This window comes from Emydura macquarii, unplaced genomic scaffold (assembly GCF_026122565.2).
Source record: "Emydura macquarii macquarii isolate MOO-44397 ecotype Brisbane River unplaced genomic scaffold, CSIRO-AGI_Emac_v2 contig_2365, whole genome shotgun sequence".
NCBI classification, from domain to species: domain Eukaryota; kingdom Metazoa; phylum Chordata; order Testudines; family Chelidae; genus Emydura; species Emydura macquarii.
Window position 1 is genome coordinate 2,628,780 of NW_027132502.1, and position 137,782 is coordinate 2,766,561.

Genomic DNA, 137,782 nt, shown 5'->3' on the forward strand with positions numbered 1-137,782 from the left:
TGAGTGTGTCTTAAAAGCTCAAAAAACAGCAGGATGATAATAATAATAATACCTAACTCCAATACACTACTTTTCACTAGTAGATCTCATAGACTCTAAGGTCAGAAGGGAGCAATATGTTCATCTAGTCTGACCTTCTGGACAATGCAGGCCACAGAACCTCACCCACCCATTCCTATAATAAACCTCTAACCTATGACTGAGTTATTAAAGTTCTCAGATCATGGTTTAAAGACTATAAGATACAGAGAATCCACCACCAAGTGAGCCGTGCCCCATGCTACAGAGGAAGGCGAAAACCCCCCAGAACCTTTGCCAATTTGCCCTGGGGGGAGATTCCTTCCCAACCCCAAATATGGCAATCAATTAAACCCTGAGCATGTGGGCAAGACTCACTAGCCAGAATTCTCTGAAATAATTCAGAATCCAACCCATCAAATGTCCCATCACAGGCAATTGGCATATCTATCACCAGCAGTCAAAGATCAGTCAATTGCTAAACTAGGTTGTCCCATCATACCATCCCCTCCATAAATTTATCAAGCTCAGTTTTGAAGCCAGCTAGGTTTTTTGCCCCCACTGCTCCCCTTGGAAGGCTGTTCACTCCTCTGATGGTTAGAAACTTGCATCTAATTTCAAGTCTAAACTTCCTGATGGCCAGTTCATATCCATTTGTTCTTGTGTCCACATTGGTGCTGAACTTAAATAATTCCTCTCCCTCCCTGGTATTTATCCCTTTGATGTATTTATAGAGAGCAATCATATCTCCCCTCAGCCTTCTTTTGGTTAGGCTAAACAAGCCAAGCTCTTTGAGTCTCCTCTCATAAGGCAGGTTTTCCATTCCTCGGATCATCCTAGTAGCCCTTCTCTGCACCTGTTCCGGTCTGAATTAATCTTTCTTAAATAATGGGGGACCAGAACTGCACACAGTATTCCAGGTGAGGTCTCACCAGCGCCTTGTATAACGGTACTAACACCTCCCTATCTCTGCTGGAAAGCAAACTGAAACGGAAGCCTAATTTCTTTTTTTAATCTCATGATTTTAAAGCAAATCATGTGATTGGGGGAGGGGCTGGCATAGGATTGGAGTATGTTGGTACTGGCAATGCAGGATTTCATATAGGTTGGGTCCGGCATTCATGGAGGAGTCAGCGCATCAGGGGGTTGGCACAGGTGTGTGGAGGCGTTTGGTATCGCTGGGCAGTGATGCCGGCACAGACATGTCGGGAGATTCGGTTCATCGGGCATGATGTTGGCACAGGCATGTCGAGGGAATTCAATGCATTATGTTGGTATTGGCACAGGCAAGCGTGAACAGGGTTGCCACGAAGCTGGTTATTAAATGGCCCAGCCAGTCTATGTGCTGCCTTGTTGGTTTAAAGGTTTAATGTGCATTTAGTTTTGTTTTTCGCTTGAGACACGTTAGGCCACTCTGCAATTCACACCCCTGTGGGCTGGGTATGGAAAAAAAATGATAAAATAATATAAAAATCCAGATGGAGGACAGGGGTCAAGAGTGTAAAACGGCTCTGTAAAATACTTGTGATAACTAGCTCCAGTTGGCACAAGGCCCCATTTACTGGTGGGGAGGGGAGATGGCCAGTGGCGGGTTTTTGGTGTCTTGGAGGTGACAGCCGTAGTGGGAAGGGAGATTCAGTGCACTGGGTGCTGATGCTGGGACACATGCATGAACAGGGCTGCAGCGCATTGCAGCAGAACCAGTGCATGGGGGAGACCAGTGAGCTGAGGTGACATTGGCATGGGCACACACGCAGTGACACACTGGGCCAGGGTTCTGGCGCACAGGAGGCAAGGCACTGGGCCATGGTGCTGGTACATGCAAGGTGCTGGACCACGGCATTGGCACACCCAGTAAGGTGCAGAGCCGTGACATTGTGTTACCAGATTTGCCCATTACCTTGGGGTGCACTCATTTATTAGGATTACTTTCCTGGTGGGTGGTTTTAATTCTATCAATGTACTGCTTGTGTCGCTCATGTTTTTCTATGGAGCTTTACTTCTCCCTTCTGCAAGTCCCCTCCCAATGGAGCAACCCTGCAGGACCTAAGTTTCCCAGGACTGGGTTCCTTCAGCCCCAGACCCAGATAAACACCCACATATACACACATTAACAGAATGCGTCTGAGCGGACCGGGTCAATCAGCACTCTCAAGCTGACTCCTTATGTCCCTGGACACAGCAGGCTGGGTCGAACAGCACTTTCAAGCTGCCACCCTTATATGCCATTGGCATCATACCAGAATAGAGTATGTCTGAGCCAGCTGGGTCAAACAGCACTTCCAAGCTGCCACCCGCATGTGCCACAGGTTCAGCACGTCCCTATCCCCACCTTCACATTACAATTGTTCTGGCAGTAACCCCCTGGATGAGCAAACCCCACAGGATTGTGGGGTGCTACAGGGATCTTTAGCTTAGGTAAGAGGAGTGTTGCTGCAGAGCAAAATAGGAAAGCCAAGAACACGCAAGAGTAAAGGAAGTTTGGAGAGAGTCTGGCAACCAGCTTGATTACAAAAGTCAGATTTAGAAAGTTATACCTGGAGTAAGAGAGACAGAGAGAGAGAGAGATCAAATTAGGTCTGAGGGGGAAAAAGTGGACTTGAGAGAGAGTTGGGGGTCCAACCACTCCGTGAAGCTTAAACCGGTCGAGGTTCCCAGGTGGTGGCTGTAGCTGAGGGTCCGGAGTGCAGGAAACAGGCAGGGCCCCCAACACGATCAGTCAGGAAAAGGTGAAGTCCCCATGGAACTGATGCAGAACAGAGTTTTGAACTTGGGTAGGGTTTTGTAGGGAAGAAACAATGGTCCAAGGGAGGACAGGAGGTTTGTTAATGGGTAAACGATGACTCAAGGGAGTGAACCAGAGTCCTTTTGTTTGGGCTGGACAATAGGAACTGATCATTCCTGGCGATGGGCGGGAGCTCACAATGCAAGCAGGCCCATGCAGTATTTCGGGTACCAACAGAGGATCTATGACTAGGATTGGTCTGAGAGCTGCTGCGCTGGGCGTGTGCCGCGTGGAGCAGAGATCCCCCATCAGGCGATGCTCCCGTTTCTCCGGTCCCGGAGCGCAGCATGGGGCGGGCCCAGATGCAGGGAGACGTGGGGCTACGGCCTCGGCCCATGGAAGGTGCCAGGCTGTGGTGAAGGCGCCTGAGGCGAGCGGCCAGGCCGTGGTATTGACACACACGTGGTGAAGCGTGGCGCCATGGCACTGGCACACGGGGGACGAGGCGCCGGGCCGTGGCGATGGCACGGGGGATGCGCCGGACCGTGGGTGGCACGGGGGAGGCCGGGCCGTGACACACTCAGCCGCACTAAGGCGGGGAGTCTCACACCCCGCCGCCCCCTGCCCGCAGCGCCCCAGGCGGCCCCGCACCCGAGAGCGCCGGATCCCTGCCCGCCTCAGGTGAGACGTGGGGGGAGGGGCCGGGCGGGCTGCAGGTGTGTGTGGGTGCGCTGAGGGGGAGGGGAAAGGGGCGTGTCCACGTCCCGCACGCGGCTGATTGGCCGGCAGCCGGTTAAAACGCGGCGCGGCGGGGGCCAGAGTGCGGTTGGAGACAGCGGCTCCCTGAACGGGTAAGTGGCCGGGCTCGCGCTGAGGGAAGGTGCGCGCGCGGTCAACGGCAGGGCGGGAAAGGGCGGGGAGGAGCCCCGCTTCGCCCCGCCCCCCCGGCGTACTTAGTGCCTACGTGCGGCGCGAGCCCCCTGTGTGCCGCTGAGCTGCCTGCAGCGCCGCTGTGGAGGGTGAGCCGAGCGGGGCCGCCGGGGCGCGTGGCCCGGCGGGGGGGGCTCTGCAGTGAGCGCGCGCGTGTGAGGTGGGGGTCGCTGCTGGCGCGGGGGGGCTCGGGCTGAGGGGGGAGCTGCTGGCGCGTGGCGGTTGGTGGGGGGGAGGGTCTCGGCCCGGAGCGGGCCTCCGCTGGCCGCGGCCAGGCTGGTGGCGCTCTGCCCGCGTGTGAGGGGGCCGGGCCGGGTGTGTCCGTCCGTCCTGTGCGTCCCGCCGCGCACGTGGCGCCGCCATGGCCGCGGGTCACCTTGAGCGCCCCGCGGGGGCGGGCTGGAGCCGGGCCCCTGGAGCGCTCCTGGCCGGGCGGCTCGGCCCGGGCCTACCCACCGGCTCGCTGCGGGGCCCGTCAGCGGGGTGCCCGGCTTGCGGTCGCAGCCTCCCGGCGGGCCGGGCTCGGGCGGCCTCGTGAAATGGCTCCGCTCAGAGCCGGGGCTTTGTCTGGCCTCGGGCGGTTCCCCAGCTCGGATGGCCCGTGGCGAAGGGGCTGGGCCGGTGGGCAGCAATCCTTAGCCTGCAGCGGCCCGGCTGGGGGCGGGGGGTCCCTATATTGCAGTAAGGACCGGGCAGGGCCGGGTAACCTGGCGGCTCCACGCCCGCTCTGGCTGAGGGACGCGCTCCGCTGTGACGGGGTGTTCCTGGCTCCCAGCGCAGACCCCAGGGGAAAGCCCAGGCCTACGCCTGCTGAGCTGTCTCCTAGAGCAGCCTTTCTCAGCCTCTTCAGTAGCCAATACCCCCAGCCTCTGGCAGTTTGTCAGTCGCCACCACTCGCTTGTCCACGCTGAGCAATAGTCTTCCCCCTTCACTGCTGGACGCTGGATTTCAGCAGTTGAGTTCTGAGTTCTGCAGCGCCATGTGGCAGTGGCAGATAACAAAACCCCCTGATGTTTCTTCCGCCTTCCTCTGCCTCCATATGGGAGCCAGGTTAACACCAGCCAGTCACTATGGCCTGATGGCGGGGTCATGTGTTGTCCTCACACAGGCAGGAACTTGTGAGGTCTGAGCCAGCGCTAGCAGCCCACCAGAGTGGATAGCAGTGCTCCCCATGGCTGTCCCTAGGGGGGTGTGGGCCTGGGGCAAATCACACTGTGGGGCCCTCAGGATTTTTATACTAGTAACATCTGGGGCTCTCATAGTTGTCAACTTCACTGCTCAGCTAGAGCAGTGACATTGACAAGTAAACCTGTGGGTAGAACCCGGCTTCAGGTCTAGGCAAGCCGCTGGGCTTGCTGCTTGTTTTTCTGGGCAGTGGGCTGTGAGCTGCCAGCTGGGCAAGTTGCAGGCAGTGGCTGCCAGCTGGGATCTGGTGGGATGCAGGTGGCTGCTGCCCTATGTCCCAAGAAGCCAGCGGCTGCCATCTACCTCCCAGCTAGGAGGTGGGACTGGGCGGAAAGCTGGCAGCTGCTACCTGTCTCCCCCAGAAAATGGCAGCTGCTGTCTGCCTCCCAGGTGGGACCAGGCAGCTGATGCCCAGCTTCCCCAGAAATTGGTGGCTGCTGCCCACCTCCCTTAACTGGGTTTTTTGCTGTGTACTCCCCTGCCTGTGTCTCGTGTACCACAGGTTGAGAAACTGTCCTAGAAAGCATGGAGTCATTCATTGGAAAGGCGGGGTACTTTCCGCTATGCTTATCTGGGCTGTAGCAGCAGAGCTCTGCCCTCAGGGTGGGATCCATGTTTCTGGGAAAAACTTCACTACTGATTTGGCTCAGTCATCTTACCTTATAGGCCAGTACTTGTGGCAAATGTAGGTCCCTGGGTTTTTAATTTGAAGGAGGGAGGTGGTTAAGGGTAACCAAATTCTGGACTTCTGGCCAATTGTGGTTTCTTAAGTGTCTAGCCAAAATCTGGATCTGCACCCCCTAGATTATCTGGTTATATTTCAGTAGTTTTTAAGAGCTCTGTTTGTAGACCAGAGCCAATTGTACTAAACTGGGAAATGCAACAAAAAGATGGTCCCTGTACACTCTTGGGGCAATCAGAATAAAGCATTAGTCAGCAGGTAGACAAAGACTGAAAGGCTATGAATGAGAGGTGGTTGTCTCAGTAGCCCAGCTGCCTAACCATGGTCAAACTTTTGTCGCATCATAGCTAAGGAGGAATTTGAAAGAGGGCAGTGAGGTAGCTTTAAAGATGTTTATGGGGGTCTTCTCCCAAAAGTGGGAGGCAGCAGCATGGGAGAAAAGGAAGGAGTTCAAAAATAACAAGCAAATGAAGGCTGGCATCACTCACCAAGCAGAAGCAGGAATGAACAACTTGGTGAATGAGACTGAGTACAGTAGGAATGGTGTGTGAAGGCCTCTTCTGTGAAAATAGAGCTTGGTTGATCCCCTGGAGAAAGGGGAGCCTAATAGAAGATTGTAAATATAGATGCTGGAACTAGAGGTGCAGGCTTGAAGTAGCTTCCATTACTGTATATAGTGTGGTTCAGTGGCTCTCAGTTCCTGATTATAATTCCCTGGCTGCGAAGTAGGGTGACGTGAAGTGATGAGCTAGGAAATCTTGCAGCAGTGTTTTCAATGGACATGAGTGGGCCAGGACTGCAGGTCTCAAAGCCAGAGAAGTGACTGTTGTAGTAATTGAGATGTGGTATAATGAAAGTCGGGACAAGAGATCTAGCTGTGAATGAAAAGGAAACCTGTGCAGAAAGAAATGCCCAGATTTAGAAATTCTGGGTGTGGGATATCCCAAGTTAATTTAGATTTTGGCCAGTGTGCCTCAAGTCTCTAAATGCATTGTCATCCAGGGAAAATGGCATTAAGATGCTTCACTAATGCACTTCTGAGGTACACTCAAGCTGCAGTTGGTGCCTTAATGCACAGCTCTAGTTATGCTGGTGCACAGTCTACATTAATTTGTCCCATTGTGGACTGACTGCCAAGGGTGTGGGTTGGTGCAGAACGTCTTATGCCTTGAAACATAAATCAATAGCATTCAAACAGGCTGCTCCCAATGTCAACTCTTAACTTCTTCATGAGCGTCGTGATATCTATATAAATCCCAGTTGCTGGAATTAAGACTGGAAAATATCAACCCATTTTAAAATGAAACTGTTTCTAGTCCTTCAGGTTGCAGAAAGCCTGAAAATGTGCACCAAGTGCAACCTAAAGGCTCAGAAGGCAAAATTCACTTATGATTTTCTAAATCTCATAACTTAAGGGTATTTGAGTCATGATTTGTGAATGGCGGTACTGCTACTATAACTGCATAGTCTGGATGCAGTATTCCTCAGCTTTAATATGAGAGCCACATTTTCTCAGTCAGAAGAATCATTCTGATTTGTGTACTAGAGCAGTATGCTATTTCTATTCATCAGTTTGTTACAATCAGGACACCTGAAACTGACCTTTTATTCAGTAAATAGTCATTAATGATTTTGTTTGCTTAAATCTAAACTTTGGATGCAATCTTACATACTGAAGTAATTACACTTGCAATTTTAACACCATGGGGCTCTGGGCTGTGGGTGCTGTATAGACATGTACAGTCTTAGATGAGTCACTGAAAGCCTAACAGTGACATGAAGGTAGAGGAGAGGTACTTGACCAAATACAATTGTCTGCTAATGCCTTTAGATTTCAAATCTTTAAATATTGCTGATGCTAAAGATTTGCAAGTTAATAGAAGCACTATTTTTGTGGTGCCTTGCTCTCACCTCAGTTTAGGTATTCAGCATTTTAAGTGTAGACCTGCCCATAATATTCATTAACTGCTGAAGTGCACTTCCATGGGAGGTGGTAGCTATGTAGGTGGGAGAAGCTCTCCTACTGACACAGTGCTTCCCACACCAAGGTTAGGTGGGTACAATTACATTGTTCAAGGGTGTAGAGATTTCACACCCTGGAGCAACATAGTTACAGCAATACAAGTCTGCAGTGTAGATTTGGCCTGAGAAGCATGAACATTCTTTTGGGGATTATTGCTGTGCCCTGGTGCTGCTGGAGTTATATTTGCATCCTGTTCAAGAATCTCAAGTTATCGAAAGGAGACAAGTTCTATAGACCACCACATGGTGGCTTATTGAGAGTTGTCACTTATGCACCTCAGGGTCCTTGAAGTTCCAAGCTGACACATTTGAGGTTTCTTCCCCAGATAATACTTCCAGTTTGATCTACCCATAACTATTCCAACTCACTCTATTTTTAGAGTAGGTGAACTTAGACTAACATATCAAGTAAAACTGTCAGCTTGGAAAGGCAGTATAAGTATATTTTATCTATTGGGCCCCCAAATAATGGGTTAAGAGTCATACCAAATGATGACCAAACTATTATAAGAACAGTGTGGCTTCCCCCGTCAAGCACTCCGAAGTTAGGAAATACCAGAATTTGCTCAGGCAGCCTTAATTTGACTCCTTTTGTACATGCATAATTAATTATAGCATCCTATTGTTTTTACAGCACCCCTGCTGAACTTGTGAATGAGTAGTTCAGTAGTGTTCTTTCAATTTGTGGCCCAAGGTGACATTTAAACCATGCCATCTAAAGCTTGGAGCAGATACTAGACTTACCATCTCATGGGTATAGATATAGTGCTCTCGGTGTAGTATCTGAGTGATTCATAAATTCTTTCAAAACCCCCTTTGCGTTTAGGTGCTGGTATCCCCCTGTGGAGCTGAGGTGCAGATTTTATGGCCCGGTTGTCAGGTTGACTGACTGAGTGCAAAATTTGAGACACCCAAGTCCTAATTTAAGAGTACTTGCTGTCTTTTATATAGCACTTCATTTAGTGTATGGGACTTCATCTGCAAGTGCACCTGTGCTGTGCACTCACATCTGACCTGAGGCAGCATACTGGGCACCTAGAAAACAAGGGGTGCAATTAGTGGCCACCTGTAAAGTCTGGTTTTAAATGTAATGCTAGGCAATTCATAGGAACACTGGCATAGGCAGAGAAATGCCATCCTGGAGAACTGGATTCTGACTGGCTTTACTAATACCATTCTTCTGCCATCCTCCGCTTCATTCAATGCATACCTTCCCCTGCTGCCTCAATAAATGGTAGGGTCCTAGAGACAACAGCCTCATTCACTACATCAGTGTTGCTCAACCTTTTAAGTAGCAAGTACCCCCTAACTTCTGAAAATTTTACTAAGTACCCCAATGCTTAATTTTCCATGGGATTTTGTATTTGCAGACTAATGGGAGCCGTATGTTGGAAGAAGGGCTGAGTATACAAGGCCATGATATGATGTCAGATCTAGTGTGGGTAGTGTTACTACTTTTATACCAGGGGTGCACAACTCAAATATGTACCTGGGCTGGAGGTGATGCTGCTCAAAGCCTCCTAGCTTTGGCCAACATGCCAGTGCTGGGGAATATAAAGCACCATGCCAAATTTTATGTCCTAGATTTGAGAGGAGGAAGGGGTCAGACAGGAAAGGAGGGTGAGACAGGAAGAGGGTAACTGGTGAAATCTGGGACTGTCAAAGTTGTCAATTTCACTGCTGTCACTGAGCAGTGAAGTTGACAAGTTTTCTGGGCACTGGGCTTTGAGCCAGGGAGGGGGGCTGCCATCTAAGCAAGTTGCAGATGGCTGCTGCCTGGCTGGCAGCCCGGGAGGTGGGTGACTGCCACCCATTCCAAGCTGGGGCAGAGGAGGCTTCTGTGCTGGCTGGGACTCAGGTATGTGGGCAGATGGCAGCTGCCTGTCTTCAAGCCAGGGTGCTGGAGGCTGTCATTTGACTTGGAGCTGAGGCACAGGTGGCTGCCACCAGCTGCAAGGCCAGCTCATGAGACCTGGGAGCTGTGACTGGGTGGGAAGCAGGGGCTGTGACCTGGCTTCAGAAGTTGGCAGCTGCTGCCTGCCTCCCTTTCACTCTTTTTCCCCAAGTACATGGGGTATGTGTCCCACAGGTTGAGAAACTATGCACTACATAACCTTGATTCCCAGGACACCATTTATCCTAGACACTAAGTGATGCAGGGGTCATGTAGAAAATTAGAATATGATCATGCAATTCAAGATTGTACTGTGGACACAAGGCTACTGAGGCAACCTTAATTCTAGCACTTTCTAGCCCAATTGCTGAACTCCTCAAGCATTAATTAAATGCTATACTGAAAGAACAGTAACTCATAATCTCTCAAAATAAAAACCAACCTAGAGGTCAGTGGTTCTACATGATGCAATTTCTGGAACATCAACAGGGTTTGTAAATCCACATTCACAGCACAGACCTCTTGTGCTAGCTGAGTGACTGCTAGCAGTGGTAGGCTGTTATCCTTCTAGTGACTTGTTATCCATATAGAAGATAACTATGAAGCACACTGGCCGTGTCATCTTCTGACAGCAGAAGAATATTGACTCGTGACTCTTGGATTTAATTTCAGTTTTGTGTGGAGAGGTTATAATGGTGATAGGGTACAGACCCACTTGCTTTCCTCTTCCCCTGCACTGCCAAAACAAAACCTGTGCCTGAGGCAGATGTCTGGCATGAAGAACTTTAGCCCAAATGTTTAGTATGGTGAAGTTGCAAGCAACTGAAAACAAGATCATATAAAATGCTAGCAAGGTCTGTAGGTAAGGTAGCCAACCAGCTCCACCTACATTTCCTGGTGAGAGGCTGATGGAGGAAGTCAAATATTTCCTATGTTGAAATTTAGTTAGGCTACGGATCTACTGGGTAAGTGATAAGTAAGGATAAGATTTCACAGGTTCATGACTTCCAGAGACCTCCATGATATTTTCTGCTTGAGCAGTCATCCCAATGCCCTAGGGAGGCAAGGGCCCCTGAGCTGTCAGCTCTCAGGTAGCAGGGGCCTCCTTATTTTTAGTAAAGTCCACAGACTGGTCATGAGCATCTGTATATCTTTATTGCCTGTGACCTGAATGTGGACTTCACTAAAATAACCATGACGCAATCTTAACTTTAGTGACAAGTCTTTCAATGCTCTCTGGGATGGAAAGCAAAGGGATGTTCCAACACAGTGCAGGACAAAGCATCTTGCTTATTACGAAGATTGTTCAACACTTCCAGCCCATCCAATATGTGCATGTGTGATCTTTGAAACACATTAGCTTGCCCTAAGGCTGTTCTAGGTGTTGGAGAAACTATTTGATGCCGTTGTGTGTGGCAGCTGTCAGCATGCATGCTCACTGCCAGTCACTGAACTTCAAAACAAGGATAGGGATGCCTCCTAGCATGCTTCCACTAGATATCTAGGAAAGATGATGGCTGACTACTGTGGTTTCATTAATCACTAAGAGTCTGAGATGAAATCCTTGATCTGTCCTCTGCCATGGGCCTAACTTCACCAAAGTATCTAAATATTAAATTTGCTTTTCTAACTGCTCCAAAACAGGAGATTTAAGACTCAAACCATTTTTTCCTGACCTTGGCTCTAACGATTACTTGTTGGATTGAGCTTGATTGTATTGTACTTCTAGCTTATTTAGAAATTACAAATACTATATTTAAAACACATTGGTTCTTAGCAATAAAGGTTAGCTAAAAACTTTAGCTTGTTGGTGTTACTAGAACTAGATTTCTAGAGACTCTAATGGACAACTTTGGGGTGTCCCATTAGGGAGCTAACTGACTTAATCACTTCTGTCCCTTCCCCACCCAACCTTCAAATGGGGAGGGGTGCAGATGTTTGGGACAGCTGCATCTGTGTTAATACCAATCTTAACAGCCCTCCAGCACACAAACCAGAATGAACATTATGTATACATTTATCCAGGTGAAGCTAATCCTGCAGCTCATATTAGAAAAAAGTCAACCTCAAATTGGCAAAACTGAATAACTACACAGGTGGTAAAAACAGCCCAGAAATACTTCTAGAGAAGCAACTTCTGCCACTTCAAAGCTATGGCAGAAAATGTATAGGTGTTTATGCAGAACAGTGATTAAATCTGACAGATGCAATACTAATGTAATGCTAGTGAGGGTGGGTCACAAGAATTCCAATTTTAATGTGTACACTTTTTAAATTCTAGGTTTCAATCAAGTAGTTGGAAGGAGCTCATCCAAAAAACTATGGATCAGGCTCGATCGGCAATCTCTAACTTGGTAAGACTCCTGGTGCAGAAGCAAATGCAGCCTCTTTCTAGTAGTAATGTTGCTATAGTCTGAACACTTGCTCCTAGCTTAGCGTTTATTCCTACTAGTGTTCACCACTTCTGGTGAACATTAACACAGACTGACATGTAATAAAAGATGTTGAGTTTGTGCCACTCCATAGTCTCTTCCTATCTTAGCTGATCCTAGGCCATGATTTTTTAAAGAGTGAAGTATCAGGCTGAGCGCACAAAAGCCTGTAGTCAAAGGCACCCAAATCCTGACCTCAGACAGTCATCTTCCTCCCTCCAAGTGTCAAGTTGGGCATATGAAGTCACTGGCCAGTCTGACTGTAATATATTGGTAGTGATGGTGGTTCCTCAGCTCCCAGCTAGAAGCAGGCACCTGTAAAAAATTTTGCCAAAAATTTTTTCTGGTTTCACTAGGGAGGCTGAAAATGGGCAAGATGGGGGAACTGACTTTTCTGTAGAATTCATAGACTGTTTCTTTGCCTAAGAGTGAAGTGTATTTAAGGAAGTTAATTAGTTATCTGTTTAGATCAGGTGAAGCTTATTGACCTCCACTAAATGTTTTTTGGGACATAGACAAATGCTCTCCCCAGAGCATTGTACCCAGACAACCTGTATTCCTGGAACTAGCAGAACCTGAGCTCTGCTGACTTTGATGCATGTGACTTTCAGTGAGACTGCAAACCTCACTGGGCTATCAGAATAGCTCCTATCTTGAGATACCAAGAAAAGAGGCCATTGGGTGCTAAAAGCTGCTAATAGAGATGAGAGTGCTGAGCAAACACCTGCATGGGAAGACAGAGCTGGAAGACTGGTCCTTGACAAGTGGCATCATAGACAACCAACTCATGACCTTGCTGGAGGTCTTGGTAATACAGCTGACCTGAGAAACCTTTGAGAAGCTTCTCTACTTCAGTACCAACTTTTCAAAGGCTGAGTTTGCAGACAACTGTCTTAGAGGGAAAGGATTGAGTATTGGTGCACAGGTGGTAGTGATATGGTTGACCAAGTGAAGGTATGAGATTACTGAAGTAAGTTCCAGGAAGCTAGTGACACTTAAATTAAAACTAAATAACACATGGCCACTTTGACAAGTTACTGGAGTTCATCAGGGTTTGTTTTGAGGTCCATTTTAATCTGACTTGTAAACTGCCCTGTCCTTTAAAGTCACAGCATTCTCACCCCTTCGAGAGCTGTTTGTTAGCAGTTAAATCTTATAAATTGGGAAAACATCTCTAGTCTAAACATCATTTTTAAGCAAAGACTCCAAAGTAAGAGTGCAAGGCAATTCTCTGGCCCTAAGGACCAGAGTAAGTTGACTTTTTTTGTGGTTATTGTAGTGTTTTTTTTCCTTGTTCTGTTTGTAGAGGCTGGTAGGGGGCAGTAGGCTGAGAAAAGCAGAGCCCTGATAAGGGGTGCGGGGCTGCTCTGGTGCTTAACTTTAAGTCTCTTCCCTCAATGTGGACACAAGAACAAATTGTAATTTCAAGCCTCTGTTTATATCTTAGAGGTTTCTAACCATCATAGGAGTGAAATTCTGAAACTCCCTTCCAAGTGGAGCAGTGGGTGCAAAAGACCTAACTGGTTTCAAGCTGAGCTTGATAAATTTATGGCTGGGATGAGATGAGACTGATTAGTGTCTGCCCCTAGCAAAAATCCCCAACAGCTGGCAACAGGACACTAGATGGGGAGGGCTCTGAGTTACTGGGGAAAGTCTTCCCCAGGTGTCTGACTGGTGTGTCTTGCCCTCATGTTCAGGGTCAACTGGGGAATGTGTTTTCCATGGGTCAGATTGGCAGAGACTCTAGGGTGTTTTGCCTTCCTCTGTTGCATGGGCACAAGTCACTTGCAGGTTTAAAGTAGTGTGACTGGTGGATTCTGTAACTCGGAGTCTTTAAACCCTGATTTGAGGACTTCAGCAACTTAGCCAGAGGTTAGGGCTCTATTACAGGGATGGGTAACATTCTGTGAACTGCAGTGTGCAGGAAGTCAGACTAGATCAGTGATCCCTGAGTCAATACATGAGTTTATGGTCCTCTGTGCTTTTCTCTGGAACAGGTGAGGGCATCCAACACCTAGAGCAGTGTTACTTGTCAGCATTTTATCAAAACCAAAGTCCTGAACTCACTTCTGTGTGGAGCTGGAAAAATCAACTTTAAAAGAGCTTGAAGTTCTTGTGAACAACCAAAACATACTAGTTAGAAGTAAACTGCAGAGTTAAATGTGGGTTTACAGCAGACATCTGATCCTGTGACTCTAGACACCACTGTCAGTGGTTAAAACTGGATTTGAGCAGGTCCTGCCTAAATAAGACCCCTATATTTGTTTGGGAATGAACACAGCTCCCAGGTTGTAACAAGCAATGTAGTGGGCTTTGTGCAGTATGGACTCCTGGCGATTCTCACTCATCTGACTACTTTCCCATTTAGTTTGGAAGTGTGCCGCTGTCATACACCCGTTTCAGTCTGGCTCGGCAAATGGATGGAGACAGTCATGTGGAAATGAAACTGTCTGAAGAGGAGGAAGCTGGAGAAAATGGAATGACTGACCATGTTCATACTCGTGTAGTAAAACCAAGGAACAGTGGCAGAAATCTCTGGTGCAAAGTTGCTGCAGCAGGGCTCCTTTTCTTAATTGGTAAGATAAAAGGGCAAAAGATGGTGGGAAAGGAATTGTACCAAGTGTTCAGTCTTGATCCCTCTGTGCTTAGTGACTCTTCAGTGTTGATCTTACAATAGATCAGTGGTTCTCAGCCTTTCCAGACTACTGGACCCCTTTCAGGAGTCCCTTGGGTACCTCAAGTTTCACCCCTCTCTCAAACTGCTTGCTTACAAAATCAGACAAGACACATCTCAGCACATAATGAGAGAGCAAGCAATTTTTCAGTAATCTACATGAAATTTTAGTTTGTATTGACTTGGCTAGGGCTTTATGTAGCCTGTAGTAAAACTATGCAAATACCTAGATTTAATGTACCCACTGGAAGCCCTCTGCATATCCCCAGTGGTACACATACCTCTGGTTGAACTACTGGCAATAGACCATCTAGAGTATCTCATTCCTGGGACTGAAAGGGTGAATACCAGCTAATGTTTAAACTCTTCATATTTGCAGTCTCAAACACTCTGTACTGTGAATTCTATGTAAGACATGGAGCCCCAGTGGCTCATTAAAGCACTCTGTTCCATTACTATATAAAATTAGATGACCTAAAACAATGCCTATCAAGGCAAAGAAGGGAAAATGGCACTATGAGGGAACTAGTAAAAACCTGTCAGCTTAATAGAAGAACCAAAGCTGCAGCAGATCAACTCCATCTTCAGGATGATGGAGACTTGGTGCTTTAATACTAGGTGGCTCTAGTTTTGTTACTGATGTAAATTCAAAGCAAATGCAGCTAAACTAATCTGAATGGCATTGAAGACACTGATAGTCATTCAGATAAAGCTGGTACAGGATGTTCCATCTACATATGACCTGAATAGAATCAGTGACACTCTGGCTATTAGCTTTCTTAAACTATACCAGCTTTCCCAAGTTTGCATGGGAACAGGCTGTTCTCCAGTAACTCCAACTACTTGGAATACATAGTCAAGGGGCTTGAGTTAATACTGGGTTGGCTCAGTTTTTTTTATGGCTCTTTATAACATACACCTGATCTTTTTCCCCTAGGATTTTTGATTGGCTACTTGAGTTACCATGGTCGAATGCAGGCAACCAGCAATTGTTTAGATGGAAGTCATGCCTGTGGAAATGCTGCCATTACACCTTTCCTAGGAGGAGATGAGAACATGGAAGAGCCTGAAACTGAACCTGTTCTTTACTGGAGTGATCTCAAAACAATGCTGTTGAACAAGTTGAAAGAAGTAAACTTCCTGGAAAACACCAGGTAACATCCTTCACTGAGTCCTAGTCAAAGCTATTGAGCAAAATACTCCTGCATCTGAGGCATAATCTCTCTCCTCTTCCCTGTTCCTATAGAACAAAGGTATTAAATGGCTGAAGATTATTGCAGTCATGACTGCAATGGAAGTGGCACTCTAGGCTAAACATGGTTGTGGCTTGTTCATAACCTGGCATTGTACTAGGTAGCTGGCTTTTAAACCTGTGTGCCTTTACATTTTCTTCCATTCCAGGAACCTGCCATCTTATTCCTCCCATGAAGCTGGCTCTCAAGAGGATGAAAGTTTTGCTAACTATATTCATAGTCAGTTAACTGACTTCAAACTGGATAAAGTTTGGAATGATGAGCACTACGTTAGATTGCAGGTCCAAGGCAGGTAGGTTAATATACCAAAGCATGGTAAGCCACTTTTATTCTTTCAGGCATGGATCTCTTTCAAAAATAACCTTCAGCTAGAATAAATGTTTGCAGTCTAACTCAAGTTTGCAACTTTGTTTGAGGGGGGGAGATCAAAGCAGAGCTGCAAGGAACTGTGTGGCCAGGCTTCACTTCTGCTTTTAACAGCTGCTACGGAGTTGTGTTGAGATGTGTATCCTGTAGCTAGACTGCACCTTGACCTAAACAAGCTATAGATAGATCTGCTTCTAGCACTGTTTTGCCTACCAGCTCAAATCTGTTATGGGAAGGTATACTTGGAAAAGAGTATTGGGAAAGCAGTATTCCCTCACTTCTACAGTACTTCAGTATGGGAGTACTAATTGCCTAAATTCACACTGGCATCCTAATTCCTTCTCCACTCCAAGGCTTGCATACCTGAGCCTGTCACTCAGTTTTGGGAGGGTTAATGACTCCAAATGCCACATAGCAGTAGCTCATTACTATTAATCTAGAGGTAGACCTTCTGCATCTGGCATACATGCATGTACACAAACTAGCTTTATGGACTGTGTGCGCACACAACTATGCTTATTGCATATGGTGGGTAAGTAGCCTTGGAGAAGCTGGATAACTGTGTGAGCTATCTGACTGAAGGTCTAACCATGTAAACATAAAGATTGTCAGGCTTGTACTTCTAGATCTTATTTCTAATTCACTTTTAAATTGAATAATCAAATAGCTAGTACTAACAGGTTGCAAACCTTCCATTTTAGAACTGCTATTTTAGATAGCTTTGTTTCTTGCATCTTAGTGTCCTAAATACAGTGACTATTGAGCCTTCAGCTGGAGCTGCAGAAACCTTGGAGACTGCTAATGGATATGTGGCTTACAGTGCAGATGCAATAGTAACAGTAAGTTATTTACTTAATAAAGTGCAAACTGAATTTAAAGCAAATCTGTACTTGCTGAGAGGATGGTTAACAAGACAGTTACTGACCTTGCAGATAAATCACTGACAGTCTGAGACTTGAACTACCGTTGGCTTCTTAATCCCTTTCATTCTTAATTATTCTAAAATGTCCAAATTCCACCCTTGCAGCACAGGACTACTGCCACGCTTTCAGCCAAGAAGAGCTGGATATGATATAGAGTAAAGCCACACATCATTCATTCTACAGAGTTTTGCCTAGAGGCATTCACTCCTGAGGTTGTCCATTGAGGACATGGTTCAGTATTTCCATGCTCCAGCCCACAAAGCAAGAGTGCTCCAAGTCAGAATTCAAACTTTTCCCATCAGACCCACTCCTGGTAAAGCAAACACCAGTCCCAATTTCACATGTGAGCTAGTAAGTTGTATTCTAGTTGTGTACCTTGTCACTTCAGTAATGGAAGCATGTCTGGCTAAACTCTTGCAGGTCCCACTCAGTGAGGTGGGACAAAAGCATTGTGGGAGCAGATGGATCTCCATTTCCATCACCAAGGCCTGAAATAGTTGATAGCTGCTTCCCCCCCTTAGGTTCCTGGCTAGGGCCTGTCCAGGAGCCCATCAAGAACAGAAGCATAGAATCATAATGTGTAGGACTAGAAGGGACCATGGAAGTCATTGGGTCAGGTCTCCTGTGCTGGGGCAGGACAAATATACCTAGACCACCCCTAACAGGTGTTGGTCCACCCCATTCTTAGACTCCCAGTGATGGGATGGCTTTCGAGGGTGGGGGGCTATTCCAGAGTTAACTACCTGTATAGTTCAAATTTTTCCTAATTTCCAACTTAAATCTCTTGCTGCATATTAAGCCCATTAGTTTGTCCTTCAGTGAAGATGGAGAACATTTGATCACCCTCTATAACGGGAAACCTTTGCATAGAAGGTTGGCTCTACCTCCACTGGGAGGAGTTGCTATGGTCTGAACCCATAGCATTCCTTGCTGAAGGCATGAGACTGGTTGGAGCTAGGACATGGAAGTTGCTGTGGGAATTTAGATTTCTCATGCATTTCCTGGAAATAAGACCAGTGGTCCAGGCCCCACAGCCTTATGTACATATGAGTTATCCATAACTACTACAGCTACAACCATTTTGTTCCAGGGTAAACCAGTCTATGCTAACTATGGCCAGAAAGAGGACTTCCAGAAACTAAAGGAAATGAATATCCCCATAAATGGATCTGTGGTTCTCATCAGAGCTGGGAAAATTACTTTTGCTGAGAAGGTAAGTGACATGGTTCTTGGCTCCTATTGAGTAGTGAGAGATCACACAACTGATCATGGCTTTGCATTTAATGTCCTGAAATATTAGCTATTTAGAATTTCCCCTCCAGGTTAGAAGTCAGATCAGCCTTTAGCTTTATTCCAAACATATTTATGGGTGCTAGGGCAGGAAGTGGAGAGGAGTACCTCTTTGCATTTTAATGGGCCTGGCAAAAGTTCATGTTTACACAACCCCTTCTAGTCCCCAGTTGAGGGAAGCAGTTGCACTGTAACTGAGAATTGAAACAGGCAAGAGAATCCGATAAGAACTAATGTCTCTTTACATGCACACCCCTCCCCTGCATGCAAACTTCAGCATCTGCCCAGTGACTAAACACTATACAGGCAATGCTACCAGCCCCACCTAGAACTCTAAAGACTTCCTTTAAAAAAAAAAAACAAAAAAAAACCTTACTAGATTAGATCAATGGTCCATCTCTCCCCATATCCTGGCTTCTGACAGCAACCAATGCTAGATGCTTCAGAGGGAATGAACAAAACTGGGCAATTATCAAATGATCCAACCCCTGTTGAGTCCTGGCATCACAAGACCCTGGACATCCTCTTCCCATTGAGACCCTGTTTTTAGTGGCTTACAACTTAGCCCAAAAAGCTGACGTTTCACAGCCTTTACACACCTTGTGTCAAGACTTTTTTTTTAAAAACTTCAGCCACTTGTGAGAATGAGGCAGAGGAAATACTTTTTCTGTAGGAAAGAAACTGACCTTTCTTTGAGAAGCTCTAGTGTCTCCATGTTTGGGAGCAGAAACTTAAAATTTACAGGGTGGTGGCTTTTGGTCAACATGCCTTTTGCCATCCCTGTGAAAGTTGACCAAACTTGGCCAATTAACCCTTTGAAAAACTCTTGCATGTGCTCTATAGACTTGCTAGACCTTCATAGCTAAAGTGGCCCAAGATTGTCCCCATTGTGCAGTCTCTGCTCTTGGGTTGAGCAGGACTTGCTGAAGTTGTAGATCTGAGCTGCTCCAGATACCAGAACTGAGTGGAGGAGCCTCTTCAGGGCTCCTACCACATTCACTACACACTGACTGCAGGCAGCATAGAGGAGGAAATTGCTGACAAAGAGGGGAAAGCACTGGCATGGGTTGAGCTGGGTGGTCAGAGAAGGAGCCTGTGACTGAGTGGACACTTGCACTGGCTTGCGAAGGGATGGAGAAGGAAGTAATGGGATCAGAAGCCAGAGATGGGGAAGAGGGTGAGGATGTGGGGAGGGCCTTGGGTTACGGGAGAAATGTACAGTCTGCCCCCTAAAGCAGACCAAGGTGACCCCTGCAAAGTTACGGCTTCCCCTTCTAAAACATGATTAGACTACCAAATAATGAGCCTATGCTATTTTTCCATAGGACACTGCCCCATTGAGTGCACAGGGTGGATAACTGCTCATTAACTGAGTGCTATTTACTATTTTGTTACTCAATACCTTATTTACCATATACTCTTCAAACTCTGCTCTGAAGATCAATTATTTCAGCATGGGCTTTTCTGTGGCATGCCTCTATTGTACTTGGAAATTCAACACCAAGGTCTCAAGGTGGGCACTCAGAAAATGAGGAACTGACAATGACCACTCATGAAAAGGCTGGGTTAAGTGATGTGCCCAAGCCACTTAACTGCCTTAACCATGGGAACTTCCTGTGATCCCCCTACACACCTTCCAATTTCTACAACAATTGAAGCAGGAGTCCTATTTAAGTCTCCTCTGGAAATTAAACCAGGTTATGTATTCAAGGAGGTCTGTGCTATACACTCAGGGAGAATCTTGTGGGGAATAAATAAGTATGATTCAGGATAACCTATGCACAAGGGGGTTAAATTAAGGTTGAACAAGCCAACTTGATTCAACCCTTAATTTGAGTCCTTTATGTAACATTAACATTGCTGTGTATAAGTGAGACTCTTTGATCCTGCCTTTCCTCCAGGTTGCCAATGCCGAAGGCTTGAATGCAGTAGGTGTCTTGATATACCCTGACCCTGCTGATTACAAACATCCTGCTAATGAGGGTCTCTTTGGACATGTAAGTGCTCCTGACCAACTACTGGTGAACGTTGGTTGGCTTCATTCAAAGATTCAGAAGGAGACTGCATAGCACCCTCTCCTAGAGAACACAAACATGCTGTCTCTTGCATAATGCCTCTAGAAATGGTTCTCCACTTGTGTAAACCTGACCATAATGGACCTTTGATACAGGGCTATAGTGACTAACAAAGCCCAGCTGTAGCCTTGCAAATACAAAAATATCTGGTCCATACAGCCCCATAGACCTCTAGCACCTCACTCTTAAACAGTGTTTAAGGTCTGTATCTTGCATGTAACAACAAATCCTTCACCGACAGGCTCATTTAGGAACAGGTGACCCGTTCACCCCTGGCTTCCCTTCATTCAACCACACTCAGTTCCCACCAGCTAAGTCTTCTGGACTGCCACGCATTCCTGTCCAAACGATCTCGAGCACTGCAGCAGCAAACTTGTTCAGGTAATACTGTCTCCAGAGGCTTACCAACTGTTAAATGGGACTAGTGATTACTCAAAGGGATCTGTGAAATTGCATCACTCCTTGTAGGCAAAGCTCTCCTCCTGTCCTCAAATAGTGTGTGTATTGAGGTACAGGTTGTGAAGCTAGCTGCAGGTTCATCAATATAGGACTGCCCAAACTCTTGACTGCTTCAGCAAATAGTCCTGTATCCAACAGTTACTCCTAATTTAATGTAAATGTTGGTCTCTAGCATGTATTTATCTGCTTCAACAGCAATCTGAGACTTGGAATTCCTCCGCATGACATCAATGCAGTGCACTCTTCTGTGCAGTGTGGCACTGCCAGAATAAACTAGTCTTGTCAAAGTCCTCAAACTTCCACCCAGTGGAAAGGGGTTGGTCAAGAGATTTGCCTTCTAACTAACTTGTAGCAAGGCTCTGAATGAGATGCCTGAAAGTGAAAATGAAATGAAAGTTCATGATATTTGAATACTACTCTTTCAGCAAAATGAATGGAGAAGACTCCCCTGTGGAGTGGCGAGGTAAGCTCTCCACTTACAAAATGAGGTATCAGAACTCCGATGGAACTAAAGTGAAACTCGAAGTGAACAACGAAATAGTGGAGAGAAAAATTCACAACATCTTTGGCGTTATCCAGGGTTTGGATGAACCAGGTAAAAAAACTCTTAACAAGCTGGCCATGCTTAGAAGCTTGTGTAGCCTGTGACTCCCATAACTTGCATGGGAGAGTGGGACCAGGAGGAAGTCCTGGACTAAACTTCTTTAGCTTAGTCCCACATAAGTAACCAAGTTCCATAAAACAAGTCCTCATTACATGGAAGTCTTTAAGCAAATAGCTACTTGCTCTTGCTAGGCCACTGGATAACAGCTGAAACTAAAATCTTTCCCCATAATACAGTAGCACTGAAGATGAAAGGGTAAATGTGGGAGACTATTCATTGTACACAATTATGGAGTAAGCAGCCTGCTTACTGAGTTGGACTACCTCTTAAAATTTGGGACAGACTGGCCATTCTCTGGCCAAGTGTCTTGTGCCTAGTAATCAAGAATAAATGGTTAGACTTGTGTGGTTGGACTTGAACCAATCCAGCTAAAAGGATTTTGAACCAATTTAGGTAGATGGTGCATGTCCTTGTTGCTATTATGATTTAGGCTTTGTTTCCCAACTCTGCAGGTCCTGTAGATTTGTTTGTAGTGACTAGAGGACCCTCTCCTCCATCAGGAGCTGAGCCTCCCTTTAAGTGATGTACATACACATGAGACAATAAGAATGTAGTGAGAGCTGGTGTGTGTGTGTGTGTGTGTGTGTGTGTGTGTGTGTGTGTGTACATAACAGAACCAGTTTAGCTGACTTAAATCCTCCAACCAGGAACCTACAACTGTCTTTCTCTATTTGTTCACTCAGCACTGAGTTGCGTTTCAGACTTGGACTGTCTCAAGAATGGCCCTAGTGAAGAGCCTTTTGAAAATTCTTTTTTTCCCCTAAAAGTTGCATGCAGCTTTCCTGCTGGTGTGATAATCCAATGTTTGCTCTTCCATGTAACATGCCAGCTGCATTAAGCATTCTGACATAGTAAGGCTGCATCTCACTACTCTCTTGCCCTCTTCTTTGCAGATCAGTACATTGTGATTGGAGCCCAGCGAGACTCCTGGGGTCCTGGAGCTGCGAAGGCCGGTGTGGGGACAGCCATACTGCTGGAGCTTGCCCGTGCAATTTCATCTATGGTGAAAACAGGTAAATAACAAAACCCTTAGTCAAGCCTCTGTGCTTGCTGCTGTAGAAGAAACACATGCAAGCCTGTCAGGCCTACTCAGCTGACCACAAAGCATGCGTCCGAACTGTCCGGTTTAACAATGCTCAGTAGGAAGCAAAATGCCAGAGTCTCAACCTCTATTTCAGCATCTAAGTTGTCTCCTTTGGGCTGTGCCCCAACTTCATCCGAGTGGCACTTGGATAAGTCAGAATTGGAGTTGCCAGTTCAACTGGCAACTCCAGGCTTATCTACCAAACAACTTGAGTCTACCAAGGTTTTCTGTGGTGCTTTCAGTCAGTTTAGATTCTTCCAAAGGCAAGAACTCCTCTTATCAGCAATGGCAGTTTTATTTTGTCTCCATAGCAAAGCATGCCTTTCCTCCTGGAAGTGCTAACTACTTATATTCTCATAATGCCTAGGTGCCCTAGTCATGGACCAGGCCCTTGTCTTGAGTGCAATGAACAAAAGAGTGCAAATCTCTTGTTCTTTGTACAGCACCTAGCACAACTGATCAGGGAGTACTAGAAAACAATGACTGTTAATCAACATAATAGCATATGGTCTCATCATGACAGCAGCCAAAGTGGTTTTAGCTGTCACAGCAAAAGAGCTATACCCTAACTTGTAGGATTACTCAGTGAATCAAACCACTTTAATCATCACTGTTTAAATTTTAAACACTTCGGTGGAAGACTTCAAATGGTCATGTAGCCATAGCATTTATTAGTCACTTTCAGCTATTTGATTGTATATATACATGGTAGCACTTATGGAGATGGAAATAAAGCATAATCTCTGGCAATGAGAGGTAATCACCATGACTGTTGCTAAATCGTTCCAATGGTGGAGTCTCATTCCTTTTAAATCAAGAAGTTCTAGTTCCTTTAAAAATTCTTGAATTACCTTGGGAGAAATTCTTTGGCCTGTTAGACAGGATGTCAGACTAGATCAGCAGTTCTCAACCTTCTCCCCTCCCTTCCCCCTCATGTCAGGTCAAGAACCACTGACCTGAGTACCACTCGGGGGAGGGGGGAGAACTTGCGGTGACAGGTTACATGGGGGGAACAATGCCCTCTGCCAAAACCCTTCTGCTGTTTGCCCCTTTTCAGTGGCAGGCTTTCCTGAGGGTGGGCACTTTTGGCGGCATGGTACAGCTTGCATACCACCCAGCCTTCTGTGAAGTACCACCGGTGGTACGCATACCACCGGTTGAGAACTGCTGGACTAGATCACATTGGTCCCATCAGGCCTTGGAATCTGATGCCAAACATTCCTAGATTAAGGAACAACCTTTGCTCCTATGCACTGATAGAGTGGGCCCTGGGAAAAACATAACTATACTTTGCTCACCCATTCTCACCACCTACTCAATGGTCATTAGGTCTTAAGCACCAGACTCCACCTCCCCTGTTGCTCTCAATGCACCTGGATATCTATAAGATGCCTGTTACCTATTTTCTGTATTACTGCATCAAGAAGAGAGCTGAAGTCTCTCAAACTTGTCTGCAAATATTACATTTGTTAGTCTTTAAAGTGCCACAGAACTCATTGTTTTTTGCTATAGTCAGTGCTGAATGTATTCTGCAGAGATTCCCAAAGTGACTGAGATTCTCTGAATGGTTAAGGTGGCTTTAACACATGTAACACTGATGGCTATTAGTTGTCAATTTTGGATAAAGACCTTTATATGCTTAAGGGACAAGAAAAAATCAAGACCATTTAATTCCTTCCACTGTCTTATGTACCCCTTCCAGATACTGTCTTATTTCAAATGTAGAATCATACCAGGTGGCCATATAATTCAGAAGCATGCAGTCCTGTTCACTAGTACCTAGGGAACTTTATAATTACAAGTACATAGCAAACAACTGTTCTGTTATGGTAATGGGGCACAGATCTCAACTCTTCTTCTTACTTAAAGGTGGCTATAAACCAAGAAGAAGCATTGTCTTTGCCAGCTGGAGTGCTGGGGATTTTGGAGCTGTTGGTGCCACTGAGTGGTTGGAGGTAACTCATCTGTTTGATCACTGATGTCTCTTACCTAATCAGTGTACACATCTTCTGTCTTGGAACTGTAGTAAAAGCAGTGTTGCTGCTCATTGTAACAGGCATTGTTTCTCTTCCCTTTTAGGGTTATTCTGCCACACTGCACACCAAAGCCTTTGCATACATTAACCTGGATGCTGCAGTTCTAGGTAAGTGTTGCTCTCCTAGTGTATTTGGCAAACCTACAAAACTCCCTAAAATTAGAACTGGTCAAAAACAGGCAGATTTAGCAAGCTCTCTCTTCCAATGTGAAGCTCTAAAACTGACATGGCTAAAACTTTCAAAGCAGTTACTAAAGCCCAGTAACTCAAATAGCAGATACACTGACCTCTTTAGGTTAATGGTGCCTGTGTACTTAAAGTCCTTACTGCTGCTAAACAACTGAAAACAGAAATGGCATTAAAACTAATTCAACTTTATTCCTAGAATTCTCAGTACTTGTATTGGTTAACATGGTCCAAATCTCTAATCTTCACAGGTTCAGAAAACTTCAAGATTTCTGCCAGCCCAATGCTGTACAAAGTAGTGGAGCAAGCAATGAGGGGGGTGAGTCCTAGTCAATCTCTGAGCTAGTCTGAACCATGATCTTAGACTATAGCGAAATATTTGGACTAACTTTATTCACCTTTTTGCAGGTGAAGCATCCAGTGGACACTGGGAGAAGTCTGTATGACAGTGTTGGTTCTGACTGGGCAAAAAAAGTGTAAGGCTCCTATTCCATCTTTAGTGTGGCTGATGGCCGGCTTCCCTCAGTGGGTCTCGCACCTTCCTGCTTGTAGTGGGCCAGGAAGTTGCCTGTCACCCCATCTTCCCTGGGGGAGAGGGGTAGGGACCTGGGCCCACCCGCTCCTCCGGGTCCCAGCTCAGGGGCCCTATGAACCACAGTGGTATACTGCTGGCTCTGTATTGTTTGAGCTGCAGCCTCTTCCCTGGGCTACTTTTCCCGCTCAGTCTTTCTGGCCTCTCCGGCCCTATGTCCTTGCCGCCCCTTCCTGGGCTCAGTACCTCCTTTGGGGTTCTTCTGCTCTCCCCCACTTCGCTTCTCCAATCTGCTGCTACTTCACTCCACTCCACCCAGCACAACACCTCTGCTTCCTCCAACTTGTGCCCTGTGTGTTTGGGGCGGAGCCCTTTTATGGAGCACCTGGCTGATCCTTAATCCGCCTCAGCTGCTCCTAATTGCCCCCAGGGCTCTGAGTTAGTCAGCAGGGAACAAAGCCCGGAGCATTCCGGGGCTCACATCTCCCATCCAGCAGTCTTCTATTGCCTTCTGCCTTCACCATATCACAATAGTAACTTTTTTGTAAAACACTCAACTGGAGCAACAAAACTAATCTTGAATTCAGACAGGTTAGGAATCTCCTCCTAAATCTGCATTGGCAGTCACTCTAGCTTTAGCTCTAAACTTGTTGCTACTCCATTCAAGTCCTTGAACCACAGCATTCACAATGAGAACCTGCTACCACTATGACTTAATCCCGTGTCAATGGTGCAACAGTTTATTGCACGACTTGGTTTGGAACACTGATGAAATGAGGTCACCTAAAATCCAATCTAGCTTTCCAGCTGTTCAGAGAACCACCTTGTAGGAGATGGTGGTGGTATACATGGGACCACAAACTGGCTTGCTTGTGCTCCACTGCCTTAGCAGGACTCCCCTGTGCCACCTGGCCAGGCTTGCCCCCTCTGTCTTAGCACAACTCTTCAGTTAGTGCAAACCTTGGAATGGGTAGCTCATCATTTTGAGTAACAATGGCAATATTTCTCATTGCAGTGTTCCCTTTCGTATGGATGATGCAGCCTTCCCTTTTCTAGCATATGCAGGAATCCCAGCCGTTTCATTCAGCTTCTTTGACGTAAGTCCTCTTGTACTTCTCTTCTAAACTGAGGAAACTTTCACAAATGAAGTGGAATGTAAATAATACAGTAAGCTTCCTTGCTAACAGTAAACTTGTGATGCATTTTGCCCCCACAAACTTACCTAGATCTGACTCCTGGTGTAGCTGGTGGGAGGAACTAAAGCTGCTTTATGGACGAGATGAAACCAAATGGAGTGTATGCTAATGACTTCCAGCTAATGCATGTATTGTAACTCTCCTCAGTGGATTGGAATCTGCCAAAGAGCACAAGGAGCTAATGTTGGCAGATTCCACTGGGGCTGCAGGCCTCTTTCCACCCCCTGGAGTGGAGTCTGAACTCAGTAGTGTTGGGCCTACTTTAACTTCAGGGGAGCACAACTGTAGGGTTCTGCTAACTGTATTTCAGTACTGACTTTCTCCAGCCAGCAAATGCATCTCTTGTATGAGCAACTTCCTAGTTCCTCCTTAATGAAAGGCAAGATCAGACTGTTAAGTACATAGGTGGCCTGGAGGTTGATACTTCTAGATTAACTAACTGCTCTAACCTGTGGCTCTCATCCAAATACTTGCTCAATTACTCAAGACTTAAATTCTTACTCTTCCTTCAGCAGTTGCTTCAGACTGTAAGACTAAATCAAATATGATGAGCTGTTCAGTTCTACACCGCTTCCCTATTTCAGCCTGCTTTTATCCACTTTCCTGAATGTAGATGAGGCCTATGTATTAGTGATGTGAGCTTCTAAACAAGCCTACACTAAAACCTCTTGACAGGAGCTAAAATTCCTGTCTACCCAATGTCCCAGGTTTCACTTGATCTGTAGAACAAATAGCCCTGTAATGCAATAACTAGTTGCCTGTTCTGCATGCTGTAGGAATGAATCCTAAAGTTTAGCAGAACAATTCAAATCTGGCCTCGATAACAGTAAGCTCTGCAGGGTTAAACTTCCCCCAATGTTTGGCACCTGGATTAACGTTTCTGCAAGTATTTGTTCATGCAGTTTGCTGGAACTCATGACCTTGAGTCAATACTTGAACAAGAAGTTTCAGCAGATATCTGGATGTACAAATTGCTTTCGGCAACTATTCTTGCCAGTAGAACTCATGTATTCAGACCTTTGCAGGATAGCATTCTGCAGTGTGAGGACTGACCTCTGAGTCCGTTAAAGCTGCACTGCAGTGCTGTGGTGCAGTAGTTGCTCACCAGTAGACTGGGAAACATTGGAAAAGCAGCTTGCTGCCCGCTTCTACCCAAAGTGGTGGTGGCCTGCATACAGGTAACACATTCCCACCCCTCAGCTCTACCTTCTGTCAGGCAGACTGAGTGATTGTAGAGCTGCCAAATCCAGTTCAGCATGGGAGGGAAGAGAACTGACTGCAGACAGCAGGTCAGTACAGTACTGCCAGCAGCACAGCCGAGGCACATACTCAACCCAGGTCTGGGCAAGATCTCTGCCAAGTGCACATGCGTTCTGTCTTGCAGGATGAGGCAGGGTATCCTTACTTGGGCACCAGTCTGGACAACTGGGAGAAGCTTGGCTCATCGGTCACTGAGCTGGAACAGGTGCTTCGGACAGCTACAGAAGTGGCTGGCCAGATAGCTATTAAGATGACATATGGTCACGAACTTTACCTGGACTATGAGCAATACAACCAGGAATTGCTCAACTTCATAATGAAGATTAGCCGCTACCAACGAGATATAAAAGTAAGTTCTTTACTTATCACTAATCCTAGGCACTGAAGTCTGCCAGTGCCTAATCCTGGCCCCTCTGTGGGGATGAGGGTAGCAGCTGCCAGTCAATCCCTGCCAGCAAGAGACTGCCAGCCAACAAGAGCCCCATCATGGTAACTGACTGAGCAAGTCAATCGTCAGATGCTGGCTGACTGTGCTATTGGTGAAGAGTGAAGATCTGGCACCTGTATTCCACTCCTAAATCACCCTTTCCATCTTGGATACCAAGATGGAAAGGAAGTAAAACAGCCAGCTGGAGAGATAATAGCCCCCTACTGAATAGCATTAGCAGTGGTGCATGTCCATATGCCAAAACTAAACGTCTCATCTGGATAGGCTCTTCTAAAAGGCCCTTGGAAGGGTCTAGCTACTGGAAGTTGAAAACACCTTTAGCAATGTTCAGCCCAAGAGCTGCTGCTAGTCACTCCCTGTCTTAGTGTAAGACTTCACCAACTCCAGTTCCCAGCCCTGCCTCATGTAAATCCGGAGTACAGGTGGTGCTCTGTTACTAACATAACTATTCTCTCCCCACCAGGAAATGGGTCTGACCCTTCAGTGGCTGTATTCTGCCCGTGGAGACTTCAGTCGTGCTACAGCTGCACTGACCAGAGACTCCAGAAATACTGACCTTAGCAACAAGTTCCTTTGCCGAGTGATGAATGACCGGATCATGAAAGTGAGTTTTGTGCAATAGACTCCTGTAACACCTTAAACCTCAAAGGAGTCCAAATATTAAACGGAACAAGCCTTTCATGAAGGGGTCAACTATATATTGGCCTCAATCAACGTCGGAGGGTATAAATCCAGTGGGCTGTGGTGGTCTAGCTCTTGTAGCTGCAGGTATTGGAGTAGGCCTCCTTAAGAGGCAGAGCTGCATTCTGGATCAGGGCTTGCACATCTATGAAATGATGACCATCTTGTGCCTTACTATAGCTGTTGGGTTAGGGAATGTCAATCTGCCCCACATGACTGCCCTCCTAAGGCCCCCTGTCTGCCTAGACACTTGCTACATCCTTAATTCACACCCCAGGAATGAGTCTATTTTGATGGCTAACCCTGGCAGAACAGTCACAGGAGTAACAAACACTAAAGAAGCCTTTACGCTATACTAAACTCTTACTTTACATTAGAGGCTACTGAAACCACTTCTGAATTTCCCAGCTCCTAGATCATCCCCTGGCTTTTGGCCTCTTCTTTACTTGTCTCTTCTTGGCTGTAAGGCTAAATTCCTGCAGATTTCTCCACACTTCTAAATATTACCTGTCGTCTCCCCTTCAGGTGGAATACCACTTCCTTTCTCCATACGTCTCTCCGAAGGATACTCCTCTTCGTCACATCTTCTTTGGCTCTGGTTCCCACACTCTGTCAGCTCTGCTGGATCACCTGAGCCTCCGGAGGACCAACCCAAGTGCCTTTAACGAAGACCTCCTCAAGAACCAACTGGCTCTGGCAACCTGGACTGTTCAGGGTGCTGCTAATGCCATATCTGGTGATATTTGGGACATAGACAATGAGTTTTAAATGCATAATGTGTCAGATTTAATGCTGAGGTATAGAAACCCACTCTCCCTACAATGACACTGAACATTTACACTAAATCTATTGACAGGGTATTTGGAAACATACGCTTTGATGAATAAGTAAAACTTGATTTTGATAGCAGAACTTGACAAGAAGCAGCACCTTACACAGGTACTTCAGTCTATACCCATTGAACCTGCTATCGCCCTCAGAACAAGAAAAGGTTCCCCTCATTACAGTAGTCTCACTACACGCAACTGCTTGTGGTGCTGCCTCTGTTGTACTTGAACAAAGGGGTCAGACAGACTAAAGCTAAGCCATAGTCTAATCAAACATAAACTGATCTAAAACACAATTGATACCTTTTAAGTGGGGAGGTACCTTTTGTCTACCTGAGGGTTTTAAATGTTGGCTTCCCTTGAGTTCCACTCCTAAATTTAATGAAGGCAGAAAATTGCCTTTGACTGTTCATAGGGGAATCCCAAAGTGCTTCCAGCTTCCTTCATGGGGCAGTGAAGACACCTTGAGCTGAAGTACAAAAAGCAAAGTTTCATACAGTAGTAGCCCTTAGCTGCTGAAATAGTCAGCAAGTTCTGAAGTGTCTAGCCACCTTAATGCAGAATTACTGTGAGAATGAACCTCTTGGCTCCCCAGCAAGAGGTGACTTGAAGACTGACTAACTTCCCCTTAAACCGTGCATCACAAAGGGGAGGTGCAATCCAAAGACCAATTGATGCCCACTTGAGTGGCTTGGCTCAGTCTTTCAGGTAAAATGGCTCACATGGTAACCATAGCTCTGGCTGGCGACAGCTGACACTTCAGACCCTGTTGCTGTGAGGCCTTTCATGAAATCAAGTCTCTTGCTGGCCATGTTTGTTTGGCTAAGCATGTTGGAAAATCCAGGGGAAGGCTCTCATGTGGCACTGAGATATTTATTTGTTTATTTATTTATCAGTGACAGAGTTCACTATAAATGGTATGGTTTTTTTTATAGAAGATAATTATCGGAAGCAGTGCCTTCCATAATTATGACAGTTATACTGTCGTTTTTGAATAAAAGCAGCATCTGCTATTACAATTGAACATGATACTGGAATTTTGCATTCAAATTCTAAAAACAAAGCAATGGTCCCTAAAACTTACAAATCGATGAGAAAATTAATTGCCGATTCAGCTTTGTATGGTGTTCAGACATGAGAACACATGGAGCAGATCTTGAATAAGTGTTTAATCTGGTACTAAAAGCACTGATGCAGTGTTTCTACAGTAACTCCTGAAACCCCTAAATTGAGATGCAAACGTTTTATTAAAAATACATGACATTAAGGGTCCCTTGGACTTACTGCCTAGCCCTGAGGTCAGGCTTCTATCCTCCCTGCTTCAGTTGACGACATCTGTAGTTGCACAGTGAGTGCATGCAGCTCCCTAGCTGGCTTAAGGCCTTGATGTTGCAAGAAGAGCACCTCTGAGCTTGGCAGATAAGACCTTTCAGTTAACATTTAAGGATGCATTAATTGGGTTTAACCATAGCCCTGGCTCCACCCGTGGTAAGCCTGGGGTGTTGTACACAAATGCAGACTTGTATCTCTAAAGATCAGGCAACGATTTAATCACATGGCAGCTTTGCTGCAAAATTTCCAGTACCTTATGTATCATGAAAACCTAATTCACATTATCGGGGGCAGTGTCTTCCATAATGTATAAAGAACAAGGTAGTTTTTGCCTACCAAGGTGTTATATCGGAGGCAGTGATCTCCATATGTTGCACTAAGGGTGTACGTAATTATCGGGGACAGTGTTTCCCATAACTTTCTTATGCTTATCATGCAATGACAACCTCTACAGAGCTTGATGGTTAGTATCTAACGTGTATCCTCATTCCTAAGTCCGATCTCCACTTTCCTGGGTTACGTTGCAGATAAAAATCAACCCCCCTCAGTAGGTGAACCTACTATTTCAAGTTGCTGTGCTGTATTGATGTAATCTCCAGTTGTGACTGCTGGGGTCTGGCTGGTTAGAATAGTAAAACTAGACTAGTAAGGCTGATGAGTTTGGCTTGGTGAAGGGAGCTCTCTATGAAGGCTTGAGCAATTGATAGTGACCATGTAGCACTGAATTTGGACAAGGCCCCTGCTCAGTGAGCTTCCTCGTCTCCTGTTACAGTATTTATAAAGCCAGTGCGAGAGGGAATGTTTTGGTACTTAAGGACTCAGGTTAATCTCAAGCTATTGCTTTTGTGAAAAGACTAAACTAGCATCACTGGAGCTTATTCAAATCAACCACCCAGAAAAATCAGCCAGGCTCTAGGTGTCCCTTATATGCTCCCTAATCTGAACCAGAGTAAATGTCCTTCCTTCCAGCATGTTAATACAGCTTGGTAGGGCCCTCAAGCCTGTTTCAGGTTCTGCTAAATGCTGCTGCTGAGGCTGGCTGCAGCCAGAAAGCACACCCTACCAAAGTTTACCCTGCCCCATTACACCAGGGTGTTGGGCTGAGCCCCCAGAGTGGCCCACTTAAATACAAATGGGTTTAGACTGCTGGTGTCTGCTGGAGCTGAACTGGTCTGAGGTCTGCAGGACCTGTCTAGTGACAGCTCCCCAGCCAGGAATGGGGGAGACTAGCTATTTCACTTTGAGGCTGAAGCACTCCAGACTCCATCAATGAGCAGTGCAGTAGATTGGCCTTCAGTGCAGCATTTTCTATAAGTGCATACACTTCATCTCTTGCTGTCATGGCATCAGCAGCAACCCTAATACATCTCCTTGTAGGAAGTGACTCAACCTAGTGATGCTACCACCAGTCCAAAGGCTTTCACTAGTGAAACAAATGTGGTAGCTGGAAGCTTTTGCAATAGCACTTGCATGCGTCTCAAACTCTTACGTGTCTGTAAAAGTATTCATATGCTTAGTAGCCAGTGACAATGACACCTGGCCTGCCACTAGAGAAGCGATAACTGATTGATTGCGCCAGGATGTCGACGGTCGTGCTCTTGTACTGAGATTTGACTGGGGATAGTAATGACTTGGTCTGTTCCTATGTTACCTGCTGTCTGCTTAAATAAACTTAACGTGAAAGCTTCCCTACTGCATGTCTGAGTCTTACTGTCAGATCACAATGTTGAGTACCTGCCTGGTAATCCACCTAAAGTGCTGTGCTATTTATAGCAGCTGCTGTCCTTTGCTTAGCGGAATGATGGCCTATAACCAAAGCATCATCTACTGCCAGCAAGGCTCCAAACTGCCCAGCTACTGCCATTCAATACCTGCCCTCACCATCCAAACACCTATGGCTCTTGGATGACCTCATTTCCACCCTCTTCTCAGCCCAGCTGCTGCAACACTAGGCCTGTCTGCCAAGAACCTCCCTCCTCACTACCCCCGGCTGCTCCACAGCTGGTTCTTGGCACCCTGGGGGGCTGACTCCATGGAAGAGTGAAGGCAATGTGCACTGTACCTGCAGAACCAGCAGAGGGGAGGAGGGGTGTGGGAAGCTGCAGGATAGTGATAGACCCTGACTGCAGCAAAATAGCAAACTCCAGAGGAAGGAGAGTGTAGCAACTTGGAACAGGGGAAGATAAACCGAACTCCACAGCTGTGGCTCTGGGTCCTGAGCGTGACCTTCCCCATTCACCTCCCTTCAGCCCTATTGCTTCTGCAGATTGAAGCAGAGGTCACTGCATGAGTTACTCCAGTTTGAGATGACTAAAGAAGTCTCTCAATGCTATATGCTCAGGAAGCAGCCTGCCTCCCCGTGGATGGTAAGGGGCTGAAACAAATGCTCCAGGAGCAGCCTTGGACTCTGCCAGTCACTGCCTTTTTGTTCTGGGCATGAGGAAATCCGGCACATCAATGAACTGGACCCCAGGCTGCTGATCCACCAGAAAACTAGCAGGTGCAGGGTGCTCTGCCCAGCATCAGAGAATTGGAAGGCAGCCCTGTGCTTACCTGCCCTCACATCCTCTAGGCCAGTGAGCCTTCAGCTGAGGGGTAGTTGCAACCCCAGCACAGGATGTGAAAACACTAATTCAATAATTAACCCTGCTGGATGCTTTTACTAGGTTATTAACCAGCTGTAGTTGATAAAATCATTACGATAACCCTGAGTATGAAAACCTAGTACATGAAACAGAATTCACCCTACAGGGGCTCCTGGGGGAAATGTTGGTTGCCAGTTTGGTTCCTGAATCCCTGAGGTCTCAGTAGTGCTGATCTAGGCCCTACTGGTGGGACAATAGGTGGCTGTTTCCCTCCCCTGCGTGCACCCCCCCCCCCCCACACACACAGGAGCATGGTGTGTGCAGTCATGTTTCCTGAATATAACCTCTTGATGTATGCGGCTGAGCAACTGTTGCCAAACTCCCCTGCTTTCAGTCCTGCTTGCAAAATCCCCTACAAGACCGTTGATATCCCTCTATTGATGCAAATAGCAGAATCAGTTGCTGGGTGTGGAGCATTTGGATGCTCCAGGGAGTGCCTGAGATCTGGCAAACAGCCCCTTGGCAGGCAGGAGCAAATCCTGCTACCTGTCCTGGAGAGTTCAACCCACTAAGTGAAACCAGCTGGAGAGAGCAGGGGGCCCTGGCTTGGGGCTGTAGGCCTATGGGAAGGGCCATGCTCCGGAGGAAGTGACACGTGTGGCTGGTAGCTTCTCTCAGACTCACCCTGGCCAAGAGACATGGCAAGTTTGATGTGTCTGAAATCCATCACGGTCATCTCCTCCCGAGAGAGAATCAGGCAGGCTCCTGCTTGTCCTAAGGGTGGGGGAAGCAGTGCCCCTGCAAAGGAAGTATTGTGGGGGCTGAGCCATGTTTCTGCCCTTGCACATCATTCCCTGGACGCTGCATGCATGTGTCACGTGGCTGGCTGTCCGTTGCAGGGATGATGGGTACCTCCCTGCCATGGCAGCCAGGCGTGGCCCCACGGCACAACGAAGGGAGGGTCCCGGCCTTCCCTGGGCCACAAACACCCTCTCCGGTGCAAGGGGAAGTCCTGATGGTGTCTCTCATAGGGCTGGTCCTTGGAGCTGTCAGCAACCAGCCTGGACTCTGCAGTGGCATCTCCTCCGGGGTCGCAGCTGTGACGACTTGTCCCGCCGGGCAACGCTCCCTCACTGGCCGGCTCTGCAGCGAAAGCTGTTGTGCCAGACACGAGAGCAACGACCTGCAGCTCAGCGAGTGCCTCCGCCCGCACCCCGAAGCCCTGGCTCGTCCTGAGTTTGGCCAGGGGAGCCTGCCTGCAGCAAGGTTACTGGGTTGCCCCATTCTCTCCTCGCCCCCATCGACGATCAGGCTGTCGCGTCATTCCAAGGTACCGAGCTGCTGTGCTGATGGGTAGAAGAGCTGCTGAAAAGGGAGTCGGTACCAGAACTGCCGCAGCCATCCACGCAGCTGCTGAAGTGTGAGTCCCTGACCTCTGGGAAGATGCGATCTCAGCTAGGGCTGTTGTTGATGCTGCATGAGAAAGAAAGCGAACGTTTTGGGATCGGCTGTCATTCTACAGCAGCTGCTCCTCACCCACCCACCCGTTCCAGCCGCACGGCACCTGTGAAAGGGCCACGGAGGCAACTTGGAAGCCAGGAAGACAGAACGTTTCAAGCGACCTGTGACAGTTACTACCCATGGTTGAGCTTGTGTCTCCAACAGATTGGGGCGGCCTGCTTCCAGTAACAGAGCTGAGTCTGCTAACGCTGCGTGAGAAAGCTGAAGGTGCTTTCACCACGGAGGGTTAATTGGGGGAAAGTGATAGGAAAGGTCAGAGAATGTGACAAAAGTGAAAAAGAAGGAAAACCAGTTAAAGCATTTGAAGGATTCAGCCAGAGCCAGTAGAGATGGCGATGTCATCTGGCTTCCTCTCTCTGGCCCACTCCAGTCAGGTCATCTCTCGGGATCGGAATAATGAAGGTCTGGGGTCCCAGAAGATGATGGAGATGGCAGCCATGATGGCAAAGCTTGGTCCAGTAGCCAATTTTTCTGCCTAGAGTCTCTTTTTGTAAAGACCCCCAAAGGGACGGGTGGGCAGAATAGTCTATTCACCCTCTGCTTTGTCCACCAGTTAGGCCTCATTTCTGTCACACCGATTTTGATTCACTGATCTTCAATCTCACACTGTCCTGGGTTACCAAACATGATCTTAACACAGTCTTTGAGTTATATTAGAAGGCCTTTGGGGGCTAATTCAGTCGGTCTCCCTGTCATACTGCTCCCCATCAACATTTGTTGCTATAGGTTACTGTGACATTTTGTGATCTTTCACACACTTTTTACAGTTGAACTCACAATTAGGGGAAAAGTGTAGGCCAAATTATCACAAGCAAGTGCATGACTGCGTGCACATCCTATGCTGGCGCATCCATAGGGACAAAACATCTCAAAGAACTCAAGTCACTGGAAGGTACGTAACTTCTCCTCCTCACTCGTTTACAAAACCACCCGAGGACTGTACCAGATTTGATTTGTGCAGCCAATCAGTATGTTCTGACACTAAACATGACTAACGTCACCACGCTGGGCACTTTGAGGTGGTCAACGCTCTCCTGCCTTCTGACATTTTGGTCTCCAAAGTTCACTGCCTTTTGCGATTGTTCCTCGCCTTACCAGCATTGACCATCGGCGCTGGCTGCGCACAGCTTCTCGGCACTGCGAAAACTGAAAACATCTCTCGGAATGGCCACGTCCCACAAACAGTGCAGTGCTTTCGTACGTGCGTGAACCAACTGTGGAGGAACTGAAGATGTCAAATTGCAAAGGCGTTCTTCTCAGCTAATGACAGGCGCAGCCACTTTTTTTAGAACAGTTTAAGACAAGGCTTCTTTTCGTGTGTGACTGGTCTCGCTCACCAGCGGAATTTGGTCTAATAAAAGATATTACCTCGCCCACCTTGTCTCTCTGCTTTCTCCATTGTTGTTCTATGTCGCCGAGCGTTACCTTAATTTGAGTTAAAACGCCCTACAGTACACGCAGCCTGGAAGTTGGAGTGGTTTTGTGGGCGCCAGTTTGAGGAGTGCACAGGTGGGTGAGGGAAGTCGTATATAGAAAGAAATGGGTCTTGAGGGGTGTACGGGCTCTGTATCTTAGTACAGTTAGGTGTCAAGGGGTCCCTTCCGAGCCAGCTTCCCCTAGAGGGGCCTGCCACGGTACAAGCATTGAGGAACCTTGGCACCGACTCTGGTTTTGGTTGAAAAGGGCAGGTGGAGGGAGAAGAACTGATGGCAGGCACTTCTCCCAGCCTTGCCTACAAGGTTTTACCAGTGTCATTAGACCAGGACGCTATACCTGCAACGCCTAGTGTGAACAGTGACATCAATACACAAAGGCTTGTACTGGTATAGTTTATGCCAGTACATCTCTGTCTACCCTGGGGCTTTTATCAGCAGAACTCTTTTGGTAGAAAATCACAAGCCTAGCCACCATAGCTGTGTTGGTAAAATGGAGCAGGCCAGAGGGGTAAGCCAGCGACCTGCTGAAATGGGGGTGGAGGTGACCTCAGTCCTGTGGGAAGCCGATGTGTTGCACTAGTACATCGGTTCCCCAGGCATGCGCTGACTACCGATAGCTGGCAGGAATTCCTCTCAGGCCACACCTGTTTCTGGTCTCGGTACAACATCTGCCTGCTAGGTACCAATTTCATGTGCTACAAGGCCCACTGTCTACCTGGGTTTAATCAGTGGCCAGCAGCTGATCTGTGACTGTATTAACGCTAGCTCAACCTCAGCTGTCTAACCATCTCGAGCAGAAGTTCCTGGGGTGGTCCATGCTCCGCTGATGGTCTATGAAGCTCCTCATGTGATGGCAGCTATTCTCTTCAGCGGCTAGGTTGCAAAACACTTCCCTAATCAGCCTTCTGTCTAAGCGGTTGTGTAGCGGCCATGGGGATATTGTGTGGGAATGGAAGGGGACGGGCTCACGTGCCAGTCTCATGTGGTCCCCACTAGGAAAGTTAGAGAGCTGCTGGTTCTGGCACAGGCTGTCCCTGGACGCTGCAGCTTTTTGGTAAGAGCTCTCTTAAGCCAGAGGGACAGTCTTATTCTCTCAGCCTTAGTCAAAGCAGCGGCAGCTCTTCGAAGGTGCTGCGCCATCAAGCTCCCGGCTCCACTTCACTGCGCGAGGCGAGATGCTGTTCCCACCTGCTCTGTTTGCCGTGGAGCAAGCGAGGGCGGTGGCGAACCTGGTTGCAATGTCTGGGTGGTCGCTTAAAACCGCCCAGACCACAAGGTAAGTTGGGGTTTTCTGCAAGTTGATTACTTACGTTTCCTTCTGCACTGTGAGCATGTGAAGTGTGCTTCTTAGCTGAACGTTTTAAGGCCTCAGGCAGGTGGAGAGAGTCTAGAGCAGATGATATAATCTAAGACATTTGGGGGGTTCCTGATGAATGGAAGTCTGGCTGCCTGCTCCCTGTTTGCTTCATTGAAGGCCGCCAACACACCCAGTTTGTGTTCAAAAAGAAAACAGAGGCAAACGCCAAGCGTAGGAGAGCAGGCCCTGCAGGCTTTGCTGCGAAGCAATCTACACCCATTTTCAACCGCCTTTCATTTTTGTGCAGTCTTCTAAAAGAATTGTTTTCCGTCAGAGGCTCCCTTTGCCGGGGGCAGCGTGACTAACTCGCATTCTGTTTAAGCAGCGTCTTGCTGGAGCGATTGCCTGTCACGTACACAGCTGAAATGCCTCCCCGGGGGAAAGGTTGGAACGTGCTCAGAGCATGTCTGCAGAAGCTGTTGTCTCACCTCGGCGAAAGATGGCAGCCAAAGGCGGAAGAGTAGGTGCGGTAGCCATGTTACACAGCTGGGGCAATGAGGGACTAAGCGGCTGGTCTGAGATGAAACCCAGGCCTCTGGCGTCCCGGCCCCTGGGCCACAAGATCATCCTTCCTTTTCTGAAGCGGGCGAGCATAGATCTGTCTATGCCCAGAGCGGCCTCTCCCTGTGCTTCTCTACCAGCCGGGCAGCCCCTGCGCTGTATAACTAGAGCAGACCAGGCCTGAGACAAGTCCTGCCCGAAGTAACAGGTAACCCTGGGAGCGGTTCTGTCCCGTCGACCAGCTCGTTTCTGGCAGGGCTCCCTTCTGAGCCATTGGCAACGTGCAGGCGCTGCCCGCCCCACGCACCCATCTCCCCGGGGAGCGCCCCACCTCCCAGCTTGCTTAGAAACGGGGCCTCTCTCGTTTCTCCCATCATCCCTCTGCCAGTGAGCAGCTTGCACTCCCTCTGCGAGGCAAGACGCAGCAGAACTGGGGGGGGGTCCTGGCAGTAGTGGCCCCGTTCTCTGAGGGGGGAAGCAGGGTCTGAGGCCTCCCCTGCTGAGCCGTGGGGGCAGGAGCCCCTCTGCCAGGAGGGGGAAGAAGGGGCAGCCGGCACGGCACAGCTTTGAGCTGGCAGTCGCCGGGATGCTACCAGCTCGCCCAGGTGCCTGCAGCTCCCGTGACAGGGCCGTGGCCGTGGCCTGAGGGGGCCGGGTTGGCAGCACCTGGGCCTTGCACGTGGCAGAGGCTTGGATGGCTTTCCACCGGCGCTTGGTTAAACCAGCTGGTGGGGGCCTGAACTGTGAGGCTCCACACCAGGGCGTTTCTCTGCCATCCGTCCGTCCATCCATCCCCCACCCCTCCCCCATCCATCCGTCCCTCCTCACAACCCCTCCCCCGTCCATCGTCTCAACATCCCCCTCCATCCATCCCCCACCCTTCCCCCATCCATCCCCATTCCCCCCACACCCTCACCCCCATCCATCGCCTTGACATCCCCCTCCATCCATCCCTCCTCACACCCCCTCCCCCATCCCTCCCCCCCCCCCCCTCCATCCATCCCCCACCCCTCCCCCCTCCATCCATCCCCCACCCCTCCCCCATCTATCCCCATTCCCCCTCACACCCCCTCCCCCATCCATCGCCTTGACATCCCCCTCCATCCATCCCTCCTCACACCCCCTCCCCCATCTATCCATCCCCCACCCCTCCCCCCTCCATCCATCCCTCCTCACACCCCACACCTCCCCCATCCCTCTCTCCACACACACCCCCCCTTCACGCCCCTCCCCCCAACACTCCCCCATCCATCCACATCCCCCCCGCTCCCCACCTTAGCCCCGCGGCGTTGCCCCTTTAAGAGCGGGCCCGTGGAGGGGGAGGGCGGGGGCTGGGCACGCGCAGGCCGGGCCAGGGGGCGGATCCCGAGCCGGCTGCGAGCGGCAGGCGGCGGCGGCGGCCGAGCGCTGCGGGTGCGGAGCCGGAGCCGGAGCCGGTGCCGGCGGGGCCGCGCCAGCAGGGGGCGCGGGCGGGGGGCCGCGGCGCGCACAACAGCCGCATCATCCGGCGGGCGGGGGCGCAGCGGCACGGCCAGGAGCGGGGGCGGGGCGGGGGCGTGCAGGAGTGCGGGGGGCTGAGCCCGGCCGTGCAGGAGTGCGGGGGGCTGAGCCCGGCCGTGCAGGAGTGCGGGGGGCTGAGCCCGGGCCGGTCCCAGCTGGGCGGAGAGGCCAGGCCGGCGGTGAGGGAGAGGCCGGGGGTGCGGGAGCAGCGGGTGCGGGAGAGGCCGGGGGTGCGGGAGCAGCGGGTGGGGGAAAGAGAGAGGCCGGGGGTGTGGGAGCAGTGGGTGGGGGTGGGAGAGAGAGAGAGGCCGGGGGTGCGGGAGCAGCGGGTGCGGGAAAGAGAGAGGCCGGGGGTGCGGGATAAGTGGGTGGGGGAGAGGCCAGGGGTGCGGGAGCAGCGGCCGGGGGTGCGGGAGCAGTGGGTGCGGGAAAGAGAGAGGCCGGGGGTGCGGGAAAGAGAGCGGCCAGGGGTGCGGGAGCAGTGGGTGCGGGAAAGAGAGAGGCCGGGGGTGCGGGAAAGAGAGCGGCCAGGGGTGCGGGAGCAGGGGGTGCGGGAAAGAGAGAGGCCGGGGGTGCGGGAAAGAGAGCGGCCAGGGGTGCGGGAGCAGGGGGTGCGGGAAAGAGAGAGGCCGGGGGTGCGGGAGCAGTGGGTGCGGGAAAGAGAGAGGCCGGGGGTGCGGGAAAGAGAGCGGCCAGGGGTGCGGGAGCAGTGGGTGCGGGAAAGAGAGAGGCCGGGGGTGCGGGAAAGAGAGCGGCCAGGGGTGCGGGAGCAGGGGGTGCGGGAAAGAGAGAGGCCGGGGGTGCGGGAGCAGTGGGTGCGGGAAAGAGAGCGGCCAGGGGTGCGGGAGCAGTGGGTGCGGGAAAGAGAGAGGCCGGGGGTGCGGGAAAGAGAGAGGCCGGGGGTGCGGGAGCAGTGGGTGCGGGAAAGAGAGAGGCCGGGGGTGCGGGAGCAGTGGGTGCGGGAAAGAGAGCGGCCGGGGGTGCGGGAAAGAGAGCGGCCAGGGGTGCGGGAGCAGTGGGTGCGGGAAAGAGAGAGGCCGGGGGTGCGGGAAAGAGAGCGGCCAGGGGTGCGGGAGCAGGGGGTGCGGGAAAGAGAGAGGCCGGGGGTGCGGGAGCTGTGGGTGCGGGAAAGAGAGCGGCCGGGGGGGCGGGAGCAGTGGGTGCGGGAGCGAGAGTGGCCGGGGGTGCGGGAGCGAGAGCGGCCGGGGGTGCGGGATAAGTGGGTGGGGGTGCGGGAGAGAGAGAGGCTGGGGGTGCGGGAGAGGCCGAGGCTGCGGGTACGGGTGCCAGGAGGGGTGAGGGTGGGGGTACAGGAGGGGCATCGGATAGAAGTGGGGAGCCCGGGGGCAAAGCAGCGACTTCCGGCGGAGGTGTCCGTGAGCTCAGGTGTGCAGGAGCAAGGGCTGGGCCTGGGAGCCTGCCAGGAGCGAGGGCTGAGCCTGGGGGCCCCCCAGGAGTGGGGAGTGGGCCCGAGGGTGCAGCACCAGCCGGAAGGGGAGGAGGAGGAGGAGGAGGAGGCGGCGAGTCCGGCAGCGTGGGAGGCCCAGCTGGGAGCGCAGCCCCAGCAGGAGAAAGGAGGGCTGGTGGGCAGCGTGCAGGAGGAAGGGGACCTGAGGCCGGGGGTGCAGGAGGAGGCTCTGGGCCCCGGCGTGCAAGAGCGCCTGAGCCCAGGTGTGCAGGAAACGGGGGGCACGCTGGGTGTGCAGCAGCCGCAGCGCAGGGAGGGGAGGCGGCGAGCAGCACAGGTGTAGGGCGCGAGAAGCGCGAGCCCAGGAGCGTATCGCCGTCTGCAGCCCAGCCCCTTCGTGGCGCACCAGAGCCCGCTGGCCAAGCCAGGAGGGTGGCCTCGTCGCTGGCAGGGCCCTCGTCCTGTGAGCCTGGCAGCGCTGCGGGAGAAGCTGGGGGCGAGTGAGACCGCAGCCGTAGCGCCCCTGCCGGTCTGGGTGGCCGGACGTACACCAGCAACACTGCCTTCCTCTCGCCCTGAGCCTGGGCGCTGATCAGCCTCGCCGGCCCATCGCCATGCGGTGAGCCTGGCACTGGAAAGCTGCCTGCAATGAGCCTGGCCAGGTACGCCAGCAACAGCCGTCGCATGCAGTGACTCTGACCACAGGCAGCAGCAGCATTGCACCAGCTTGGTGCAGAGCAGAAGCGGCACGTGAGCCTGGCGGAGGCAGCCCGGCAGCATCTCTACCAGCGTGGCCTGGGTGGAGTAGGACAGCAGACACGCCGTTCCCAGGCTGCGAGCCTGGCCCTTTATACCCTCTCCGGCCTGGCAGCTTGTGAGTGCCGCAGCGGAGGGAAGAGGCAATCCCGTGGTGGCCGCATCGTCACCGACCTGGGAGTACGGCGGCGGCAAGAGAGGATGGGGAGCATGGAGGACAGGAACTGACAGGTAAGGGGGATGCGGAGGATCAGTGTCCCTACGAATCCACGCTGCGTTCTTGGCACAGCTCACGTGGGCCGGGCTGTGCTCGTAGGAAGTGTCTGCGCGTTAGCTGTGAGCTTAGGCAAATAACCGAGCGAGGAATGCCTAGCGTGTTTGTGTGCAATGCGGCCCTGTGCTGGAGGGGATCAGGACAGCTCATCTGTGTGTCATAGGCCCCATGCTACTGAATTCTCCTTTAGCTCAGGCAGCAGTGAACAGTTCAAGTTCTCTGGACTGCTCTGGAGTGCTGAGGGGCTGTGGCGTGCAGCGCGGGGAGCCCTGGAGTCTGTTGCCGTAGGAGAGCCGTCCGTGAGCTGCAGACTAGGTTTCCTGTAGGTTCCCCCGCAGTTTGTTTCTTTTGTCTGAGGGAATTGGGCAGAACTCGATTTTTCTCCCAGTTGTGATGAGCTGAAACTGGGGGCGTGCAAACGGGAGCTGCCGACCTAGGAAGGCTCAACGAGAAGGAGGCCCGGGGCTGTCGTGGGCTGGACACTGAATGATGCCCATGTTCATGGGCCGGCAGAATAATCCAAGTGTCTCGGGACGCGCCGATGCCTGTCGTAGGCTGGGCCCCTGGCTAGAACAAATACTGTGCGATTGTGATCCGCTGCGTCTGTGCTGTGTCCGTGCAGGAAACCTGCCGCCAGCGTCCTTTGTCCAGCCTGCCGCCCAGTCCGAAGCATGGAACGGTTCCCAGGCGCCCCGCTTGCTGATGTGAAATGTGGTGGGGCCACCGCCCAGGCCCCATTGGGGTGCCCAGTACCCCTCCCCCTCCTGTGCTCCTTCCTCCAGGCAGGAGAGGCTGCGGAGATTCCTGCCAGGGGCTGATCCTGGATCCTGCTTGAGGGCTCCCCCTTTCCTGGCAGCCCCTGGCTAGTGGCTGTTTGACAAACCTGAAACCTTCCCTGCCCCACGGTGGCAGCTGGAAGGGGGAGGAGAGTCCCCTCAATCCCACCCCAGGCTGCTCTGCCCCTGAAGCCCTCCTGCCCCTGGCTGACAGTAACTCCAGTGCCTGCGTCTGCCGCTGGGTGCAGGCTGCTCACCAGCAGCCTGAATGGGAAGGGGTTTGTGCAATTCCGGGGCTGCCTGGCCAGCCGGTGCCAGCCTGACTGGAGTCGGGTGAATTGCAGGCTGCACCGGAGGCACTGGAGCTGTCTGACTGCAGCCTCAGGCCTGGACCTGGGCCGTGCTGGGAGCGGAGGCTTTCTCCGCCAGACGGGCTAGAGACCCTTTCAAAAATCAAAACTTCGCTTCTGCTGAAACTGGTCGCTGGGCCTTCCCCAGGCCACGCTGCCGGCTCCCTGCTGCTGAGAGGGCAGGGGGGGTTGCTGGGGGAGAGGATGTTGCGTAGGAAGCTGCTCCAGGGCGCTCGTCTACACTGCAGCCTCAGGGAAAAGGTTAACCCCATCCCAGACTGAATCGCCTTTGGTACCGGCGTGTGACTCCCTCGCCTTCTCAGGTACTTGGGGCCATATTAAGATTCTGCCCTGGGCTACTGCAGACACCTGTGCTTACCCTTCCCGCCTGCGCCTGCCGTCTAGCTGTGCTCTGCCCAGTTCCCCTTGGGGCTGTTGGGTGACACCCTTTCCCTGCAGTAGGGAGAGGCCCTGCTGCTTTTCCAGGGCACTGCTTTATGGGAAGGGCCAGGTGGGGCATGCCTCCCCTTCTCGCTAGCTATAGGACTTCCGGCTTTCTCCCCACAGCGCCCCCAGAGGACTCTCAAATTAGCCTGTCCCAAATTTCCCCAGGGCTGAAATAACAGCCGGAGCCAGCCCTTGTCCCCTGCTGGACTGCCCTGGCCTGCTCCTACCAGAGTCGTTGTGCGGAAGTGGCTGGTTTTGTTCAACATCTTCATTAATGATCTGGAGGATGGGGTAGATTGCACCCTCAGCAAGTCTGCAGATGACGCTAAGCTGGGAGGAGTGGTAGATACCCTGGAGGGTAGGGATAGGATACAGAGTGACCTAGACAAATTGGAGATTGGGCCAAAAGAAATCTGATGAGGTTCAACAAGGACAAGTGCAGAGTCCTGCACTTAGGATGGAAGAATCCCATACACTGCTACAGACTGGGGGGACCTAGGCAGCTGTTCTGCAGAAAAGGACCTGGGGGTAACAGTGGATAAGAAGCTGGATATGAGTCAGCAGTGTGCCCTGGTTGCCAAGAAGGCTAATAGCATATTGGGCTGCATTAGTAGGAGCACTGCCAGCAGATCGAGGGAAGTGATTATTCCCCTCTATTCGGCATTGGTGAGGCTGCATTTGGAGTATTGTGTCCAGTTTTGGGCCCCCCACTACAGAAAGGATGTGGACAAGTTGGAGAGAGTCCAGCGGAGGGCAACAAAAATGATGAGGGGGCTGGAGCGCAAGACTTCTGAGGAGAGGCTGAGGGAACTAGGCATGTTTAGTCTGCAGAAGAGAAGAGTGAGGGGGCATTTGATAGCAGCCTTCAACTACCTGAAAGGGGGTTCCAGGGAGGATGGAGCTAGGCTGTTCTCAGTGGTGGCAGATGACAGAACTAGGAGCAATGGTCTCAAGTTGCAGTGCAGGAGGTCTAGGTTGGATATTAGGAAAAAGTTTTTCCCTAGGAGGGTGGTGGTGAAGCCCTGGAATGGGTTACCTGGGGAGGTGGTGAATCTCCATCCTTAGAGGTTTTTAAGCTGCGGCTTGATGAAGCCCTGGCTGGGATGATTTAGTTGGGGTTGGTCCTGCTTTGAGCAGGGGGTTGGACTAGATACCTCCGGAGGTCCCTTCCAACCCTAATAATCTATGATTCTCTTCTTTTTGCACGAGCTGGGGTGGGCGCAGGATCTGGCCCATCTTTCTCCGTGGGCCCCACGGGGCGGCAGACCTGCCGGGCACGAGCCATGCACCGGGGCTTGGCTGAGTGCCATGAGCACCGGCCTGGCATCCAGAAGCCCTGGAGTGCCAGTCTTGGCTCTGCCACCAGCTCCCTCGGTCAGGTGGTCGCCTGCTCGTGACTCAGTTTACCCATCTGTACTTGGGTGGTCCCGAGGCTGTTTCCTCAAGGGGTGTTCATCAGTGCCTGTGCCGCACTGAGGGGCCTGATCCTGCTCCCACTGAAGTCGGTTCTTGTCCTGGGATCGGGCCCTGAAATAGCAGCCAGCCCCGAGCCGGCCCAGTCTCTGCTGCTCTTCCACACTCAGGGTTCCTTTGCTGCCGATGCCGGAGTCTCCCCAGCTATTGGGGGCCATGAATGCTGGCGCAGAGAGCTCAGACACGCCCTCCATTCCTCTCCTGCGCAGGGAGATCCGGGTTTGGGGTCAGATTCGGGGAGATGAAGGAGCCTGTGTTTGGCCCTTGGGCTGAGCCACTCGCCCTGGGTAGCTCCTTGGTGCCTCTTGGGATGCGGGGGGCAGAGTCCCCCTGACAGTCCAGGCTCGTGGCCGCTGATCCGGCGGTGCTGAGCTGAGTTCTGTGCAGCCTGGTGCCGTGGGCCGCGCATGAAGGTTTATTATTGTAGGGTCTCTCATCAGCGCCTGCTGGGCTCTCTCTGCTTGTTCACATTGCTCCCAAGGCAGCTCCATGCCCGGAGGGTCACTGGGGGGCTGCCCGCCGGCGCTGCGTCTTCCCTGGGGAGTTTCTGGGGGGCCGGGGCAGGTCCAGCCTCATTTGTTTGGTGAGTTAGCTCCAGAAAGACTTGGTGTGTGCACACTGCTGGTGCAAGGGGGAGGGGTGTGTATGTGTGCGTGTGCGCACACGTGTGCCGCTGACACACCCCCCCCCGCTGCTCACATTCAAGGTTCTAGCAAGGTTATTTTCAAAAGCCGTTTCCTGTTGTGATTGCACCATTGAAAATCGTTCACCAGCCAATCAGGGCGTTAAAGGGAAACAGCCTCTGTGGTTTTGCTTGGCAAGGGTTTGTTTTTCCTGGAGGGTCACAGGCTTTGTCGCTTTTGTGGTACACAGGAGGGGCTCCTTGCATCCTTTCCCACCCCCTCTATTTCAAGGACTCCCTTCAGGCCCCCCCCCTTCTTTCACACCAGGGGCTGTGCACCCCCTATTCTCCCCTCCCCATACCAGGATCCCCTGCTCTGCCCCCGTGTCACGGCTCTGTGTTGCCTGCATTCCCTCCTCTGTGACTTGTCAGGGGCTCTGTCCCCCACAGCATCGGCATTTCGTTGCTTTCTTTCAGGAGGTTAAATCAGGCAGGATGTCAACACCTTAAACGCCGCCCTTGGGAAGATCAGCAGAGCTGAGCTTGGGGCCGGAGGTGTTAATGGCAGCCATCCGCTAACTGGTGCTTTGATCTGTAGACCATGACAGAGGGCAAGATGGCAAGCGAACCCAGCAGGGCTCCATGTGTCCCCACTTCCAGCTTTCTGATTTCCCCTGTTCCCTGCAGATCGGTGGGGTTCTGCCCCTGGATACCTGGGGAATCTGTTGGTTGCCCTGTTCCGAAGTCAGAGAAATGCCCTCGAGTGCAGGATCTCCCTTCGCTTGGCCCGAACACCTGGGCGTGAATTGAAACGTTTTCCCTGACGCTTAGAAAGGGAGAGGCCCTGTCCGGATGTTTCGTCTCAAGAGACTGGGAGACTGGAACCCACCAGCTCCCTGCATGAGAGCCTGCAAGTGAAACTGACCAGATAGTGAAACTGACTAGTCTGGTCCCAGTGAAACTGCATCTCTGGGAAGGCTGGGGAGATGCAGGGGTGGCCAGGTCAGTGCTTTCTGCAAGATCTGCTGGAGCCCAGCCACAGCCCAGCCCACTGCGCTGAGTGCAGGAGTGGCTGGGGTCGCGAGCAGCGACTGTAAAGGTCCCCTCTGGCCTGACCCATTATTTAAAGGAATGATTGAAGTGGCTGTCCTGGGATTTAGCTTGTTTCCCTGGAGTCTTGTAGCGATTACAATGGGAAGCAACAAAGCAGCAGGATTTGGGCATCATTCCCTGCCGAGGGCAGGGTGAGATTTCATAGGGATCTGAGAGGCAAGGGGCAGGTGGATCTGTGGGGCGCAGCCGGTCGGTGGGGTTCAGGGCCACAGGAGGGCAGTTGGCACCTGCAGCTGGATGATGGTCCCTATCGTAGTTCTGCAAGCGAAGGTGTGGGTCATCAAACCCCATGCTTCAGGCCAATGGCTGCAGGGGTCAGGAATCCTGTCGCCTTGTGCAGCCTGGCACAATTGCCCTGCCTCACCATCGGTCTGTTTTCCCCCTCTGGAGCACGTGTTGCTGGCAGCAGGTCAGGTGATCCAGTGCCCTGACCGGTCTGGCAAACCCTGCGTGTCTGTGCCGGAGGAGGGATGTGCTTGTCATGCAGCCGACCCCACGGCTGTCTTCTCTCCCTCCGCCACTTCCATCCGCTCCTTGCCTCCTCTTCCTAGAGGTGATCCCCAGAGTGACCCTGATTCGCGGTGCGCTGGCAGGTGCTGAGCGCCCTGCTCCCCTAGGAAGCCACCCAGCACTTTGCAGGATCATGGGACTGAGAATGGCCGGGCTGGATCAGAGCAACCGGCCCGTCTAGTCTGGTGTCCTGTCAGTGCCAGAGTCTTCAGAGGGGATGAGCAGAACAGGGCAACGATCGAGATACCCATCTCCGGTCGTCCACTCCCCGCTTCTAGCAGTCAGAGGCGAAGGGGCACGGGGCTGCGTCCCTGTCCATCGTGGCTAATAGCTATTGCTGGACCTGTCCTCCATCCACGTCTCTGGTTCTTTTTTGAATGCCGTTACAGTCTGACCTTTGCAGCCTCCCCTGGCAGAGAGTTCCACAGGCCAGTCGTGCGTCGTGGGAGGAAATACTGCCTTAGCTTTGTTCTAAGCCTGCTGCCCGTTCATTTCATTGGGTGACCCCTGGTTCTTGTGCTATGGGAAGGGGTAAATGTCACTTCCCTCCTCGCTTTCTCCGCACCAGTCGTCATTTTATAGTCCTAGCCTATCCCCCCCGGGTCGCCTGTTCTGAGATGAACCGTCTCAGCCATTTTAATCTCCTCACACGGAAGCTGTTCCATTCCCCTGATCCGTTTTGTTGCCCTTCTCTGTACTGTTTCCAATACTAATATATCTTCTGTGAGGTGGTGTGACCAGAGCTGCAGGCCGTATGGCAGGGGTGGGCGTGGCCTGCATTTACACAGTGGCGGTATCCTATTCTCTGTCCTGTTAGATCTCCCTTTCCTAACGGTTCCTAGTATTGTTAGCTCTTTCAACTGGCACTGCACATTGGGCCAGTCATCTGCTTGTGCTGTGTGTGCGCGTGTTTGTGAGTAAGAGAGACAGACAGACACACACACACACACACACACACACACACACTTAGGGCTGTCTGACAGACCAGCTGTGACTGGCTGGCGGCTGCCTGGGTATCTGGGATAATCCTCTTGGCTGGGGTTTTCAGTCAGGGCCCTTCTGTTCCTCTGGATCCTGCACTGCCTGGCACATGGGAAGCCACGGTGCTGCACGGGTGGGGTAGGTAACCCCCTCACCCCCCCACACTCACCCTAGTGCTCGACAGGATTCTCTTCCCTGGCTTAACTTCCCTCTCACTCCCCCCACTCCCCGACTGTTGTTCCCATTCAGGCTCCATGGTGCTGGGTGCTAGGTGCTGTACGCAGGCCCTCCCCAAAGAGCTGACAGACCAAAGGCGGGAGGGGAAGCGAATGCTCGGGAAGGCAACGTGTGGAGTCCCACTCCTGTCTCCCCGTCCACCAGCTGCTCGCGAAGCCCCAGTGCCTCTCCACAGCAGCAGCTGAGATGTGCCCGGGGGAGCTGGCTTTTTGTCTCCCCCGCCTGCCCGGGGATTCCTGGCACCCTCAGCCATGCGTGGAGCTGCCCCCTGCGCCCACGTGCTAAGCTCTCTCTGGCCATCCCGCCGCTGCGCTGCTTGCCCATCCCTTCTCTAGCTTCTCTCTGTTCCCACATGTAGCTGCTCGCACTGAGCAGCGACTTCTCTGACACAGAGGCCGGGGCCCCTGTGGGCGTAGTGACCACTCGCTGCTTCTCCGGCACCTCCAGCTGAGGAGCTCCTGGCCCATTAGCAAGGTGGGCAACTCTCATCCCTTCTCACAGGAGGGGAAACTGAGGCACGTGGCGGGGAAGTGGCTGGCCAGAGGTCACCCAGCCAGTCGCAGGTGGAGCTGGGGGATCTTGGCTCCTGGCTCCCAGTGGCTCAGTCCCCAGAGAGAGAAAATCCCAATCCCTGTTCCTCCTGGATGGCTGAAGCAGGTATCTGGGCTGGCCGTGTGTTATTGCCGTGTGCAGCCGTAGGGCTGTGAAGGGCCGGCCGTGTGGGTTACTCTCCTGATGCAAACCGGGTGGGTTTCGTAGCCCCCTGTGGGCTGTGGCTTTGTCTCTCCTTCGTGGCCTTTTGTGCCGCTGCCCTTCACAGGCGATCTCTGCAGAAAGGTCCCTTTGTGGCTCTGTCTCCTGGGGCTGGAGCCTGGAGACAAAGGGGCTTTTCTCCCCCCGGCAGCGAGTGGGAAGCGAAGTGGGCACGGTTCGGCCCCTGCTTCCCTGGAACAGCTCAGGCGGGGGGGTGGAGATTGTGGTGAAAAGGAGGCTGGTGACGCGGGTGGCATTCCAGCTGTGGCTGGGGGTGTTCCAGATGTTGGCATTCGAGGCTGGGTCCTCACGGGCTCCATTGGCCGTGCCTGCTCCCAGGAGCAGCGTTCCCGGCGTGTCGCTTCCGGCCCAGCGCCCTCCCCTGTGCTCCCTGTATTCCCTGGCCTTCCCGTATCTTGGCTCCCGCTTCCCGGGGAACCTGCCCAGGCGCCAGCCCTGCCACAGTGTCCTCCGCCCCCTAGCGCTGCTGCCGCCAGCCGCCCGCCTCTGCTCCCCCAGGTTCCCCTTCCGGGGGCTGGAGGAGGAAGCGTTTCCCACCTGCACCCCTCTGGATCTAGCTAGCGGAGCCCCCGCCCGGCTTGGCAGGGTGCTAGGCGTGGGTCCGGCCCACGGCTGGGCGCTCCCCACGGGCAGCTGGGAGCCAATGGTGGGTGCCAACGTGCCGGGGGTGCTAGCTTCCTGCCGGCTGGGCTCAGACCCACCAACCATCTTCCATGCCAGCTTTGGAACATGCCTTGCCCAGGCTGGATTTGAACCGGCAGCTGCAGGGTGAGGGGACCATCCCCAACTTGTGCCAGGCAAGCCGTGGGCAGGGGAGTGGGCTGGGGGCTCTGGCTGGGCCCACTAGCCTGGCGGGGGGGGGTCTCGTCTCCTAGGGGCACGGCTGCTGGGGTGGGGGGGGGGGAAGGCCAGAGCTGGGATCTGTGGGACTCTGGGCAGGGAGGGGGGGGCTGACGCTCGCCTGCCCCTCTGCGGTGGAGTGGCTGATGTGCTCAGCGCGTGGGCGGCAGGCGCTGTGGGGCAGGCTGGGACGCTGCCCCTCAGGGCCTGATCCTGGCAGCCGTGCCCAGCCCTAGGCGGTGGGAGCAGTGGGGGGGCTCGGGCAGTGCCGTGGGGCAGGGGGATGCACTAGTCGGCCCAGCGGGGTTTTTCCCCTCTCCAGCTCATCCGGGGATGGTGCGAGAGCTGCCTGGGGCTGGGATCATCCCCTTGCAGCCCCCCCAATTTGCTCCCCCATTTCCGTGCACGGCACATCCCTGCCCCCCCCGACCGCCACGTGCCTCATCCGTCAGGCCTCATCTGTCAAATCTCTGCTGCCCCCCAACCAGGCCCAGGGCTTAATGCCCACAGCGCCTGGCAGTGCCCTGCCCCACGTGCCTCCTGGCCCCTGCCAAGGCCCTGCCTGCACCCCGCCTGGGACCCCCCCACTGGGCGTCGCACACCGGGGCGGGTTCCTGGCTGGCTGGCTGGGGGAGCTCTGTCCCTTTAAGAGCCCCAGCTGCTGAGCAGATGTGCCCTGAGCCGGTGCCTTTCATCTCTGCCCTCTGTGGCTTCCCCCCGCTTCACCCCCTGCCTGCCTGCCCCCCCAGCAGAGCTTCTGGGGGATGGGCGAAGAGTGGGGGCTGCTCCTTCCTCCCCGGGCCTGAAACTGCCTAAATGGAGCAGGAGGGATTTGGTACCAGGCAGAGACCTTGGGCTGACCCTGCCCAGGAGGGGGGGAAAGGAGGCCTGGGGGGGTAGTGGGTGGGGTGTCCCCTGGCCTAGACTGAGCCCCTCCATTCTCAGGCATGGCAGCCCCAGGTGTCAGGCGCTGTACGTTGTGCTCCCTGCCCCACAGAGCTGACATCTGCCCTGTGCCTCGGCTCCTGCCCAGTGAAAGGGGGACACGAAGTCCCCGCCTCCTGGGGGCGCTGCAGGGCCGGGCCCGTATCCGTGCTCCGCTCAGAGCTACGGGGGTGCTGGGCCGAGAGGGGCTCCGGGTGTGAGATGCTCTTGATGCAGATGCTTGAAATTCCCCATGGAGGGGGGGTCTGCTCCTGCCTGGATGGGGGTCCCACCCGGCCCTGGGCAGGTCTCCCTGTCCCTTTGCCCTGCTGGGGGTGCCGGGGACTGCCGGGCAATCCCAGCTGGGCAAGGGGCTGAGCTGCCGGATTCTCACCTCGGCTGGACGCGGTTCAAAGGAACCAGCAGCGGGGGAGGAAATGGGCCTATTTATTAGCAGCTGCGGTAATTGGCGCAGTCACATTAGAGCTGGGGCGATGGGGCCCGGCTGGGTCTGCCTGGGACGCCGCAGCTAATGGAGGCGTCTGGTTTATCCTCCAGGCTGCAGCGGGGCCTGTCTGGGGCTGGGACAGAAGGGTCTGGGCAGAGCTGGGGGGACCCAGGGCTGGGCGGGCAGGGGGCTGCAGGTCAGGAGTGAGGGGCACTGGCAGGGCTGGCCGGGGTCCCTGAGCGCTGGCTTGGGGTGGGGGCGGCTGAGGGGCTGCCCTGGTGCTGAGTCGGCCGGGCCCTGAGCCAGAGGGGGCCGTGTGAGAGCCCCCGGGCCCAGCCCCCCCAGTCCCCTTGGACAATGAGCTCATTGACTCCCTGGCCCTGGGCGTGTGGGGCTGCCCCTCCTCCAGACAGCTCCGTGCCCTGACGCTGGCCTCTCTTTGCTCTCTGCCAGGCTGAGCCCATGGACTGGAGGAGCCGGGCCCCTGCCCTCCACGGACGCGCCGGCCTCAGGCACCGGGTCGTGCTGGGACCCCGCCGGGATCTCACGCTCTGGAAGCCGATGGGCCGGGATTAGCGGTGCTTTAGGACTCGACGCTCCCCCTTGCTTCCCCACAAGACACCTCAAAAGACTCTGGGGGAGGCTGAAAACAAACTCCCCTCCCCCCCCGAAAACCCCCTGACGCTGCTGGAGCCCCCCCTTCTCTGACGAGCTCCCCGGGGCAGGAACGCGAGCGCCAGCCGGAGCGACGCCCCAGCCTCAGGTAGGGCCCTGCCCTGCGCCCCGGGGGCCCGTCCCACCCACAGGGCTGACCGCGCCGGCCGCGGGGCTCCAGTGCCGGCTGAGAGATCTCGCCAGGCGCAGGCCTCCCGCTGCGGATCTGTAGGGGCTCAATGTACCTGAGACCAGGCTCCGGCCTGGGGTCCCGCTTCTCTGCTCCCCCTTTCTGCCCAGGGGAATCTCGAGGCCCTTCCCCCAGCTCCGGTTTAGGGCCTGGCTGGTGGATTGGGACAGGCCAGCTGCTCCTCTGGCCGGGTGATCTGATCCTCCCCTACCTCTGCCACGGCCCCCTGGCCCCTGCCCACACCCGCCCTCTGAGGGCTGGCAGGGCCGGGTGCCCAGGGCGATGTCACAGTCTGTGCCCCGCGTGGCCAGTCAGGAAGGTGCCCGGCTGAAGCCAGCTCCGTGTGCAGTGGGGCGCCCGCGCCGGGATGGTGCCATACGCGGCTCTGGCTCCAGACTGGTGGGAGTCGCCCGTTCGCAGGCTCTGGGCCAGCTCCCAGCAGCTCCCGCCGGGGCTCTCCTCCACAGCCGCCACCGTCACGCCGGCCTTGGCGTGGCCAGCAACTCTCGCCTCGTCTCTGCCCGCCAGTCGGCTGGGCCTGCTCCAGCCATAGCGCTGGGGGCAGGGCTGGGCTCGGGCCTGGCCCGTGTTTGCGCACTGGGGACACTCCTACGGGGCCGATCTTCGTGGGATGCTGGGGCGTGGGGGGCTCAGTAGGGGACGCTCTCAGGCAGGGCCGACCCTCCCAGGGGGCTGAGGGGCTGTGCTGTTGGAGGGCCCGTGCTGGCCGTAACCGAGCGGGGCTAAAGCGGCTGCTTTTCGCGAGGGCGTGTGTTAGCCCGACGTTACCTTCTGCCTGTGCAACTTCCTGGGCGGCTGCAGGGTCCCAGCGGATGGCTGCCATGTCGCGCTGCCTGCCACTGGGTGGAATGAGAACGGCAGTGCAGTGGTTCAGAGCCCCCATACTGCTTACGGTTCAGGGAGATCCTCTTTAGGCCTGGGGTTTTGGAGCAGGAAGGTCTGAGCTGTGCCCCGTTGCTGCCATGCTGGGTGGCACGGGGCCGGCACTGGAGTCCTAGACTGCTGCTGATTCGCGATTTCTGTCCTGTCCTGTCCTGTCCTGTGCGCGGGCTCTGCAGCTGGCCGACAGCTGCCCTGTTTCAGCAGGAGAACGACCCCTGTACGTGCGCCGGACAAAGGGATCTACGTGCCCCGCTTGCGTCCCTCTCCTCCCTTTGCCACCCGTCCGCCTCTCAGCCTGAGCCGCTTCCTGGCTTCGGGAGCCGCTCCTGGTCGGGGCGTTCGGGGCGGGGGGCACAGCTGGGCTCTTCCTTTCTTAAAACAGCGAATCCTCCTAGGAACCCCCAGGGCTCTGGTTCCAGGGAGCCAGGCATGAGCTTGAACTAACTACGGGGGATTAGGAAGGGGGCGGGGTGGAGTTTCCTGGAACAATTGATTTAAACCCGCCCCTCCTTTGAGCCCATTGACACACGTTTGCCACAGGAGCCGTTGCCCCTCAGGATGTTTCCTAGCCAGTGAAGCCCAAGTGCTGGGCCAGATCCTGTCACGGATGCAGAGGGGCCGCAGCTGGGCGGGTTGCTACAGCCCATCGTCCAGCCAGCGTCCGCCTGGGAGCCAGGGGCTGGTTCAGAGGAGAATCGCCACTAGCAGTACGGGGCCTGTGACACATGGTTGAGCAGTATTGGTTCCATCCAGTAGAGGGCAGTGTCGTGCATGCTTGGCCTCTGACAGCTGCGTGAGCTGGACATTCCCACCCCACCCCGGCATGGGGCGATGGCTCCATGCTGCCAGCTGAAGCCACCCAGGACCCCCTGGCTCCACTGGGGCTCAGCGGCAGTGGGTGGGGTGTCAGATGTGTTGTGGGCAGTGGGGCCGGTGCCATCTCGCCGCCCCTGAGGGACCTGGGGAGGGGTCAGGGGAGCAGGACAGATCCCAGGGACACCCCGGTGGCAGGTTTGGGGGGGCTGGTGCCCATTTTCCTGCCAGGGTGCTGCCATAGCCAGAGCAGAGCAGTGCTGCGCCGCCTGGCCCCGCTATGTCATGGGGGCAGGTCAGCAGCGCCCTCCGGGGCCGGCACGGCTCCTGTGGGATGTCCTGTGGGATGGGTGCTGGGACCGTTCCAGCGGGCGTGGGATCAGTGCGGATGAGCGGGTTTCGTTACCCAGCTGGTGGCGCGTTCTCGCCCCGGGGGCCGGGCTGCAGACAGCTGGTGGCGTCGCCTCGGGCCGGCCTCCCTCCAACTCCCGCCGGTGTCGCTTGCTGGAGAAGTGACCCAACCCGCGTGGCGCGTGGCAGAGCAGCTCCCCGCTCCCGGGGAGTGTCCCTGAAACTCTGACGCTGGCCCAGCCTCTGGGCTCAGGGCCATGTGACCAGCCACCCCGAGAGTGGCAGAGTGTAAACAGACGCCTGGTGCCAGCAGCCAGCCCAGCCCTGGGACTCCAGCCCAGCGGGCAGGATGCAGGAGGTGAGTGAGATGCTCCCAGGAGCCGGCTACACGGCGGGGGGGGGGGGTCAGTTCTCGCAGGTCCTGGGAAGTTGCTGTGGATTTTAAATGCCCGCCCTCCCCCCCCCCCCCCCTGTGCTGGGAGATGGGACCAAAGACTGAAACAGACTAGAGGCAGAATGTGAAACGGACCAGTCTGGGCCACTGGCATTGCCCGCATGCAGGGGGAGCCGGACCCTCCCTCCCACCGGGTGGGGTTTGCAGGAACCAGGCAGGAGTGTGACCGAGACTGAGCTTGTCTCGCTTCCCCCACCCCCGGTGGCTGTGTGGGAGCAGCGGGGTTTGAAGCGGAGCGTGGGGGGCAGCGTGGGGAGTGGCCTGGCAGGCGTGTGGTTCCAGGCAGGAGGAGCTGGCCCCCCGCCAATGCTCTCCCGGATTTGCCGCGGGGGTACGACCCAGCCGGGCGAGGGAAGATCGGGGATCCACATCGCAAGGACCCCCCGGGCAGCGCCCGCGAGGGGCTCAGCTGAAAGGTCCCAGGAGCCGAGCTGCCCTCTGCCCCAAGGGTGGCGCTGGGCTGGGGGGGCGCTGCACGCTTGCTCTGCCAGGCTGGGGCACGTTCACTTGGCATCTGATTGCCGCCGGGCCAGGGGGAGAGGCGTGTCCTGTACCCGTGCGCTGCCCGTCGGGTCAGAGCCAGCATCGTACGCCCGGACGTCACGGCTGCCTGGCATGCCAGTGCGGTGACACACGTGTGCGGGCAGGATGTGTCTCGCCAGCCTGGGGCCCGCCGGCTCCTTCCCGGCTGGGAGGCTGAGCTCGGCCCTGGGCTATGAGAGGAGCGGAGGAGTCCCGGGAGCTGCTGGCCGAGCGGCTCCTGTGTCCCACGCTGGGGCCGGCTGCCAGCCCCCGGGGTGCTCTCCGTGCCGCCCGCCTGCGCTGCCCTGAAGCCTGGAGGTGGATCCCCAGTGGTGTCACTGCAGGGTCCTGTTAAAGCTCCCCTTGCTCGGCCAAGCTGCCCCCACCCCCATTTCCTGCCCTGGGGTGCTTGCCGGCCTGACTCATCTTCCGGTGGAGGAGGGTGGTTTGGCCGTGCTGCTCCCGGCTCGGCCAGAGATTGCATTGCCCCCGCCGGACACCTGGGCCAGGGGGCTGGGCACCCCACAGCGTGGGAGGCGGCGGGGGCAGTGATGAGGTGTTTGCCCCACCCCGGGGGACCCACCTCATGATCACACCCCTCCGCCGCAAACTCCGTGTAGGAGACCGACTCCGCATTGGACAAAAGACAGAGCTTGGGGGGGGGACGCTCCAAAGCATCCCCACGCTCGCCTTGGTGCCTTCATATGCCAACAGCCCCACCAGGGCGCTTCTCCCCAGGGGGGCATTCGGAGGGGACCTGCCCGGCCCCACGGAGCTGGGGATTCGTTCCAGCAGGACAGATCCCGGGGCCCCAGAGCCCAGCCAAGGAGGGGCTCCAGCAAGACAGCAGGGGGCCCGCGGTGGTACGGACCCCTCTGGAGGCAGCGCCGGGGCCGGCAGGGATGGAGGTGGGTAGGCAGGAGAAGGCTCATCGCCAGGGCACGGACTATTATGCACGTCCCCCACGGGCGACCACGGCCCAGGGATGTGCCCTCCCCGGTGGGACCACGCTGCACGGGTCACCCCACAGGCTCTGGTCGCTGGGGGTAGCTGGACTGGGAGCTGCCTGCCCGTTGCAGTCGGACACCTCCCAGGGCAAAGTCCCCCCCATCCCTCCAGGCTGAAAGTAGCTCGCAGGGTCTTTGACATGTCCCCCAAGGTGTGGGGTGGACACCATGGCTCCCCCAGGGCTCAGCCCCCGCTGCCCCAGGCAGGGTGCATGGAGGGATTGGACTGGCCGGGAGGTGGGAGCCGAGGCACTGATTTCCCGTCCCCAGCAGTGCAGGGCATTGATCGGGCCGGGGTGGCAGGGAGCGCCTTGGGGCGCCTCGTGCTGGGCTTTGGACACAGCGTCCCCCCAGACCCCCATGCCAGAGCAGGGGAAGATGCTGTGGTTGGGTGGATGCAGTGGGCCCCCTCCCCCAGGCCAGGCCAGGCCACCCTCCTCCCAGCGGAGAGGAGCAGGGGGCTGGGCACGGGGACGGGGCGGAAGAGCAGACACTGGTGGGCGATGTGGGAGCCCAGGGAGCAGGTGTGGGTGTATCTGTACCCATAGAGCCCAGCCCCCCATGATCCCAGGGCCATGGCCTCAGCACTGGTCCCGAGTGAGCCCTGGAGACCCCCCACCCCACGCCTGGGTGGTGACCGTCCGGTCTCTGCAGTGGTGGCCGTGCCACACCTGGTGCACAAGGGGTTAACCCCCCACCCCCAGAGCTGGGATCCGGGCGGGGTCACGAAGGGGGGGCACCTTGCCCTGCTGCCTGATTGATCGTCCCTCCAGGAGAGCAGGCAAGACTGAAATGCAGGTCCGGAGTGAGGGGCACTGGCAGAGCTGGGGGTGGCATGGGGGGCAGAGCGCAGGGCTGGGCTAGCAGGGGGCTGTGGGTCAGGAGTGAGGGGCACTGGTCGGGGTAGAGGGACACCGGCAGAGCTAGGGGCTGTGCGTTGGGGTTCCTCTGTGGGGCCAGGTCACACGCCGGAACCTGCCTGGACTGTACCCACCCGGGCAAGCTGAGGTGCTGCGCGCCGGGCCGGGGGATGCTCCGGGCCAGGCCGGACCCACTTGGCGCAGTCGCAGCCTGGGCCATGCGGGGGGCACCCGGCTACCAGCGGCTGAACGCGGCGCCCTGCCCAGCCTGGGACAGAGCGACCTCAGGGCCTGGCTAGCCCGGGCCTAGCGCTGTGCCGCGTCCGGGACAGGGAGCAGATCTGTGGCCTCGGCTGGCCTGGTCCAGGCGGGGCGTGGGGAGAGCGGGCAGCGTGGCAGGGGTTCACACCGGCTGCTGGGCCCCCAAGGGGGAGAGTGGGGGACGGAGCCGGCCAGCCGTGGCCAATCTCCGCCCGGAGTGAGCTCGTTGCTGGGCCTGACCCCCCAAGGGCAGGGCCAGGCTCCGCCGTGCGGCCCAGGGAGGTTGGGGGTGGGGGCTGCCCAGTGTGGCAGGGAACCCGGCCTGGGCGTGAAGCACGCTCCTGGGAATGCGAGCAGGAGGTCAGTGCTGGGAGATGCAGCCTCCCCTGAGGGCGGGTGCGCGGAGCTGGGGCCTGCTCAGAGCCATGGGGAAGGGGGTGCCAGCTGCAGCCACAAAGCCCCTGGCCCGTCCTGGGGGGGGACGCAGCCCCGCGAACTTGGATCAAACCCAGCCTCTGGCTGTCCCCTGGGCCGTTCCCGGGCAGGGCTGGTGCCCGTACGCCATGCCAGCGAGCTCAGCGGGGCGCGATGGGAGGAGGCGTGCGGGTGTGTTTCCCCTGCCCCTCGCCGGTCGGCACCGTGTCAGGCTGGGACGGAGGAAGCGCTGCGGTCGCCCTGAGGTCCCAGCCTCGGCCCCGCAGCATTGGCGGGCTCCCAGCTGCCCCCGCAGGTGCCGTTGGATCCGCTGCAGCCATGTGCTGGGAGGAGTGTGGGTAGGTGCCGGCCCTGGGCCATCGACCGGGCGGGGCGAGGCTTCCAATGCCACCCGCCTACCCCCTTCCCTCCCCACGCCCTCTCCGTGCTCGTCTTCGCTTCACGCTGGCGGGAACTTGCTCGCTCGGGTCTGTTGCAAAGCGACGGGCCCTGGTTGCCCGGGGCGGGAGTTTTGCCTAGTGGTTGGAGGAGGGGGGCTGGGGCTCAGGCCGAGTGACTCCCCCAAGGTCAAAGAGCGAGTTCAGGCATCCTGAGTGGCGTGTCCTCCCCCAGCTCAGCGGAGCACGGGCCAGACGTGGGCCGAGGCCCCCGGGGTGCGCACGGATGCTCGGCTCACGCTTCGGAGGTGCCCGTCACCCCCCGTCCTGCGCTGGGTGTGGGGGAGCTGCCCTGAGACGGTCGGCCCCTGGGAAAGCCCGTGGGTGCAAACCAGCTGGGAGCCAGGGGGCGTGTGGAGCTGGGGGCTCTCGGGCGGCACGCTCACATAGGGCCGGGGGTGCTGTGCTGTGGGGAGCAGGGCGGGGGGCCCATGGGGTGCGGCCCCCCAGTCCATGCTGACCCCATGCCCCAGTGTGCTGGCAGGGGACGTGGGCCGAGGGGTCTGCAGTCTGCCAGGTGTTTGATGTGGAGCCGTGTGGACTGCGTGCATGCTGGCCCGGGGCCCCTGCCGAGGGGGGCTGTGGGGCGAGGAGGGCAGGGCAGGGCAGGCCGGGGGGCTGGACGTGTCACGGGCTCTTCTGTCTCCCGGCACCAGCGAGCTCCCCGGTCCAGCTGTTCTCCTGCGCGAGCAGCTGGGCCCTCGGGCCAGACAAGGACGCAGTGTTAGGGGCCGGGCCAGCCCTGCTTCCCCGGCTTGGCCGGGCCAGTCACAGGCCGTGCCTGGGAGACGGGGACGTGCACGCCCCAGCCCCGTGCCCAGCCGTCTGGCCGGTGCGCTGGGGGAGCGCAGGAAACGCTCTGCTGCGGCCCAGCACGCGGCCGAGGGCTGGGGCCAGGGCGACGTTCCTGGGGGTGGCCCGGCTATGCTCCCGGGGGGGACCCAAGGCAGAGCCTGCGAGATCCCCATTGCTGCCTGCTGCTGGGTGCCCGCAGCTGGGCCTGGCTGGCTGGTGGCTGCGGGAGCCCGCCATGGGGCAGGGTGCTGGGGGAGGTGCGGGCCCAGGGGTGGCAGGGCTGGCTTGTGCCCCATTCTCTGCAGCTGTCCCAGGTGCAATCCTGCCCTGGGTGTAGGGGGCTCTGGGCCCTTCTTGTTCCCCCCCCCCCCTTGGTGCTGTTTGACCTCCTCCCACCAGCTCTGCTTTCCCAGGGCAGCCACAGGCCTGGGGCCCAGCTCTGGGGGCCGCAGCAGAGTCTCTGTCCCGCCCCACAGGGGCCAGCCTCCTGCCCTAGGTGGGGTGCCGAGGTCCCAGCTGGGCGTCCCTGGGCTGCCGAAGGAGGAGACGGTCCCTGGAGGCGGCGTGAGGTGGGTGGCGCTTGGGGTGAAGGCACACGTGGGCCTTGCTGAGGGAGGGGATTCCTGTGAATGAACCGCCCGCAGGCACCTCCTGAAAGCAGCTGCTTGCCCGGCTGGGCCCTCCCGGTCAGTCCAGCGGCTGGGGGAGGCTGGCGCGTGGGTCCCGTCTCCACAGATGCACGGCTCAGCCTGTGTGTGGGGCGGCTGCACTGTACGGCAGAGCCCTGTCTGCGGGCAGACACCGGGGGGCACTGCCAGTGCGGGCAGAGGCGGGCTGTGGATGCCCAGGGGCTCCCAGAGACCTCGTCGGGCTGGTGCGTGAGGCTGCAATGGGCAGATATCCAGTGCCGGCGGTGGGGGAACTCCCCAGCTGCTAATAGTGCTTCACCTGTGCCGGACACCAGGGAATCTGGGCCCACGGACGCTTGTCCTTGGCGGGTCGACGTGCTTTAGGCACACGACTATTGTGGCCTGCGAGGGGGGTTAATAGCTCTCTCCTGGTGGGGAAACTGAGGCACGCAGCTTTTTCTGAGGACAAGAATTAGGAATAAAACCCAGGCGTCCGGGCTCCCCGTCATCTTGGCTAGCCGGGATCCCGGGGCGTGGAGAGTGGCCGAGCTGCGGTACAGAGCGTGGCCGCCGCGAACGAAGATAAACCCTGCGGGGAACGCGAATGCTGCGGCTCGGATATCCAGGTCGCGGCGAGCAGACCAAGGTTTTCTCTGCCCTGGCGCAGCCAGCGGCTGGGCGATCTGGGGGCGCTGCGCGGCGGAGGGACGAAGACGGGGCGGTGCAGGAGGGCCGGCCGAGAGCGCAGGAGGCTGGAGCTGTGCGAAATCCTGAGCGAGAGGCCCACCGGAAACCGCCTCTCAGCCCGCAGTTAAATCTGACCTCTTGGCTGCCGATCAAGAAGTGTCCCTGCGAATCCCATCGAGTCTCTGTTCCAGCCAAGCTGGCGGCCGGGGAGAAGGGGGGTGGGCGAAAGACAAACACACACAGACAAGCGCTGCAGTGTCCGGCCTGCGACACCAGGAAGAACTGCTCCGCCGCGGGCCGGCTGCAGGGAGCGTCGCCCGGGAGGGTTTGGTTTTTCTGGACAGAGAAGCCTTTAAAGCGCGGATCAAAGGCCTGGCGGTGGGGGGGGGGGGGAGGGAGATTATGGCTCGCGCCCCCACAGCACAGATGTCAGACTCGGCCTTGGCGCGACGCTGCGCTCCAGCCGGCGGCCCTGGCTCCCCCCGGTTACTGATCCACTGGTGGGGTTTGATGGCGGATCTGAGCATGCGTGCCCGCAGGGCAGTGGCAGGCTGCCCCCCCCCCCCTGGCCTGGGGAGAGCCACGGAGAGCCCCTGAGGGGCTGACTGGGATGATCCCACACGGGGTCCTCTGAGATTCTCCTCTGGCCGGGCAGGAGCCTGTTATTCTGGCTAGAGACCAGGGACTGCAGCCCGGAACTCCAGCGCATAATGCCCGTGGGCTCGGCTCTCCTCTGAGCGGGTGCCCCTTTCGCCAGCGCCTGGGGCATAGAGAACAGGGGTGCCCGGCGTGGCGGAGCCGAGATGCGTCGCTTCGAGGTGCTGCGCCGCTCCTTCCCGTTCCTGGCCCGCTTCCGGCTCTATCGCGTAAGTCGATTTCGGCTCGGTGCCCGCGGGCGAGTCCCCCCCCCCCGACACGGCGGATCCGGATCCGGCCCCTTCTGGCAGCTCCCGGCCGTCGCGGGGCTGCTCCGTCCCGGCCGCCACAGAGAGCGAGCCGAGCCCGGCGGGCGGCATGGCAGGCTTGGGGGCTGGGAGGGGTGTTGGGCTGGGATGGCACACAGCACTGCCTGCCCACCAGCTCTGACGCTGCCCAGAGCCTAGACCCTCCCCCTCGCAGGAGAAGAGCTCGGGCACCCCCCCCTTCCCCCCTAGCTCTTCCATAGCCCCGCTGGCCGCAGGGAGCCCTGCACCGGCCTTGGCGCTCCGCGGCTCCTTGCCTCTCAGCACGCGTGTTGGGCCGCATCCCGGCTTGGCAATGGGGTGACTGCCCCCCTCCCCCCACGGGAGCTGGGCCACCCAGCTCCCGCCTGGCCTGGCCCGTGCCCCGCCGGCTGCCAGCCGCGCCCACCCTCCGTATTTTTAGAGCAGACTATGCTGCGGGGAATTTTAATTGTCGGCCGTAACCCAAGCGCTCTGGAGACGGAGCCCCCGGGCTGGCCTGGGGCGGGGGCTGCGGTAGGGGCTTGGACTGGCAGTGCTGCAAACAGAGTGGGGGGGGTCCCAGGGCGGGGGGGCTGGCCCCCACGGGAGGGGTCAACCGTGGGGCAGTGGGCTCCCTGTCTCTGCGTGTCGGTCGCTGTATGGCCATGTGGCCCAGCCCCCATGGCGCCAGGCGCTGTGCAGACCCCCCGGGGCCCTGCCCAAAGACCTTGCGGTGGGAGGCCATGGTTATGCGGCGCTGCCTGCACCCCCAGGAGGGGCTCTCCCGGCGGCAGGGGTTACCCCGAGAGGTGGCAGTGAGGTCGGTGGAGGAGCCGGAGGCAGGGGGGGGGGTCACGCTCTGGAAGCTCCCAGCCAGGGGAGCCAGGACACGCGGCCAGGCCGAGCCGCACCCAGCTGGGTGGGGGCGTCTCCGTGGAGCCGCGTGGCTGGGGCTGGGGGGTGGCGCGAAGGGCAGCGTGGGCGGCGGCACGTCTGGAAATGGAACGGGGGCGATAGACCCTGGACGGGGCAGATCCGCAGGAGGCACCCGACTCCCATGGGTTGCCATGGGAAGTGTCTAGCCCCCCCCTCGGTACGGCTGCCGGGTGGGCCAAGGGAGTGGCAGGTGAGAAGGGGGGGCCGCGCCGAGGCGTCAGTCGGCGAAGGGCTCTGCCCAGCACACTGGCCGCAGGGCAGCCGAGCTCCGGGACTGGCGGGCGGCCTGGTGGGGGTGGGGTCTCGGTGCCCGGTGTGGATCCGCACAGCCGGGCTGCCGGAGCGCTTGGTGCGTCCCCATAGGGCGGGGAAGGGACACCCAACTGGGTGCTGCCCTAGCCCTGGGTTGTGACGGCCGGGGGGGGCGCCGGGGGCACCTTGGCCCATTCCATAAAGATGAAGAGGCAGCACCGCCCGGGAGCCACGGCCCCACACAGCCTCGTGGGCCGCAACAGGGTGGGTCCTGCCATGTGGAGACGCAGCCAGGTGGGGGACGGGGCTGGAGCCAGTTCCGGACAGACAGGCCTGTCTGCGGAGCAGGGCACGAGGGACGTGTCTGTGCCCACACCCGTGCCCAGGCCTCGTGGGATGGGGGGCACATGCTCCGTTTTATGACCCAGACCTGCCGGTTTCAGTTTTCCCATGGTGTGAACGTGGCCATGGGTACGTGGATCTGCCCGCATCTGGCTGGGGTGCGGCGTGTTGGCGGTGCCTGGCACCCTGCCGCTTTTGTCTCTCTCTCTGTGCTGTGGATAACCAGGGCTTTGCTTGTGGGGCAGGGGCTGTGGGAGGTGCGTGCAAGGTGGAGGCTCTGGGCCCCTGCCCCGCTGCTCTGCCCTCTGGCACCCTGCAGCCGGGGGGGGGGGGCAGGAGCCGTTTCCAGTCTCTGAAACGCTCCCTGCTGCGTGGTCCCCACTCTCTCCCCCTCCCGGCCTGCCTGAGACAGCTCTGAGCGCTGCGGGGCACGGGCTGGCGCTGCAGCTGTGACAGTGGCTGGCCTGGACGAGCTCCATGCTCCTGTGCCATCCCAGGGCATTGGGGGGGTTACTGGGGAGGTCTGCAGCAGCTCCCAGCATGCAACAGGCTTGGGTGTGAGCACATGGCTGGGGGGGCATGGCTGCTGCATTACATTAGAGGGTGGGGCGCAGGGGGTGCAGTGCCCGGCTGGTGCCTGGCTGATCCCTGGGGCTCTGTGTGGTGGGGGGTCCTGGCTGTGCCCGGTAGGTGGGCAGCTCTCATTACTCTAGCGCCGGGTCTCCCAGCTGCCCAAGTTGGCACCTGCCTGGGAAGGAGGCAGCAGCATCTGGCACCAGGTGGATGGCGCCCGTCGGGCCAGGGCACGGGCTTTTGTGCTGGGCACTGCCGGGCCGTGGACCCAGACGGGGCCGCTGACCCCAACAGCTGGGCCACATCTGGGAGGTGCAAAGGCCCTGGGCAGTCGTGCGCCGTGGGGTTTGGTTCTGTGAAATCTTGTTACACTTGGAAAAGGAAAGAGAAGCAGGGACTTACTGAGGGGGAGCAGGCAACGCACCGCGTTTATTGGGAATGTCAGAATAGCAAAAAGCCGTCTCTCTCTCATACACACACACACACACACACACACTCTGCCCATCCTGGGTGGGGCCCGGCACGTGGCACGGCCCAGTCCAGCTAGACCATCCCCGGCTGCCCAGCGACATGGCCACTGCCGCCGTGATCAGCTCGGGGCCGCTGCTTCTTGCCATCGGCACTAGCGGAGACTCTCCAGTCGCTGTGAGCCGTACGGGGGCTATGACGCCTCTGAGCTAGCAATACACTAGCGACGCCTCCATCTGGCGGGCGGGAAGGGGAGGGTTGGGGGGCGGCCGTCGCCCTAACCCTGCCGTGGCTGGTCTGTGCAGACGCTGAGCTGTGGCATGCAGTCGGACGAGGGCACAGACTGGCTCCTGGAGCTGCTGGCCGAGGTCCAGCTGCAGCAGTACTTCCTGCGCATCCGCGACGACCTCAACGTCACCCGCCTCTCGCACTTCGACTACGTCAAAAATGAGGACCTGGAGAAGATCGGCCTGGGCCGGCCCGGTGCGTCTGAGTTCTGCCCTCCCTGCCCGCCCCCCGCCGGCGCCCCTGCCGGTCCCTGCCCGCCCCCCGTCACTGGGCTTTGCCGTTGGGAGCGCGCGGCAGGGCTCCCGGCTGGTTATTGTCGGGTTGACTTCTCCCCAGTAGGGCGGTGGGGGGGCCCCTGGTGGGGTGGGGTGGGGGCCTCACACCCCCCGGAGCTGGCGGGCGAGCGCCTTGACCGTCCGTTTGCCTCTGCAGGCCAGCGGCGGCTGTGGGAAGCCGTGAAGCGCAGGAAAGCCACGTGCAAGCGGAAGTCGTGGATGACCAAGGTAATGGCGGGGGCGGGGCACCCCCCGGGGGGGGGCCAGAGCGAGCGGGACCCGGAGCAGGCACCGCTGAGCACCCAGCCCAGCGCCACGGGCGTTGCCTAGCGCCCCGGCACCTGCGGCTCCGTTTCCCGAATGGGGACCCAGGCTTGGAGCAGCCCCTGACTGCAGAGGGACGAGCGGGAGATCCTGCCCCCTGCTCAGCCATGCCGCCTGCTCCTGTCGTCACAGCTGTGTGCCCCACGCGGGGCAGGGGGGGCAGCCCCAAGCATGTGGCAGGAGGAATGTAGGTCAGCGCTGGCCGGCCAGGGGATACTGCCACCCCATTGTCCCAGGGAGTTGCGACTGACCCACGTACGAGACCCCCGTGCCCCACACGCACCGGCGCCACCCTGTCGGGCAGGGCAGATATTTGGCCCCACAGCTTTAGTTCCCAGCACCATCTGCTGCCTCCCACGCAGGGTTTCCTCGGCCCTCGCCGTTGCCCGTGTCCCAGCCTGGGCCGGGGGCTGCGGGAAACCGACGGCGACGTCACGGTGCATCGCTCCCGGGGGTCGCGGGTTGACAGGATCGGGCGGCGATCGCTTTGGTTTGCAGAGTCAGTTCAGGGGCTGGCTGGGGCCGGCTCTCCCCAGCCATGGCGCGGCTGCTTCCCGGGAAGCTAGGGAGTGCGCCGCCCTCTGCCCACGGGCAGGCAGGAAATGCCTTCCCTGATGATTTGTCTGTTTCCCAGGAAGCCAATGAAGTGTTAATCAGCTGAACATGCATCACTGCCTGGCACGCTGCAGATGGAGAGTCTGGCGGCTCCCCGGGGGCGTCTCGGCCAGCGCTGTGCCTAGACACCGCTCACGCTGCCCTCGGCCGCACGTCCCTAGTACCGGCTGGCGCGGCCCCGGGCTGTGCCTGACGCCCAGCGAGGCGCAGTCCCTGCCACGGTGGGATCAGGGCATGCGCCAGGGCCTGGACACCAGCGAGCACCACCTCCCTGCCAGCCGGGCATCGAATGATGCCGGCAAGCGGTGGCGGGAGCTGTAAAAATCAGAATGGGCGCCAGGCCCTGGGCACCCCCCTTTGCCCCAGCCGCCCTTTACAAAGGCAGGGCCCGTGCCACCGTTACAGGTGGGGAAACTGAGGCCCGGAGCAGGGGGGAGAGTCAGAGCCCCCGTGACCCACGCCGGCCGCCTGTCCGTCCTCGCAGGTGTTCAGCGGGAAGCGCCCCGAGGCAGAGTTCCAGCCCCAGCCCCAGAGCACCTTCCGCAAGCCGGCCACCCCGCCGCCCGCCGAGGAGGGGCAGCAGGCCCTGACCTGCCTGGTCAGCGAGCAGGACCTGACGCTCTTCGAGAAGCTGGGCGACGGCTCCTTCGGTGTGGTGCGGCGCGGCGAGTGGGAGGCGCCCACTGGCAAGACGGTAAGGGGCCAGCGGGAGACGGGAATCGCGCAGGACGGCCCGGCTGGGGCTGCGTTCGCCCTTTGCTGGGGCGTAGCCGGGGGACGTTTGGCAGCCTCCCTCGGAGCCCCACGGCCTGGCCCCCTCCCTGGGGCTGGGGGCTGGCACAGCTGACCCCCTCCCACACCCCGCGTGCCAGCCGCTGCGCCCCCCCCGAGGCGGGACCTTACGTGCCTGTCCCCGCCCCAGCTCAGCGTGGCCGTGAAGTGTCTCAAGACGGACGTGCTGAGCCAGCCGGAGGCGCTGGACGATTTCATCCGCGAGGTGAACGCCATGCACTCGCTGGACCACCCCAACCTGATCCGGCTCTACGGCGTGGTGCTCACCCCCCCCATGAAGATGGTGAGTGCGGGGCCTGGGGGTTTCAGCCCGGTGCGGCCCAGCCCCGAGGGGATGGCCGGCTGGGGGCAGGCAGAGATTTGAGGAGGGCGCCGGGGCTGAGAACTGGCTCCTCCAGGGCGCGTGGGCGCAGAGCCCCATGGCACCGCAGGGCAGGCTCCCTGTGAGCTGTCTGAGGACCGGAGCCCAGCCCCACGGATCGCCCCACGCCGCTCTCCATGGTTGGGGCCAGACTCTCCTCCCCTGTGCCCAGGTGACGGAGCTGGCCCCGCTGGGCTCGCTGCTGGACCGTCTGCGGAAGAACCAGGGCCATTTCCTCATCTCCACGCTGTGCCAGTACGCCATCCAGATCGCCCAGGGCATGGCCTACCTGGAGTCCAAGCGCTTCATCCACCGCGACCTGGCCGCCCGCAACATCCTGCTGGCCTCCAGCGACCTGGTGAAGATCGGCGACTTCGGCCTGATGCGGGCCCTGCCCAGCAACGCCGAGCACTACGTCATGCAGGAGCACCGCAAGGTGCCCTTCGCCTGGTGAGCGGGGCCGGGCGCTCCAGCCGGACGCGGGGAAGGCCGAGAAGCCGAGGCGCTGGCCCTCGTGGTGCCCGGCCAGTGAGTCTCTGCCCCCAGGCGGCAGGGAAGGGGCAGCGAGAGCGGCTGTCTCTGGGGTGGAGACTTCCTGGGGCGGCCCTGTCCTTCCCGGCCCTTCCTAGGAGGGAGGGAGAAGGAAGTGGCCTCCTGGCTGCAGCTGGCGGGGGCCCCGGGCCCTGGGTGTGGGGCTGGGCGTGGGGCTGGGTGGGGGGCTGGCGGGCATCAGTAACCCCACAAGCCCGTCTCTCGGCCAGGTGTGCCCCGGAGAGCCTGAAGACGCGGACCTTCTCGCACGCTAGCGACACCTGGATGTTCGGGGTGACGCTGTGGGAGACGTTCACCTGCGGGCAGGAGCCGTGGGTCGGCCTCAGCGGCAGCCAGGTGCCCGCGGGGCCCGGGGGGGAAGGGGGAGCGGGGCTGGGAGCCAGGACTCTTGGGTTCCGTGCCCAGCTGCGCTCCCCTGGCCGGGCCCTCGGGGGAAGGCGACTTGCGGGGCCGGCCCCGGGCAGAGCCGGAGGAAGTGGCGGGGGCAGAGCAGGGGAGGGGGATGCGTCAGGGTCTGGGGGTCCCAGGGAGTTTTTCAGGGGACCCCTCTCCCCTGGCGGCGCACGCAGCACCCCGAGGGAGCCCGCCGGGAAACGGCCTGCAAGTGCCAACGCCCAGCTCCACCGGTGCCCCTCACTCCCGACCCGCAGCCCCCGGCTCCCCCTCGGCTCCGCCGGTGCCCCTCACTCCCGACCCCTGACCCTCTCCTCTCCCAGCCCTGGTGCAGAAGCCCCCCAGATGGGAATGGGCCGGGACCCACCAGGTGGGTTTTCGCCCGTGAGCTAGATCAGGGGTTGAACCCGGGTCTCCTGGGCCGGGCCGTGAGCGCAATGGGGAGGCTGGCCCTTGTGCAATGAACCCCCCTGCCTGGCCCCCGCCCAGCCGCACCCATCTGACCCCCTCCAGCCCGGGTGCCTTCCTGCCCCGGCTCCTGCCCCCTGCCCGGCCCCCTCCGTGCTGGCACCTCCCCCCTGCCAGGCCTGGCCCCTCCCCGCCGGGAGCCTGACCGCGGCGTCTGCCGTCCGTCCGTGCCCGCAGATCCTGCACAAGATCGACAAGGAGAACGAGCGGCTGGCGCGGCCCGAGGACTGCCCCCAGGACATCTACAACGTCATGCTGCAGTGCTGGGCCCGTAAGCCCGAGGACCGGCCCACCTTCGTGGCCCTGCGCGACTTCCTGCTGGAGGTGGGTGGGGAGGGGGCGCCGGCCGGCCCTGCTGAGCGTGGGGCGATGCCCCCACCGGTGCCATGCGGCCCAGCCTGCGCCAGACACCGAGCCCCTGCAAATCCCATCTCTGCCGGGGTTCCACGCTGCTGCCTGTTGGTTTCCAGGGGTGTCCGGGTGCAGTGGGGGGCCCGTGGGCCGCCCGGGAGCTCTGCGGAGCTGGGGAGATGCGACTGGCGCCGGGGGAGGCCGGGGGAGGCCTGGGGAGCGTTGCACGCTGGGACCCGGCATTGCCCAGCTGCGGCTGGGCTGTGTTGCCCACCTGGCCTTCGCCACCCGGCGCCCTGGTGGGGCAGGGACTGGACTTGGGCGTGAGCTCTGTGGCCCCCCCCCCCTCCCCGGGGGCCACCTCGGCTCTCCCGTGCGCCCGGCCCTGTGGCGGGGCCTGGGCTGTGCCCGGCTCATGGGCACCGGGAGACGCTCCCCCTTCTGCTCAGTGCGGTGCTGAGATCCGGCTCTGGCCAGGCAGCGCTGCCTGGTGGTGAGAGCAGGGCGCTTGCTCACCATTGGGGCCTCATCTGCCCCCCTGGGGGGGCTCTGGCCGTGGGAGAGGCCTGAGAGTCAGCGGGCGGCTGGGCCCCGTGCAGATGGCAGCGGGGGGCGGGAGGCGGTTGTGCCACGTGGCTCCGGGCTGCCGGGGGCAGTTTGCTCCATTGCTGCGAGTCCGCTGCAGCTGGCATGTTCCTGGCAAGTTACCAGCCTGGCCACGGGGCCAACGGCTGAGTCCGGCCCACGGGCCGGGCCCAGGGATCCACCTTGGCTGCCTTCGGACCCGTCTGGGCAGAGGCTCCCGCTGTCAGCTCCGACTCGGGGCAGTGGTTCAGGCCCAGCTGTCAGGCGGGGGCCTGGCTCGGCTCTGGGGGGTCCCTGGTGCCACCAGCCCTCACTCTCCCCCGCTCTCTCTGCCCCCCAGGCCCAGCCCACGGACATGAGGGCCCTGCAGGACGTGGACGAGCCGGACAAGCTGCACATCCAGATGAACGACGTCATCACAGTCATCGAGGGCAGGTATCGTCCAGAGAGTCCTGGTTCGGGCACCCCGCCCCACTGCCCCTCCGCCCCCCCTGCCCTGCCCGGCGCCCTGGCCTGGCCGGTCACTGGCCACCCTCGGCATCTGACCCTTGCAGGAAACATGGGCCCAGCCCTAGTCCCCGACTGTGTGTATCCCTGGGGCCACGACGGGCCATGTGGGCTAAGGGCTGGAATGGCAGGCGGGCTGCGGGTCGGGGCTGAGGGGCGTCGGCGGAGCTGTGTGTGGGGAGAGAGCCCAGGGGGCTGCGGGTCGGGGCTGAGAGGCAGTGGCCCAGCTCTGCATGGAGGCGGTTCTGTGTTGTTCGGCATCGGCCGGTGTCTGGTCCTGAGCCAGCCAGGTTGCTGTGTGTGCCGGGGGAAGGGGAGAAATAGCCCCCTCCACACTCCAGGGGCAATTATCAGCCCAGCCGCCCTTCCCTCAAGGCAGAGGGAACATGCACCAGCTGCTGTAACAGCCGCTTGTCTAAACACTTGGCTCTGGGACACGCAGCTTGGGATAAAACATTGGACAAGTTTATTAACTACGGGAAAAGCAGCTTTTCAGTGATCACAAGGGGAAGTGGAGGGAGATTAGAAGTAGTTACCAAATGAAATAAACATGAGATCGCAGGCGAAGTTCCATACACTGACAAGCTCTTGAATTAGCAGCGTCTCAACCTTGTTAGATGGTACAAGCAGTTTCTTAAACGCTGGCTGGGCAGCCTTCCCTCCCGCCTTGCAAAGTCTGTTCGTCTCCCAGTTGCCCCTTCAGGCGCTGAGTTGGGGGGAGAGAAGCCAAGCAATGGCGTCTCGCTCCCCCTTTTACAGTCCAGCGAGCTGGAACCATGGGGCTTGTGTCCTGTCGGGCCGGCCGCATTGCTCCGTCCAGCCCCATCGCGAACGTGCTTCCAACAGCGAAGCCTCTGCCGCAAACAGTCCCCAGTGGCAGAATCTGTTTCTGAAGGGGTGAGCGATAGCGAGTCGTAATGCCGGCCCGCCAGCGCTGTGGGAGTTTCCCGCCTTGCACCACGTTCTGGCAGCGTTTGCCACAACGTTTATGTCGGTAGCACATACAGTCCTGCGGGATATTCATGTTCGGCAGATCAAGACTTTTAAAATGACGCCCCACGAGGCCTAGTTTGTACCAAACAGACTCTAATGACATGACGGGTGAATATGGGGTTTTGGGGGGGTTGTTTTCAGACACAGGGTGTCACATCTCCCTGCTTGGTCACTGGCTAGGGCGACGGCCGGGTGCCTTCTCTGGGTTGCTGGAAAGCATTTCTAGTGTGTGGGTGTCTTGGCATTTAGCCAGTGGGGCTATCAGGTGGTGTGCCTCGGTTTCCCCTTCCACACAGCAGACCGGGTTCGATATGGTTTCTCTGCTGTGACGAGCTTCGTGCCTGTTTACAGGTCTCGGCTGAGAAGCAGTCCTGCCAGAGGGCCTCTTAACACAGGCTGTGTTCTCAGTTACCCCTCTCAGCATGTGCAAAAGCTTTCCCCAGACGCACGTTACACCTTTATGTGGGATTCCCCGTCAGGGCCAACTCCTGTCCCCCGAGGTTTCCCACCAGCGTCGCTGAGAGACGTAACAGCAGTAGCCCAGCTTCTATCCCGGGGCAGCGTTTCCAAGTCTCTCCCTGACCCCAGGCTCGCCTTCCGCTTAGTGCCCTGGTGCGGCTCCCCAGCCTGGGGTCAGCGACTGGCATCCCCCATCCACCGGCCTCGGCGGGGTCCTGCTGAGGCGGGGACGTAAAGGGATCCTGCATGTCACCCACCCCCTGTGTAGTTGGTCCCCAACCCCTGGGCCGTGTCCGTGCGAAAAATCCATCCCCCCTCTCGAAGTTACTGTGAGATCCCGACCCAGGGCACTGGGATCTGCCTCCCCTTTGCCTGGCGGGATGACGAGATCTCTGGGCTCCAGGGGTCCGAGCAGCACCCTCCCTAAAGAGACAGAGCTCATCCCGCAGCCAGGTGGGTTCCGTGGCGTCTTGGAAACCTGGCACCTGGATTGGGGGCCCCCTGTCACCCACAGGGTGTCACACCCAGTCCTGCCTCCAGCGTTCAGGCTGGGGGACCCCAGGACGCCCGCCTGGCTCTTGGCCGTGTCTGGATGGCTGGCACCATGCGACCGGCCCCATTGCCCGGAGGGAGTGTGACCAACGGGCAGGGAAACGGCCCAGCGCCCTCCTCTGGTAGCCCAGGAGGCTGCCTGGGCTGGGCAGGACCGAAGCTGCGGGGAGCGTTTGACGAGGGCAGGGATAATTGGCTGGAGCCATTTGCCTCTGGTGTTGTGGTGCCCGCTCGGTGCCAGGGCTCAGCATCGGGCCTCGCCGTGCCGGGTCTGTACAGACCCCAGGGCTGCCCGTTCCCCAGCCTGGCCGGTTGGCTTCCTGGTCCCTGGGGAGAGGCTGCTCTGGGGGCTGCTGGGCCCGGTCCCCTGGGGCGCACGGCGAGGGGCATCTGTCTCCTGGCTGCTTAGCGCGGGATCCTGGCGTCTGCCGTCGAACAAGCCCAGGGGGGGAGCTGCCCGGTGCCCGGATCCTCCCTTGGCTACAGATGGGGAAACTGAGGCCCAGGGCCTCAGACCCCGCAGTCGCCCAGTGAGTCAGTGGCGGAGCTGGGGCGAGAACCCAGGAGTCCTGACTCCCAGCGCCCCTGCTCCGACTGCTCGCCCCCCTCCCTGCACGCCTGAGAACCCAACCCGCGCCCGCGTTGCCCGTCTGGCAGACTGTCCCACGGGCACTCGCCACGGCGCCGAGGGACGGGCGCGGCGCGGGACCCTGGGTGCCCAGGTGCCGTTCCCGCCCGTTAACTCGCACGAGCGGCGGCCCCGCCTCCCTCCCTGCCCCGCAGCCTGCGATGAGTCACTTCCCTGGTGCTGCCGGGTTTGGGAGTTTGCCCTCCCGCCCCCGCGGCCGCTCCCGGCCCACGGTTATCTGAGCCGCCCGGAGCGGGAAGCCACGCCAGGGCTAATCTGGGACGGCTTCCCAGAACTGAGCAGTGGGGCCGGGGCGGGGGAGAATCCCGAGAATAGCTGCTCCTTCCTCAGCCCCCCTCCTCCCCCCCGTGCTGGGTCAGTGGTTTATGGGTGGGTAAACTGAGGCACATAGTCATGCTAGTGACTGGAATAGATCTGGGATCTCCTGAGCCCCAGGAGTCCTGTGCCCCTCTGCTTTGCTGCCCCCCTGCGTCCATAGTGGGGTAGAGACACACGCGTTGCGTGCTGGGGTCTGAGGCTGGGCTGGGGGAGCTGCTGCCGCAGCCCGGCTCGGTTCCCACGAGGCCTGCGGCTGAGGCCTGCAGAGAGGATGGGGCGCGTGAGGAGGGCTTGATCTGTGGGGAGGGAGCGAGGGGTCGGGGGCTGGCTGGGGCGTTGGGGAAGGCGGCTGGTTGAGGGGCCGAGAGGTTTGCAACGTTACAAACAGAACCAGGGGCGGAGGGGCTCAGCATGGGGGGGTCCGGACGGGAGCAGAGGGTCCTTTCCCTTCGCTGAAGGGAGGGGGGATTGGCTAGATAGTGGGGGGCCCCTGCGGTGACGGGCAGCAAGGGCCAGGGGTAATTGCAGAACCCTGCACCCCCTCGCTCCAGGCCTGCCGCCCCCGGCCCAGCCCCGCTCCTCGCTCAGCCCAGTCCCGAGCGCCCGAATCCCCTCGGCGCCGGAGCCCTGGCGGGGGCCGGGCCGCTCACCCCCAGGCAGGCCGTGCTGCGGGCGGGGGCCGGGCGGCTCGGCAGGGCAGAGGCGGTGAATCAGGCCGGCGGGCGGGCGTGCTTTCAGGGCCCGGCGATGACTCGTGCGAGGGAGGGTGCAGTTGCTGTCGAGCCAGTGCGTGCACGTCGCCTGATTGCATCACGGGCCGGGGCCGGAGCTGCGGGACTGAGGCACTTCCAGCCAGACGCTCTCCAGGGAGCACGCTGGGAGCACGCCGGCCCCCGGCTCTGCTCAGCCCGCCCGCAGCCAGGGTGGCGTGAGGAGCCAGTGCCCCGGGAGACCCGACGGACCCCTCCGAGGTGAAACATGGGCTCTGCGGGGCCTCCGGTTGGGGCCGGGGGGCTCTGCTCCGCTCCCGCGGGGCCGCTGGGGGGAGCTAAGGCGGGGGGCCGGGCGTAGAGACGCCAAGTCCTGGCTGACCTTAGAAAGGGGCAGCGTGGCTGGGGGTCAGACCCCCTGGAGCAGCAAGCAGGGGGAAGGCATGCTGCTCGCCCCGCCTGTGCCTCAGTTTCCCCTGTGACAGGGGGAAGGGTGGATTAGTTACAAGGGGGAGGAACGCGGCTTTGCAATGCCAGGCGCCGTTGGCATGAGTGGCTCGGGGCAGAGCCACGCGGGGGATCGAGGCGCTGGGTGGCAGCGGATTGGCCCCGGCCCGTTCCCAAACCGCCCGCCGCAATGGGCTGAGTGCGCCCGGGGCCTAGCTTGTCTGCGTTAGGGGGTCGCTGGGCACCGTACACTGTGGGCAGCTGGCCGGGGCGGGCCGCGGCCGGAGGGGACCGAGAAATGGCACTTGGGGAGGCCGGGAGAGGGGGCTGCCCGGGGAGGGGGTTAGCTGGGGGCTGGCGGGGTTGTGCTGCGAGAGCCTTGAAACCAGCCGCTGCCGGGAGGCGTCTCGCAAGCGGCTGGGGCAGCGGAAATCCCCGTGGCCGTGCGCATGGGGACAGGCTTTGCGGCCAAGAGCTGCAGGGGTCTCGGGGGCAGCGCACAGGCCTGGGAGCCAGGAGGCCAGGGTTCTAGTCCTGCCTCTGCCGCTGGTTTGTTGAGTGACTGCGGACAAGCCACTTACTTGCCTGCCTGGTGCCTCAGTTTCCCTGTCTGTGACATGGGGATAACTCACCCCCACCCGCTTGCCTCCCCTTGGGGACTCTCTGCCGGATGAAAATCAGAAGCTCCCAGCTTCCAAGGCGAAGGGGAGCCCCCAGGAGAGAACGGCAGGCCAGCTGTGACACGAATTGTGTCCATTCTCAGACCTGCTCCCTCCCTCAAGGAGACGGTTCCCACAGGCCCTGGAACGCTGTATGTACAGTGGGACCTACCTGAAGCCCATTTGCTCTGGGGCAGAGCCCCCTGCGGGTACTAATTAGAACTGGGGGAGGGGGTTGGGAAATAGGGCCCCCGTTATCTCCCTCTGTAAATATAGCAGGACCTACCTTTAAGCCCGTCAGGTTCTCTCCTTTGCTTGAGTGAGTGTGAACACCTCCCTGCCCCCCCATTAAGCCCTGTGTTAAACACGAAGGGCTGCGAACGCCCGGGTGCCCCTCGGGGCTGGGCCCAGCATCCTGCACCCCGGGACATGCTCCACCGTCGGCTCCCACGCCCGTTCCTGGGAAGCAGGGTGGGGCCGCAGCTGCCGTCCGGCGGGCAGGCGCCAGAGCGGAGGTGTCCATGCCACAGGCTGGCGCTCGCCCCTCGGGGAGCGGGGCAGGCCGGGGCGAGGGAGTTCCCGGGGGGGGCCAGGCAGAGGGCTGCCCTGCCAGGGAGCCAGCCCTGGTGCTGAGTAATATCCTGGGCCGTGGAGTGGAGCCGTGCCCGGCGTCAGAGGTAAACAGGAAAACGGCTGAGCTGGTGCCTGCGTGAGTCACAGGTGGTTCCAGGAAACCGAGGCTGCCCCCCCCCCCCCAGCAGCCGGGGGAGGAACATGGGCATCTGCAGGGTGGGGGGGGTGTGTGCTTCAATTCCTGCCATTTGTAATAGCCCCCCCACCCCCCGAAAAGCTGCACCAGGGGCGTCTGGGTCCTGCCCCCCTGACTCTCCCTCCGGGGGCGCAGGCGGTTGAGGGGCTGGGGCGATGTGGGGGGGCCCAGGAGGGGGGAGGCTCTGCCCTTGTCAGGGCTGAGCCCGGGGCCCCACCTGGCCCTGGGGGGCGCTGACCCCCTGTGCCCCGGTGCTGCCACCCGTGGGGCTCCAATGGGGGTGCCCTGCCCTGAAGGCAGCACTCGGGGGGCTGGGTGGGGGGTCAGTGGGGTACTGGGTGGGTTCCATGCCCCGGGGAGTGTGGGGTCAGCGGGGGGCACTGCACAGCAGGGGAGCATTGGGGGGCACTGTGGGGAGTGGTGAGAAACCAGTGGGGGGCGCCGCGCTGTGGAGAGGGGGAATGTGGGGGGGGGCGTGAGGAATGGGGGGCTGTGGGGAGTGCTGGGGGGCAGCAGGGGGCGTCAGCCCATGTCCTGGCCAAACCCTCCCTCCCCCCAGACGTTTGCTCCCCGAAATCACCCTGCAGTCGCAGTGTTGCTGTGCCGTGCTAAGCAGCTGCCACCTTCCACCCCAGAGGTGGCTGCATTTCACTAATGGGCGAAGTGATTCCTCTCTGTAGCGTGTACAAAGCACGTCGGGCTCTCCCGCTGGCACTGCGGGTCTGCCTGGCACCCTGACCCAGCCTCCGCCACGCTGGGGGGCCGGTTGATGAATAGCCTCATTGTTTTCATCTTTCAGTCCGTGATGGGATTATAACTCCCTTGCAAAGTGCGAAAGCCGCCCTGTGTTTCCTTCCCTCCCCTCTGTCCAGCGGCGCGCGCACTGCTCTGTTTATTGTAGGGTCGCCCCCGAGGGCTGCTTTGTGACTGTGGTGTTGAGTTTAAAAAGACGTGGGTAACAGGGCGCCCAGCCTCCGGAGCGGCTCCCGAGGGTCCCAGGGATTGTAGGCGGGTAAAGCCAGGAATTTCGGGGCCCGACACAGGGCTGTGCATGTGAGGTTCTAGCTTTCAGCCTCTAGGTACTGTGTTGTGGCTTTCAGGCTCTAGGAGTGGCTCGGGTTCTAGGTACCTTGGGTGCCAGCAAACCTTGGGAACTCCTTGCTGCAGGATTGCACACTGACTCCGTCTCGGGGCTATCTCCAGCGCCGGGTCATTGCCGTGCCGATGAGGACGTTGACCCGTGGCCGTGCGGCAACAGGGGCCGTTCAATCTCCTGCGCCAGGGCGGAGAGTGTGGGGACTTTGTCCTGGAGACGGCGTGTTACAGTCGACTGGGCAGGGCTCCCCTGACTCGTCCGGGATTGTCCCTGCCGAAGGGAGAGCGCCGTGATGGGAGCCGGGCAGCAGCTGTCTCTGCCCCCTCGCCTGGCCTGGCACCGCAGCGGCTGCTAAAGGGACACAGCGGAAGGGGGCGAGTCCAGAGGGGAGCGCGGCTCTGATTCCCTCCAGCAGGGACGGACGGACGGACGGACACGCCCACGGAGCAGGAGGCAGCAGGGACGTGTCACCGCCCAGGAAGACGCTGGCCTGGCATTGGTGTCCCCGCTGCCCCTTGCCCGCTGGGCAGAGGGAGGCCGCGTGGGGGCGCGAGTGGCTGGAGCAGGCCCTCGCCGCGCCCCAGGGCTGGGACCAGGGCAGAACCTGCCCGTCAGCATCACACCCCCCGCCCTGGGCTCCCCCGGCTGGCCCGGGCACCGCTCTCTGCCCCCTCCAGGTCCTTGTGATCCCGGGGTGGGACTGGGCGCGGGTCCCAGGGCCAGGGACGGCGCGTGGGGCGACGGTCGGCCCAGGGGCCGGGCGCCAGGACTCCTGGGTTCTGCTCCTGGCTCTCGGCGGGGAGCAGGGCGTCTTGTCCGAGCTGGGGCCGTGTGAGCTGGCAGGTCACTGAGCCCGTGTGTCCCGGGCGGGGCCGGGACTGAGCCTGTGGTCGGCCGGCGCTGGGAAGGCTGCGGGGCCATTCTGGCGCCTGGAGTCGCGCTGGCCGCAGGTCGCTGCTGTCTCGTGTCAGTAACGAGGCCTTTCTGTTCTCTAGGGCCGAGAATTACTGGTGGCGGGGTCAGAATAAGAGGACCCTGAAAGTGGGGCAGTTCCCCCGAAACACGGTGACCTCCGTGGCCGGGCTGTCGGCCCAGGACATCAGCCAGCCGCTTAAACACAGCTTCATCCACACTGGCCATGGGGACAGCGACCCCCACCACTGCTGGGGCTTCCCCGATAGGATTGACGAGTAAGAACCGTTTCCATCCGCTCTGCTTTCCCCTGCCTCCACGCCAGCCCCGCAGCCCGGAACGGGGGGGGCCGTGGGTCGCCTGCCCTCTGTGGGCCTGGACCTGGGAGTGGGGGGGTCCACGTGGCTATTTGCTTTGCTCTGGCTTCAGGCTCGTCCTCCCCACCCCCGGGAGAGGCAGCAGCCGCTGGGGAAGCCGCGGGGAGTGCGGGCGCCCGGGGAGATGCCGGGAATCGTGCCGCGTGGGGACCGCGTGGCTTGTGGAGTCTAACGTCCTCCCTGCTCTCTTCGTACTAACAGGTGCGCGTGTGCATGGCTGGTATTTTTGGGAGCGGGCTCTGTCTGTCTGGCAGGCCAGCCCCCTGTGGGAAACGGCGCTGGCGATTCAGTGGGAGGCGCCGATCCATTGTCCTCCACTGGGTGCTGTCATCCCTGCAGGCGTTGGGCCCGAGTCCAGACCTCTCCTGGCTCCCTGGGGCCCTGCCTGGGAGTTTGGGGTCACGGCATCGGGGTAGCACTGGGGGCCTCTCCACATTCCACAGTGAGGAATGATACTTTGCCAGCCTAAAGGGAACCCCTTTCCCTTTTAATGGGGTGGCCCTAAACCACCATGTGTTGCTGTGAGCTGTTAAACAGCTGCCTCACTCCACCCCAGAGGTGGCTGCATTTGAAAGAGGCAGGACATTCCCGGGTTTATTGTGCAAGTTTATAACGTACATTTTAGTTCCAGCTTCCACTGAAACCTCCCTTTCGTGGTTGCTCACAGACTTCCAGACAAATCCATGACCTTTTCCACACTTGCGCTCCGCTCCTGGGAGAGATTCGCTCAGATTTGGTTCAGTCTTTTTTGAATTCTGTGTCCCCTTAAAAAACACCCTACATCTCCGTGTGCGACCAAGAGAAACAAATGCAACGGTGACTCAGAAACGACGGACCCCGGGAGGGGTCAAACTGGGCTTGTTTTGTAGATCCCATTGAGATCTGAGAAATAAGTTCACTTTGGGGAATCTGGTCAGTGGTTTAGGCTCACGTGGTTTTTTCCTGCCATGCTTTTCCAGCTCTCTAGGTATCTGAGACGTGTCCGGGGTCCTGCCAGGAGAGTTTTAGCCTCCTGGCTCCTTTGCCACCAATGCATGAAGTTGTCAAACACCAAAAACGTCAGTGGGACGGGGCGGTGTGGAAATTGACGCAAGGGCACAGACCCCGCCCCAAGCTGGTGTGATATAATGACCAGGCCTTGTATGCGTTGCTCGAGCCAGCCTAGTGACTGGCTGGGCTGGGCCCGAGGAGGGAGCCAGGCCTCTGTCACACGCGAATCCGATGCTCCAAGGTGACAAGTGCAGAACGAGACCCAGAGTGCCCATGTTTTTACCCAGCTGTGACACTCGCTGGCTGTCGTTTCAGTGTCTGGGCCAGCTGTGCCCTGCTGCCTCGGGTTCAGTGTAGCTGTTAATCAGCAGCTCGTTGCCAGCCCGACTCTTCTCTGCTTTCTGGGCTTTGCTTGTTCCCAGGGTGGATCCTTCTGTGCTGCGGGGTCGTTCATTTGCAGGTTAGGGTCGTTGATATTCTTCTGCCGGCAGGGTCAGGATGGGGCAGTCGGTGTCTGTATCCCTGGTCTGGTGTCAGAGCAGTTTGTGTTTTTCTACGCCCTGCACACACATCCCTCACTCACACACAGAATTGATCAGGGTGTTTTTAGGTTCAGTGGTACAAGTTTCAGGACAGAGCTCACTGCAAGACAGCTCCACTTATCCCCACTAACAGCACTGCGCCATTGTCAGCCGTGAAGGGAAAATCTCCGTCCCACGTACACAACAGAACAAGGAGCCTACCTCGGATTCGTCTGCACAGCTCCTGGGGACGGACGGCTCACACCCTCACTCCGACCCGCAGCCCCTGCTAGCCCAGCCCTGCCCCCACACCCAGCTCTGCTGGTGCCCCTCACTCCGACCCACAGCCCCCACTAGCCCAGCCCTGGGTTCCCTGGACTCCCCCCTCCCAGCTCTGCCGGTGCCCTGTACCCAGCCCCTGCTGCGCACAGGCTCTGAGCTCTCTGGCTTCCCTTTATCCCCCCTCTGCAGGTGCCCCAAGCCTTTCCCACGACCTTCCCGGCAGGAGTCCCTGCGCTGCATGGTGCGGCGCTGCCAGGGTGTGGAGCCCGGCTCTGTGCCGCCCAGGCCGGCATGTACCAGGGAGAGGGAACCTACACCCAGGCCTCCGGATCCCTCCCTCTACTCACCTCTCGCTTTCCCACCACGCCCTGCTTGGCAGGACTCACCCGGTGCAGCGCCGTACCACTCTGCCATCCGTGGGCACGAGCCACGGCCCAGCTGTGCCCAGCATCCCTGCCCTGGGCTGTCCCTGGGGGACCGGGCCCAGCCAGCATGCGGGGACAGAGCTGGGGCAGGGGGCTTTGGGGAGAGTTAACCCCTCCCCCCCCGGCTCTGTGCCCCTCAGCTCGTCCCAGTGGCCTGTGGGAGCCAGCCGGTGGCTGAGTGTACAGACTCCCGGGCACACGCGTACTGGGGCCAGGGGGCCCTGGCACGAGGCTGGGACTCAGTAGACCCCCTGTCAATCCTCTGCTCTGCCACCGATGCCCTGTGTGACCTTGGCCACATCCCTTTGCTTCTCTGTGCCTCCGCCCCCACGGGTGGGGCTGCCAGCCACTTGGGATCCACCACGCTGGGGGCCGGGCGAGGGGAGCTGCTGGGAACGGCCAGGCTGGCACAGCGGGAGCTCCCCAGCAGGAAGGAGCTAGCAGGCTGGGCTGGTCTCTGGGGCCGGCCGTGGGGAGACCCCAGCAGAGGTCTCCTGGCCTGTCGCTTTTCTAAACAGCCCCCAGCCCTGCCACACGGCTCTCCTGCCCTGTGGGGCTTTTTGGGCACTGTGTCCTGTGCCGAAGGGACGGGTCTGGGCCCTGCCCGGGAAGGGTAGCGCCATGTGGCCGGTGCCAGGAGTTCCCGAGGGCCGGGCTCCCCACAGCGCGAACTGAGCAAGTCCCTGGCGTGGGGCCCGCCGCTGACCGCCCGGCGCCTTCTCTCCCCGCAGGCTCTACCTGGGAAACCCCATGGACCCTCCTGACGTGCTAGGCGTGGACCTGAACGCAGCCAGACCCACCCGGCTCCCAGGGAGGGCGAAAAGTAAGCGATGCTGCCTGCGTGTGGGGGGCGCTGCCCGGGCCAGGCTGGTGCGCCGGGCGGAGGAAACATATGCCCCTGGGCTGCCCACGCAGCATGCCCTGCAACAGCCCCGGGCGTCTCCACAGGCGGCTCGTTCCTCTTCGTGGAGGGCAGCTGCCAGCAGATGCCCCGCAGCCCCCGTGATGCCAGAGCCGGAGCAGTGCGTGGGCCCAGGGAGGAGCATGTCCACCGCAGCAAAGCCTTCGGCCCTTTCTCGGCCCGGGGAGCGTTTCCCTGGTACTCGGCCATCTCCACCTTTCCACTGCGGCCGCTTGGCAGAGCAGGGCGCGTGCCAGCCCCCGGGGCCCGGCCGGCAGCAGAGCTGCTCCCTCCGCGCTGCCAGCCCGGGTCCCCCTGCCCTTCCAGCGGGACCCGGGCCTCTGCTTCCTGTCCTAAACTGTCGGGCAGCTTTCCTGAGCCCAGCTTTCAGCTGTCACTGCAGCCCAGAGCTTTCTTCCCGGTGGCGCTGCGGCCCGGGCAGATCCGAGCGGGAGGCGCTGGACACGGACCCGCCACGCCGGGCTGGTTCTGTCACAGGCTTCGAACGCTTAGGTCCAAATTTCCCAGGGCGCCTGAGTTTTGGGTGCCAAGCTGGGGCCGCCTTGGCCCTGACTCAGGGCCCAGCTGGCTCCCGTGGGGCGTCCGGACCCCAGGCCCCATCGGAGAGACCCGGCACGAGCCGGTAAAGCCGGGTCCCCCCAGCCCTTGGCAATTCAGGGGGTGGAGTCGGTCGCCCCGGCCGTGCAGCTGCTTCCCTGCTAACTGCACGAAGCCATCGCTCAGCCCGCCGCCTCCCAGCTTCCGCTGCTTCGCCCGCTAACGCCGCCTGTCCTCTCGCGGGGCTTCTCTCTTCTCCTGCAGGGGAGCCGCCGCCTCGCCCGCCGCAGCCGGCGCTTCTCCTCACGAGTAAGTCGGTTCTCGGCGCCTCCGCCTGTCCGCTCTCTTCCCCCCGCTGCTCTGCCACGCGCTTCCCCGCCCTGCCGGCACCGATGGCCGGTGCCAAGGGGCTGCCAACCGGTAGGGGCAGCCGGGGCACAAGGAGGGGACAGACAGACAGACCTACGCCACAGACAGACCTGCGCACGCCCTGTGTGAGACTCAGCCATGGCGCTTGCAGAGCAGGGGAGGGCTCTCACGGGCAACAAGGGCTGGGCTGGGCTGGGGCCGGGGGCAGGCAGGGGGGGGTGCGGCGAGCGCTGGCCCCAGGCCCCGACGGCAAAACTCGGGGATAACGGGCCCAGGCAAAGATTAAACCGAGGGGGCTGGGGGAGGCAAAGTGGGGGGCGAAGACAGGCCGGTCCTGGGTTCAAATCCTGCCCGCGTCAGGCGTGAATGCTGCTTTTTTGGTGGCCTCCTTTCCTCCGCCCCCAGTGTCGGTTTCACCTGCCCATCGCCTGGAGAGGCTGCGGTGGCCCCGGCTGGGCTAGCGGGGGCTGCGGGTCGGGAGTGAGGGGCACCAGCACTGCCCTGCATTTGCCCCGAAAGCCCCACCATTCCCCCCTCCGTGTGTGTTGCAGAGCCCTCGTACGACCCCGTCAGCGAGGACGACTCCCCCGTCTCCACGGGACACCCGCGGCTCTGCCTGAGGAAGCCGGGCCCCCCGAAGGGACTGAAGTCAGCCAAGCCGTTGGCCTGGGCGTCCGGCCTCAAGCCTCCGGGCCGGGCCAAGGGCGGGACCCTGCCCTGCGGCGAGGTGCCGCTGATAGACTTCGGGGACGAGCCGGCGCCCGCCAGCCCCTCGCCGGGCGCCGAGCTGGGCGCCCCCTCCCTCGCCAGGCTGGCCATGGAGGCCTTTTCCCTGCTGGACAAGACGCCCCCCCAGAGCCCCACGGGGGCGCTGCCCCGGCCCCTCCATCCCACCCCGGTGGTGGACTGGGACGCGCGGCCCCTGCCCCCGCCTCCGGCTTACGACGACGTGGCCCAGGACGAGGCCGACCTGGAGGTCTGCGGCCTGACCAGCGCGGAGGTGCCCGGGGGCGAGGAGGAGGCGGGCTCGCGGCTGGAGGACGACCTCTTCCCGCCGCCCCGCGGGGCCGGCCCCCCCAGCCTGGCGCAGACCACCGAGATCTTCGCCGAGCTGCAGCAGGAGTGCATGAAGCGGCTCCACGCCCGCCGGAGCCTCACGCCCAGCCCCGGCGCCCCCCGCCCGCCCGGCGAGGACAAGCCGCAGGTGCCGCCCCGCGTGCCCATCCCGCCCCGGCCCGTGCGGCGCAACGAGCCCGGGCGCCGGTCGGGGGAGCTGTCCCCGGCCTCGGGGGGCGAAGACAGGCCGCCCCAGATCCCGCCCCGCGACCCCTTCTCCCAGCCCTCCTCCCGCACGCCCAGCCCCCTGGCGCTGCCGGTGGGCTCCCCGCAGCAGCGGGCCGGCCTCTGCTCCCCCGTGGCCCTGGGTGCCTACCTCTGCGCCCCCGCCGGCAAGGCTATGCCCAGCACGCAGAGCTTCGCCCCCGACCCCAAGTACGCCACGCCCAAGGTGGTCCTGGCCCCGGAGAAGGACAGCGCCAAGGGCCCCTGCATCCTGCCCATCGTCAAGGACGGGCGGAAAGTCAGCAGCACCCACTATTACCTGCTGCCCGAGCGCCCGGCCTACCTGGACAAGTACGAGAAGTTCTTCAAGGAGGCCGGGGCGGCCGAGGGGGCAGCCCCCCGCGTGGTCAGCACCGCCACCGTGCGGCCCATGCCGCAGCAGCCTGACGGCCGAGCCAACTGCTCCGCCAACAACAGCAACCCCGGCCCCCGCGGCGCCGTCCGCGCCTCCGCCGGCCTCCAGAAGATCATCTACGACGGCGCCGACGGAGGCCGGGCTGCCGAGAGGGTGCGGCTGGTGAGTGGCTCCCGGGAGGGGGCCTCGTGGGAGGTTGGGAAGGGGGCGTCCGTCCCAGGAGTTCCGGGGTTCGGGGCCGGGGGTGAGGGAGGGAGGCTGACCCAGGAGAGCCGGGCTGTGCCAGGCATTCACTGCGTCACCCGGGGCGAGTTCCTGCCCTTTGCCGTGCCTCGGTTTCCCCGCTCTCCCCAGGCACCTCTCCCCACAGCAGCAGGAGCATGAACCGGGTTGGGACGGGCCCAGCCCCTCCAGTGGGGTACGACCCACGCAGCCTCGGCGCAGCCTGCCAGGGCCCAATGGCCTGGAGCTAACGGGCTGGGTAGGGCGCGGCTGTGACCAGCACTGGCGGGTTTGGCCCTGCCGCAGCCCGTGCCCGCCTCGCTCAGCGGGCATCCAGCCCCCAGACCCTTTCGCCAGAGCGAACGTCGCACCCGGCCTGCCCTGCTCCCTCGCGCTGTGCCCAGACAATGGGGGGCCGGAGCCCAAGGACCCCCTTGTCAGCCGTGCCCCGCCCCACATGCCCCCCACCACCCCTGTGCACTGGTGGTGCAGGCACCTGGCCCTACAGACGCGGGGCAGACGCTGGCGTTGAAAGAGGCCGGTGCTCTGACAGCAACGTCCGGGGCGGGGGCCCTGCCTGGGAACAGCTGGTGTCCTGGCCCCACGGGGCACCAGCCCTGGGCTGCCCCAGTGCGCGGCGCTGCCCGGAGCACAGAGAGGGGCTCTGCCCTACCCAGCATGGCAGCCCTAGTAACCCCCCAGCCTCCTCCCCCGGGCAAGCTGAGCTCCCAGAGGCCCTGGCAGCCCGAAGGGAGGTTCCTGCTGGGACAGGCCGAGGGGCGCTTGGAGGGCAAGGCGGGCGATGGGCAACCATGTGGGCGGCAGCCGGGGACGCGGGCACTGCCCTCCCCACGCCCTGCGGCTCTGTGCCCCGCACCGGGGGGCTCGGCTCGGCGGGGGGGCAGTGTCCCCTCACCCCTGCCAGGTACCCCAATCCCCAGATCCCAGACTGCAGCGCCTCCTGCTGCCCCCGGCCTCTCGCTGCTGGGGTCCATAGAGCAGCCTGCGGTGGGGGGGCCCCACGGGCTGTGGGGCGGATGTTCTGCTAGAAAGGGGGCAGTTCATTGCAGGTGGGCCAGGGCTCAGGACGCCTGGGTTCTCTTCATGACACAGAGACAATCAAGACACTGCCCGGCTCTGTGCCTCAGTTTCCCCAGCTGCAAACAGGGCCATTACAAACTTGTCTCCCAGCGGGGGCATGCTTGCCCACCGGGATGTTCAGAGGGGCGGGGGGAGCTGGGCACCCAGCCTGGGGGCAGCTGGCGTGCTGGCTCAACGGGCTGTGAGCCCCGCTTGCCCTCCAGCCCCCTGGTCATGCCGGCCTGCCCGGGCGCCCAACCGCTCACGGGCTGCGTCTGCCCCAGGTGCAGGAGATGGTGCACGGCGTGACCACGGTGGAGTGCCAGGCGGCCCTGCAGAACCACAGCTGGAACGTGCCGCGGGCCGTCCAGTATCTGAAGGTAGTGGGCAAGGGCTGGGCGGCTCAGGGACCCCCCCTTCCCTCCACCCCACTGTCCTCTGCCCGGGCTGGCTCTGCAGCAGCCTTGCCCTGCCTGCGGGTGGGCGGCAGGATCTGAGTCCTGGCTTGGGGCAGCTCCGAGTCCAGGGTGGCACCTGCTGGGTTGGGGGGGGGGGCCGGCGTTTTTAAACACCGGCGGACGCTGGGAGCCAGAGAGCCTCCGAGCAGAGCGGGGCACGGGCGCCCCCCTCCCATCTGACCCGGTACAACCAGCACAGCCACCTACCCACGGGGGTTGCCCATCAGAACCGCCCTGCTGGGGGCGCAGGTCTTGGGGGGCGCAGGACCCTGGGAGAGCCGACGCCCAGCCCAGTCTGCACCCAGGCCAGGCTGCCCCAGCTCATAGGGGGTGGGGGGGGGTCGTGGGATCCCGCTCCAGCCCCCCGGAGCCCAGCGCCCCACACTGCCCAGCTGTGTCCCTGTCTGCAGGTGGAGCAGCTCTTCTGCCTGGGGCTGAGGAGCAGGGGCGAATGCCACAAGGTGCTGGAGACGTTCGACTGGAACCTGGAGCAGGCCAGCTGCCACCTGCTGGACCCGGCCGGCGTGGCCAGGCACAAGTACGCGCCCCCCCGTGCCCTGGCCAGCCCCCTCTGCTGGCGGGGCAGCCCCAGGGACCTCGGGGGGGGGGCCCCCCTCCATGCACCCCAAAGCTGCTGCCCGCCCAGGCTGGCCGGGCCCCAGCACACGGCCGCGGGGTGACCGCTGCGAAAGGAACCGCAGGCGTCGGGCGGGACGGGCACCGTGGGAACTGACCCGGGGCAGGACACGGGCAGAGCTGGCCCGGAAAGGGGGGAGGGGGACCATCTGGGTTTCCCAGGGGGCGGGGCCAGGTCCAGTGGGGGCTGTGGGTGTGGGGCCTAGCCAGGGAGGAGCAGGGGCGCGGTGCCAGGCTCTGCCACAGCAGCCTGCGGGTGCCCCTCCCTGGGATCCCCCAGCGCATGCTCCAGTCAACGGCTGCCCGAGAGGCCCCTGGGCTGGGCTGGGCTGGGCGGCCCGGAGCTGAGCCCGCTGCCCAACACAGCCGGGGGAGGACGGAGAATCACGCGGGGGGGAGACACTGGCCAGGCAGCCAGTGTGGCTCAAACCCAGAGAGCCGAGGCCAGCTGCAGAGGACCCAATCCTGTGGGGCACCCCTGTGGGCATCGAGGGCCCCCCGTGTCTCCCGCTGGGCTCCCAGGTCACCCGCTTCCTTTGCTCCCGCAGGCGGTGACGGCGCCGGGCCAGGAAGCCGAGTCAGCCCTGGAGCAGGCACCTTCTAGCCCCGCGGCGCTTGCCCGCCAGGTGGGCCCGGGGCCAAGAGCCGGCCGGAGAGCCAGGAGCCGGCCGGAGCGCCTGGCCGGGGCGCAGGGACTGCCGTGGGGCCGCCCCCGGCTCCTGGCTGGGGGATGGTTTTGTAAAGAGAAATGTAATTTTAATATATATCGAGATATTCTATTGGAGCGGAGCCCGGTGCCAGCCGCCTGTGTGCCCCTGCCCTGCCCTGGGGCGTCCCGCCCAGCCGCCCCCCGGCTCCGGGGCTGGGGGGGGCGGCGGAAGAGAGCAGCACTGGCTCCAGCACGGATCCTGCCCCCGGCGGAGCCGGCTCGTCTCCACCGAGCTCCGTGCAGCGCCAGGCCCGGTGTGGCCCCGAGGAGCCAGGCCGGACGGGCTTCCTCCGGCGGGCGAGGGGAAGAAGGGGAGCGGCAGCCCCCGCAGCCCTTCAGGGGTGGGGTCAGCGTCCCGCCCACCCCCGGCATGGCTGGCAGAGCGGGTCACTCCATGGGCAAGGGCCAGGAGCACCAGCCACTCCTCTGCCCTCCAGCTGCTGGGGGGCAGCCCAGCCCCGGCCTGGTGCCCTAGGGCACAGAGCCCACTGGGGGGGCCAAAGTCCCCCCCCCCATCAGCCCCACAGGAAGGTCTGCCCCAGCCCAGCTCGGTTTGCCCCACTCCGTCTCGCCTCTCAGCACAGCCCCATGTGAATGACCTCAAAGAGGCAGCGCCCATGGGCACCAGATGGGGGGAGCAGAGGGATGGGGCAGTGCCTGGGGGCTGAGAGCTGGGGTGGCGCCCGTGGGCACAGGGCTGGGGGGCTGCCCGTTGCCTGTGGAGGACGCTATTCCAGGTGAGCCAGACGGGCGCTTGCTACCACCCAGTGTGCCCCTGGGGTCACTGCTGCAGGTTTCTGCCCTGCCCCTCCCAGGCAGCATGGGGGGATGGGGGGCAGGTAGATGTGGCCCCCGGCCTGGGGCAGAGCTTGTGACGCGCAGCTGAGCGTCTCCCACCAGCGCCGGCTTGTTTTCTCGTCAGCTCACGTGGAAGCAGGTGGCGCCCGTGGGCAGAGCAGGGGCCCCGGACTCCTGGGTTCTATTCCCCAGTCTGTCCCTGCCCCGCTGGGCAACCGTGAGCAAGACCTGGCCCCTGGCTGTGCCTCAGTTTCTCCTCCCCCTCGCATACAAGGAAGGTATTGGGTTGGCCCAGCTCATCTGTGTCTGGAAAGGAGGTTATGGGCCCCGGCTGGCGGGGGAGGGGCCATAGAAATCCTGCGCCCTTCAGCTCCCCCCAGTACAGCGCTGGGCCCTGAGCTGGTGGGACCTGCTCTGTGAGCCCACCCCCACCCCCCCGGCTCGGGGAGGGGGGCAGGAAGAACTAGGGCTGCCCCTTGTATGCCTCCCTCTCACCCGTGCTCCCCTCCACACACGTGCGGACTTGGCAAGCCAGCAGAACCAGCCCCTGGCCCAGGGCTCCCCGATTGTCCACTCCTGCTCACGCCCTGTGCCGGAGCTCCACGGCCCTGCTATGGGCCCCACCTGCCACGGTGCCAGCTCTGCCCGTGAGCTGCTGGCCCAGCCGGGGCGAGGGTGTTGGCGGGGGGCACCGCGGGCTTTGAGTTTCTAGGAGAGGGACACGGGGGCACCTCGCTGTGGGACGGGCCTGTCTGCACCCAAATCTCTTGGCCCTGAGGGGCTGGCGTGAGGCCCGTGGGCGTCACTTCACGTGAGCCGCACGGTCACGGCAACCACGTAGCTGCACCCCGCCTGGCGGGGGACGGGCGGCTGGAGGCACTGAACACGCTGGGTCAGGATTTGTGTTACAAGCTGGGCTAGCGGCCCCGGCGGAACTCAAGCCCCCTCTGCGCCAGGCGCTGCACAAACCCAACAAGACAAGGCAGCGTGTGTCTCTCCCGCCACGTGCGGCCAGGTTTCTGCTCCCTGCTGCTGTTGGCAAGGTCCCTGCCGAAGCTCGCTGACGTGGCGCCACCTTTGCCCAGGTGCCGGGGGGTTTTGTGGGGCTCCCAGTGGCTGCAGGCCCAGCTGCTCAGTGGCCGGTTGCCCCCGGCAGGCCTGGCACTAGCCAGCAGGGATGTGAAAGGGAGGCGGCGTTTCTCAGGCTAACGGGTGCGTCCACCGGCACCTTAGGGATAAGCAGATTTCCATTTTTAACTGGAGCCCGTCCAGGAACCAAGGGGTCGCTGGTTCGAGTCCTGCTGCATCCCCCGGCGCGGTCTCCCCTGCAGACTCTCTGTGCTGGTCGCCCGTCGCATCTTTCTCCGTGGCTCGGCCTTCCTCCGTCTCAACCAAGCTCCTCCCTGTGCTGCACGAGCCAGCTAGCAGCAACTGCCCCCCTGGGGCAGATTGGCCCATAACTTCTGGCGCTAGCCAGAGACAGACACTGGACTCCGTGGTGCTGGGTGTGGGCTATCCGGGCACTTCTGCGCTTGCCAGTGGGTGGAAGCTGGTTTCCTGGTTGATTGGCGTCACCGCAGCGGGAACATCCCATCCAGCCCTGGTTCTCGAGACCTCGGCTGGCTCGATGCAGGCCTTGCGTGGTGCCCCGACGCCAGGGTGAGGGGCAAAAAATATATACGTAGCTGCTTGTCGTAAGAATACTTGCAGCGCGAGAGAATCCAGTGGGGGAACCCACCACGGTGCAGAGCCAGTGCCCCCTGAGTCCTGTTCCTGGCTCGTTTCGAGGCCGTCCTCGGGTTCCCGGGAGCCCTGCACAACGTGGGCAAAGTCCTGCCGGAGGCAGCGGGGCCGTGTGGGGCGAGCAGGGGCGTGCTCGGGGCTGGCAGCGTTCCAAGCGCACGCAGCAGCTCAGCATGTGGCCCATGCCAGCATTTCCGGGTATTCCGGCATCTGGGGCTTCATTTTTTTTTTGGTCTTTCAAGAACATAAAAGGACACTTCACACCGAGGCTCCCGCCCAGCAGTGGCCCCGCAGAGCCAGGTGCGGCTTGAAGGGCTTTGCGTGCTTCTTAAGCGAGGTTGTATTGGCTTTGGCGACCCAGCGGGAACGCTGAGTCAACACGCCCATTGGAAAAGCTGGCGCCACGGTCTGGCCGTGAGAGGAGGGGTGTCGGGACGCAGACAGGCCCGTTACGACACCCGCAGCTGAGCTGCGTAATCCAGAGACCTCCACCCGGCGATTCCTGCATCCATCTGTGATACGACCCGTGCCCAGGGTAGCCAACTGGTAATGCCAAGGTCAGGGCAGGCTGCAAAAGGAGAGCAGATTCTCCCAGCGCTGGTGGGTGACACTGAAGCCCGGCTTCCCAACCAGCCACGAACTGCTTCTGATCACCCCACACTGGATATCACGAAGCCAGTCCACAAATGCCCACAGCCCCCTTCACTGCATCTCAGCTCCAGGCTCCCAAATCAGCACCAGGTCCAGCAAAGAGACCAGTTACTAGAACGCTGTGCTCTTTACCAGAAAGGTTTCTCCTGACCCCAAAGGGTCAGCCACGGTACCAGAGCAATGTGAGTTTAGATCTTACCCAAAACACCACGCTGCCAGCCAGTCCTTTAGTAACTAAACGAAAGGTTTATTGTAAAAAGAAAGAAACAAACCATAAAGAGCAATGTTAAAGGATTGAAGCAATCAGACACATACAATGATTGGACAGTCCCTATATAGCAGGTTTCTAGTCGAATTGTGGCGTTTGCAGCTCGTACAGTCCCTCTGGTGCACATCCAGTGCCTGGCTGGGTCTCAGTCCTTTGTGTCACAGCTTCAGTTGCAGATGACTTGATCCGGAGGTAGGTAGGTGGCTGAAGGCTGAACCCGACTGAAGACAAAATGGATCCTGGGCCTCTGCCTTTTATGGCCTCTGCCCCTGGCCATGCTGCTTGTGGCATTTCACAGGAATAAAATGGAGTCCAGAGTCACATGGGCACGTCCTGGTGACTCATCAGGTATATCCCTGGCTTCTCCCCCGGGCCCCTTGCACCTGGGAATTTCTTCATGGGCCATTAAGCAGGCTAGTGCTGCAGCCATCCTGTCTGGGGTGTCGCCCAGACACAGCACAATTTGAAATACAGCTATAGCAACCATATCCATCACTTCCATCACACACATAACACATGAACACAAACATCCTCATCTTACTTAGCACATCACAGCCTTTCTAACAGTGCCTGGCCTGGCATATCCCACATGAATTACTGTGATTTTCACACACGGATGTCAAACAATATACTAAATGCCCCCATCCAGCCAGCGTGACAGGCACTTCATTTCCCTTGCGGTACGTTCTGGGGGACGTGAACTGGAACATTGCTCCACATAGAACAGGAGCAAAGGGTTTCTTTGGGGTGGCGTTAGCAAAGCAGGAAACAGTGGAGCGAGGCTGGCCGTGGAGACTAGCAAAAAGCCTGGAGTAGCTGGAGTCTCAATCTGCAAGGAGTAAAACGAGCTGTTAGGTTAGGGGCTCCTGCGAAAGAACTGGCGACAGCAGCAGTTCGCAGTAGGGCCGAGAATGCAGCCCGAGGTATCTGGCGTTAAGCCCCAATTTTAGAAACTGGCCAAGCAGTAACTTCCGTCACGTCGCGTCGCCTAGAAAACTGCCTGGAGCCGCACGGAGGTGGTCACCTGGGTGTTTGGTTGTCTGTGTGTGACATTAGCTACCCAGCTCGCGGAAGGCCAGCCCCGGGTCTGTGAAGGTTCGTCATGCTTACACCAGGAAAATCAGGGCAGGCTTCGAAACGGCAGCTCAGCAAATCAACAGAGCGCACGCAAATGACTAGCTCCGCTCGTCCCAATCCGCGTGACAGCGGTTCTAGCCACACTGCCTCCAAGTGGGGGGTGTTAAAGTTAGGGGCTCGTGCACTAACAGGAGGGCGCTGTTGGCTGTTTGTCTCCCTGGTTGTGGGGAACGCACCGGACAGAAGGAACTAGGCCCGGCTCCTCAAAGATAGTTTGTTTAGGCACATAACTCCTGTTGATTTCAATGGGCGTCAGCACCAGATCATGGGGCGTGTATCAAAATCTAGGACTTGAAAGAAATGTGAGCAGCTGCCAGATAACGGGGCTAGGTAGCAACCACCTGTGGGCAGGGCCCAAGCGTCATGTTTGCGGGCCCAGTACAGCCGCGTAACACGGGCCCCCCCCTCCCACACACATCCCACAATCCCTCAGCCCATACGTGCAATCTCATGAGCCATGAAAAAAATTTTCCTCATGGTAGTGGGGGTTGTAGGGTGGGCCCCGGTAAAGTGTGCCCATCCCCCCGCATGGGGGGCCCTGCCCCTGGGACAGCTCAGTTTGGAGCTCACACACACACACACACACACACACACACACACACCCCACGCTGGCACATCCTGTGCGCTGAAGGAAATGCAGCTCCTTTGGCTGAGGGGAAACGACCGTTCAAAACCACAACCCCAGTAAAACTACAAAGACCCTGGCGGATGGCGCAGCAGGAATCCAGTCCAGGCACTCAGCACCTCCCGTTCCCATTGGCTTTCACTGACACTGCGGGGGCTCAGCACCCCGGACAAAGCAGGGCCTCCACGTCTCTGCCTGCGGCTGGTGGTTTCCCAGCTCCAACAGCGGCTCTGCCTGCTTTCCGTTCGTGAGAACGGCAGGAACGAAGCCGGGGACGCGGCGCCCAGCCCAGCCCGCACAGAACACGCTCACCTCTTCCTTCCCCCGAGGAGGGCTCTGCCTCTTCTGACGACGTTGCTATTGGGGCCAAGAAAGATCAGAAATGGTTGGAGCCGCCATCGCGGTATTTTTTACTCTCCCCTTCAGTAGTGCGTAGACCTTTTGCATTTCACCCCAACCTTTTTCCCCGTCCTATGGGTGGGCCAAAGTACAACCATACAGGCAGGGGGGCCATATGGCCCCTAAGATCTATAGGGCCAAACAGCGCCAGAGCCTATAAAAATTCTCCAGGGCACAGTGGGAACTGCATGGAAATCCGCTGACACCAAGTATGCCGCGGGCACAGTTAAAATAACGGAACGGTTGAGAGAGAAAGTGACCCAGGCACAAGTTCTCAGGAGTGCCTTTATCTTTTGCTGCTAGTGTTAAACTGGCCAAAGGGACACAAACAAACTTTCATCCCCCCGCCCCTGGGAAAACAACGCTTAAGCCGGCAGAGAACAGGTGCACTCCCCAGTCCCAGTCCCGGGAACTCACTTTGCTTTGACCGCCTGTATCCAGCACAGCCGACCTTGGGTCTCTTCTGACTGTACTTCGCACAGAGCTGGGGGCTCCCCGCCAGGTGGCAGCACCAGTCGTGCATCTTTAACTCTGAATCTGGCAATTATAGCGCAGGGTGAAGAAAGGAAGAGTTATAAACATCTGCCCGGAAACGGGGAAGAACCGGCCTCATGCAATGCCCCTTGGAGTCAGGGACCCATCGCCCCGTTTCTTTCAGTGGGTGTTGGATTGGGGCCAACAAGTCCCGCTTCCCTTAGAAGACAAACTGACAATCACTGCTTTGCATAGAGGTTAAAATGTTTCATCAGCCTTGTTTATGGGCAATGGCACATGCAGAATCAGCCGGGGGGAGGAGGAGGGCGCCAATCATGCAGCGTTTGCTCACCTAACTCTTCCATCAGTGCCAACAGAGGATTTTAATTAACCGAGGAACACAGGACTAAGCCCTTCTCCAGTGAAAAAAGGTTAAAAACCTGGGAACTCTCATTTCAGAGCAATGTATTTACATTATCCCGCTTAGCCGGGTGGGACGTGAGGAATATGGCGAGCCTGCTGAAAAAACAGCTTTGCCCCATCTTGTGTCTCCAGCTGTTGGGGTCCAACGATTGTTAACAGCTGAGGAATTGAGCTGGACGGGCACCCACAGGAATCACAGCTACGCCAAAAAGTCAAAGGAAGATCTTCATTTCCCTTTAAAAAGCACCAAAAAACTGAGGAAGGCCCAGCCCACGTGGTTCCCATTGCACGGCGGGGCTAGCTGGCAAAACGCCGCTGATGTGCTTACCGCGGGAAGGGGACGCCTGGCGCGAGTGCTTCCAGGATCTCTCCTGCCAACCGTCCACGAACTCGTTCCGGCTGTTGTAGAGACAGCGGGCCCCGGCCCCGGATTGGTTTGGGGAGGATGTGAACAGCATCGTCACACGGGCGTCGGCCATGCCTGCAACAATCCACCATTTGAGCGGCCACATTCCCACTCTGGGTGTGGCCATGCCCTGGAGCCGTGCGGAGCAAAAGGCTTCTGTTTTAGGGCAGCCCCTGGGTTTAGAGTCAGACCCAAAGCCCAGTGAAACCAGTGGAAAGATTCCCCTGGATTTCAGCAGGCTTTGATCAGGCCCTTAGAGAGCCAGGTATCACTAACCGGAAAATGATCATCATTAGGATTTATTTCTGCAGCCGCAGCACCCTGGAGCCCCAGCACTCCCGCATTCTTCTGTCGGGATTTAGGATCCAGTCCACCGTGACATACAGCAATACCTGGCTTGTAACTGCGCAGTCAGGGCCTTCGCCGATCACATTAGCCGTGCCATCGTCAGCTCTTTATACCTGGGGGCTGCTGCGGGACTCTGGTGGTCCCCACAGGCGGATATTCCAGTGTCTGCCCGGGCTGCTGCTACAAATGCAGCTGGGGGGGAGGGGGGCGGGGAACATCCAGGCGTCATCAAACTACAGCTCAGTGTAAAAAAAAAATAGGGGGGCGAGTGCCGTTGAAGCAGCTGGGTGAATTTGCTGCTGCTGTTTCTTTCCAGCATCGCTATGAAATGCTTCGCTCGCGAAGAAGAAACACCAGCAAATAGTAGCAAGTCGCCGCGAAGCCTAACTGACGGGAAAAGCCGCAGGGGCTAGTCGCGGGAAGATGGGCTGGGCGTGGCCCGTGTTTGACACGTCTCAGGTCACAGTGGGAGCCAGGCTTCGCTGACCCCGCAGTGCCTCCATCTCCCCGCTGCGTACAATGTCCAGGAGCAAGGCGTGCCGGCCCCACGGGGCGTTGTGAGGATGGGTGAGATACGTTTGTAAAGTACTTTAAAGAGGAGACCCTGGAAAAGCACTATTCAGAGGACAGCACCAAGCTACAGGAGACAGGGTTTGGGGCCTGGAAGGGATTGGGGACCGTGGGGGTTTGTATTCACACTAGGATTATCTCCCTGCTCCAGGGGGCTGAGCTGGGCTATCTTTACGGACAGGATGGCCGTGGCCTGTAATTGCAGGGGAAGAGGAGCTGGTGGGACTGCGCCCCTTCTCATCTGCTGCGTCTCCCTGGAGAAGATCCTCATTGGGACCAGCTCGCCCGGTAGGGCAGGAGCTTTCTCCATCCCAATCCCTCGGGTGTATGCCCTCACAGCCTCGGAAGGAGTAGCCAGCAGTCATTGTCACAGCAAGGGGAGGGGAGCTGCAAGAAAACCTCCCTCTGAGCAAATGGAGAGGGACCATGTGTGGAGGACTAGAGCTAAGGGGCCCGTCCGGCCGTGGCGGTTTCAGCATATCCCACCTGCGCTGCTCCGGCTGTAGCGATGATCCAACGCTCCTCGCGGCAGGGAGCAGGGGCAGGGCGGCAGGTCCTTGTTCCAAACAGCTGGATCGTGCTGCATGTTAACCCAGTCCAGGCACCTCGTTCTGTAGTTCACACGCACCCGGCTCTCTAGCCTGGATAGCCACAGCCCACGCAGATCTAGGGGGGAAACAATCAACAGGTATTGCCGTCTCTTGAAGTCAACGGCAAGCTGGTATTGGCTCAGGAAGAGAGGTCGCCCTTGAGTAAGCTGAATTCTAGGAGAAGGTTTACCGTAAGGGAACATAACTGGTGCTATTTTCTGAAATGAAATGTTAGCACGTGCCTTCTGGCTTCTGACACAGCCTCTGGCCATCCACACTGGGAATCTCTCTAAATTCATGCTCCTCCCGAATTCCCAGAGTCTGAAAGCGTCAGCCTTGTAGCAGCCAACCGCAGAGTGTTTAGAAAGGCCACCATTACCGCGAGGCCAGCCGCACAGCCTGGGGCTGAGGTGTGCAGAGCATTTCCCAGCCTTTTTTTTTTTTTTTTTTTTTTTAATTGAAAATTGGGGATTTTGATGCATGAAATTTTGGGGGGGATGTCAGCTTTCCTTGACAAATTCTTATTTTTCACCCAGAATTTTCCATTTTCAGGGCTTGTCAGTTTTTTAACCAAAAAAAAAAAAGTCCCGCTGGAAACCCCCCCGCACATCGCTGCCCGTCTTTACTGGTCCCCGTTAGCGCTAGCGGACCGACTTCTGCTGCACGTGCTCAGACTGACATCTCTGGACTGGGCTGATGAGCTAGGCAATGTCAGTATAAGAAGGGGCAGCTGAATCACCGCATTTGTAAAGAAATAGTCGCTGGGCATATCTGAATGGGTCCAGTGACACGCCAGGGGTATTCCTGAGGGTGTAGCTGAATTTCAGGGTGACCATTCAGAGGTTCACCAGGGAATGGTAACTCACGGTGAAATATTGTCCCACTGACACCCATGGGGGTTTTGCCGCTGATTGCCATAGGGCCGGGATTTCACCCGCCATGCTTGGAGGAAGCCGAGACTCTCCCACCTCGGCAGCGTCTTTACCTGTCCCCAGCCAGCAGCAGCATGAAATGGTTTGTCTGCAGTGCCCGTACCTGTGCCGTCGCCTCTGAACTGGTCGGGCCGATACTTGGCAGCTGGAGGCCAGCGGGTCAGGTCGTCGTTTCGGTACAATCCGTCCCCGCTGAACGACAAAGCAAAGCCCGCCATCAGCCTTCCTGGCAGGAACAGGGTTCTCCTCTGCACCAGCCCCTGCCATTTCTCCACCCCTCCCAGGGCCCCCTTGGACAGCTCCCGACCCGCCAATATCATCTCCCAGGAGAAGAGCCACCACACGTGGGACTCCCATGGTGTGGCGTAGGGGAGAATTGCAGCACACAGCTGATGGATGGAGTAGCACAACTCACACAATTCACCCAAAACAGGGCAGGTGCAGGAACGAAGCTGTGGTGTTGACAGCTATGAAGGTGCAACGCCTTTGTTGGCTGGGTCGTGAACCTTGTAAGGTTTCAGGACCTCTGGGGGTGTGCCGGGAACTGCTGCCCTTTTGTTTTCAGACCGCTTCTCGTAGTCTGTTACTAAGGAGATGCACACACTTTGCGTTCTCCCATGGGAACTTTCTGTTTGGTCACATTGCACTTGTTTGTCTGAATCTACAATAAAAGACCGAACGCCTGTGCTGCTTTCTGTGCATGGACAGAGAGAACAGCTGGGAAACGGGCAGTGACTCTTGTTAATTCAATTACAAGCAAAGCAATGGCGGGATCCCTGAATTCTGATCAGTACAAAGGTCACAAAACACCCGATAGTCATTTCTAATCGAGTTTTAAATCCTCAGCCTTTCAAGGAGGTGCATGTATTTAACTACACAGCACCCTAGGGAGACAGAAGGACACAGTAGGCGGCACTTACGGTATAGCTGAGTTTGCAACTGCAAGAGGGGTAAATACAGAATTGGGATTTATATAAATTGATTCAGAGAATCCAAGGCCAGAAGGGACCATTGTGATCAGCTAATCTGTCCTCCCGTATAGCCCAGGCCATAGATTTTCGCCCTACTAATCCCCAGAGCGGAGCTTTTACAAAAACATCCAGTCTTGATTTCAAAATGGTCAGTGCCGGAGAATCCGCCGTGAGCCTTGGTAAATTGTTCCAAGGGTTAATTAGTGTCACTGTTAAAAAAAAAGATGCCTTATTTCTAGTCTGAATTTGTCTAGCTTCAACTTCCAGCTATATCGCAGCATCACATCCCAGAGCAGGCAGGTGCTGGCCCGTCGCTGTTTTACTGTGGGTGGGCCAAACCCGGAGTATTTCCATCAGCTCGGGACACATTGGTGCCAGGAAAGTGAAAGATTAAAGCCAAAAGGAGTTTGGCAATTCAGTGCCAGGCAGAGCTTTGAAAATGTTTGGCTCCTTCCTCTACATCCTGCCCCCTGGTAGGAGGAACGGACATACAACACCCACCTGGAGTAGCCCACCAGCACGTCAGTGGCAGCGAGCTTGGTGTAATCCCATTGCATGCTGCCCTCTTGGTAAAGCCTCAGGGCATAGGACTCGAGCCCATCCGTGGTGAGCACAGCCTGGTACGTATTAGTCTAGAGAAACACAGGGTGCGCGGGTGAGGAACACGATGATGCTGTTTCCCCTCAAGTATAAATTAGGGGGTACACATCACTATTCAGTGAGAGACAACAAACAATGTGTTAACGGGGTGTTGTGTTGTGACAGTGGGGGTGGGTGAGTCTGCGCAAGTCCTGGAGAGCTATTCCCTATTAAAAACAGTCATGGGAAGCAAAAGCAGGCGTACATCTCAAAATATGTGTTACCAGCCACCAAAGAATATGCAAGCAGAGCTGGTCAAAAACTAACTTGTTCACAAAACGTTGTCGGCAGTGTTTATTTTCTCTGGAAAACGTTGTGGCATTTTAGATCCCAAGGTTTTAATCAAAAACGTTGTCAAAAAGGTAGTCCAAAAACGGTCATTTATTGAAAACGAAAGCGCGTTTGGTCGAGGAAAGGGGCCAATCACCACTTTGAAAAGGTTTCCAATAAAAACGTGCAAAAATGCCACATTAAAAATGTATTTTTAAAAAAATAAATTCAAAAATCACCAAAAAATGGACCTCTTTCAAAGGGTTTGAAACAAAAACAACTGAAAACCTGGTTCATGCCACGTTTCGCCATGCGGCGGTTTTTGATCCGCTCTGTATCCAAATTATCTTGTAACAGACACAGCGATTATATCACTGACGGGGTCTCCATGAAAAGTGAGCTCGGGTGTTACCTAGACGCCCACCTACGCCCGCTTTTGCATAGGTCTCATGCCGACTCTCTGCGCAGGGGGGCTCTTATCTTAGATAAATGTTCAAGTGAAACACCAAAAATTAAATTGCTTCTCCCAACTAGCCCGCGGTAGTAGTGGGAGCACGGGGGCTCTGCATTCATGCCCGCTCTAAGTGCACCAATTCAGGTTTGGCTATTGTAGGTGATCTGAGTATTTCACAGTTGTTAATGTAGGTCAGTGGTTCTCAACCTGCAGCCCGCGGGCCACTTGCGGGCCAGTCAGCACACAGCTGCAGCCCATCCTCAGGGCCATGCCGCTAGCATATTATATATCATACGGATGCAGCCCACAGAGAGCAGCATATGTGGCCCACAATGGTAAATAGGTTGAGAACCACTGATGTAGGTACTGTCCCATTTTACAGATGGGGAACTGAGGCACAGAGAGAAAGGCACTTGCCCAAGGTAACGTGGGATCTCTACAGGGGAGCAGTAAACAACCCACATTTCCTGAGTCCCAGGCTAGCACCCGAATCATCATTCCTCCCGTGGAAATTCCTCCGAATTTTTGGAAATTGATTCAGCTCAATCCAGAAGCGACAGCTCTCTTGAGAAAAGCTGACTGGTTCGACTAAACACGGCCCGCTGCGTGTCACACAACACAGCCAGACACAATGCAGCAGCCTCGGCGTGACCCACGCCGGGAGGGCTGTATCAGCGGGGGAAGAAGCCACTTTGATGAAGGCTGCCCAAAGCCCAGGATGCTACATACCCCACCGACAGGCTCCTGCGTTGAATAGGCCGGGGCCTTCTCCCAGGTGATCTTAAGGGTCCATTTTGCAGAGTACGGAGTCCTCAGGTATCGCTGAATCTTGGCTTCCACGTCTCGGACCAACGGGTGTTTGGCAGAATTCAGAGTCAGAAATTCCTGTGGGGTGTGCGGACGTGCAGGTGTGCGTTACACACCCATGGCAGCGAAGCGCAGGGCTAGCACGAGTCAAGGGAAGGTATCGAAGGAGACCGGAAACTCTCCTCTGACTCATGCTTCCCTCCTGCTGACTAAGGATTAAATGAGGCTTGGGCCCCATGCGGCGCCTCTGCAGAGGGGTGAATTTCACTGAGCGAGGATGTGCTCAGTTCAGTGGCATACCGTGGCTCTCCGGCGCCCGGGGGCCAATACTTGCATTTGCACCCCCTCCCTGCCGTCGGTAGCAGCGTCCCATGGGGGGGGGGTCTGAGGGCCTGTTTCCCGCTCTCCCCCACTCCTCCCCCCCTGCTGTGGGGGCGGAAGTGACAGAGGCAGATGGGGGGGAGGGACGTGGCAGGCTCTGGGCCCCATGGCTCCCTCATTGCACCCAGCGTGGGGGCGGAGGGGCCGGGCAGGAGCTCTTGGCCGCTGGCAGGTCTGAGTTGGGGTCGGTCTGGCCGCCGGGCTGTAGCCGCCTGTGACGGCAGTGGGTGGTCCCTCCGAGGAGGGTCTGGCCAGCGACCCCCCACACAGGCCGGCGCCCCAGGGGCATGGCTCCCCCCTGCCCTCCCCCTGGATACTTGTTATGGGCCCATCAGGAACTGCTGAGTCTGGCCAAACGTCTAAAGCCCCGCTCCTCGGTTGTCTCCACTGCAGAGCGGAGGAGGACCCAGCAGGCTATTTAATGAATTGCTAATCACAGGATGCGTCATATGGAGAAAAGCAGCCTGGCTGTGCCGGACGTTTAGCAGGATCTGCTATAAAGTCGACCTGGGCGTCGCCATCTGTAAAAACGAACCTGGTAAAAGGTGGTGCCGACACCTTTGGAGAAATCAGCATTATCCCAAAACACAGCCACCATTGGCACTTTCTCCCGGCCATTAAATCCTCCGGGGGGTGGGCTTGGATACGGGAACACATCACTGGCCAAGGCTGGAAAAATGATGAGTCCGTTGTCTGTAAACTAAACGACAGGATGCCTTAGGTTAGCTTCCTCATGTGAGAGGTGAAATAATGCATAATGAGGCACGGGGTCTGTCTACACAGCAAGACACCCGTGGCTGGCCCGGGCCACCTGACGGGCTCACGGTAGTCACGCTGCAGGGCGGTTTCACTGCTGTGTAGACGTCCCGGCTGAGGCTGGGACCCAGGCTTTAGGACCGGCAGGGTGGAAGGCTCCCAGAACTCAGGCTCCAGCCCCAGCCTGGATGTCTACACAGCAGTGAAACAGCCCCGCAGCCTCCAGCCCAACTCAGCAGGCATGGGCCAGCCGTGGGATTTTCACTGTTATGTAGCCAGACATCAGTCTTTAGGAACAGGCCTACCTGCTGGGTGCATTTGATTATCAGTACAGATTTTTATACTGCTGTCTTACCTCGGAGATCCAGTCCTGGACCTGGACCCGGACCCCACTGAGTCAGGCGCTGCACGCACACCGAACAAAAAGACAGACCTCGCTGTACTTTAATTTTTACTGCTTCCTTTCCAAACGTTGTTTTTAATTAGAAAGTGACTATGATCTTAATAAAGCCTCGAAAACCCAAGGAAATGCCTCTGACTCAGACACTGGCGAGCAGGTTTGATCAGATGTGCACCAGCTACCCGAAATGTCCCATTTCCTCGCTGTCTGTGACTGCATCAAAGACTCCTCACCTTTGTGACCCAATCTGAGATAAAACCCAAGGAACATTTTTTTCAACCACCAACAAAAACGATCTTTATTTCTACAAGAATTAATCAACATTTGTTGAAAATGAGAGAGAGAGAAAAAACCCCATCGCTTAAACCCTACAAAGTAAAACCTTAATCCACTGTGTACGTCCCAAAAGATCTTTGTGCATTTCTAAAGGACTGGCCAAGTACATCACTGCAGCAAATCTAATTCAGTTAGACTCACGTATAGAAAATCACGCAACTTTTTCCCAAATGGGAACCCAATCTCAGGTTTGAAGATAGGGGAGTTAAAATCCACGCTTCTTTCCACGTATTCCTTATCGTTTTCCTTTGCTCCATATGGATACAGTGACACAGCCGCAACTAAAACACAAGGGTTACAAGTAGCTTACGTTAGTTCATTAGCTGAAGATTTTCAAGTATCAAAGGGACTGAACGGCTGGCAGAGGATTCCTCTCTTTACCCCTCAGAAAGACCCCTTCCGGGCAGCGGAAGCAGAGTGGAATTAAGGCAGGCTCCTTGGACCACAGGATCCAGGTCAGAGGGGACCCTGCTGTCGTACAGGGGGTATATTGTCAGGGGGACAGCGGAGGTCGTGTTAGGCTGCAGAAATCTGTCTATTGCTCAGAAATTCATGTATAAGTGACTCACGGGTTGCTGATTGTCCCATACCACTTGCAGTGGCCTCGCTGATCCCAGCTGAAACAGGCGCTGTGCTCTCCTGTTCAGATCCTGCTCCGATGTCGTGCTGAAGGGCTGGTGACGCAAACAGAACTAGTTCATGAGATATCTTTGAAGCGGGTTGGGAGGGAAATCACACATAAGTGAGTGTAGAGGGTTCGGAGATCACGGGTCAGATTTTTACAGCCCAGATTCCATTTTCACACCACTGCAACTAATTACAGGCACAACTGATATTATTTAGCTGTGCGACTGCCTGATACGTGGGCAGGGAGTTAAGTGCCTCAATGGCATCAGCTGCCCTGTCCATTGTTTGTGCCAGCAACAGAAAGGCAGGCTGGGCTGGAAATCAGGCGCGAACGTATTCAGAGATCAATTATTTACACGGGTTGACAGGGAAAAGCCTAGTGTGGCATCCGCCGTTGTGCTGTAGCTGTTAGGCACAAGAACACACAGATAAAATAAATCAGGAAATAGAAGGGTCCTCTCACAAGTGCTGAATTCACCACATTCGGTTAGACCCCGAGGCTGGCACAAAACACATGACGTAACCCTTCCCACCAGACACATGACGTAACCCTTCCTGCCAGATCGCCACAAACACGACATGGCTTCCACTGCAGCCGCCCTGCTTTCCTCCATCGCCACAGTTCAGTAATTCCACATTTCACATCTCAGCTCCCACGGCTGCCCCAGGTCGTACAGGGTGCACTGAAGCGCAGTAACTCTGAGCTCAGGAGAACCAAGAGGAGCTACTGTGCACGTGCACCCAGCTATGTTAGCAGCTGGGATGACTAGCGGTAAATACGCCCCATGGCCTGTGATGGGACGTTAGATGGGGAGGGCTCTGAGTTACTACAGAGAAGTCTTTCCAGGTGTCTGGCTGGTGAGTCCTGCCCACGTGCTCAGGGCTTAACTGGTCACCATATTTGGGGTCGGGAAGGAATTTTCCCCCCAGGGCAAATTGGCACAGACCCTGGGCGGGGGGGTTCACCTTTCTCTGCAGCATGGGGCATGACTCACTTGCTAGTGGCTTCTCTGTACCTTGAAATCTTTGACCCATGATTTGAGGACTTCAGCACCTCAGCCAGAGGTCAGGGTCTATTAGGGGAATGGGTGGGTGAGGTTCTGTGGCCTGCGTTGTGCAGGAGGTCAGACTGGATGAGCGTATTGGTCCCTTCTGATCTCTGAGTCTATAAGACGGCGCTGAAAAAAACACTTGCCTGAAACTCATCTCCTCCCCTAGGGACACTAGTGATCAGCGCGTCACACACCTGTGGCTCCCAAGAGAGGGAGCGGAGACCCAGCCAGTCCTCTGCGGCGTGCCGGCGTTGTGGCAGCCAACACCTGTGATGCAGCAGCCGAAGGCCCAGGAGCGCCTGGTCCCGGTGCCATGTCCCCACGCTCTGGATGGGGGGGAGGCGTACGAGAGGTGGCCGGGCGCGTGGCAGGCAGTGCCCCCCCGGTGACTGCCTGCAGCCCCGGGAATGCGGAGCCGCCGGTAGAGCTGGCTGCCCCTGGGGCTGGCTCCCGCTCAGAAGAGGCAGGGGGCGAGGCGGGGGCGCCTGGAAACGAAGTGGGGGAAGATCCCGCCTTTGTCGTCCTGGAAGCGGGGGGCTCGGCCGGGGCCCCACGGGGAGGTGCGAAGGCCGGTGGGGACATGCCGGCCGAGGGAGGGTGTCTGTCTGTCCCGGCCCCATCTCCCGACAGCGCCCAAGGGGGGGCCTCTGCATTCCCCGGGCGCGGCATGGGGGCCGGGGGCGCGGGGCTGGTTCCCCTCTGGCTCTCTGCGCTGGATACGGTGCCTGCCTCCCTGGCGGCTGAGGTGGGGCTACCGGGGCCTTGCTCCACACTGGGGGGCGCGGTGGCACCTCCAGAAGCTCGTCCTCCCGCAGGGCCCCTGGAAGCGGCAGCAGGTGCCTGGGACCCGTGGACGGATGGAGGAAAGGGCGTTTCCCTGGCGGAGCCTGCCGGCCCCTCGGCCTCTCCTGCAGTTACTACAGAGAAGTCTTTCCGGGTGTCTGGCTGGTGAGTCCTGCCCACGTGCTCAGGGCTTAACTCAGGTCACCTTGGTCGGGGAAGGAATTTTCCCCCCAGGGCAAATTGGCACAGACCCTGGGCGGGGGGGTTCACCTTTCTCTGCAGCATGGGGCCCTAGTGGCTTCTCTGTACCTTGAAATCTTTGACCCATGATTTGAGGACTTCAGCACCTCTCCTGCAGCAAGAGGCGCAGTGTCTGGAGGCAGCTGAGAAGCCCGGGGTGCCCCGGAGACTCCAGCCGAGGAGGCGCCTGTATCTGGGCTGTCACTGGGGGAAGTGGTGGCCCAGGGGGACGTTTCTCCTGGCCGCGTAGGTGCTGGCACCGGGCTGGGCTCCGGGAACCAGGGAGGGGATGGTCCGGCACCAGACTGAGCCTCAGTCACCCTGGTAAGTGGCTCTCCTACACCAGCTGGGCTCGGTTCGTCGTCTGCAGGCACGGGGCTTGTCTCCAGTGGAGATCTGGGGGGATCCTGGTCTGCGGCGACACCTCTCCCTTCGCCGGCCACCTGCCCATCTGGAGACAGTTGGCCGGAATCAGTAAGGCCAGGAAAGGTGCTTGGAGAGACCCCGTCTCCCTCCGCCTCTGCAGGGCTCTGTGAAACCGCCTGGTCCCCCCGCGCTGCAAAGGCCGGCGAGGACTGTCCCCCGCCGATCGCCGACGTCTCTGGTGACCGATGTGGGGACTCCAGGGTGCTGGACACGCCGGAGCCGGGGTTTTTAGTCTCCAAATCCGAGGGCGCGGCAGCAGTTTCCCTGGACACGGTGACAGACGGGAAGGCTGCCCGAGCTGACACAGTCTCTACAACCGACGGAGAAAAAGGCCAGTCGCCGGCACCAGCCCCGGCGCTGGATGCCATGGCCCCGGGCCCACCAGGCGCAGCGGTCCCGTAGGCAGCGGCCGCAGAGGGAGGTGAGGGGCCCGTCCCATGTTGCACGGTCCCGACGGCCGCCCTGCTCGCTCCCAGCTCTGCCTCCGCGGAGGAGAAAGGCGCCAGGCTGGAGTATAACCAGGCTCGTGCGGCTGCTTCTGTGGCTGCTTCAGTGGCCGCTGTCCCATTTTCCAGCCAGGCGCCAGAGGGGTCTGTCCCGCTTGCCAAAGTTGCCGCTGCTTCGGGAGGGGTCTCGGCTTCGGGGCTGCTGCTGCTGCCGGCTGCTGGCCCGGGGAAGGAGGACTCTGTGTCCCGGCTCGCTGCCCACACCCAGCGCGTCGTGCCTGCCTCCCTCGGAAAGGAGGAGGCTGAAACGCTGCTTTCCGCGGGCCCCAGGGTCATTTCGCCTTTTGCCGCCCCGTCTGGGCGTGTCGGGGGGACCTGGGCCGCCGGGCTCCTTTCGTCTGCCCTCCAATTGCTCCCTGCCGTCAGGGGAGAGGCTGAGCCGGGGGTGACCCCCTCCGCCAGCGTGCGCTGCCCTTCGGGAGAGGCTGGGGCGGCAGAGGTGGGCCCGAGGTCTGCGCCGGCTGGAGGGAATGAAACAAAGGCGTAAGTCATTCGGAGCAGCAGCGTTGCTTGTACTTCCAGCCTGGGGTATCGGATGCTAACCGCTGTTCTGGGCAGGCCAGCGCTACCCAGCAGGGTCATTTTAGTGCCTCCAGGACAGGGATCAGCCATCAAACAGGCACTGAGGCTAATTCAGTGAGACTTCCCTTTGCCCGGGGAAGGTAAGGAATCCCCATCAGGTGAGTTCTCATCCCAGGGCTGCAGCTCACACCTGCGCCTTTCGTGCCCCGTATTTCCAGGCTTTTGCAAGCCCCACGGGTAGCCCGTCCCCAGGAGCACTGAAATCGGGCCTGGAAAAGCACCCTCGTCTAAGGGCCCTTGGCATGCCGGCGAGACCATTCTGCAGCCCGGGTGAGAGGCAGCCTGGCGGCTTTGAGCAGAGGAGCATGGCAGGCTCGCACGCCTGGGTTCAGTTCCTTGCTCTGCCACTGCCGGCGAGCTGAGAGTGGCCGTCTCCTGGGAAAAACCAGGCCCTCCACCGCTATCTGTGGGTGCCTCAGTTTCCCTATCTGTCAGAGCGGGATAGTGGCAGCTGGCTCAGGGGGAGGATGTGAGACCTAATTAGTTACAGACTTTTCACTGCACTGAAGCTGTAAAGTCTTCAAAATATCCTTAGCAACCATGTCATCTCACTCACCCTGAGCCAAATTCGGGGGCAAACTTCATTGCAAAGATGGGGCCCCGACGGGAGCAGCTGCTGTCCCAAAACACGCCAGAGGCCAGATTCCGTTTTATCCATCCTGCACGGGGGCAGTAGAAATGGGGGACCCCCGGAGTCTCTGCCTGCCCCAGGGCCTGGCTGCATCTTAGAGCACAACGGTCCGAGGGACCACATCCCAGCTGGGAACAGCCCGAGAGCAGTTTATTAGTCGCTCCCCACCAGCCTCTCCTGCACTGGGGGCTGGGGAGAGGGAAGGGTAGGAGTTGGCTAGCAGCTGGACACTGACCAGAGACGCCCCAGCAGAGGACTTGTGGCTGGTCCCACCTCCCCTGCATGATGTAAAAGGGGCAGAGACTAGCGGCTGCATTTGTGCTTTGATCTCTCCGGTGCTTTAAGAGATGGAGGATTTTGGGGAGGGGAGTCTGAGTTGCAAGGTATGCAAGAGCCAGAGGTGAATGTGGGACTGTCGCCGAGGTGTTGTCTGGCTGTTGTAGGGACCGGTCACGGTGTAACCGGACTCCTCGCTTACACGTGTCTGTCCGGGCGGAAGGAGCGGGCAGGTGTGCAAATGAAGTCAGGTGCTGAATATATATTGGCTCATTTGCATAACTAACACCAAGCTGCTTGGACGTCAGACTGCGCCCTGCCCTGGATAGCCCCCGTGACCGCGTCTCCACCACCTCCTAGATCAGCACTGATGAGGCCCCGGCACCTGGGCGCCCTCTAAGCCAGCGGTTCTCAAACTTCATTGCACCGCGACCCACTTCAGACAACAGAAATTACTGCATGACCCTGGGCGGGGCAGAGCCCCAGTGTCTGGGGAGGGGTGGGGGGCAGATCCTGAGCCCCACTGCCCCGGGCTGAAGCCCTCAGGCTTTGGTTTCAGCCCCTGGCACCAGCGAATCTAACGCTGGCCCTAGTGACCCCATTAAAACAGTCCAACCCACAGCTGGAGACCCGCGACTCTCAGCCTAACAGATGTGGTCCAGCTTTACCGCGGGAGGGAGGGGAGATTTGACGTGCACATGCAGCGCGTTCAGTGGCAGGAGGCGTCAGGGCATTTTTGCTTATTTTAGTTGCAGTCTGGTTTCGTCAGGGGCAGCCGCTCCGTGTCAGCAGACACGGCACGTTTCCAGCGTGTGCACCGACCCACGACCCACTGGCTGAGAACACGGCAGCGGGTGCTACACAGAACAGCTCCCTTGGCTAGAGGTGATTTAGTGCCGCACAAAGCTTCAGAGGTTACCAAGGGGAAATAGGAAGCTCGCAGTCTCCTCCTCTGACCCTCCCGCTCTCTGAGGCTGGGTGAGTTTGCATCAGCATCTTGATCCCACTTACAGTAACATACACGACAGAGAGCAAAACCGGGGACTCACCGCACAGAATCCACATCCAGCAACCTACAAAGGCCCACGCTCTCGGTCTCCATGTCCCCATTCCTGGGAGTGCGCCGACAGGCGAGATCTCCGAATGCTGAGACCGACGCTAGGGAGAAGGTAACGAAAGTGCGACGCAGGGTCTCCTCCTCCAGCCGCCGGGAGCTGGAGCGAAACCAGGCACTCCCCTGCCAGCGCCCGCCCGCTGCTACTTATAGGGGCTGCCCAAAGCAGGCAGGCGTAGCCATTGTGTCACGCCCTGCGCCCCCCGTGTTCCTCCGCTCACCCACCCCCACGACATCCCTCCCTGCCACCCCGCCCAGCAAAAACCCTCCTCCAACAGCCTCCCTCCCACCTTCCTGCCAGCCCCAGGGAGCCCACATGCCTGTCGCATGCTTTGCTGCTGGGGAACAAAGCGAAGTGTCTGAGTGTCGGCGCTTGGCATCACGTCCCCGCCCGGCGTCGCTGCAGAAGAGGGCGGAGGAGCGTGCCCTGAGGGACCAAGATGCCCTGGGTGGGAGTTTATGGGGTCTGAACACAGGGAAGGGGATGTAGGGACAGAGACCTGCCCTAGGGGGCTGGTTGAATTTCTGTCTTCCCCCAGCCTTCTCACCACCTTTTCCGCACAGCTCTGTCAGCGTCAGAGACATGGATGGGATCCCTACCTCTCCAGCCGAGGTGCCATCCCCCAGGGGCTGGTGGAGGTGTCTCACAAGGCCCTAGTTAATAGAATGGGTACAGGAGCCAGTTCAGAACATGGGCCACGGTCACAAAGCTAGTTAGGTGCCTAACTCCCATTGGTTTCAATGGGAGTTAGGTGCCTAAATCCCTTTGTGGACCTGGGCCAAGGTCTATGCTGGGCGGGGAAAACTAACCCACCAGCCGGTCCCACGCTTTACACATAGGTCTAGCTGACAGTGGTGGGCTCTGCAGAGACTCTGCTCCCTTCCCGGAGGCCTAGCTTATGCGACGCCTCAGGTGCAGCTGGTGGGGTTCTGGCTCCTTCCTATCATAACGACGTGCTACAAAAGGTGGGAGACGGGGGCCCACCTGCCAGTGCACTCTCTCCACCAGGAGGAATCGCTGGGGCACTTCTGGAGAAGGTATTTTCCTTCTGACTGTAGCATGACAAGTGGAACTGGAAAAGAAGGTCAGGCTCCTGGGGTTCAGGGGTGCAAACTGAGCCAGGCTGCTACCAGACAGACACAGGCCTCTTGGCAGTAACACTGGCCTCCACAGAGATCCTTTCCCTATGACTCTGGTTGAGAACCACTGGCCTAGAGGATGCAAGAGAAGTCAGGAGCAAGTCAGCATTGTCACCGCCACCTGAGAAGACATCTAAGAGACGCAGAAGTTTCCTGGGGCTTGTTGGGAGAAGCAGGGGGAGAAGCGATGGCGAGAGAGGCAGTCTGAGAAGGGTATCAGCAAATCATGGTGGAAGCAGTGTTGTCTTGGGGTTAGAGCAGCAACTGGGAGTCAGACCTGAATTCAGTTCCCCAGTCCTGCCATGGACTCTCTGTTATGTCACTTACCCGCTCTGTGCTTCAGTTTCTCCCATCAAAACAAAACAGGATAACGATACTTAGCCCCCGCTTGTAAGGTGCTTTGAGATCCTTGGATGAAAGACATTGTGTAAGTGCTGACTGTCAAGGTATCGTTTATTGTCATAACCCATTAACTGTGTTTCCTAGCCATAAATACCTCCACGTGCCCAGAGTGATTACTGCCAGTTGTGATTGCTAGTGTTGTAACCAACAAACAATGAGTACATTGTGTCCCAAGAGACCTGCCAGGAAGCAGGTAAAGCAGTCAAATAGAGTCAAGATGCAGCCTAGCATAACATCCCCTGAACCTGCTGGCCAGCTCCCCTGAAACACGCAGTGCCTGAGAGGGAAATGTCAAGTGAAGTCCCGTCATGGCTGATGAAAGCTGGTAGTATAAACACACTAGTTCCACCAACGCTGGAGCGGTCCATTAACGCTGCTGATGGGGTCACAGACTGCAAATCATTAAGGGCTCTCTCTGCTCACTTGGAACAAATGCTCAGAGTAATTCAAAACCATTTGCAAAGTAGGAAAGGGCTGCATGTCACCAGCATCTGAAATCTATCCCAGCTGATAATGGGGAAAGGGCTTATGAATGGACATAGAGACAGGTGTCACAGTCAGGCCGATAGCAGTTTAGAATCATGCAAGGTTAGTAAGAAATGGAAAAAGTTCTGGTACCATCGAAATCAAATTCCAGCTTCCCATTCTTTTTAGTAGTGCACACATTTTTCATATTCCTTTCAGACTGGAATTTTCCAGTCTCGGCATCAGCCCAATGCTGGGGGTGGTTTTTAAGTGTGAGGAACATTGCTCCAACCAGCTTGCTTCTGAATTACCCAAGCGCATGTGGGAGGAGAGAAATGGCACTTTTTCTATTTTGTACCAAACAGAAAGTTTGCACTCAGCTAACTCAGACAGCAGAAGCAAGGCATTTCAAACTTGTCTTGTTTTACGGATCTCATTGAGATATAAAAATCAAGACAAGCTTGAAGAAAATCAGTTGAGGAGATTTTAAAGCCTATGGATACAAGTGGGGAATTACACACACACACTCTTTAAGGTAAAATTCACCTCTCTGCAGAGGATCAGTACAATGCCTAGACCACACTTAAGCCCTGTTTGGGGGCAGTTAAGCAAGGTTTAGTGGTGTCTAGGACTTGAGCTGCTTCTCTGCATAGGGGGGAAATCTTACCTTTGAAAAGTTAATACCTTCCCTTCTCTATAAAAGCCAATATCTCCGCAATGTTGCAGCTCTGCTGTCACCCAAGAAGCCTACCACCTTTGCTGGAGAAGCCTACCAGCTTCTCCAAACAGCTGCAGGTAGCAAACATGTGGGTGCCATAGGCAGAATATGGAAATAGTATTTTGCCCTTTTTGGTCCGAGTGGATAGCCAATATTCAGGTCCTGCTGAGCTGTTTCCAATAGAAGGAGAAATGGATGATAGGATTCCGGTATTGCTTTAGTGCAACTCTGTTTCTTTACAAAGACTGTCCACCAAATCCTGTTTCACTGAATACAGTGGGAAAAAGCAGCAGCAGGCAGTTTCCTTGCTCACAATTTCCAAGCCTGCCTCTTCAGCCAGTCCTATGCCCCCAGGAGCTCTGTCTCCCTACTCCCCCTGAGGGCCACTTTCTGCACTGCTTCTCTGGTGTCTTTTGCTTTCAGGATCTAATATACACAACTACAGACAGCTGCAACCAATCACTCCCCTCGCCCCTGCATTTGCATCTAGTCCCAGGGAAACACCTCAGCCTGTGGTTTACCTTCTGATGGTCCTGGCCATGCAGCCAATTGTCTTGGGTGGTGGCTTCCTAGTGTTTCCAGCTATCACGGCACAAAGGGGCATCTAATGGCTCCTTCCATTTAGCCTGAAAGAAAGGTGCTCAGCACACCCAACAGTTTTAAGGAGGTCTGTGAATATCTATACCTCAAAGATTCGCTTGATGACAACCATTAACACCTGCCAGCATAACAGTATTATACACAGTGATCTAAGCCAACGTTTTTAAACATGGGCGCCTAAAGTTAGCTGCCTAAATCCATATTTAGGCACCTAAAAACATGGTCTGATTTTCAGAGGTTCTGGGCATCCACCACACGCCTTAATTCCAGCAAGTTCTGCACCTCCTCCAGTCCAGCCATTTATTGAGGTGACTGCATACAGATTTAAAGGTTGTGATGGGGTCAGACTAGAGTGCTCGTAGGCCGATATATCAGCCCCAGGCTCAGCAAGTCCCTTTTCCCTGGTCGCTGAGCAGGGGTTACTCCAGGTTAATTAACACTACTGGAGACAATCAAGGCCCCGCCTAGGACTTATTAGAAGCCTCCCCTCCAGAGAAAGGATGTGGCTGGAGTTGTGGGAGTGAGGGGAGCTACCAGAGTGTGTGAGCAGACAGGACGCTGTCAGAAACCAAGGGGGTTTAGGAGAAGGAGCAGGGAAGATTGAACTGGACATTTGGCTTGGCACTTCCACGCCCAGCGGGGCTGTCAGGAGTCAAGAGCCTCCCCTGGCAGGGAGGCCAGGAAGGGCCCCTGTCCGAGCAGGGTGCGGACATTAAGCCAAGGGCCATGGGGAAGTGACCCAGGGAAGTTAGCAGCTTTCCTGAAGCCAAAGTGCAAGGTGCTACTTGTCTGGTCCCTGGGTTGGGGCCTGGAGTTGAGCATGGGACCGGGCCGCCACACTGGCCATTCACTGGAGGGGCAAGAGCCCCGGCGAAGAGGCAAGGGCCTCTGAAAACCAGAGACAGGGCAGGGAACAGCCATCTCAGAGCGGCTGCATTACCCTCCCCCACCACTGGAGGGTGGAAGAACACCAAGGGGTGAAGCGGCAGAGCAAAGCACCGCTGCCTTTTCCAAGAGTCACGTACGTTAGTCCCTAGAACTCACAAACTGCCTCTCTGGGAAAGAGACTGAACGGTCCCCGTAGTGTCTTTTGAGACGCTTCGCACGAATGGAAGAGCAGAGCAGCAGGAACCATGCCAGCTGTCTGAGGAAGGGACAATTAGCCATTACAGCTGCTGCATGATTCCCAGTGGGTATTAGAAAGTCAACTACCCTGGTGTGTCCCCATCGCGTCAAACTAGCACTGAGAACTAGCGGTCAGCAAAGAGAAATGGAACTGCGTGCCAGCGGGAACTGAAGTCTGGCGAAAGGAGCAGTCTGGCTCGAGACCTAGGGGCTTTAGAACCATCCAATAGCCCATGGCCTAGCCTCTGGTATTCGAACTATAAAAGGGTGGGCTGGTCAGGTAAAGAATAATGACACCTGCGGATGAGCTTTAGACTAGAACCTGCCTACGTTAGCCGAGATCTGTCCAAATGCTGCTGCTAGAATCCAGGCCGCCCAAGCTGAGCGTGCAATGGACCCACAGGCACTGTAGCCATTACAAAATGGTGCCCTAGGCGGGACCTGAACTCCTCAGACTCCTAGGATGAGCCTTTCTTAGGGCCTGGTGTGGGCCTGCACCTGAGCACGTCTCTCTGGCAGCCCACTGCTCACTCACGGCCAAAATAGCGCGAGTGATGGGGCCTCGGCTGCTGGCAGCGCAGGTCGTATTCATGTCCAACAACCCGTGAGAGGGGCTGGAAGCTAGGGGCAGGCCTCTGACTTCTAGCAGCAACCTGTACATTGGGCCCCAGGCTAGAAGGAACGATGGGGTACAATTAACTAGCACCCCCCCTTGACTAGACTAGAGCCTTGCAGTGCAAGTGTGCTGTTGGCTGTTGTTTCCCTGTATCTTGTTAGAGGTTAACGATGTAGATTAACTGCTCTCCTGCCTGCCACTCTAGGCTGTTAGTTGAAGAGCATATTAATATTGAGCTGGAACTTGAATAGCACGATACTATTGTTTTATTTCTCTTCAAAGTCTAAGGAGTAAATACCTGTGAACGGCTGTGAGTTGCCGATTGCCTTGTGCTAATGTAGCTAGTTACCGGTGTGCATAGAAAACAGGAGATGCTGATTCAAAGCCACAAGTAATTACTATTATGCACCCGAGGATTACCTGCCATGATATCTGTCACGGATCTTTAAAAGACTCAAAGGTCCTGAGCCTTTTTATTTTAGGACTGCTTGGATTTCATCAGGGAGGTTCAAGTCGCCAGTCTAGGGTCCCAGTTATGAGACTGGTTCACCCTGGTATTTCTGATGGAAGGAATTATACAGACTCTGTACACGGACTATTTGGTCTTCATTTCCTGCTTCGTTTCTCTGGACTGGATTTCTAACAAGGAAGCTCTAAACAAGGATTGATGACCTCTAAGCGATTTGGGAAATTTCCAGAGACATTGGCAAATTAAGAACTTTGCAACTCAGTTATAATCTCTAGTTTGAAACTGTCTTATAAACTTTTATTCTCATCTGTATGTGTATGATATTTAAACCAATACTTTCTCTTTCTTTTTTTTAAACAAATATTAGTTCATAAGCATTGGCTTTAAGCGTGTGTTTGGGTAAGATCTGAACCATTCATTGACCTGGTTGGTAAAGTGCCAGTCCTTTGGAATTGGCAGAACCTTTTTTCACCTATGATGGATAAAGATTTTCAGTAATCACCATCCTATTTGGCTTGGCTGTCTGGGGGGAGGCCACGGGGCTGGATGACTTTAAGGGAACTGGGTTTTATCTTCTGAATAACCAGTGAGGTGATCAGAAGCTGTTTGTTGCTGGCTTGGTATATCTTAGGGCAGAAAACCCACCAGTACTGGGGGTCTGCCTGCCCCGCTCTCTGCCCTTGTGCCCTGTTTAAGCTATCTCAGCATGGTTCCCCTAGGAGGCCAGCGTCACACCTGCCTTGTTCCCAGGCTTCCTCCTGCCCCCCTCCCTTGTCTGGTTCCGGCTCCGACTCCTGGTCCCTGACTCCAGGCGCTCTTCCTGGCCTCTGACCCCCACTGCTCGGCCCACGAGGCCTTACTGTCCACATCCGTGTGACTGCAGGAAAGGTGACTCGGATACTGTGCTGGGGGGGCCGCGTAGCCGGGCAGAGTCAGAGCAGGGGCCTGTTGCCAGCAGGACAGCCATGCTGCAGACGTGGGGAATTCGCCCCTTTTGCTGAGCGGGGAGTAGTTTTCCTATCCCGAGGAGGGATCCCCACTGGAGGGTCCCTGCTAGGGACACAAGCACCCCTGGACAACTAAGCCAGCTCCTCTCTTCGCTCCGCATCCCCTGAGCAGCCAGGAGTTGTGCTGAGCGGCCGAGGGTAGGTGCTCCAGTTCGCACCGTGGGAATAGTCACCTTCTCAAGCCAGCACCGGAGCCAGCCCTTGGAATCGTTCCCTTCCTTCGTGACGCAGGCTGGCCTGGTTAAACTGCTCCTGCATCTGTTCCATGGCCTGGGGTCCAACGTCAGGGATTCAGCAGCCATGGAAATCAGTCTGGCGGGACGTTGTGTGGGAGGGTTAACTTCTTGGCAGTGTTCCAAGGCGTAGGCAGAGCTTTCGGATTCATTCACTTTGCCCGAGGATAAGGCCCCCCACCAGGACCTGTTTGCAGCCTCTCTGATAGCTAGAGGCTCAACGGCAGAGAAGAACTCCAGAAATGACTGGATGCTAAGAGAACTGGCTGCTTCCTCACTCCAGACACCAGCTGCCCGGCTCTGCACTGCCGGGGATGAGGGAAGCTCAAATCAGGGTCCTGACACCCCAAGGAGAGAGCAGGGGGTCAACACAAAAGAACAAGCAATTGACTCAGCCGGTTGCACGCACTGTTGATGTATATAGATATAGCAGCGGATAACTTGCATTACAAAAGGGAACTTAGCTACCATAGAAGTGCAAAGCCAGAGGTTGCATTTTTCTTTGTTTTCTGTGTAACTTGTCTGTGTTTGCTTTTCCTCACCACTTCCTCACCTCACCTCTGACTGGGAGGCTGCTAGTAAACAAACTTTTTGTTCACTTTGCACCCAAGCAGGTTTCTGTGGTTTCACTCCTTTGGGGGTGATGAGCCAGAGGGGAAAAGCAGACCAGTGAGGGATTCTGTCCTCCCCTGCCTTGTCACATCAGGTGCCTTAATGTTACGCTGCTATGGTTCAGAGCCCTAGGGTGACCAGATGGCCTGATTTTATAGGACAGCCCTGATATTTGGGGCTTTATCTTATATAGGCGCCTATTACCCTTCACTCCGTCTCGATTTTTCACACTCGCTGTCTGGCCACCCTACAGAGCCCTGACACCAACAGCCAGCCTACAAGCAGAAAGTTCTCAGCCTGGCTTCACCTGCCTAGTTACTCCCAGCAGGGTGACCCCATTAGCCCTTCTGGTCTTGAGTCCCCCACCCCCCCAATCCATCTCCCTGAATTCTTAAAAACCAGGCACTCAGACCTTTTCCACTGGTTCATCACCCCAGAAGTTGCACCACAATTACAATTACAATTACATGCATACACATTCATAACCATGCCCTGTCCACAGAGCTCCGAATGGTCAGCAAGCTCCGTCCACCACAAGCTTTCATAGCTGCCCTTGCCTGACATATTTATTCACAGGAGCTCTGAATACAATCGATTCAATTGTTTGTTCTTTGGGGCTCAGGCTCTCTGCTCCCCTTGTGGTGTCTGGACTCTGATTGTCACACTTTTGCAACCCCCGCATCCTGGGGCCGCCAGGTCACTGGTGGATCATCCCTGGAACATCCCTGGGGGATAGCTCAGACTTCTTTGCCAGCAATCTTCAGAGCATGCCTCTGGCTTTACGAAGGGTAAGAGGGTTATATCTCCACGTCTCTGCTAAATGTAATCCTCTCCATGGGCTGGGGACTTCCCTGAGACCCAGAGCATTCCTGTGGGGCAGGAGAAGGGCCTTGTTTTCTCCTGTCATGAGGCCACAAGGCCAGTTGTGACTTCCAGTAACTGTGTGCACGCATCTGGGCAGCTCTTGTGATCTAGAACGGTCAGCCATGCCGAGCTGGCAGAAGCAAGATGCTGCTGGCTGCAGGCCTGTGTCCGGGTTAGGAATGAACGGACGCGCTGGTTTGAGGGAAACACGTTGTTCTAAGTTCCTACCTTGTCCTGGGCTGTATTTAGACCCCCAAGTATACTTAGGGGGTGGCTAGCCGGAGACGTCATGCGCAGCGAGCCGGGGCATCTCTCCACAGCGCGCCGGCCTGCCGCATGCGACGCACGAGGTCGACCCTGCCTGTGCACACGGCCGGCTCCGCAATGCTCGTCGACCCACTGCTGCGTCAGGCGGGCGCTCGTAACGGGTGAGAGCAGTGTCCACCCAGCCAGCCCGCGCACAACAGGCTAGAGCGCTGCCGCTCTGTACCCTGACCGTGTGGACAAGCCCCAGGGCAGAGGCAACAGAGTCTTGGCTGGTGGCCTGGAGGTGGATTTTGCGCGTGACTGAGGGGGCGTCACAGGCTCCTTTGGAACCAGGGCCTGGGCTGTGGCTGAGCTGGTGGATTGACAGGGGTGGCAAAATAGGAACTGGGCCTCCCCACCGGATACGCCTCCATGGCCTGCATTGGAAATGGCCGGGGACTGGCATGGCAGGAGTGATCCCTGCTGCGTATGACTCCAGGCTAATTGGCAATCTTCTTCTTCGGCTGAGCTATGCCCGAAGGAGGGGAACACAGACACCTGCCCACAGCCACCCGCCGTCCTGCAGCCTGCGGTCCCCTGCGGCCAGAGAAGATGCTGTCAGCACAGAGCAGGGGGAGACGAAGGTGTAAAGGGGGCGGACGCTGGAAAGAGCCTCACGTGAATGAATGGCTGAAATTCAACAAGGACAAATGCAAAGTGCACCACTTAGGAAGGAACAACCAGCCGCACACATACCAAATGGGCCATGACTGCCTAGGAAGGAGCACCGCGGAAAGGGCTCTGGGGTCAGCGTGGATCACAAGCGAACTATGCGTCAACAGTGTAACACCGTGGGGGAAACAGAGCAAACATCCTGGGCTGCACCAGCAGGCATGCTGTAAGGAAGACACGAGACGTCATTCTTCCGCTCTGCTCCGCGGTGAGTTGGAGGATTGTGGCCAGTTCCGGGCACCGCGTTTCAGGAAAGATGTGGACCAATGGGAGAGAGTCCGGAGAAGAGCAACACAAATGATGAAAGGGCTAGAAAACATGGCCTGTGAGGGAAGATTGAAAAACGGAGGTTTGTTTAGTCTGGAGAAGACTGAAGGGGGACGTAACAGTTTTCAAGTACCTAAAAGGCTGTTACAAGGAGGAGGGAGAAAAATTGGTCTCGTTAACCTGTGAGGACAGGACAAGAAGCAATGGCTTGAATTATAGTAAGGGAAGTTTAGGTTGGACATTAGAAAAAACTTCCTAGCTGCCCGGGTGGTGAAGCCCTGGAATAAATTGCCCAGGGAGGCTGTGGAATCTCCGTCACTGGTTGTTTTAAGAGCAGGTTGGACACACCTGTCAGGGATGGGCTAGATAGTACTTAGTCCCGCCTTGCGTGCAGGGGACTGGACAAGTTGACCTCGCGGGGTCCCTTCCAGTCCTGTGATTCTCTGTGTTACTTAGCATAGGGCCCTGGAAAACCTGCTATAGGGCCAGCCCACATCACAGAGCTGTTTCCCTGTAAAGGTGCGGAGGAGGTGAAGAGAGTGCAAACAACACAGGCAAGCAGCCCTAGGCCCTGAGAGGGCATCACTCAGCCAGGCTTCTGGCTGCAAACACAGGCTCTGCCTCAGTTTACATCAGGGGTCTCCGGTGTTTTATATATGCAGCACGACATGGGAGAGTCAGAACCAGCAGCTTTGCTTACAGCGGGCTTGAAGGGTGAAAGAGAAACCCAGCTACAACCCCTTGCATCAGCCCTGTTATCCATCCACCACCCACCTCGTTCCCAGGACCATGGATCTGATGTGGTAGGTCAGTGATTCTCCAGCTAAGGATCACTGCTGCTCTGCAGAGACCTTTCCGGGGGCTCTGCCCAGCCGGTGGGGGATGGGGACTGGAAGGGGTCCACAAGGGAATGGTTTAAAAAGGGGTGCACAAAACACAATATGCGGGAACCTCTCTGGCGGGCGACAACAGCGAGGGCTGCAGGCGCATTGCCCCATCTCCCAGCTGGAAACCTGCGTGCCAACGCCAGTCTCACGGCAACCCCGCCTCGCCTCCCTGAGCCCTGTAAAGGGAAAAGGCCAGTGGGTGTCTAGGTGCAGGATGTGCAGAGGCATCGCTGCTGTTAGTTTCGCTCCAGCCTGTTGAAAGGGTTTCTCTGGGGACGCACCATCAGCACAACCCCATGGGTTTTAGAGGCTCTTCTTTTAGAGGCTCTGCACGCTCAGCAAATACAAAAGGAAGACGTCTTCGGATCAGCATTGGACGTTGGGCGTTTGAGATGAAGGGTGTCGCCAGTCGACAAGCCCATGTCACTGAATAAGGCCCCAGTTCTCAGTTACTCCATTCCTGTGCTGGGGGCAGGATTGGGGTGAGGGGCAGAACTGAATGGGGCATGGCAGGGGGCCTGCCCAGATCACACACCCCCCCTTTTGCCTGGGGTGTTTTTTTTAAATTATTTTAACACAGCTAATAAAGATAACAAAGAAAAGGAAAGGAATCTAACCTGGAGCAGAGAACCATTATCAGATTATATAATAAGGTAGTTAAGACCAAACCTCTGCATGAGTAAGGGCAAAAAAATAACATAAACACCATTATTAACTGGTGGGAGAGATTTGCCTGATGTGATAATGGTCAGTTTGTTATTCAGCCCTGCTTGTCAGAGCACGAAAGCAGCCTCCAGCATTATTCTCTCGAAAAGAAAAGAAAAGAAAACGAACCCAAGGAAAGTCTGAAAGATAGGAAAAGGGGGAAGGGAAAAAGTGAGGGGATGGGGCAAGGAGATGGGGGTGGAATTTAATCGATTATTCTGATACTTCCAGAAATGGGACCATATAGCCTTAAAGTTACCTTGGCTTTGTCTATTGCCAGACATTATCCCTTCCACTGCCACCAGGCTCCCCACGGCAGAGCATCGTTCTCCAATCGGTGGCCAGGCTGGGGACTTCCACCCTTGTAGAATTAGACAACTGGCTACACGCCGAGCTCTACCCAACCAACGTTGGTCAGGGGAGTTCCGTTTCCAGGCCAGATGCGGCAGGCCTCGGACGGCGTGGTCCGCCTGCAGTTCCACCGCGGCGGAGAGAAAGAAGTTGGCCCAAATGTTTCTCTCTCTCCAGGAAAGATGCAGCACGGAGCAACCCCACAGCATGTGATATAAGTTGTTGCCTGCTGCATTACGGCATTTATCAGAGCTGGCTGCTCTGCAGCTGCGAAGTCTGTATGGGGTCCAGGGCATCCTCCAAATGATTTTCTAGGTAGGGTCCCCCTTGTGGGATGTGATTTGTTTCAGAATCCAGCCTCTCCGGCCCGTCCGGCCCAAATCCTGTCTCTCCTGGGTCAGGCCGGCCACGGCTCTCCTGCTTGAGGCCAGCTCCCAAGCTGCTTTCCAGGTCATCTCTTCTGTCCCTTGGTCCCGGGGCTCACAGCGAGATGTGCCGGTGGTCCCCTCACCGACCAGTCTGCCCTTCTCCTTTGGCTCTCTGGAGGCTTCTCTTTATCACTAGCCCTGGCATGGTTTTAGATGCAAGACCGACCTGTAATAACCGTCCCCAGCTGGGGGGCAGAGCGGAGCGAGGCACAGGTGGGGCTGGGCCCATTACCGCCTCATGAGGACGGTCACTCTGGGTCGGGGCTTTAAAACAGCTGGGCACTCTCTGTATTCGAGGGCTGCTCACCTCCCTGCCAGGCGGTGTAAGTCAGAGAAGCCTCTGGGCTGCTATAATTTACACTCTGCTTCCTCGTGGCCCCTGGGAGGCAGAGACTAGCTGCAATGCACTCTGACGCCCCCCCCCCTTCCTCAGCCCCAGCCCCCAAGTCTCCCTGCACCAGGGGCTGGGAGCAGAGCTGCTGCAGAGGCCTCAGGAAGGCCAGGGAGACCCTTGTGCAGGGTACATTTTCAGGGGCCATTTCTGTCCTCTTTGCAGCCTGAGCAGTACACAGAGGTCTGAGCGTAACTGAGACTTCCTCGATCCCACGGCAGAAGGGACCACTGTGATCAGCTGGTCTGACCCCCTGGGTAGCCCAGGCCAGAGAACTGGCCCTAAATAATTCCTGGGGCAGAGCTTTCAGACCAACAGCCAAGCGTGATTTAAAAATGGCCAGGGATGGAGACTTCCACCACGCCCCGTGCTGAGTTGTTCCAGTGGTTAATTACTCTCACCATTAAAAATGTGGGCCTTATTTTCCATCCGCCCTAGGCTAAGGATTAAATAAAAAACAACATTATTGTTTGATTTGGCCGTGAAATCCCCAAAGTCCTGTTCTTCTGGAAGTTTTAAACCAAGGGGAGTGTTAAAAATCTTCTCTTCAGCCAGAGACGTTTGCCAGGGTGACTTGCTTTAACTAATCATTGCGTCAGTTTGATTTTTATCGGGCTGATTAATCAGTTACTGAATTACTAGCTTCATTTCCCTCGGGGACGGGGACAAACTCCTCAGCTGGGACTGGAAAAATCCAGCAAAGGATCCCGCCGAACTGGGTTTCTGTCACCTCCTTCATACTCTCAAGTGGCATGACAGGTTAATGAGCTGGTTACGGCAGAGCAGGGACTGCAATAGGCAGATACATTAGCTGTTCTGAGCTCACAGGAGCAGCCAAGTCTATTAGACTGGGGAAAGGCAAGCAGGTCAGGGCACCCGGGAATATCCCCATATAAATTCAGTGCCTGTTTTTAAAGGGTTAAAATCATTGCTGATCACACTAAATCCATCCTTCACACTCTGGTGCCACCCGCCTTCCCCAATCCCTCCCCATGCTGATGGGACAAAGGCTTTCGCCTTCATAGGTACGAGCATCGTCAAATCAGCTTCCCATTCAATCCCGAGCCAACTGTCTGGCTGGGTGCTGGTATGGCCCATGGCCCGGCGGCCGCAGAGCAGCTCCCAAGCATGTCAAAAGAGAAACTACAGGAACAATCTCAACCGCTTGCTTCCCCAGGCTGACGGAGAAATAGCTTGGGGAGTTTAATGTTTTGCTTGTGGGTGGCGGTGTGTGCATTGTGTTTGTCGGTCCGGGAGCGCGTGCGCGCACGCGAAGAGCTAGTTGAAGAAGAGCCTCGCCGAAAAGTGAGTCGTGGAGGCGGTGAGGCCCACGCTGTCATCTCTTGCAGGAAAGAATCCCGCAGTCCAGGTCCAGCAGCTGGGAAAGTTCGGGCTCTGAGCCTCCCCCTGCTGGTCGACAGCTCTGGGGGAGCGTAGCTGGCCGGAGAGGCGGAGGCTGCAGAGGGAGAATCAGTGGCGCAGGTGGCTAGGGAGGGTTTTGACTATCAGGACAAAGTCCTAAATTGGCCTCTGCATTCAATGGGGCGCTGGTGCGGAGCGCAGACGTGTTGGGCTCCCAGCGGCTTCAGCTGGGCTGCAGCTGTCAGGCGCTGCCTGCTACGAAAAACGCAGAAGAAGGGTCGAAAAGGAGGAAAAACGGCTGAGCTGGGCAGCGGCTACAGGGTGAGAGCATCCTCTGCCCGGCTGGGCTCAGCTGCAGGCCAGGGAGACCGAGCTGGGCACGGCCAGACGCAGGGGCTCTCTCCTCACCCGGGAAGCACATTTGCTAGTCAAAGCGGGCCAGGCGTAACCCGGAACAGTTACGGCAAAGCAGAGCAGCCAAGCCTTGCCGAGATCCTGCCGGTAACCGAGAGCGGCTTCCTGGAGTGACGCCCGCTGGGCTCGCCGGGGCGGCTGGATGTTCGCTGCCAAAGAGGAACAAGGAAGAGATTTTTCTTTGGTTCACTTCCACGCTACTGTTGCTTGGAAGGGCAGGCCCCAGGAAGGGGGCAAAGAGGCTAAGGGCTGGGGGTGAAATTCACCCCTCGGGGGAGGGCTCGCACTGGGCCTAGGTATCGTTTACGTCCCAGTGACGCCCTCTGAGGTGCATAGTGTCCACTGCCTGTTACCCCAGATTGCAAAGATCTTTCTCTCCTTCCAGACGAGGGTTGAGACACGTTGGCAGCATGGGGTGGGAATGGAGGCGTGCCCAAGGACGGGAAAGCAGGGGCACGGGCCCCCCCAATAATCGTTAGACGCATAGAACTCCTCTGGCCCCGGAGGCACGGGGGGCAGAGTCAGAAAGCGAACTCCTGCCGGGGCCAGGGCCAGGAAGAGCAAAGTCCTGCTGGAGGCAGCCGGGCACAGAACGTGCCCCTCCAAAAAGGGGTCCACGTTACATTTCTGCGCACGCCCCCTGGGCGGGAAAGGTCTCACAGCTGGTCTCTGAGCTGTGGCCCGAAGACTTTCATCTCCAGGGCCCCAGCCCAGCACTTTGCCAGGCAAATACTCATTCTGGAAAGCGACAGGGAAACATCCCGACCCATCCGGGGGTCAGTCGGAACCATGGAAACACCTGCCCAGATCTTACAGCCCATAATTTATTCCAGACAATGACAGTGCAGGCCTGGGCGGGTTAGCTTCCTTGGCCCCTGATGGGTGACTGGTTCCATTTCTCTGTGTCCACTGCACCATCGGGGGACAATGCAACTGAAAATATAAATGTAACTTGGAAAAACCGATTCCTTTTACACTGGCCATGCAGGATTCACCTCCACGTGTACAGCCAGTGATACAGCAGCAGCCAGAGCCTGCATTTGCCATTCCCCCACCCGACCCCAATATTATCGATTATATGACAGCACGGCCCAGTGACTGCAGCTGAGATCTGGGCCCCCTTGTGCCAGGATACACATATATTTGGAAAGAGACAGTCCCTGCCCCCAAGAGTTTGCAGTTCAAATCATTTTCTCCTTTCCTACGGGAAGAGAGGACAGAGAGGTGAACTATCCAGACCTGACATTTGTCATCCTCCCTGTGACCTTCGAAGGGCATTCACGTCTGCTCTGAATTCTTACTGTCCAGGGGATCTCCCAAGGGGGATTGCCTTTGAGAAACAGAGTCCAGGAGGGTTCTGGCAAAACAAAGCCATGCTTAGATCTCTGCATGCAGAAGAGAGATTTCTTCTCCGGGGGTTAAATCTGAGCCCTCCAGGTGGAGCTGATGAGCACAGGCAGCAGCAGCCGTCTCGGCCCCTCCCGTTCCGCGGCTCTCATCCCATCGCCCTTGCACCCCGGCATTAGGCCGGTCGATCCTCGGGGGACAGCAAAATCGCTGCTCACTTTTCTCTCTCTCCTTTCCACAGCACGGTGAAGCCGGTGCACGGGAACTTCACTTTGAGAGCTTGATCGAGCTGGGGGTGAGGGGAAAGCAAGGAGAAACCACAGAGCATGAGGACAGCATTAAAACCCTGCCGTGTGTGACCTTCTACGGCCAGGCTGAACAGCCCCGCTCCCGCTCACCCGTCTCCACTCGGGCCGGATCCAGAGACGAAAGCCTCCCACTGACTTCAGTGGCTTTGGGTCCCACCCTTCGTGTAACGTCATCCCTGTATTATCTACGCGGCTGTTTGACCACAGCCCGTAGTGCGTCACAATGCTCTCGGCTGCTCAGCCCAGACTATTCAATCTTTGCTTTTAAAGGCAAGCCCCTTGGCGCTCCTGGGCGAGCTACGTCCTATGGCACTGAGAGTTTATGGCAGGGCTGTCAGATTTCAAATCCCCCTTTATCAACGAAATCTCACCTGAGACAAAACTCTCTCCCGGATGTTGGGCTCGCTGAGGTTCAGGTAAGTGGTCAGGCCCAGCGACAAGAAGAGGTGAGCATCACCTAGGACTAGACAGAGAAAAAGATGATTGTGTTACCCATAATTTCCATGCCGGTAGCAGCTAGAGGCCTCTACCAAGACCAGAGAGCCACTGCTCTAGGTGCTGTACATATTTATAAGAAGAGACGGCACCCGCCACAAAGCTAAATAGAGAAGACAAGACTACTACCCAGATGGGAAACTGAGGCACAGAGCAACTAAGGGTCTGTCTACCCTGCAGCTAGACACCCCCGACTGGCCCGTGCCAGCTGACTCAGACTCGAGCTCAGGGGCTGTTTAAATTGCGGTGTAGATGGACTCAGGCTACAGTTTGAGCTCTGGGCCCTTCCCACCTCACAGGGTCCCAGAGCCCAGGCTGCAGCGGAGCCTGAATGTCTGCCCTGCAATTAACAACCCATTAGCCCAGGTCAGCTGGCACGGGCCAGGTGTGGGTGTCTAGCTGCAGCATGGACATAGGCCATGTAACTTGCCCAAGGAAGTTGCCTAGGAATTGAACCCTTATCACAACACCCCCCTGCCTCTCCTTCCTAATCCATAACCCAGCCCGCTGGGCCAGCTCCGCCCTCCATTCACAGGGGGCTGTGTGTGTCTCGAGCGTCCATGGCAGTGGGGGAGTCCTAACAAAGAAGAGCCAGAATGCACTGTGGGTGCTCCTGGAAGGGTCCTTCACACGCCACTGCACCGGAACGCCCGTCCGGCTCCCGAAGGACAGGCCGCAACAGCGATCTGGGCATTCTGGCACATGGCGTTTTGCAGAACAGACCTCCTGGTGTATGGAAAGCAAGAGACGATCTCCCTTAATTTACAACACAGCTGATCTGGGGGAGGGGGATTAAGCGCTACGTTTTTTTCACCCAAGTGCAAAGCCCCCAGTGGCACGTCTGGCTTGTCGGGGGCAGAAACGCTTGCTGCCCGATCTCCCTGAGCGTGGGGGAGCAGGGACCAGGCAGGGGCAGGATGGTGGGCCTGCAACTGCCCCGAGCCACTAGCCGTTCAAGAGCAGAGGCTCCTGCAGCTCGGAGGATGCAGCGGGTGGCGTGGCGTGGCGTAGCAAGACGGCTCCTTTCCTCGGTCGCCAGTCCACAGCCTGGCCACTCAAACAGGGCTCAGGATTTGCCCCAAGGAGTAACTCACCTGCATTGGCAGTGGGCAGCTCGCAGGTGGGCAACGCTGTTGATTCCTGACGTGTTGTGACGTCAGGAACCGAGGGCAGGCCAGTGGAGTTAGGCCCCGCAGTGGAATTCGTGGCTGTTCAAAAGAAAGTTGCCATCAGAGCCATCTGTCCCCACCGCCCCCACCCAGCCACCCCTTACCCCCAGGGCCCCAGGGAAGCTGGTATTCCTGCCAAACGCCGAGTGTAGCGTTCCAAAGACAGGCTGCGCAAGGTGCATGCAGGGTGAGACCCTGGGCCAAATACGGCGGTTTGTGGGGCCCGTCTGCAATGCCTGATCTCCCACGGTGGAGGACTGCAGCGTTACCTGACGTGGGGCTGTCTAGGCCGAGCCACACCATGTTACAAGCACGCCGAGACCCTGCCATCCCGCCTCTTCAAACATTGCCTATTGCAATCCTGGTTCCCGCCCGGCCCAGTCCTGCTGCCCTCTTGCTCCATCTCTGCATCCCTCCCCCAGGTTTAGCCCTCCACGTATCTCAGAACGGTAACGTCCTTACAGACGCAGAAGCTCCAGCACTTACCTGTCGCTGCAGAGACGTTCTGGGTTACTGCAGTGGTGCTAGCTGTGAAGTCCTGGGTTACTGCAGTGGTGCTAGCAGAGACGTTCTGGGGTGCTGCAGTGGCGCTAGCAGAGACGTTCTGGGGTGCTGCAGTGGTGCTAGCTGTGAAGTCCTGGGTTACTGCAGTGGTGCTAGCAGAGACGTTCTGGAGTGCTGCAGTGGTGCTAGCTGTGAAGTTCTGGGGTGCTGCAGTGGTGCTAGCAGAGACGTTCTGGGGTGCTGCAGTGGTGCTAGCAGAAACGTTCTGGGGTGCTGCAGTGGTGCTAGCAGAAACGTTCTGGGGTTCTACAGTGGTGCTAGCTGTGAAGTCCTGGGTTACTGCAGTGGTGCTAGCAGAGACGTTCTGGAGTGCTGCAGTGGTGCTAGCTGTGAAGTTCTGGGGTGCTGCAGTGGTGCTAGCAGAGACGTTCTGGGGTGCTGCAGTGGTGCTAGCAGAGACGTTCTGGGGTGCTGCAGTGGCGCTAGCAGAGACGTTCTGGGGTGCTGCAGTGGTGCTAGCTGTGAAGTCCTGGGTTACTGCAGTGGTGCTAGCAGAGACGTTCTGGGGTGCTGCAGTGGCGCTAGCAGAGACGTTCTGGGGTGCTGCAGTGGCGCTAGCAGACACGTTCTGGAGTGCTGCAGTGGTGCTAGCTGTGAAGTTCTGGGGTGCTGCAGTGGTGCTAGCAGAGACGTTCTGGGGTGGTGCAGTGGTGCTAGCAGAGACGTTCTGGGGTGCTGCAGTGGCGCTAGCAGAGACGTTCTGGGGTACTGCAGTGGTGCTAGCTGTGAAGTCCTGGGTTACTGCAGTGGTGCTAGCAGAGACGTTCTGGGGTGCTGCAGTGGCGCTAGCAGAGACGTTCTGGGGTGCTGCAGTGGTGCTAGCTGTGAAGTCTGGGTTACTGCAGTGGTGCTAGCAGAGACGTTCTGGAGTGCTGCAGTGGTGCTAGCTGTGAAGTTCTGGGGTGCTGCAGTGGTGCTAGCAGAGACGTTCTGGGGTTCTACAGTGGTGCTAGCTGTGAAGTCCTGGGTTGCTGCAGTGGTGCTAGCAGAGACGTTCTGGGTTGCTGCAGTGGCGCTAGCTGAGACGTTCTGGGGTGCTGCAGTGTTGCTAGCAGAGACGTTCTGGGGTGCTGCAGTGGCGCTAGCAGAGACGTTCTGGGGTTCTACAGTGGTGCTAGCTGTGAAGTCCTGGGGGTTACTGCAGTGGTGCTAGCAGAGACGTTCTGGGGTGCTGCAGTGGCGCTAGCAGAGACGTTCTGGGGTGCTGCAGTGGTGCTAGCAGAAACGTTCTGGGGTTCTACAGTGGTGCTAGCTGTGAAGTCCTGGGTTACTGCAGTGGTGCTAGCAGAGACGTTCTGGAGTGCTGCAGTGGTGCTAGCTGTGAAGTTCTGGGGTGCTGCAGTGGTGCTAGCAGAGACGTTCTGGGGTGCTGCAGTGGTGCCAGCAGAGACGTTCTGGGGTGCTGCAGTGGCGCTAGCAGAGACGTTCTGGGGTGCTGCAGTGGTGCTAGCTGTGAAGTCCTGGGTTACTGCAGTGGTGCTAGCAGAGACGTTCTGGGGTGCTGCAGTGGCGCTAGCAGAGAAGTTCTGGGGTGCTGCAGTGGCGCTAGCAGAGACGTTCTGGGGTGCTGCAGTGGCGCTAGCAGAGACGTTCTGGAGTGCTGCAGTGGTGCTAGCTGTGAAGTTCTGGGGTGCTGCAGTGGTGCTAGCAGAGACGTTCTGGGGTGGTGCAGTGGTGCTAGCAGAGACGTTCTGGGGTGCTGCAGTGGTGCTAGCTGTGAAGTCCTGGGTTACTGCAGTGGTGCTAGCAGAGACGTTCTGGGGTGCTGCAGTGGTGCTAGCTGTGAAGTCTGGGGTGCTGCAGTGGTGCTAGCAGAGACGTTCTGGGGTGCTGCAGTGGTGCTAGCAGAGACGTTCTGGAGTGCTGCAGTGGTGCTAGCTGTGAAGTTCTGGGGTGCTGCAGTGGTGCTAGCAGAGACGTTCTGGGGTTCTGCAGTGGTGCTAGCAGAGACGTTCTGGGGTGCTGCAGTGGTGCTAGCAGAGATGTTCTGGGGTGCTGCAGTGGTGCTAGCAGAGACGTTCTGGGGTTCTACAGTGGTGCTAGCTGTGAAGTCCTGGGTTGCTGCAGTGGTGCTAGCAGAGACGTTCTGGGGTGCTGCAGTGGTGCTAGCTGAGACGTTCTGGGGTGCTGCAGTGTTGCTAGCAGAGACGTTCTGGGGTGCTGCAGTGGCGCTAGCAGAGACGTTCTGGGGTTCTACAGTGGTGCTAGCTGTGAAGTCCTGGGTTACTGCAGTGGTGCTAGCAGAGACGTTCTGGGGTGCTGCAGTGGCGCTAGCAGAGACGTTCTGGGGTGCTGCAGTGGTGCTAGCAGAAACGTTCTGGGGTGCTGCAGTGGTGCTAGCAGAGACGTTCTGGGGTTCTACAGTGGTGCTAGCTGTGAAGTCCTGGGTTACTGCAGTGGTGCTAGCAGAGACGTTCTGGAGTGCTGCAGTGGTGCTAGCTGTGAAGTTCTGGGGTGCTGCAGTGGTGCTAGCAGAGACGTTCTGGGGTGCTGCAGTGGTGCTAGCAGAGACGTTCTGGGGTGCTGCAGTGGTGCTAGCAGAGACGTTCTGGGGTGCTGCAGTGGTGCTAGCTGTGAAGTCCTGGGTTACTGCAGTGGTGCTAGCAGAGACGTTCTGGGGTGCTGCAGTGGCGCTAGCAGAGACGTTCTGGGGTGCTGCAGTGGCGCTAGCAGAGACGTTCTGGGGTGCTGCAGTGGTGCTAGCTGTGAAGTCCTGGGTTACTGCAGTGGTGCTAGCAGAGACGTTCTGGGGTGCTGCAGTGGCGCTAGCAGAGACGTTCTGGGGTGCTGCAGTGGTGCTAGCAGAAACGTTCTGGGGTGCTGCAGTGGTGCTAGCAGAGACGTTCTGGAGTGCTGCAGTGGTGCTAGCTGTGAAGTTCTGGGGTGCTGCAGTGGTGCTAGCAGAGACGTTCTGGGGTGCTGCAGTGGTGCTAGCAGAGACGTTCTGGGGTGCTGCAGTGGCGCTAGCAGAGACGTTCTGGGGTGCTGCAGTGGTGCTAGCTGTGAAGTCCTGGGTTACTGCAGTGGTGCTAGCAGAGACGTTCTGGGGTGCTGCAGTGGCGCTAGCAGAGACGTTCTGGGGTGCTGCAGTGGTGCTAGCAGAGACGTTCTGGGGTGCTGCAGTGGCGCTAGCAGAGACGTTCTGGGGTGCTGCAGTGGTGCTAGCTGTGAAGTCCTGGGTTACTGCAGTGGTGCTAGCAGAGACGTTCTGGAGTGCTGCAGTGGAGCTAGCTGAGACGTTCTGGGGTGCTGCAGTGGTGCTAGCAGAGACGTTCTGGGGTGCTGCAGTGGCGGAAGCAGAGACGTTCTGGGGTGCTGCAGTGGTGCTAGCAGAGACGTTCTGGGGTGCTGCAGTGGTGCTAGCTGTGAAGTCCTGGGTTACTGCAGTGGTGCTAGCAGAGACGTTCTGGGGTGCTGCAGTGGTGCTAGCTGTGAAGTTCTGGGGTGCTGCAGTGGTGCTAGCTGTGAAGTCCTGGGTTACTGCAGTGGTGCTAGCAGAGACGTTCTGGGGTGCTGCAGTGGCGCTAGCAGAGACGTTCTGGGGTGCTGCAGTGGTGCTAGCTGTGAAGTCCTGGGTTACTGCAGTGGTGCTAGCAGAGACGTTCTGGGGTGCTGCAGTGGTGCTAGCTGTGAAGTTCTGGGGTGCTGCAGTGGTGCTAGCTGTGAAGTCCTGGGTTACTGCAGTGGTGCTAGCAGAGACGTTCTGGGGTGCTGCAGTGGTGCTAGCAGAGACGTTCTGGGGTGCTGCAGTGGCGCTAGCAGAGACGTTCTGGGGTGCTGCAGTGGTGCTAGCTGTGAAGTCCTGGGTTACTGCAGTGGTGCTAGCAGAGACGTTCTGGGGTGCTGCAGTGGCGCTAGCAGAGACGTTCTGGGGTGCTGCAGTGGTGCTAGCAGAGACGTTCTGGGGTGCTGCAGTGGTGCTAGCAGAGAGTTCTGGGTTACTGCAGTGGTGCTAGCAGAGACATTCTGGGATGCTGCAGTGGCGCTAGCAGAGACGTTCTGGGGTGCTGCAGTGGTGCTAGCAGAGACGTTCTGGGGTGCTGCAGTGGCGCTAGCAGAGACGTTCTGGGGTGCTGCAGTGTTGCTAGCAGAGACGTTCTGGGGTGCTGCAGTGTTGCTAGCAGTGAAGTTCTGGGGTTCTACAGTGGTGCTAGCTGTGAAGTCCTGGGGTGCTGCAGTGGTGCCAGCAGAGACGTTCTGGGGTGCTGCAGTGGCGCCAGCAGTGAAATTCTGGGGTGCTGCAGTGGTGCTAGCTGAACGTTCTGGGGTGCTGCAGTGGTGCTAGCAGAGACGTTCTGGGGTGCTGCAGTGGTGCTAGCTGTGAAGTTCTGGGGTGCTGCAGTGGTGCTAGCAGAGACGTTCTGGGGTGCTGCAGTGGCGCTAGCAGAGACGTTCTGGGGTGCTGTAGTGGTGCTAGCAGAGATGTTCTGGGGTTCTATAGTGGCACTAGCAGAGACGTTCTGGGGTGCTGCAGTGGCGCTAGCAGAGACGTTCTGGGGTGCTGCAGTGGTGCTAGCAGAGATGTTCTGGGGTTCTATAGTGGTGCTAGCAGAGACGTTCTGGGGTGCTGCAGTGGCGCTAGCTGTGAAGTCCTGGGTTACTGCAGTGGTGCTAGCAGAGACGTTCTGTGGTGCTGCAGTGGTGCTAGCAGAGACATTCTGGGGTGCTGCAGTGTTGATAGCAGAGACATTCTGGGGTGCTGCAGTGGTGCTAGCAGTGATGTTCTGGGGTTCTACAGTGGTGCTAGCTGTGAAGTTCTGGGTTGCTGCAGTGGCGCTAGCAGAGACGTTCTGGGTTGCTGCAGTGGCGCTAGCAGAGACGTTCTGGGGTGCTGCAGTGGCGCTAGCAGAGACGTTCTGGGGTGCTGCAGTGGCGCTAGCAGAGACGTTCTGGGGTGCTGCAGTGTTGCTAGCAGAAGTACTGGGTTACTGCAGTGGCGCCAGCAGAGACGTTCTGGGGTGCTGCAGTGGTGCTAGCTGTGAAGTCCTGGGTTACTGCAGTGGTGCTAGCAGAGACATTCTGGGGTGCTGCAGTGGCGTTAGCAGAGACGTTCTGGGGTGCTGCAGTGGCGCTAGCAGAGACGTTCTGGGGTGCTGCAGTGGCGCTAGCTGTGAAGTCCTGGGTTACTGCAGTGGTGCTAGCAGAGACGTTCTGGAGTGCTGCAGTGGCGCTAGCAGAGATGTTCTGGGTTGCTGTAGTGTTGCGATCTGTGAAGTCCTTTGTTGATGCAGTGGTGCTAGCAGAGACGTTCTGGGGTGCTGCAGTGGTGCTAGCAGAGACGTTCTGGGGTGCTTCAGTGGTGCTAGCAGAGACGTTCTGGGGTGCTGCAGTGTTGCTAGCAGAGACGTTCTGGGGTTCTGCAATGGTGCTAGCTGAGACGTTCTGAGTTGCTGTAGTGTTGCGATCTGTGAAGTCCTTTCTTGCTGCAGTGGTGCTATCTGGGAAGCTCTGAGCTGCCACTATGGTGCTAGCTGCTGATGGGAGTTTATCTGTCGTATTTCCAGCTGGGACGGTGACCATACGGACTGTTTGAGTGACTGCAGTGGTGCCGATGGTGGTTGTGGTTTTAACTGTTGTGCTGGTGACATGTGTCGCTGTGGCGGTGCCAGTTGTAGTTGTCCCTGCTGCTGCCGTGGTGCGAGAAGCTATAGTCGTGCTCTCGCTTGTTGCAGTGTGTGACACACTAGTGGAGCTGTCAGCTGCCGGGCTGGTTTCTGTCCTAGCGCCCACTGCTGATGCCATTTCCATTGGGGATGTGGTGGCAGACGGTTTGGTGACCTCAACTGCTGTGCTATCCACCCCTGGGAGTGTGAGGGTGGCATTCACGGAACGGCTGTTTTCTGTTGCTGTGGGGACAGCCCCCTGAGTTGTGGTTCTGTTTGGTATGACAACAAGAGAAGCCGTTGTGAGTCTCTCTCTTCCTGCAGTAGTTTCAAGGGGTGTGGTGGTTGGAGGAGCGGTGGGGGGAGTTTCAGCTGCGCTGGTCAAAGCTGCCATGGGTGACATGTCAGCTGGCGTGGGGACAGCATGGGTTGCTGTGGCCAGGGTCACCGTCGTCGTGCTTCCATGCGTCAGGACAACAGCAGCAGTGGCGCTGGTGGTCTCTGCTGTGGAGCTGGTGCTCAGCAGATCGGGGGTTGCATTCGCTGTAGATTCCACTATCGGTGTAGTTAGAGCAGGTGCGAGGGTGTCCTGTGCGGTTGTACTTCTCCCTGCTGCCATAGACGTTGACACAGCTGCCGCAGAGCTGGCATCGGTGGTGTGTGTGTTTGCTGTGGGAGCGGGCTCAGTTGTGGGTCCAGCTGTGTCCTCCTTTGCTGGGGTCAGCAGAGGGGCAGGCTCTGCTGCCAGAGTGGTGGCCTCGTCGGCAGTGGTTCCAGCTGGCGGGGAGGGAAGACGAGCTGGGGAGCTTGTGGCCGCACTTGGGATTTCACCTGGCCCGGCCTGGCGCGAGGTTGCTGTGATTCTCTCGCCTGTTGCTGTGTTGCCCGCGACTGTGGTTTCCGATGGTGCGCTGGCAGCGCTGGCTGCAGGGCTGGTCTCTGGTGCTGAGCTGGTGGCTTTGATGGCTGTGGTCAGACGTGGCTGGACCCTGATGGTGCCCATTGCTGTTGTGGTGGGCAGTGGGGCCAGGGTTTCACTTGGAGTTGGGGAAAGCGCTGGAGCTGTTGATTCTTGGCCTGCCCTCCCCGTCGCTGTAAAGAGATTTGAACAGTCAACAACGCAAGGCTCCTGTTCTACCGCTAATGACTGAAATCACCTCTCCGGTTCCCATGACAACCCACGCTTGCTCTCCTGTATTATTATCACTGACCGGAGCACGGTGTTTGCGGCCTGCACCCCTCCAAGCCTTTGGAGGTTCACCAGAGAGCCAGCGATCGGCCTTCTTCTTTTCCCAGCTACGTCACCGCCTCTGTGGTGGGTTCCATGCACCCTTTTCCGCACAATCCATTATTTGGGGTGCGCCACATCCCAGCCTTCCCGCTGGTTGGTGTTAGCCGGGCAGCTCACCTCCCGGCAACACCCAGAACCCTTTTGGCGCTGCCTTTGCCCCTGTTACATACCAAGTGTTTTGTTTGCTTTGTTGCTGTGTTACTTCATGTGACTTCCCCGAACTCACCTTCCTGACACTTCCCCCACCTGAGAACGCCTCAGGTGCTATTCACCTGGGCCGGGCAGCAAACAAAGGCAGGCCAAGAGCTGCCCAGGCAATTTACGGCTCTAACTGGTCTTGGGGGCGGTGGAGGGGGGCACTGAGTGACGCTGTATTCAGAGGAGTTGTTTTTGATGCTGCATTTTTATCATCAGCCTCTGTGTTCTCAGCTGGGACTAGGCCTCAAGGAGTACTTCAGACCCTGGCCACGGGGACTAAATTAACTTCAGAGGCTATTTTGGGGAGAAAAAAACACCCACTGCCACTTGTGCTGGCTACAAAGAAACTCGGTTTTGCCATCTCTGGGTAAGTCTCAGCCTGTCGCTGGGGAAATCCCAGCTCTGTTTTGTATCCCTAGAAGAACCGTCCTAGGATCTGCAGAATCCTTCTTTGCCCCCGCCGCTACAGGGCCTTTATGGGGGCTTTCCTCTCTTCAGCAGGTACCTGGGACGCATGTAATAAATCACGGCTGCGTGAATACAGGGAGCACGGCCGCAAGCAGAGGCTGAACCCTGGATTTCAGGGTCCTGCTTCTTGAGCAAAGGGGGGGGGCGCGTCTTTCTCAGTCAGCACCGAGCTGCTGGGGTCCCTGAGTGCAGCCGCTGGAGGGCCGTCTAATCACACACCGCACTCCAGAGTGTCACGTAGGCCCACGGTTAGACCCCCTTGCTCCTAACGTCTGGGGTGCCGAGGAATTCCGGTCCCATCAGGTCGTGCCGTTTTCTAGCAGGAAACCCAACGCCCCTAACAATCCCCCTCTCCAACAGACCTTCTTACCAGCTGCTCTGCATGTGGGTCACGTGCTGGGCCACGCAACGAAGGCGACGGAGCCCGGGAACCGAATTAAAAACCTAAACTAGGACCTGAACGCCCCCAGCCCTTGGGGTGGTGCTTTTGGGCTTGTCTCATACGTTCTAGGGAGGCATAGCTGTTCAGAGCACCGGACGGCACCCACCAGGAGAAAGAAACCACCAGGTCGCTGCTTAGCACAGCCACAGCCTGGCCTATTGTTTTCAGAAGAACCAACACCTGACTTCTGGGTTGGCATCTCAGGGGCGTTCTGTGCCTGGCATCTCCATGTCTCCCCCACCCCGTAAAACAGCTGGCAAGGCAAGCTAAGACAGCACGGTGATGGGTGGTAGGAGAACACCCCCCGGCAGACGTAGAAGGTGAGCTGTGGCGTGGTACTCACATATGCTGGGGTCAGGGTGTGCTGTCGCGGTCCCCTCTGCTGTAGTGCTGCTCACTGGAGTTCCAGTTCCACGGGATGATGTCTCTACGGCACGTGTCCCCCCTTCTACTCTGGTCGTCGCTGGGATCAGGAAGTCAGGGGCAGTGGTGGGGGCCTGTGCTGGTGCCGCAGGGCTGGTGGCGCCCGTGGTTGTGGGCTCAGCTGGGACAGAGGAGAGACGGAGGGTTGTGGCTGTTTGCACGGCTACAGCCTGGGCCCCCCTTGCCATGGTGACACCTGGTGTAGTTGTCACAGAGACGGGCAGGGTGGTCTCTGCTGCTGTCGTGGTCTCTGTTTCAGTGGGGCTGGTGGGACGGGGGTAGCTGAGGTTGCTATGGCAGCGATGCCCGGCAAGGCCTTGGGGGGGGTGATGCTGACTGGAGAAACACACCCCGATGCCACAGCCGTAACGCCCGGCTTGGGGAGCTCTCCGGGCGCTAGTGCAGCCCACCAGCGCTGCCGTGCGAGCTGCCACGCCCCGGAGGCTCAAGGGCCCAGAGGGCAGGAAGCAGGAGGATTTCTGGGTGTGGGTGGGCGTGAGCCTGGGGACCCTGCTGGACTGGGTTGGGCAGGGAACGCTTTGGACTCAGCTTGGCGGGTGTCCCAAGAGAAGGGCCCGAGGAACCAAAGAGCCATGCCCCGCCAGGCCGGAGGTCCAGAGCGGGCAGCGCCCTGTGGGTCCCACCCGGGGGATGGAGGCCTCGGGTGGGGGGTGGGTAAAGACTTTGGGTACCTCTGGAGGTGGACAAAGGGACTGTGACTGCTGAATTCCCTTACATCCCCGTCCCCTGCTGGCCCACTCCTCTGGAGCCTTTCCCTGGCCTAATATTCTGTATAGCGATGGCCTCCGAACCCCTCTGTCTGCAGCTGGGTCTTTGTGCCGAGGGCTGCTGGACCCACGAAGCAAAGGGCGTCTCTGCCCGACCCGAAGAGACACGGCTGCAGGCTCGCTCCCATAGAACAAGCCTCCCAGCACCCGTGCCCGGCGCGGCGGGGATTGGCCCATCACCCTGGCGGCAGGGACCGGGCCGTGGTCACAGTGACTGGAGTCCAGGTGCCCCCGTTCCCCGTGCAGCGCCCCATCCACTGGGCGCCGCGCCGGCTCCCTGTGCCGCAAAGGACACGTCCTCGGGTGTGGCTTTGAATGCCCCTAGAAAGGGGCTGAGCCGGTGGCCGTGCAGCCGCGCGTGGCCCCGCGTGCTCGGAGAGGAAGGGGGTTACCCCTGCGGCGAGATGCGGGAAGCGGCAGCGGGAAGGTGGTGAGGACAGGCACCCCGGCAGCTCCAGCTCCACCCGCGGTTCCTGACAGCTCCTCCCCGGTAACTGCCACAAGGACAGGGGTCAGCGTCTCCGTTGCTAAGCCAGCGGCCCTGGCGGTAGCCGTGGGTAGGCTGCTGGGCACGACGGCGCCCGTCTTTGTCACGGCTGCGGTGGTGATGGCCACCCCTGCGGTGGCCGCAACCGGGCAAGTTGTGAGAGGATTAGCTGCGGGTATCCCCATTGTTCTCGCTGGGCGAGGGGTGACGCTGGCTCTTGTGATGTCCTCGGCTGATGCTGGGGTCTCCTTCTCTCTAATAAAAGTCTGGTTTAGCCAGCCAAGACCGTATGTTTTGCTGTTCTTTTCCCTCCCCTTTTGTGTGTATTTCCCTTGGTTTGTCTTAAAGGAAGCAAGCTCAGACTTGAGCGACCACAGCAACCACAACAACTCTGGCCTGTCTCAACTAGCTTCTCTTTCCCCTGAGGATCGTTATTACCATCGAAGAGATGCCAAACAAGGGCCTTTTTCCTTCTAAAACTCTCTCCAGCGAAGGGAAAAGGAACAATGGATGCTGTTAAAAAGAAAGCCGCATTTAACACTTCAGATTTCAAAGACCTTACCTATTTTTCCTTTTTTCTATCTCTTTAATAAAGGGTTAAACGGATGTTTAATGATGTGTTGGCCAGGTGCCCTGCAGGCTGAGGTCTCTGTATACCAAATACGGAACCTTCTTTACCACTGTTTAATGTTGGCCGGTGACTGAGTTATGTTAACACCTTTGGCTCCTCTGTTCCATCTAAACTCAGACAATCAGCCCTACTGATAATTTCCCATCTTCCAGGGCGTCTTTTCTGTCCTGGATCAAAGTTGAAGATGATTCTTTCAGGGCAGTTTTTTCATGGTTTTATTTTCTTCATAGATTCCAAGGCCAGAAGGGCCCATTGTGATTGTCTTGTCTGACTTCCTGTATCACGCAGGCCAGAGACCTGCCCCGAGATAATTCCTAGAGCAGAGCTTTTGGAAGAACATCCACATTTGATTGGAAAATTGCCTGTGGTTGATTCTCCATCACAACCCTTTCTAAATTGTTCCATTAGTTAATTACCCTCATTGTTAAAAATTCACACCATATTTCCAGGCTGAATTTGTCTAGCTTCAATATCCAACCATTGGATCATGTTAGCCCTTTCTGTGCTAGACTGAAGAGACCATCGTTAAATGTGTGTTCCCCGTGCAGGTCTTTATAGTCTGTTATCAAGTCACCCCTTCCCCTTCTCTTTGTTAAGTAAATAGATTGAACTCTTTGAGTCTATCACTACAAGGCAGGGTTTCTAATCCTTTAATCATTCTCGTGGCTCTTCTCTGAACCCCTCTCCAATTTATCAACATCCTTCTTGAATTGTGGGTACCAGAACTGGACACAGTATTCCAGAAGTGGGCACCCAGTGCCAAATACAGAGATAAAATAACCTCTCTGCTCCTACTCGAGATTCCCCTGTTTGTGCATCCCAAGATTGCATTAGCCCTGTTGGCCACAGTGTCACCCTGGGAGCTGATGTTCAGCTGATTATTCACCACAATCCCCAAATCTTTTCCGGAATCACTGCTTCCCAGGACAGAACCCCCCATTCGGTAAGTGTGCCCTACATTCTTTGTTCCATGATACATACGTTTACGGTTAGCTGTACTAAAATGCATATTGTTTGCTTGTGCCCAGATTACCAAGCGCTCCAAATCGCTCTGTATCAATGATCCGTCCTCTTCATTATTTCCCACTCCCCCAATTTTTGTGTCATCTGCAAACTTTATTAGTGATGATTTTATGATTTCTTCCAGGTGATTAATAAAAATGTTCAATAGCATAGGGCCAAGAACCAATCTCTGCTGGGCCACATTAAAAACACCCACTCAGTGATGATTCCTCTTTTTGAGATCTATCAGTTAGCCAGCTTTTAACCCTTTAATCGATAAATTGGTGAGTATTCAGAGCAAATGTCTAAGAGACCCCTGAGCAACCAGCTGAGAAAGCGGGACCTGTGTAGGTAGAAGATGAATCTCTTCATTCAACATGAATTCAAATCATTTGATGTTTTCCATCATTCAGAGAAGCTTCCTCTCTGGCGTCCAACTCCGTTTCAATCTTGACAGCGAGGGGCCATGTTTCAGCCCCGCAGTCAGGCTGCTGACCACCAAAGCATTGCATTCCTCATGAAAGATCTGCTCTAGGAATTATTTTGGGGACGTCCTCTGGCCTGTGTTATACAGCAGGTCAGGCCAGATGATCACAATGGTCCCTTCTGGCCTTGGAATCTATGAATCTTCATCTCTCTACTTATTTACCAGGGTGATGGTTTGTGAAAGACATTCTTGATGAGGCACTCCCCCCTCATTACTGACCACGCTGTCACAGTGTGGGCTTCGAGTTCTTTCTCGATGCCACGTTATCCACAACAGAGTCAAGGGAGGTGAAATCACCGACCATCTCAATCAGGTGGCTGCCCACTCTGACGCTAGCGCCTGCAGCACGTTCGAAGTCACTCATGGGAGGAATTTTTGCTTTACCTCAACTCATTTTTGGACCAACTTTTGGACACTGAGCTTTCCAGGACTCTCCGTGCTGCAAGCACTGATTCGCCAGCGTAGCACGACGTGGTTAGAAAAATCGATGTTGGTGCGGTTCTTATCATCCAGGCAAATGTCTAAAATACACTTCCTAACGTCTGGTAGTGTCACGCAGTCTGTGACTGTGACTTTGACCCAATGAAAGCAATATAGAAAAGAGCCCCTGGAAGACCTCAAACACAACCCCAT

General features: G+C 57.4%; 3 protein-coding genes and 1 long non-coding RNA gene across 13 annotated transcripts; 2 read left to right on the top strand and 2 right to left on the bottom strand.

The window, feature by feature from the left end:
* The first annotated feature begins 3,571 nt into the window (after window positions 1-3,571).
* On the top strand, window positions 3,572-32,861 carry TFRC (transferrin receptor). Of its 2 annotated transcripts, none has more exons than XM_067561081.1 (19): window positions 3,572-3,594; window positions 11,738-11,810; window positions 14,257-14,464; window positions 15,500-15,716; window positions 15,964-16,107; window positions 16,921-17,020; window positions 18,195-18,317; window positions 20,296-20,391; window positions 20,711-20,850; window positions 21,354-21,523; window positions 22,486-22,605; window positions 24,546-24,631; window positions 24,756-24,819; window positions 25,149-25,216; window positions 25,306-25,373; window positions 26,445-26,526; window positions 28,010-28,234; window positions 28,797-28,937; window positions 29,540-32,861. In XM_067561081.1, the coding sequence occupies exons 2-19, from the start codon at window positions 11,778-11,780 to the stop codon at window positions 29,780-29,782; spliced, it is 2,328 nt and encodes a 775-aa protein (XP_067417182.1). In that variant the 5' UTR covers window positions 3,572-3,594; window positions 11,738-11,777; the 3' UTR covers window positions 29,783-32,861. The 2 variants fall into 2 exon arrangements, with proteins under 2 accessions (XP_067417182.1, XP_067417183.1); XM_067561082.1 differs by lacking the exon at window positions 3,572-3,594 and adding an exon at window positions 3,718-3,762.
* An 8,960-nt stretch (window positions 32,862-41,821) lies between these two features.
* Window positions 41,822-86,877, top strand: TNK2 (tyrosine kinase non receptor 2). 7 transcript variants are annotated; one of them, XM_067561086.1, is made up of 17 exons: window positions 41,822-42,468; window positions 52,460-52,769; window positions 64,804-64,981; window positions 65,219-65,289; window positions 66,485-66,694; window positions 66,923-67,075; window positions 67,326-67,603; window positions 67,915-68,041; window positions 68,744-68,890; window positions 69,843-69,937; window positions 77,657-77,851; window positions 80,900-80,991; window positions 81,892-81,936; window positions 82,548-83,854; window positions 85,279-85,374; window positions 85,863-85,990; window positions 86,637-86,877. In XM_067561086.1, exons 3-17 carry the CDS (start codon window positions 64,819-64,821, stop codon window positions 86,641-86,643), a joined length of 3,114 nt encoding a protein of 1,037 aa, XP_067417187.1. In that variant the 5' UTR covers window positions 41,822-42,468; window positions 52,460-52,769; window positions 64,804-64,818; the 3' UTR covers window positions 86,644-86,877. The 7 variants fall into 7 exon arrangements, with proteins under 7 accessions (XP_067417187.1, XP_067417188.1, XP_067417189.1 ...); XM_067561087.1 differs by lacking the exon at window positions 52,460-52,769; XM_067561083.1 differs by lacking the exons at window positions 41,822-42,468; window positions 52,460-52,769 and adding an exon at window positions 61,669-61,870.
* Window positions 86,878-90,147: 3,270 nt separating this feature from the next.
* MUC4 (mucin 4, cell surface associated) lies at window positions 90,148-107,509 on the bottom strand. Of its 3 annotated transcripts, XM_067561091.1 has the most exons (14): window positions 107,348-107,507; window positions 103,985-105,270; window positions 103,049-103,757; window positions 101,745-101,849; window positions 101,317-101,456; window positions 100,219-100,383; window positions 99,225-99,380; window positions 97,634-97,764; window positions 96,265-96,353; window positions 95,126-95,305; window positions 93,644-93,796; window positions 92,836-92,955; window positions 92,332-92,376; window positions 90,156-91,086 (listed from the first exon to the last, which is right to left on the bottom strand). In XM_067561091.1, exons 1-14 carry the CDS (start codon window positions 107,406-107,408, stop codon window positions 91,082-91,084), a joined length of 3,345 nt encoding a protein of 1,114 aa, XP_067417192.1. In that variant the 5' UTR covers window positions 107,409-107,507; the 3' UTR covers window positions 90,156-91,081. The 3 variants fall into 3 exon arrangements, with proteins under 3 accessions (XP_067417193.1, XP_067417192.1, XP_067417194.1); XM_067561092.1 differs by lacking the exon at window positions 92,332-92,376 and having other exon boundaries at window positions 90,148-91,086; window positions 107,348-107,509; XM_067561093.1 differs by lacking the exons at window positions 103,049-103,757; window positions 103,985-105,270 and having other exon boundaries at window positions 90,201-91,086; window positions 107,348-107,490.
* A 14,759-nt stretch (window positions 107,510-122,268) lies between these two features.
* LOC137161646 (uncharacterized) lies at window positions 122,269-125,380 on the bottom strand. Its single transcript, XR_010922147.1, has 4 exons — window positions 125,252-125,380; window positions 124,691-124,804; window positions 123,473-123,564; window positions 122,269-123,082 (listed from the first exon to the last, which is right to left on the bottom strand). It is a non-coding gene; the product is annotated as an uncharacterized lncRNA (long non-coding RNA).
* Between the last annotated feature and the right edge of the window lie 12,402 nt (window positions 125,381-137,782).

Excerpts from the sequence above, each read along its gene's own strand:
- TFRC (XM_067561081.1), top strand. The coding sequence starts at position 11,778 with ATGGATCAGGCTCGATCGGCAATCTCTAACTTG. Across the intron at positions 15,717-15,963 it reads AACTTCCTGGAAAACACCAG|GAACCTGCCATCTTATTCCT; the intron begins GTAACATCCTTC and ends CTTCCATTCCAG. Across the intron at positions 28,938-29,539 it reads TGAATGACCGGATCATGAAA|GTGGAATACCACTTCCTTTC; the intron begins GTGAGTTTTGTG and ends TCTCCCCTTCAG.
- TNK2 (XM_067561083.1), top strand. The coding sequence starts at position 61,808 with ATGCGTCGCTTCGAGGTGCTGCGCCGCTCCTTCCCGTTCCTGGCCCGC. Across the intron at positions 68,042-68,743 it reads TCGGCCTCAGCGGCAGCCAG|ATCCTGCACAAGATCGACAA; the intron begins GTGCCCGCGGGG and ends CCGTGCCCGCAG. Across the intron at positions 69,938-77,656 it reads ATCACAGTCATCGAGGGCAG|GGCCGAGAATTACTGGTGGC; the intron begins GTATCGTCCAGA and ends TCTGTTCTCTAG.
- MUC4 (XM_067561091.1), bottom strand. The coding sequence starts at position 107,408 with ATGGGGACATGGAGACCGAGAGCGTGGGCCTTTGTAGGTTGCTGGATG. Across the intron at positions 101,850-103,048 it reads CCCTCTCTTGGGAGCCACAG|CCCTTCAGCACGACATCGGA; the intron begins GTGTGTGACGCG and ends TTGCGTCACCAG. Across the intron at positions 92,377-92,835 it reads ATACAGGCGGTCAAAGCAAA|CAACGTCGTCAGAAGAGGCA; the intron begins GTGAGTTCCCGG and ends TGGCCCCAATAG.